General features: G+C 42.2%; 1 protein-coding gene across 1 annotated transcript; it reads left to right on the top strand.

Moving 5' to 3' along the window:
* The first annotated feature begins 27180 nt into the window (after positions 1–27180).
* Positions 27181–132448, top strand: DGKQ (diacylglycerol kinase theta). The gene is made up of 23 exons (XM_086629020.1): positions 27181–27406; positions 55065–55144; positions 65233–65332; positions 70128–70213; positions 70935–71060; positions 72517–72670; positions 81641–81709; positions 95484–95584; positions 97098–97321; positions 98155–98245; positions 102511–102565; positions 103734–103795; positions 104050–104200; positions 105064–105102; positions 106792–106907; positions 113431–113582; positions 114953–115101; positions 117538–117719; positions 119212–119312; positions 123884–124030; positions 125523–125634; positions 126516–126668; positions 127577–132448. The coding sequence occupies exons 1-23, from the start codon at positions 27181–27183 to the stop codon at positions 127673–127675; spliced, it is 2775 nt and encodes a 924-aa protein (XP_086485146.1). The 3' UTR covers positions 127676–132448.
* The last annotated feature ends 8548 nt before the right edge of the window (positions 132449–140996 follow it).

Raw genomic sequence — 140996 nt, 5'->3', positions numbered from 1 at the left:
AGATAACCAAGCTGGTGCAAAGAGTGAAAATAGAAGCGCTTTGCTCTGCTCGGAAAGAAGGTTGAAACCTAGAAAATGACCAAGATCACTCTCCTTGTTGTTCGTAGGTTGGATTCCTGCACACTGACCTGTGCTGGCAGATCCTCCTTGCCTACACACTGTCCAGCTGGAACTTGAACAGAGAAAATCAGTGGTAGGATCTCAGGGTCTTGCAAACAAGATACATTGTGTAGGGTATTTTTTTAACTAAATACTGAAATCCTGGCCTTGGCACACCTGTTACTGATTTTACTGGTACTGTTAGGACTTCTAGGGCCCCTCTGTGGTTAAACCTACTATTCTCTGACTTGATGCTTCTGAATGTCCTGTCATCCACAAAATACGGTACTTTTGAGTTATCATTCAAAATCTGCTCCAGGTTGGCCTGTTTTCTGTTCAGCATAAATATCTCACGGGGTAATTCACATGCACCAAGATCTTTAGAATTGAACAATTTTTTAAAACATATGATTTGCTTTTACAAATGGTTAACTTGGACATGAAACTGGACATTCATAATATTCTTTTCAAATCTTTGGCCAGAGATGTTCACAAGACTGAGTTTGTTAGAACAAAGTCGTATTTGTAGTTTGGCAGAGGAAGGAGAAGGTCCATGTTTTCTTCAGGACACCACGAAGTAGTAGATGATTCTGGTGGGACAAGAAGCCAGAGAATTTCTAAAACCTCTTAGCGCTTTCCTTAGAGCTTTAGATGCCTCATTAATTGACAGATTTTATTTTTTTTTTATCTATTTAGTTAACAGTAATAAAATTATTTCAGTATGTTCCTGTTGGTGAGACAAAGTCCTGCAATAACTCTGGGTCATTTCCTTTTAAAAAAAAAAATTTTTTTTTTTTTGTTGTTTTTGTTTCTAACAGAACACACTTCCAAAGTCCATGTGCGTCACTGAGTTTTAAATAATGAGTAAAATCCTTCATATCTAGATACCAAAGCAATTGCTGCAAAATCTGATTGACGTGTGATAGGGCGTATGATAGGGCATGTAGTGATAGGACAAGGGGCAATGGATTTAAACTGAAAGAGGGCAGATTTAGGTTAGAAATAAGAAAGAAATTCTTTACATTGAGGGTGGTGAAGTACTGGAACAGGTTGCCCAGAGAAGTTGTGGATGCCCCATCCCTGGAAGTGTTCAAGGCCAGGTTGGATGAGGCTTTGGGCAACCTGGTGTAGTGGAGGGTTTCCCTGCCCATGGCAGGGGGGTTGGAACTAGATGATCTTTGAGGTCCCTTCCAACCCTAACCATTCTATGATTCTATGACCTAAAATCTCTTGAGCAAGGAGCAAAGGCTAGTGAAATAGTGAAATGGGAAATCTGTTCGTCAGCTCTGACTTCTCCCAATGAGTATCTGCAAGGTTTCTCTTTTCTGTTCTGTGTGGAGAGGAGGCCCCCGAGGTTGGGGGCTGTGAGGGAAGATTTCTTAACTACAGAAAGAGAGGTAGCACTGCTGCAGTGTATCTGCTGGTTATATGTAAGGACACAGAGGCCACAATGGGATTGGAAGATAGACTTTTCCTTCAAGGGTTTATGGTAATGCTGTCTGAAAGTTATCAGAGGCTGGCACTTGCAGCATGAGTATCTGAGGCTGTCATTCTCAGCAAGTCTGAGTTTACAATAATGTGTCATATTTAGCAGGTAATTAAAAGTTGGTGGGTTTGTCTCTCTCTCAATACTGCTAGGTGGTTACTACTACCTTAGCCTCATTGTTTGTAAGGAAGATGTTTGCTGAAATGGGTTCTCGGTTTTAATATCAGATTGCAAGAACATCCAATAGTTTTCTTGGGCAATCATGCATTGTGCAGAATCAGGGTTAAAGGAAATTACTTTCCATTCTTGCACCAAAGATGGATGCAAATAGAAGTAACAATGCCTTTCATGTTGCAGTCATGAGCATCTCAGTGCTTGTGACTTCCTGTTTTTTAGGGTTTTTCATTAAATTATTTCACAGCAGTTGAGAAACTGTGTTAGTCCTTTGTCCTTTCTGTCGTACTGGGTAAATCTGGTTTTGCAAGAGACTTGGCCTAACTTCACATTCCTTCTAGAGTGTTCTTTGGGGTTATTCACCAAGAGTGTCCTAGTGCAAGCAGTCCAGCAAGTGTATCGTGTGTTTAATCCCCAGCTGACTTCACGATCATGCCTCTAAACATGAAAAAAACACTTGTCCTGATCCTACCAAGAAGTTACAAATACTTGGGATTCCCAAGGAGCAGCTTTCAGCTCATTACAACAAATAAAGCCTTAATGTACAGCAGTTAGTAGACTTCTGTGTTTGTGGTAATCCTCCGCAAAGTCTCAGCTGATCACTGAGTTTGGATCGGTCTCAAACTGGGCTAGGACTGGGATGAGGGGGAGATGATAAACTAGAGCTGTCAGCCTGGAGGATGCAGAGCTGTTTGCCCTTTGAAGTAGTCATGCCCAAAGAGGTGTCTCTCAGCAGCACAGTCTGCGTGTGCCCTCCTGCTCTTCCTGGCTATCTGCAGTGTAATGAAATCACCTGATGAGGTTAGCTCTGGAGTGCTGTGTCCCCACAAGCAGCACTGAAGGGGACATCATATAACATACCATGTTCTGCAGAGCATTATATGAATTAATATTTTCAGATGAATTCAGCACTCAGTATAAGCGTTTCACTCCAGGAAGCCATCTGCCAACAAGTTTGGGAACTGGTGAGGTGGTAGCTTGCAGGTAATGGCCTAAAGCTTGTCTTGAGTACAGGAAAATAAGTTTGCTTGGCAGCCCACAAAGGAGTTCATGCTCAGATTTATTTGTCTGCCATGTGCACCCAACTCTTTTAAGCTATTGGAATTGTCACTGTGCAACAGTAGTACAAGTCATAAAGAGGGAATCTAGCATCTCTCGGAAAACCGGTTAGAAATACCAAAGTGGGTTCTGGTTATTTAAATTGGTGAGGGCCTGCCGCTTCTCTGTCCTGAATTGGGTTGTGCATCCTCTAAAGGAAATTCTGTGGTCAGCATATTTTAATAAATATATTATAATTTGCTTCTGGTCTTAGCACTGATTTCTTAAATGCCTTTCTCTAAGTGAGTCTTCACAATTAATGTAATTGCAGTAATGCTTATTGAACTTCATCGTTTAGCTTCACTATCAAAACAAGTATTTAAGTTCTGCCATCTACTGGTTAGGTGGAGTTTAGTGGAGGCTCGGTGTCAGTCCCTGCCGGCAGCAGGGCATTGACTTGGGAGTTCAGATCCTGATTTTGCTCCCGAGTCGAAATTCACGGAGGTGTACGGTCAAGGAACCATGCCGCTCTCTTGCAGAATGAAAGCACTCGTTTAACTCCACCACATGAACTGAAGAAAAGAGTGTTGAGAACAGGATTATGTACCCAAATTCAAAGCATAATTTGAGACTGAGACAAGTAAAACTACTGTCACTTGACTGTCAGCACTGTGCCTTGAACACCAGACTATGTGACACACTTGAAGAATTTCTTCAGAGGTGGATAGTCTTTGATCAGCTTACAGATGCTATACTGAGCATCAGAAAGAAAAACTGTGTGCACCACGAAAGTGGTGGTTCCTGTCCCTGTTGAGAGTAATGATATAACATGCAGTAAATGCAGAGGTATTCGCGGGCCACCAGTGTATTTCCTTGCATAGCTGGAATGGTGTAAAGGACTTTAAACTGAACCAGATTCTCAGACGTGCTTACCCTAAAACAACCCATATTCAAAATATTCTTTAAGCTGTTGGTGTATACACAATGTACAATACCCTTGCACACAGGCAGGCTGGATCTGTGCTGTTTGTTGTTTGTGTCGCAGTTGCACTAACACTCCCTGCTGAGCTCAGGACTCTGACAGAAAATGTTATTCATCTGACACAGCTGAAAAGGGATGAAGGGAAGAGTAAACTAATGCAGAAAGTTGTAGAACAAACAAATTCTGGAGCCTAGGCTGTTACGCTATATAGCATGTCCTCAGCCTAAGCTACCTGTTTTCACTTTGCAGCTGTACCAGCTTAAAGAACTTGCACACAGTCACTAACCCTACCTGAGAGGCATCCGCTTCCTACTACATGCGCGCTGTCATGCTTTTGGTGACTGGTAAACGTACAGCCTTGAATGTTCTCTACAGCACTATCCTTCCGTTCCCTGTACTGACTAGTCATCACTTGTAGTTGCCCTGACATCCAGAACTTGGTTTATCCACATCCCGTGAGGCCTGTTGCAGTGAGTTGTCTCACTTCTAAGAAAGTTGATCGTGAATTTCATAGCTCACAATTCAGGAGTTACTCCACTTAAAAAGCAGGGAATTTCTTACAAGAATAGGAAGAAGAAACAATAACACTGTCATGGCTTTAATTTACATTTTTCCTGCAATGCAGAAACAACTTCACTTTCAAAATTCTGGACTCGATGTGTACGTACCAGCAAATTCTGGGTTAGGACTAACTGGTATTTAAGCACAGCTTACAAGAGCTGCATAATTGTGGATTTAGCCAAACTGATGTGCTGTTTTCACAAGTGAATAAAAGTATACAAACTTCGAAAATCCTATGCCTTTTCCTCTTAAGAAACAGTGGTTTTCCAGCATCAGTTACTCCCAAGGTCAGGGAGAAGAAGGAACCTTTGTGACCTACTTTTAGCAATGCAGCTGAAATCAGTGCGGTCTCCAGTCTTAAACACTGTATTCATCCAGGTTGGTGGAGGCCTTAATGTTTCATTAAATGTATCTTTCTGCAGGTCCAAAAAGAAAACTGTTGCTGATTCTGCCCTTGGGAGTTCCATGAAGCAATCTGTGAGTTAAGATGCAGAGCAAATTGTCATTGCTATGCTGACTTGAGTGTAACTGAGCTAATTTTTAAAACGGAGGTGATGGGCACACCTCAAATTTCAGATTAATTTCTGCTTTGCAAGCATTACAAGCGTTAATGTAAAATCTAAATTAGTTGGGTTCATTAAATATCACTGCTGCAGTGTTCTGAATCAACTGAGATGGAAGTTTTAAAGCTGTCACTGGTAGAAATTACGTAAGTGCAATTTCAGATAAAGTATGAAACAAGGGTACGTAGAACACAAGGGTGATTTCGAAACAGTTGTGGTCATTTGCAGTCAAATTAAGATAATTTTGAAGTCAATTGCAATAAGATTGCTTAGAAAAATAAACATCATGTAGTGATCCTCCAAATGAAGAGTGTGAGAACAAGTCACAAGGAATGCTTTGAAAATAAAAGCACATTAGAAGAAGAGGAAACTGGGCCAAAAAGAAAATGTGTTGAAATTCACGACCATTAGTAAAATGAATAGGAAACCATTCATAAGTAAATAATACTATTATCATAAAAATACGAGTTGACTTCTGGATAAATTCTGCAAGGATTAATATACTAGACATAAATGATGGGAAAGGCTCAGAGTAATTAATTCAGCAAATATCGAGCTCTTTTTCTGCTGGCTGAAAACTCGAAGCCTGGAGTTCAGCTCGATCAGATCCACACTGCTGTAGCTGTAGTGGAGCTGTTCTAACTTACACCAACTGAGGCATAGCATCACTTTTCACTTTTATAGACTGCTCAAACAGTGTTTTAGCCCTGTAGTGTGAGGCTTAATATGAAAAATAATGTGCAAAACTTACTGTAAGCCTCTGGGAGGCATACAGCGCCTGGCTCTATATCAGAAGGCAAAGAGCTGTCTTTCCCACTGCTTCTGCACACTAGCAGTGGTCAAACAGCACAAAACTTTGGTAAGTAGAAAGGACAGTGTTCTTCTTCCTATATCCCTGGTTGCTAATTTCTGAGAGGCAAAAATATCTGGGCAAAAATATCTGGGCATATCTTACTACCTTAGTGAAGGCTCTGCATTAATGTATGTCCTCTGAGTCACTGTGGATAATAATTGTACTTAAACGGAGCAGTTAAAGTCTTGCTCTAATAACAAATAAAAGCTACTGCATTGCTAGTGAAAGATACAAGACTAGCAGCAGGAACTGCTTCACTTGCCTTAGGTGTCATTCATCCATGTGCATATTTAATCCACCTGCTGATATTAATTTCTGTGCTTATTTGGGCCTTGTTTGCAAAATGCCATTTTTACCTTCAGACAACTCGTTCAGCCACAGTAGAAGGTTTTAACAAACTTTTTATTCCAACTGAGAGGAAAGCAGAGCCATGTTCAGTGCCAAAGCCAAGAGCCGAGGCTCACTATTCTTTTCTGCTTTCTATTTCTGTGGAGAAGGAGGAGGAGGAGAAGGAGAATAAGGAAGCATCTGGAAATAAATCTCACTAATCTCTGTAAAGTATGGAGAGTGACGGAAAAACTTGTTTTCAACCTGAAATTATTAAATAGTTTTCCAGTTGCCTGTCTTTTTCTCCCGTCGTTATCCGTTTCCATATTAAAGTCAGAAGAACTTCTGATAAAAGTTCTAAAAATGTCTCCAAAGTGTGAAAATAGGGGCATTCTTCTGTTACTTTGAAATTAACTATTTGACACCTGTATCAAAAGCAAACACTTTATCATAGTTGCAGAGAACAGCTGGCACATTATAAATGGCCATTAGAGAATGTGCTCCTTGAAAAGAGGTCTAACTTTTATACCGCCTATGCATGCATGTTTTGCTCAAAGAGCATTAAAGATGCAGAGAAAAGCAGTAGAAATTCCTCTGCTGCACCCTAATGGTAAGCTGTTTGACCACAACATTTCACTCACCTTTATGCCTGAACATGACTGATTAACTGTTCTTAATTACTTTCCAATGAAAAGTTGGATATTGCCTACTTTTTTCCCTGACTGTTTTTTCTAGTACTTTGCTTTTTGATTTCTCAATTTTATTGCAGAAAGTTATTCAGCAGTCACAATTCAAGAATCTTCCACTAAGTTTCTTCCAAGGTTTCCTGACCAGACCAGATCACTTATGATATGGCACAGTCAGGATGGATGTTTCTCTGTCGTATTTTTCTGCCTCTGAAGGCAGAGAATGATGCATCATGAGGTATACCCTGACCTCTAGCAAAAGTGAGAGAAAGGAGCTAAATTACATCTCACATCAGGCACTGTATACTATTTCTGTTAAAAAAGTTCTCCTTTTGCCCCTTTGCGAAGTAGTCCAAATCTTTCCATACAACTAAGCCTTCATTAAAATCTACTTCAGCGGTTGCATCGACCAACAGGATTCCCACTGAACACAGCAGCTCAGGATAACATAGTGAAGATGACAGAAGATGGTGTTTCTTTTTATCCTGTTTCTTAGCACAACATTTAAATGCCACAAGAGTGGGTAATCCTCTAGTGCTGCTCTGTGTGAAAATAGTTCCTCCATTGTTGATCTGTCTTTCAGAGAACAGACTGCCTCTTTCACCACAGACCTTAATCAAAAGCTGTGGTTGTGCCAAGAGCAATCTACTCAGTGGAACTTACTATGAAATGTTAATTTGAATGCTACTAGGCTCTCAGTGCTTCATTTCCATCAGTGAAATCCCATTCACCTTGTTGTTTTTTTGGTTTTTTTTTTTTTTAATGCAGTATCTTAACTGACTACGACCATTGAAAATCTATTTACTAAACACTGATTAGATATTTTGGTCATGTTCCCTGTGCAAGCAGCTTCTGTATAGCCAGATTTAATTCTATGGTGCTTTCAACATATACCAAGGCTAAGCCTCTTTTTAAATGTCCACCTCCTAAAAGCATTTAGTATTGACCTGACACAGCTCTTGTTGTAAATTCGCCTTTAGGAGATTTTGTAAATGTGTTATTTGGAGGGTAATGACTGAAAGGCCTATTCCACACTAGACTCCCATCTGGGTGATCTTGTTCCACACTGAAAATTACACTGGCAGTACTTAATTTAGTCCGTTTACAAAGAAAATTTAGCTAGGCTGCAGAACCTTAGTTCTGGAGTAAGCATTCATGTGAAAGTTAATGGAGGAGTATCTGCTGTGATTTAACATTACACTCTCTTATTTCACATTATCTTTCCTTTGGCTGCACCCCCAGACAAATGGCAAGCTGTCTTAAATCCCACCCTGAAGTCTGTCTTCTCAACCTGAACATAATGCTAGCACACTGGAAGGAAGCGTTGAAGGCTGTTTTTTTCATACGAAACTAATTTAGGATTAAATTGCCAAACCTCAGCAACTATTTGACGTGTCTCTGATCTTTGATACTCTTCTTAATCAATAACTGTGATGATACATTCATGTATTTCTTGGTAAATTGAACCTCTTAAGCTTTCAGAAGCAAGCATAAATTACTTTATATTCCAGGGTTCACAGTGGACATGTGGGAGTAGAGGAGCCTTCTAGGAAGATGTAATTTGCTGCTTTATTTGAAGGAAAAAAAAAAAAAAGACAATTATTGTACTCGTTTAGTGAAGAATGGAGTTCAGCATGAGTGCTTTGGAATATGATCACTAAAAAAAAAAATGAGGAAAAAACCAAGAGCACTTAATTTTCAAGAGAAACAGTTTACTCTTGTATATGGATTAAACCTCTCTGTAGATACCCTTAATTTAGATTAAAATAACTAAGCATACAGAGCAACCTAACAGTTACTCATATCAGTAGAGCCTGACTCCCAACAAATCCCAAGCACCTGCAATGGCACTGTCTGGGGACTGAAGTATTTTTGAGGTTGAGTCCAACTTACAGAAATACTCAAGCTGAACTGATTCTCTCATCAGCTGAGCAGTGCTCATGGAAGGGGAAGAGGCTGACATGAAACCTGGGAGTCCACCACAGCCAGTGGACAGCATCTTGGGCCAATGCAGTAGTTCATAAGGAAATTGCTGGGCTGAAAGACAAGGGCTCTGTTTTGGTGGTCTCTGAGGGAAAGCCAGGCATGACTCCAGTGCTTAGACTTTCATGATGCCAGTGGTCTGTGGTGGGAAACTGTGGAGTTCATGGCTTTTCTGTCCCATAACCAGCCTTGTGTCTTGTGCGGGTGGGTCCCTGAGTTGGGGCTGTGCAGATGAGCCCACAGCTTCTCTACCAGGGGTTGCTTCCAGGTCTGCCACATCTTTAGTGCTGGAGGTGCTGGTGCCTGTCCCCATGCTGCAACGTGCAGGTGAACGATCTCTGTTAACTTAGCTGTGGACCACATTTGGATGTTGTGTGCTCATTTCCTCTGGCCCCTGGGGAATTTAAAGACACTTCCCTCTGCAGGGATAAGTGCCACCACCACATTGCCTTCCCTGTTGCCCAGCCATCAGCTGCCCTGCACACCTTGACAGTTTCTGTTTTACATCCATGATCACCTGCTGGTCTGTCTGGTTATGTCACAGAGCGCACAAGCAGGTTTTTAATTGTTTTACTGGCAGCATGGATTGGAAAATTCACATTCTTGCCAAAATCTTGAACTGAGTTACATTGTAAAGTTTTGTCTGCATAACGAGGTGATAGAGCAGGTCAGCAGCCCTGCTGGGCACAAGCAGGGCACTGCTTTAACACTGAAGTTGGATCTAATTTTGAGGTTGCCCCTGCTCTGAGCTCCAGAGACCCTTCCTATCCTGCATTATAAATGGCTATAAAAGCCAGTTCTCACAGCATTCACAGTATGTGTCTTTCTGGTCACGAGTTGGTTCTGTATCTCGCCGGTCACGAGTGGCGTCCCTCAGGGGTCCGTGTTGGGCTCGGCCCTCTTCAACATCTTTGTCAGTGACGTGGACAGTGGCATGGAGTGCACCCTCAGCAAGTTCGCCGATGACACCAAGCTGTGTGGTGCCGTCGACACGCTGGAAGGGAGGGATGCCATCCAGAGGGACCTCGACAGGCTGGAGAGGTGGGCCCGTACCAACCTCATGAAGTTCAACCAGGCCAAGTGCAAGGTCCTACATCTGGGTCGTGGCAATCCCAGGCACAAATACAGACTGGGCGGAGAATGGATCGAGAGCAGCCCTGAGGAGAAGGACTTGGGAGTACGGGTGGACGAGAAGCTCAATATGAGCCAGCAATGTGCTCTTGCGGCCCAGAAGGCCAACCGCGTCCTGGGCTGCATCAAGAGGAGCGTGGCCAGCAGGTCGAGGGAGGTGATTCTCCCCCTCTACTCTGCCCTCGTGAGACCTCACCTGGAGTACTGCGTCCAGTTCTGGAGCCCCCAACATAAGAAGGAGATGGACCAGTTGGAGAGGGTCCAGAGGAGGGCCACAAAGATGATAAGAGGGCTGGAGCACCTTTCCTATGAGGACAGGCTGAAAGAGTTGGGGCTGTTCAGCCTGGAGAAGAGGAGGCTCCGGGGTGACCTTATAGCGGTCTTCCAGTACCTCAAGGGGGCCTACAAGAAAGATGGGGAGAGGCTGTTCAGGAGGGCCTGTTGTGATAGGACAAGGGGTAATGGTTTTAAAATAGAGGGAGGTAGATTCAGATTAGATATTAGGTGTCGGAGTGCAGATCCTTGAAGAGACTGCACGAAGAAAAACCCTGTGTAAATAAGGACTGGAGCTCTAAAGTTAGGCCTCAGGGGCAGAATGCCCTTGAAGTTAAGGATAAGAAAACTATGCAGCATGATAAGGGAGTAGTGTTTGCTTAGAGCAGAGCTTCGCTAGGCGGGTACCTGTTTGAAATAAGCTGTTAAATATGACAAGCATATGTATCATCCAATAATGGTGTAGAAAAGGTGTGGTCTTAGGATTATTGGCAAATACTGCCTATATAAGCAATAAGAACTGCGCAATAAACGAGACTTCCTGCAGCTAACTCATATTGAGTCGTCTCAGTACTTCTCCAAATCCCTTCTCCGCATTATGGCGCCCGAACAGGGACGGGAAAAAAAATGAGCTGGACTCATCGTTTCACTCGGGACATTTATTACTTGTTTTGAACGAGTGTTATTTTAGCGGAGAAGGGACGGCGACTTCAGGCGGCCCATCGGGGAAAGCCGGGCGGATCTACCCAGGCGGCCTATACAGGAAAGCCGACGATCCGCAGGATCCATTAAGGCGGCCCATCGGGGAAAGCCGTGCAGATCTACATACAGGCGGCCTATAGGGGAAAGCCGGAAGATCTGTAGGATCCACTGTCGCGGTAAGACGATGGAACGGGACGTTGCATTGTCGTTGTTGGGAAGCTTCTTAGAGAAGCGTGGATTAAAACTTGGAAAAAGATATTGGTCCCCCCTGATTGCAGGGGGGTATGCAAAAGATATTATCGTGAAACACAAAGAATTAGGAACCAAAGGAAAGAAGAAGTAAGCGACTGAAGAAAAAAAATAAGCGACAACTGCCTCAACAGGAGGAGGTAAGCGACTGGGAACAATGGGAAGCATGGCTTTAACAGAACATAAGTCTGTAGTTAAAGTGCTGACAAAGTGCTAGAGAAACCAGCACTATTAACAGTTCTGACTTGATAAAACTCCCGGTACTCCTGGTTTGGGTATCAGCCCATGTACCGGAGGCAAACTCTTCAAATATATACATGACAAGGACTTGGGACACTACAGACGTTAAACTTTGGCGTGCAGCCACCTGTGGGGATGCTGCTGGCCTGGAAAAGTCATCATCGAATCTTTTGATCCAGGACCCCGAACGAAAGACAGACTTATTTCTTTTCCCCTCTTCCAACGAAGTCGGTACACCGGCACCCCCGCGCCGCGCCGCCCACCGCGCCCGGCGGCGCCCCGGGGACGCCGCTGCTGCTGCCGGCCGGGGCCGCGGGCGCGGCGTTTGTCTCGGCGCTGCTGCTCGTGTGCAGAGGGAGCCGCGGCTGGACGGGACGGAGACGCGCGGCGGGCCCCGCTGCGCCGGTTCGTTCGCAGCTGATGGTCCCCTCGGCGGGAGGGGGCGGCGGCGGTTACGGAGCGCGAGCGGCCGGAGCTGCGACAACAACAACAACGACAACAAGGGGGGGCCGGCACAGGGCTGCTGGGTCGTCATCGCCACCCTGCCCCCCCGCCCGGCTGAGGCGAGGGAGGGCTGACCCGCCCCCCCCCCGCCGCTGCTGCCCCCCCACCTGCCGGCCGCGCCTGGCGAGCGGCCGCTTGGCCCCGCCCCCCCGCCCGGCTGAGGCCCGGGGCCCAGGTTGTACCGAGAGACAGCGCATCGTAACTTGGATCATCTCGATCGGCATTGCGGGAAATAACTAATCCTTTTCTGTTCCAGCAATTTGAACAGTTAATATCAGTGTTGCAAAACCGTAAACGTGCATATTCCATTGTACATCTGCGAGCGCACACCACGCTGCCAGGGCCTATAGCAGAAGGGAGCAGGCGAGCTGAGCCTCTCACGAGTGCAGCTCTGGTACCAAACTCGCTCATGCAGGCAAACATCTTGCATGACTGCTACCATCAGACTGCTAATGCTATTAGGTGACAATTTGGTATAACAACAGAGCAAGCCCGCTCAATTGTACAATTGTGTAGTACCTGTCAAAATATGATCATGCCACCAGTGAATGGTGTTGATCTTCGTGGTTTACGCTCGCAGGAACTTTGGCATACACTTCGTATCAGACATATGTATTTTTGTCATCATAAGATATTGAGCATGTTACTGGTATTCTTTACAATCCTACTGGGCAACCGATCATAGAATACACACATGGTACTTCGGAGAATATGCTTTTAAAACAAGAATGATGGGGAAATCTCCCAATGAAACAATAGCTAAAGTGTTATAGGTGTTAAATCTCTTAAATCAAGAGCTAAATATTTTGGGATGAATAAAATGTCACTCATGTCAAAATCAGGCACAGGCAGGGTTACAGCAAGTGGCTTTCCAACAACTGACTGAATTGGCTAAGAGAGCATTAAGACGTGTCCCTGATTTTGGGGACAGGGGAGGCTTCCTTTGCTTCCATTCGGCAGGGAGCACAGGAACCTTATGAGCATTTTTTTTTTTTTTTTTTTTTTTTTCTTTGATCAGCTACAAATGGCAGTTCAGAGATAAACAGAAAATCCGGCTACTGCAGATGTGTTGGTATTCCAGTTAGCCATTGAAAATGCTAACACAGGCTGCCAACAAGCTTTTGATCTTATCGGAAATCGGGCAAAAACGATTGCAGATTTAGTAAAGGCGTGTCACAATGTGGGCTTGAAACACTATAAAGCAAAATTTTGGGAACCAGCTAAAATCATTGCAGCTTCAATATTTGCACCAGGAGTTGGAGTGGCACAGGTGTTAACTACACTGAATAAGTTGGCTTGTTGGCTTGCAAAACAAACTAATGCTACAGCTTCTGCTTTATCAATGCTCTTAATTGACAGGATGGTTAAAATCTTTAGTAAAGCAGGCATTATATTGCTAGTAGTTCTTCTATGCATAGAAATAATCACCCCCTGCCTATTGTCACGCTCCCAGCGAACGGTACAGAGTACGGTTCATCAAGTAATGGTCATAGAAAAACAAAAAAGGGGAATTGTGGCATCATACACACAGTTACAGTTGGGGTTTGACCTTGATGATTTAAGCCTGTGCTCTTTTCTGAAGTTGGGAAACACCGATAAAGAGGATGAGAAAGAAAAGGGAGTGTGAACAGCTGGTGCAGGGAGTGTGAGAAGTTGACATGAGGAGTTTGGGAAGTTGATATAGAGTGTGTGAGAAAATGATGTTTAGTTTAGCAAGTAAAAAATAGCTCCTTTTTAGGCATAGCCAATAGTAAAATTAAAATAGGTGCGTGCACTATTGTTTGTAATCAATCACAGTTGGGCGAGGGCCGCATAGACACATCGTGGCCAGAGTAATAATCTATAAAAGCTGCGTGTATAACAACAATAAAGGTCACTCTGCTATCACAAAAGAATTTTGGACACAGACAATCACAGCTGCACAGCCTCCTTTAACAGTAATCATTAATGGGAAGGCTTTTCTGGCCTAGTTGACACAGGGGCTGATGTATCTATAGTGAAAAATCCTGACTGGCCGCCCTCTCGGCCTCTGATACAAGCCCTGGCAGCTGTGATCAGAGTAGGTGGAACACAGATCCCACAGCAGAGTGCACAGACCTTGTTAGCAGTAGGCCCAGGTAACAAACAAGCTATTTTGAAACCATATGTTTTTGATGTCCCATATACATTATGAGGTCGGGCTTTGTTGAATCACTGGAATGTGAGGCTAACCTCAAATTTTTAGCACGTCACTGATGTCCAGCCCTGACTCAAGCTGGCAAGCCGGTCTGGGTCGATCAGTGGCCATTAAAAAGCGAGCGGCTGGAGTGAGCTCAAAAATTAGTCGACGAACAGCTCAAATTAGGACATATAATTCTCTCCACTAGCCCATAGAATACTCCAAATGTTATCTCAAAGAAATCAGGAAAGTGGAGATTTATGTTAAAAGATTTAAGAGCTATTAATGCAATCATTTCACCAATGGGTGCTTTACAACCGGGTGTACCAAATCCTACTATGATTCCAGAATGTTAGCATTTGATGGTGATTGATTTAAAAGATTGGGTTATTTCACCTTTTTACCTTTTTATTTATTTACACCCTAACGATTGTCCTAGATTTGCCTTTTCAGTTCCAGTGCTTAACAATGAACGACCCACGCAACAATATCATTGGATTGTACTGCTTCAAGGAATGATGAATAGTCCTACAGTTTGTCAATTGGTGGTAGGTGATGCTCTCTGTCAGGTCAGACAGCAGATCAGGCTCAGCAGATTGCAGGTGCCTGCCCTGACCGTCAACATATTGTGCCTTCAAATAATCCAGCAGGAGTAAATCCAAAAGGTTTATGTGCCAATGAATTATGGCAATCTGATATTACTTATATTCCATCGTTTAATCAATCTAAATATGTGCATGTAACTGTTGATATGTTTTCTGCCTTTGTTGTTGCTACTGCTCACACTGAAGAAAACCATGGGAGTACCAAAGAAAATCGGGACAGACAGTGATCCAGTATGGTGCCTTTTTACAGGATTGGGGAGTGACGCACACTACCAGTATCCCTCATTCACCTATGGGACAAGTGGTTATTGAATGAATTCATTTAACATCAAAACAAATAGCTAAAAAAAAAAAAAAAAAAAAAAAAAAGGCCAGTCTTCCGTATATTTCCCCACAAGAGTTAAATTTATTAGGATCAAAATTTGTAGGTAGTGCCAGCAACAACCACGTTACACAAACATGTGTTGTTTTAATCTAAGTGACCATGGTGAGTCCATCCGCGAACAATTGCAATGGCTTGGAGAGCATTCGGGGAGAATTGTGGTAGAGGATTGTATATTGATATGTAAACTGTTTTCATGTTTTCTTATTGTTTGGTATATTACGTGTGTGAAAGTTGCTTGTATATATGCTTTGTGTGTTTTTTCCGATCGGAAGGTGTATGGATTCCACCCGTAGCTACTGGAAAGAAAAGAATTGACTGGTACCAAATTAATGACAAAGAATTACTAACTAGACTTAGTTGTGAGCACGTAACTTTGAAAAAGGAAGCTAGGAGAAATATGTTACAACTTAAAAAATCCGCTGTTGGCCAGCAGAGCACATACCTGGCGGCCTTGTTGCACGCACTGGCCACGCGTGCAGCAACGCCGTGTCAGTGCCTATTTCATAGACTCTGCTGAGGGTGTAAAAGGGATGGCTCAGAGCGGAGCGGAAAGAGGCTGCAGAGCACACTGTGTGGATAAACAGGGGACGCCCTGAAGGTGCCGTGCCTGCCTCTCTTCTCTGCGATGACCCTGCTGAGTGACACCCTCCTGCTCAGCGGAATCTTGGATATAGCGGAAATAGTAAAGCCCTCAGAAAGGGAAGTAGTATGCTAGAAACTGCTTTGCAAGGCTGTACCAAAACAATATGCTAGTAACTGGGGTGACAGTCTCATGCACGGGGTTTTCTTCGTGCAAGAAAAGAAAGGGGGATTTGTCGGAGTGCAGATCCTTGAAGAGACTGCACGAAGAAAAACCCTGTGTAAATAAGGACTGGAGCTCTAAAGTTAGGCCTCAGGGGCAGAATGCCCTTGAAGTTAAGGATAAGAAAACTATGCAGCATGATAAGGGAGTAGTGTTTGCTTAGAGCAGAGCTTCGCTAGGCGGGTACCTGTTTGAAATAAGCTGTTAAATATGACAAGCATATGTATCATCCAATAATGGTGTAGAAAAGGTGTGGTCTTAGGATTATTGGCAAATACTGCCTATATAAGCAATAAGAACTGCGCAATAAACGAGACTTCCTGCAGCTAACTCATATTGAGTCGTCTCAGTACTTCTCCAAATCCCTTCTCCGCATTAGGAAAAAATTTTTTACCATGAGAGTTGTAGAACACTGGAACAGGTTGCCCAGAGAGGTGGTGGATGCTCCATCCCTGGAGACGTTCAAGGCCAGGTTGGATGAAGCCCTGAGCAACCTGATCTAGTTGGAGATATCCCTGTTCCTTGCAGGGGGGTTGGACTAGATGACCTTTGAAGGTCCCTTCCAGCCCTAACCATTCTATGATTCTATGATTCTGTGAATCAACCCTGCACTGCGCTGAGCATAGCCCATTTTATTTACAGACTTGCTCTATTACAGCGTAGAAGAAGGAAATGTAACTGTAACTGGGGGAGCAAACAGGGACTTTGCACTTAACGGACCATGTTTTTATTGTTCACAGATAGAAATAGGCTGCTTCTCCCGCTTATATTTTCCTCGTTATGGAGCACACTGTGTCAGAGGTTTCCTGGTAAGGGCTGTTTGCTCCTGTTCAGCTGGACCAGAGGACAGCAGTGATCAGGCTGGCGAGGGGGAGCTGGCCCTTAGCACAGCAGTAGCATAGAAGAGCACACCAAGAGGGCACAGAAATACTGCGGGAGACTGTGTGGGACAGGTGGAACCAGCATGATAGCATGCACCTTAGCACCAGCCCAAATGGTCCTCCAGAAGGAGAACAGGGGGGACCTCCAGGTGTGGGGCTCTAGGGAGTGCCTGGTGCTTCTCCCTGGGGTGGGGGTGGCACTGGCCTCACCCAAACGAAGTCGAGGTTTGGCTGAGGTGCAGGGCTGCCTGGTGCTGAAGCTATGTGAGAAGGCCGGCACGCTGCGTAGCATCAGGGAGGATGAGCAGGAGAGCAACAGAATCCTTCCAAGGAGATGCTTCTGCCAAGGCAAGAGCTGGAGCCCTGTGCTGCTGCAATGGAAGCACCCGCTCTGACTGAGTGACAGCGCTTCTGTTCAGACATCACCAACGAGAAGCCCTGGCTGAAATCAGCCGTGCTGTGGAAACCTTGAGATTTGTGCTAGGCCATTATCTCCTCAGGAACCAATTTGTCTAGGCCATGTCTTATTAGAAGCTAACAGCACCGGCCTGAGCTAGGACTAGACAAAACTCAAACTGCTGTGGCTGCACTCCTGCACACACACCAGAGCAGGGTTTGACTACGAGCCAATTAGTTTATGCTATAGGTATCTGTAGCCCCTCTGAGCCCATTAAGCTCTCCCTGCACAGCAGCGGGCTGCACGGCAGAGATCTCCCCTTATGCAGGGATGCCTCTCAAGGTTACTCCTCGAGGCTGAGAGACCCCTTACCCAGCATCTGGTATCTATAAAGAGGTAAGTGACATTTTATATCAGGCCTAGAAGTATATTGTATGCTAGTGACATTTATATATCCAGTTATAGCTTAATTATTAGAACTGTAGTAAGTAGTGGAGCATTTAACTGTCGTCTAATCACCATTTAAATCATCATTTAAATCATTGTCAAATAATCTTCAAACCACTGTTTAATTACTATTCAATTATTGCTTAATCACCATTTGACTACTATTTAATTATCATTCATCAGTTAATTATAATTTGATCATTGTTTAATCCTCAATAATACCCTTTTAGCTAACTCCACAACCATGACTTCTATTAATAATTTGTCTGTGACAGCTGCATAAGAGTTGGGACAGCTAAAGGTTATGCTTGACTTTGCAGTAGGTTGGGACTGCCAAAGTGGGAAGGCTGGGAGCTTGTGACTCCTGGTAGCAGGAGCATAGCTCTTTCTGCTCATGCAGATGTGAACTGAGGGCACTCAGAGGCAACACCCTGAGAATAGGTGAGCAGGAATGAGCTCCATCAGGAAAAGCATCTGAGCCTGAAACATATGTCCCCTCATGAGGACAAAGTGAGCAGTGGTGGTTGGAGACTCTACTTTTGCTGACCAGGCTTACTATCTCAGGAGGTGTGCTGCTTGCCAGAGCATTAGATCTTTTGCCCAGCCCTTGGACCATCACCCCTGTCATCCACATGGGCACCAGTGACACTGCCAAAGGAGTGACTCCCGCATGACCACACCGCTCTGGAGTCTGCGGTGAAGGGCATGGGAGCGCAGGTGGTGTTTCGTTATGTTCTTGCTGGTGAAGGAGTGGATGCATCTTGTGGGCTGACAGGTTCAATCAGACACAAAGAGTAATAAGGCTTTATTAAATGGTGTTTTATATACTGGGTTTCTGATACATGATTAGAGTGAAGCAGCTGCAATGTTGTTTTAACTTCAGACTTGTATTACACTAAAACTTTTTTTCAGTGTGCACAACTCTGGTCCAAACCGAAACAGCAATCTGTTATTCCATGAGTAGGTGTTTCTGCATATTTTGCAGTTTAGAATGCAGAGTTAGCTGCTCCAATAATAAGAATTGCTTATGTGTTCCCTAGGTCCAGAGACAAAACATCATTAAATAAATGAAACTAACAACGATTTACAATAAATAAATTAAACCCTAGTTGTTGGTGATTTTTTTTTTTTTTTCCAGAGAAGTGATTCCTTAACTTTGAGCAAGTAACTTATGTTCTTTGTCAGGAAGTTATTTGTGCTGAAATGTAAGACCTGGAAATAAGCTATTAAATGTTAAATATCAGTGTATTTGGAGCACAAATGGCTTGCCTGTCATATCGTGTTTGCTAGCTAACTGGATGTAAAGCTTCAGCCTCTTGACCTTGCTATGTTGTTACATAGGTTCGTTTTTCTTTTTCCTTTCAGCTCTTATATGGCTTATGATTTACAAGTCTCAGTTTTATTAGCAGACCAGAGAAGCTCTCGAGGTAGCAAGAAGTATAAATGCTAAAATATGATATGAGTTCTGCAGTTACATCTGCCTGTGGTAAGTGTCTCTGCCTTTTTGTTAAACACTTACTAGTGCTGACTGTGATTTTGTTAAAATAAAGCTGTAATAATTGATGTTATTTCTGTAGTTTTTTTCTTCACAGGAGATGGATATATTTAAGCTGAAGCACTTTCTTCTGATCGAAGTCTCTGTACCTATGTGTGGAGTGGTAGATTTTATTTATAAATATTAATATATAATATAATTTATTTTCTGGAGTTTAAGAGGATAGACATTTTAATTTCCATCTTTCTTTTTTTTAGCTGTGTTCTTTATTATAACCTTTATCTGGGAAGGTATAATCTCTTAATCTGGCTATATAAAGCATCAAATCAAATATTGAGAGACATACTAGCTATTTTACTGCATAACTCGAAACTGAGCCAGAACTTTGTGTTGGCTTTCCGTATCTGAGCTTGTGCTTCTCTTCCTCAGGGGCAGTTGTCAGTGCCTTTAACCAACAAGTCTGCACTTGATTTATTTCTAGTGTGATCAGAACAATTGTTTTAAAGACATTTTTTTCAGAAAGTAAGCTGTAGAGCTACTATGAAGCAAAAAGTAAACTAATTAAATGTTAGGTACTTACTAATACTTTTTTGTGGTGTAGGTATAAGAAGTTGCATTTCTCATTGCAGGCCTCAGAGTGCACAAAGTGATCTAATATTTTCATTGTCTCTTCAGTTGTGAGATTTTTGCAAAAAAAATGGAATCCCATTTAAATGAAATCAGGATCTGCATGTGGTTCAGACATCACCAACTTAAATTAGGGAGTGAAGAAAAAGCTGCAAGTCTGAAACTTCTCTTGCCTAGGAAGCTGATACTTCATGAGCCATTTCTACCAGATTATCCCTCAGTTTCCAGATACCAATGTGCTTGTTTAAACCAAACCAAACGCCCATAACTGCTGTTCCTACTGGCTGCCAACAGTAGGATACATTCAAAGCCCTGCCTGTGTTGTAAATTCCTTGTTCTTAGAAGCCACAGTTTATTTCAAATTTTCCTTTTCTACCTCCACATATACTTCACGTCATGCCTCTCTTTCAATGCCTAGTGGTAGGGGAAGAAATTCAGAAAATAGGGGTCAGCTATATAGAAGATCCAGCTAAGCTCAGAAGGGCTTTTGCTCACAACTCAGCTGTAAGATGGCATACTATAGGGCTTCACATCTCACCAACAGGTAAAGAAAACTTTATATAGAAACAGAAATTTATTAAGCTGATCTGGCATTTGGGAAGCTAATGGCTCCCACGCCTGTTCTGCGGGTGGAGGAAGGTGTTTGGAGCTCTCCAAGAAACCAGGAAATTGAAAGGCCAGGAGAGGCTGTTTTTTCAGGAAGCTGCTTCTACTTATTTTAGACAGCCATATTTGGTCCCACTGCTTGAGTAAAAGCCTCAGTCAAAAGAAGGACTGGCAGTCTTGATTCTGTTCACTGTCAAACCTGCCTCACACGACCACAGAGCTGTGGAGGCTGGCAGGCCTCTGTGGCATCATCTATCCCATCCAATGCTTAAAGCAGGGTCACCTAGAGCAGGTGACTCAGGGCCATGTCCAGTTGGGTTCAAAGATGGAGAGTCCATAACCTCTCTGGATAGCCTGTTCTAGTGTTTGTTTTTTTGTAAAAAAAAAAGCTTTTTCTTAGATGTAAATGGAATTTTCTCTATTTCAGTTTGTGTCTGTTGCCTCTCATCCTTTCACTGGGCACTACCTAGAACAGTGTGGCTCCATCTGCTTTCCACCCTCTAATCTCATATTTATACACTCTTACGAAATACTCCCTGTCCCTGGATCTGACCTGATTATTTAGTGTCAGTATCTTGCAGCTTGGTTACAAATACATTGCTTCATGAAGGAGTTGAGTAACTGGATTTTATTGTATTGACTGTCAAGAAAGCACTGATATGATTTACTGTATTACTTAAAAGATAAAAATATGATATGATATTGACAGCACATAAAACTCACTTAATCCTGTCCATAAACTGGGGGCAATGTACCAGAACTTGTACTTCTCAGTTGTATCAAAGGTGTTCTATCTGTCAGAGTATGTTCTCTCCCTAGATATAGAGAATGCAAGAAGGTTACAAAAGGTTCAGAAGATCCAATGTGTAAAGCTTGCCCGATTTACAGAATACACCTTCACCAAGCCAGGAAACTTGTGAAAATGAGGATTTTCCTGTATTTCTTGTCCTAGAGTTGCACTAACTGAGTTTAACAGGGTTATAGCATAGCAAGTACTGCAAAATGTTTATCTGGGTATAAAACTAAGTAAATAATCTTTTCAGAGGCATTACATTTCAACCATTTTACTGATCTTGTCAAAACACAGAAAATGGATGCTGTTAGAATTTTGTCTGGTTTCATCTCTGTGGCACTTCTTTATTAAAGAGAAACTGTATCTAAGAAGTGGTAGTTTGTTCCTGTTTGTTCCATCTTTCAGTTACCAGTCTGGAGAGCAACAATTCCTGCATGAACAAAAACCCTCTCATATTGACTGCAGCTTGGAGGTTTACACAGATCTTTTGAAACAATTCATTGAGACATGATGGATATCTCATCATTTTATATATACTTATACATATATACATACATACATGTGTATAAAAGAAAGACTGGAAGAGGCATCAAGCAATATTTGGCAAAGGCAATTCTTTTATCTGTCAGCTGTAGATTTTATGATTAAAGCATAAAGGCAGAAATTACTTCTTTATTTATTCATGGCTATCTGTAGTCTGTGCTAGAGTATGTTGGAATGCTGATTCTGAATCAAAGGCTTGCTGGAATTTCACAAAATCTTCCAAACTGAAAATGTTCTATGATATTTATCCATGAGAAAATAGGATTTTTTAGCATTAGCCACGATGTTTTTTCCTCATAATGTCCTTTGACTGTTGATGACATTGGGTTGAAGCAAGTTCCAAAGCAGATTTGAACATAAAGTTGACTATTGACTACAGTTTCTGAAGGATAAGCTCCCTCAGATAGCCTGACCCAGGCAACATAGCACAGCTTTACCACAGTAGGTTGCTGGCCAAGAACACACTGATGTTTACAACAGGTGATAATTCTGTCCCAGCAGAGCTGTCAGAGGCAAACAGTACTTGCTCAACTTGATATAGAATCATAGAATCATAGAATCAAAGAATGGTTAGGGTTGGAAGGGACCTCAAAGATCATCTAGTTCCAACTCCCCTGTCATGGGCAGGGAAATCCTCCACTACACTAGGTTGCCCAAAGCCTCATCCAACCTGGCCTTGAACACTTCCAGGGATGGGGCATCCACAACTTCTCTGGGCAACCTGTTCCTGTGCCTCACCACCCTCAATGTAAAGAATTTCCTTCTTATATCTAACCTAAATCTGCCCTCTTTCAGTTTAAATCCATTACCCCTTGTCCTATCACTACACGCCCTTGTATATAAATATGTTCCAGTGTCATATCACTAGGACCGTGACTATAACTGTGACCCTGACCAGCAGTGGCCCTTCTGCATGCTTTGCTATGGTCCAGCCACCTCAAACTGCTTCTTTTAGTCTGCCTGGGTTTCCGGTTTGATGCTTCTAAAACAAGTAGCTGCTTTTGTTCTTTCTAGCTGTGCAGGTTCTTGCCATTGTGAGAGTCAGACAGTTAAGCTAGCTGCATGTCACCTCATCCTCTTTGCCTCATGCAAACTGCTGCTGCTTCTTTGAAAACATTTTAACTATATCACTTTTTTATAAAGATCACTATGTGCCTTCCTTATGAAGAACCTTGATAGCTACAAAACCAAATAAAAAGGGAAAAAAAAAAGCTGGACCAAAAGCTGAAATTGTTTCCAGCTATCTTGTCATTCTTCTGGTTTTGGATGAGTATCCTGAGTGCAGACATAAAGGCAGGGGAAAACTTGCACTTAAGACGACCAGGTCTGAGTCAAGAACTGATATAAAATCCCTCTAGTGAGCTATCGCATTTATGAAGGTGACAGCTCTGGTGATAATTCTTTACCTCACTCTTTTCCACTGTCTAGGATCACATCCCTGCTATACACATATAATGGAAAGGATAGCTAGACTTCAACGGCTGCCATATTCCATGGCTGCTGGCAGCAGAGGTGGTGACAGACTCGGCTGACGACAATCATCAGACAGTAGATTTAGATTAGATCTAAAGAAGAAATTCTTCCCTCTGAGGGTGGTGAGGCACTGGAACAGATTGCCCAGAGAAGTTGTGGCTGCCCCACCCCTGGAGGTGTTCAAGGTCAGGCTGGATGAGGCTTTGAGCAACGTGATGTAGTGGAAGGTGTCCCTGTCCATGGCAGGGAGGTTGGAACTAGATGATCTTGAAGGTCCCTTCCAACCCAAACCATTGTATGATTCCATGATCCTATGATCAGATGGTTAAGGTTGTTTTGCCTGGTTAAACTGGTTGCTCAGAGATAAGAAGGGAAGTTAAAGCCTAACAAGTATAGGTCACACATGCCTATGTTTTACAGTATATAAATATGTATCCAGGGACCCAGATATTAAAACTTGGCCAAAATCTCACGTTTCATTTGCAGCTTAACAATAAAAACTACCATGCCCCAGGTAACTTCTAGCAAGGAAGTCCCGTGATTACCCTGCGCTGGCAGACGACGCAGTAATGTATCTGAATTACTTGTTAATCGAATGCATTTTCATGTATCAATTACTTCCTTGAAACAGGGCCATATTCTGATGGTCTTATAAGGCAGTTCAGGATATTTCTCGATCACAGGAAAGATTTATTAACATGATCTTCAGCTTTCCAGCTCTCAGGCCTCTGTCTCTTGAGAGGAGAAGGACTATTAGATCCATACAAAAGAAAGGCAGCTCAAGAGGATAGTCTATGTGGAAAAGAAAGGCAGGACAAGCTAATGGAACAGGTGAGGCAAGATGCTTTGTAGACAAGTTCCTGAAGAAAAGCAAGAGAAGAGATCTCTGTCACTAGGTGAGAACTTGACATGGGCTAAGTGCATAGGGAAGGGGATTCCCCTCCTGAACAAGGAGGAGTGTGCCATAGAACAAATTGAGCAAACAACACTGAACTCCATCTAAAAATCCTCTGGCACTTCTGATCTAATTGCAACTTTTGTCATGATATAGTCAAACTCATCTTGTTTGAAAGCACTGAAATAAGACTACATGGGAGTCGAGGTAAGCAGACAGCACAACAACTAGACTGCTTTTGTTAGTATCACTTTCCCTTGCTCCACGTTCAACAGGAATTTAAAGCTACCTGTAGTCTCTCTGGATTCAGGTGTCCTCTGCAAACATCTGCACTCTCAGCTGGTCCACACGGAGATAAAACTCAAGGGGAACTATGTGACCTTGTACCAGTTGACAACATAACCAGGTATCTAAAAGAGATAGTATTTGTGTGTGTGCTGAGGTCCATTCACATTTGAAATGGCTGAGTGTAACATTTTCAATCACAGGATCATGGCATAATTCAGATTGGAAAGGATCCCAGGAGGTCACCTAGTCTAATTTTCCTGCTCCAAGCTGGGTCACCCCTGAGGTCAGACCAGGTTGGTCATGGCTTATCTAGTCATGTCTCAAAAACTGGCAAGTATGGAGATGGTGTAAGCTCTCTAGGTAACCTGCTCCTCTGCTTGGCTGCCTTTAGGGTGAAAGGTTTCTCCTTATATCCAGCCTGAATGCCTTGTTTGAAGTTCTGCCCTTTGACTTTTGTCCTCCCAGCATGCACCACTGTAAAGAGCATTGCTCCATCTTCTTGGAAACCTCTGTGTTGGTACTATGGGGCTGTTATGAGGTCCCCCTGAAGCTGTCTCTTCTTCAGGCTGAGTGCTCCCTCAGCCTCTCCTCACAGCATAAGTGCTCCAGTCCCCGACCATCCTGGCGGCCCCCCACTATACTTGCTCCGGTTTGCCAATATGCTTCCTGTATTGGGGGACAAAACTGGATGCAATACTCTGATGAGTTCTGAGGAGACAGGGATAATCCCTTCTCAGTCTACTGGCTGTGTTCCTGAACAGCCCAGGATGCTGTTGACCCTGGCTCTTGCCAGGGTGCACAGTTGGCTCCTATTAGCTCATTGTCAATGGAGACACCCAGGACCTTTTCCACAGCGCTGCCCCCTCTCGATGGCACTGTAATGACTGTTCCCTGAAGCTTGGTGTCATGTGCGAACTTGACAAGAACGTTCTCAGTCACCTTCTCCATGTTGTTGATAAAAATGTTAAAGGCGACAAGTCCCAGGAGAGACCCCTGCAGTACTCCTCCCATTACAGGCTTCCAGGCAGAGTTCAAACACTATCCATTAACCACCACCTGCTGAGCCCACTATCCAATCTTTTTTACCCGTTTAGTTGTCCACCCGTGCTGGACTATAATATTCCAGCTTGGATACAAGAATATTGTGGGAGACTATGTAATAAACTTTGCCAAAGTTAAGGTTCCACTGGTCTCCCCTCTTCCACAGATCTACCCATTTTTTCATGGAAAGCAATCAGGTTGGTCAGGCATCACTGACCCTTGGCAAATCTATACCGGCTGTTCCTAACCATTGTTTTCTCCTCTATGTGCCTAGAAATGTGTTCCAAGAGGCCTTGCTCTACAATCTTCACAAAGACCAAAGTGAAGCTGAGTTTGTGGAAGATGGGACCTGTCATTATGGGCTTTGGCTCATTCATTGTATTCAGCAGGCACTCATCTTTAAGTGAAACGCTTTCACACTGCTTCCCCCTTCCTCATCCTCTTGTATATCTGGGATTCCATAAAGCTCTGTGGTATCTCAGCTATGTTTTCAAAAGCATGTTTGTAGGAGCAACTGGAAATAATTCAAAGCTTTTGTATCTAACTGCTCACTCTTTACCCAACTATAAAAAGACATACCAGGCTTCCTAAGTCTCTAAGTTATCTTTACAATTTATCTTTGAAACGGTTAAATCCTTCTTGCTTCTGATCAATACATTCATAGTGACAACATGGAATGGAAAAGTAAAGAAAGATTAGTAGAAACTAGAAGATGCTAAGAAATCTTAGGACTTCAGCGTTGGTCTACAGGACAACAAGATGGTTTATTAAACCTTTCACCAAAATACAAATAAATAAGAGTCAGGGATCAAAATCTAAACTACTCTTTTGTCTTTCATGGCTTAATGAAAGTACCTGGATGTTGTTTCAGACAGCTCAGTGGAGATTCTCACTGAATACAAAGCTGAGATCTACGACCCAATCAGACAAGTGGAGATACAGACAGCATACATCTATATACACACAATCCAAAGGCATAACCTCCATGCTTGTCCCAGTCTACTCCAGTCACAATACTTCACCTAACAGTCTAAGAAACAGAGGCATTTTCAGAGGCAGAGGAGGAGACCAGCAGCGTGGAAACATCCCATTCAAAACTAGTGACGAGAAGGTGAAGTGAACACAGAGGATAAAAAAAAAGAGAAATGTTTATGGAGGAGAGACTGCTAGGCAGAACCCTTTGCCTTTTCTCGTACAGGCAGAGATGTTGGGAGTAGAAGACAAAATCTACAGCAGACCATCTTCAGAAAACTTCTTGAGACAGCGCTTGGCATGCTCCAAAACTGTGCGAGGCTGGCGTCGTGACACCATCCAGTTTAACGTCAGGGTAAGGAACTGGAGGTCTATTCACGCTTCACAGTTTTAAGTCGCAAACTGGACCCGCCGCCTGTTGCGAAGAGGCCCTCTCACAAGCAGGCCTTTCTTCCCTGCCTCCGTGTTTCTTCCCGTGCCTTTGTCATGGATGGCCCTGCACCGGCACTGGGGTGCGCTCGTCTCTCCGAGCCCTGCTTACCGCCCAAACCGGGGCGGAGGAGCGCATTGGCAACACCGTTCCGCCCGCTTCTCCAGCGCTCGCCCGAACCTACGCGCCCTGCGTGCGGTTCGCACCCGGCAGGAGCGGAGGCAGCTCGGGACAAGCCCAGACCCCGCCAGAAACGCCTGGAAAGGGGCGGGACGGCCGCCGGCCCGGAGGCAGAGCCGTCGGCGGGGGGGGACCGGCCGGCGCGGGCGCGGGCCCGGCGCCCCGCCAGCGCGCGCTGCGCGGGCTCGCGGCGCCGCCAGCGGGCGGCAGCGCGGCGCGGCCCTGGCGGGGCGCCGCCCCCGCCCGCCCCCCGCCGCCTCGGGCGGAAACGACGGCGAGCGGCGGCCGGTGCCGCGCCGCGAGGAGCGGGCATGGCGGACGGGACGCGCTCGCTGCGCGGCGGCAGCCCGGCCTCCAGCCCGCTGCTGGGCGGGCGCGGCCGTGCCGCGGCGGCGGCGGTGGCGGCGGCGGCGGCGGCGGCGGCGGGGGGTAGCAGCCCGCCGGGCCATGGCTTCCGCAGGGTGACCCTCACCAAGCCCACCTTCTGCCACTACTGCACCGACTTCATCTGGGGGCTGGCCGGCTACCAGTGCGAGGGTGAGGGTGAGGGGCCGGGGGAGGGCGAGGGGCGGCCGGGCGGGCAGAGCGGGGCCGCGCCGGGAGCCGCGCCGGGAGCCGCGCCGCCCCGCCGTGCCGGCCGGGGAGGGTGCCGGTCGTGCGGGACCTGCTGGGAACGACCGCCGCGTCCTGCGCGAGGTGGGGAGGGGGGGTTCCGACGCTGCCAAAAACGCTCCTATACTGATGCTTAGTGCTACTGCTGATAACGATGTTCTAGTAATGAAAACGATGCGATTCTACTAAAAACGTGACGAGAGTAATAAAAATTCTAGTAATAATAAATTCTAATAATACAGTCTAACAGCAGCAGTAATGCTAAACATTCTAACAATAACGATAAATTCCAAAAATGAAAAAGTCTAAAATCGGCAGTAATACTAAAAATTCTGCTTTTCGCAATAAATTCCGACAGTAATAGATTCCATCAATAATGATAACACGTCTAACAGTATTAATTCTAACGATACATTCTAATAATAATAAATTATAACGTAATAACATAGTTTTTAGTAACAATAATAACATTTCTAACAATAATTAGAATAAACTGGGAGGTGCGCCACTACCCGCTCCTGTGTGGTGACACGGATGTTTGCCATGATCCAGCACTGCCCCTGCCCGTCTTGGGATGGATGTGCTGTCGGCCACCCCGGTGGGGTGGTCAGTGGCTCACAGCAGAGCTGTCCTAGAGGTGCCCCTATCTGCTGAAATGCCCAATGGCGTGGAGGAGCCGCAACCTGTGTGGAGTTTGAACCTTTTAAAGCTGGGCTGATGCCAGGGAGGGCAGAAGAATTTGCTAGGAATTCTTGCCAGCCCCCAAGGCAGCTGAGATTCCTGGAGGTGAAAAAATCATGGCTGCTTCTGATGCAGCGGAACCAAGCGGTGTCATAGGGAGAAGAGGGGTTCTCTGTCCTGGTTTTCAAAAAAACCCAAACCCAACACCTTGGTGACTTCTTGAGTGTGTGCGGTCCAGCCAGCTTGTTGCACCTCCAAGACGAGGTCTGGAGGAGTCAGGTTGTACAAGAGCCTCGTTGTTCAGGTGGTAACAAACAAGACTGTGGCTGTAGAGCAAGTACGGTGCAGTGCTTTTGTTTTTGTTGTCGTTGCGAGTGAAGAGGGTGCAGGATTAAGTCGGACGGAAGTCATGTTCCTGTGTGGTGCAAAAAACCACGTTGCAAGAATAGTTTTATATATTTGCTTAAACCTTTGCTGAGAGATGTGCTGTTCTGTCTGCATAGCAGAAAGTCATTGCTTATCCTAATGGCAAAAGAGCCCCAAACTCGAGAGACAATTTCTTAAGTTGTGAAAATGCACAGAGCTATTCTTTCATCGTCTTTTATTATGTCGCTGCCTTAAAAAAGGAAAATTACTGGAGTCACAAAAGTGGGCATTCAGGTGCCGGTTTTGTTACTCGAATTGCTGAGCGGCTTTGATGTTAACAGGTAAGAAAATGTGAAAGGCTTTCGTCCAGATGTCTCGTTTTTTGTTCCGTTTGCATACTATATACAGAAAGGTAGTGCATAGCTGTAACTTGAATCTAGGGTGTTTTCCTAGTTTGAAAACTGTGTTGGCAGTTGTGGTCTGGAATTGTTTTTCCCCTTCGGCTTTGCAGGCTGTTTTGGGTAAGGATCGTTAGCACTGCTGTCTGATGACGGTGTGCTAATGAGGCACTTCCAAGCTGCACTGTTAAGATACCTCTTTTAAACCTACATCTGAAACCTCCACCCCAAACAAATCGTGTGCATGAGGGGTAATGAGAGAGAAAAATACTGTCCTTTAGCTCTGACATTACATGCTCAGAGTGTGGAGGAGAACCCTCTAATGCCACCTGGCACCTCAGTGACTCCTTTGGATGAAGAACTGATTTTTTTTTTTTTTTGTTCGTTTATCTGTTTTCAACAAGCCGTGCTAGGTGTTGTGTTTGTCTTTTCCGACAACTTTCTGTTAAACAACAAATCAAAAAAACCCCCTTGATTGATCATCTGCTGATGCTGGCTGCTTTTAACAGCCCTTGTACCTTGTTTAATAGCTTGACAGCTTGTTCTTTGTTTGGTGAAAGCTAATATGATTTATTGAATGATATTTTAAGTAAATTCCGTTTAACAAATTACCTTCTTGTCACGTTTGCTTTAACTAATGGAGGTTGATCATTGTTCTTTAGAAAGTAATAAAAGGGTGATCTCTAGGAGAGCCAGCCTGATTAAAAATAACAAAATAACCCACCCAGCTTTTAGTGAAAAAAGTGTTTGTAGTAGACTGGAAAAAGTTGGTAGCTAATGGCTATCTCCTGGTTCTTCTCCCCAGGGAGACTTAGGATTGTGGGTGTAATTGTGGCTGAGCTGATGTTGTCCTTGCTTGGACTCCTTTTGATAAACCACCTACAGGCTTTGAAATCAAGCTGTTGAGTAGCTTTATTCTAGGTGAAATTTGCAGTGGTTTCTGTTCCGAATCTGTGTGTTCAAGGTATTCAGTCTCCTGATGCTGTTTGTGTTGACGTTTCTTAAAGCTGGTCTTGATCAAAATAGAGTTTCCAAACTTTGAAGGGAGCTGAGCCTGCTGCTGATAAGACTCCCATCAGTTAAAGAAAAGAGCAGGCGGGGTGGAAAAAGCTCCTGCCTAACATTATTTTGAGTAGTTGTGTGGCCTAAATGACCTGGATTTGAGTTTTAATTGTGATTGTGCTTTTGACCCTTGGAAAATGGCATCTTTTGTATGTGAATGATCATGTCCGGAGAGTTTTTCAATGAACTTGACGAACTACTCAGCAGACTGGCCCATGTCCATGTGGCTTACATGGCCGTGCAGCAAAACCACACGAAATGTAACGAGTTCTTAAGACATTTCTGGCAGTGCAGGCCAAAATAAGGGGTCCTTCCCATTTCTTCTTCTAGACTCTGAAAATGTCTAGAAGAGATGCTCTCATGCGCTCTTATCCGTACAAGCAGGAAGTGTCCTGGATCTAATCCCACTGTTCTAAAGCAAGATACTGCTTCCCTCTCCAGTTCAGGGCCAGTACTGCTGTTGTCAGCACTTTGTATGGGACAGGAGGTACTCCTGGGAGAATTGCAGCTCTTTTGCTATATTGGCAAAGTATTTTTGTAAGTGAAACTTTACAGGGAAGGCAGTACTCTTCCTATGTGGATTAGGTGTCTGGTTGGATTCGAAGATGTCACTGCATTAAGCTTTTGTGCATGCCTTTAGTGTAGTGTCAGTCAACTAGGCTTGTAGCTGTGGTTTATTTTTCTTTCTTTCTTTTTTTTTTTATCCCCCTACCTGCAAATTTGTTTCCTGTAAACCCTTTCTAAATGACTCGTTATTTTTCTTGCCACTTTACTCTTTCTAGCTGTCACTTCCTTTGATAAGTGTGTGCATGAAAGAATAAGTGATGTTTGGATTGTAACATGAACAATTACTCTCTTATAATATTGCTCTTGCTTTCCAAAGCCCGGTCATTTCAGTTTTGAGTGGGTTTAAATTTCCTCAGGCGTGGCAAGAAAGAGGCAGTATCACAGAATCATAGAATTGTTAGGGTTGGAATGGTTTAGTCAGTCAGTATGACTGGCTGGGTTTCTGTGCATGTGTGTGTGCACCTTAAAAGTGAAAAATATTCAATATATGAAGTCTGTCTAAGAAATAAAGAGAGTTGAGTTCTTATTGGTAATACACACAGCAACCGATTTCATACACTAGAAAAGAAGCTAGCAGGTATTTTAATTTGGAGTTTGGGATTTATTTTAGCCTGTGATAAATAAATTTCTTTTCGCAGTGCTTTTTCTTTTCCCATGAAGATTTTCCAAAAAAAGTGTAGGAATAGTTGTGAACATGTACATTTTGGGGGCTACAGATATTTCCAATCTTCCTATTGTGAACTTGGCTTCGTTTATTTTAGTCAAAGGTTAAAATGCGAGGGATTTAAGTAATAAGCAAGTTGGTTAGCAAATTTAGCATAATTCTTTAGTCATTTTTAGTTTTTTTTATAAACATATATATCTCTTTCATTACAGCATTTATTGGAAGATACTGTCAGAGACTCTTTGGTATGTTTTTTGTCTATTTCTATCAGGGAAATGCCGTTTGAGCAGGTAGGGTACTTGTCTTAATAGGAAGCCACTAAGTCAAATAACACTCAAATAATACTTTGAGAAATAGCATGTCTGTTTGTGTATTTTGGGGCTTTTTTTGTTTGTTTGTTTGTTTGTTTGGGCTTTAGGCTCTGTCTTGTAAGGAGAACCTCCAAACTTATTCCAAGACGTAGAAATTCCTATTTCTCCTTGTCTGGTTTAGATGTTGGCTGAGGACACTGCAGCTTTTCCAGAATAAAATGTAAATGGTGAGTGTGAGTTATGCTTATGCTGTAAATCTTTGACTTAGAAAGCCATAAAGCTGCTGTGATTCATATCGGCATGTCCCAGACATGGGCAAGCCACGTTGTGCCTCAGTGGTATAGGAGAACCTGGAGATGTTCAGACAGCATCTCTGCAGCGATCTGGCAATGCCCATTCTGGGCATCTTTTGAATGGAGTCTGCTCCATTTGAAGACTGTTCTAAGCAACTGGAGTCAGATAGGGAAGGTGCATTTTAGTTTAAAGCTGGGAGTTAGACCAACAGGGAGTTTCTCTGTAAGCGTATGGATATAGTGGCAGTGGCAGGGAATAAAGGGACGAGAAGCAATCGTTTTGAACTCTTATCCTTTCTGGTTAGTTCTGTTGTTGGGAGAGGCAGCTGGAACATCCTTGACCTTGCAAATTCTGTTCAGCTCAGTTTTGAAGGAAGTAAATGATCTATGAGATTCCCCAGAAAGTCTTAATGCTTGCAGTTCAAAAGGAAGACAAATTATTTCTTCTTCTAACAAACTTGGCTTGCATTTGGTGCATTTTGAACTGAAAATAAAAGCTGCAGGAAGGTAAAACCAAAGTAAAATCTTGCTTCTGTCGCACAATCAGTTTGTATTTTCATGATTTGCTCGCTTTATCCTTTAGTGGGTTTCTTGTCAGTGGCCGGGCCTTTCCCTGCAACAATAGGATGTTTGATATTGGGGTGCAATGTGAATTTGTGGTTGAGATGTTGTTGAGTGGATATGCATTTAAAACTTAGATCGAGCCATGTGACTCTAAATCTGTCTTGGGAACAAACACAAAGACTGTCAAAAAGGAAAAAAAAAAAAAACCCACGAAAAAAACACTCCCCAAATTAAACCCTGATACAGAAACTTAGCTCAGTTCTGGTCAAGCTGAGACATATGTTGGGAAAGTCATTTGGAGGATTGACTGACACCCTGAAAGATGCAACTTACTGTTCTGGATTTGAAGGATAATTTATTTTGTACTGGATAATTTACACTTTTCTTTTGCCTGCTTCCCTCTGACAGTGCTTCATAGGAAAATATCATTGTCACCATCAGTGATGCAGAGGAAAGGACAGGGACCTTTGCGATGATGCACACAGCTTTTGTAGCTGGAAGCTATGTTTTGTGTTGATAGCGTTATCCCAGATTTCAGTCCTGAAACTCAATTATGTAGGAAATAACTTACCGCAGAAAGTGCTAAAGCCAGTAATCCAATACTAGGCTTTGCCCAGCACTTTAATATCTCATCTGTGTTGCTGCCTCAGTCTGACTTGGTGATAAATGACAAAAGCAATAAAGAAGGTGTTCATCAGTCCATCATGGTCGGGAGTGACTGCAGCTTGCTCTCTGCAGGTTTACTTTCTGGATGATCTTCCATCTAATATTGCTTAGACTTAATATGTTCAGGTGCCTCTCAGCCTTCTTTTAGGCTAATACCTTCTGTTTCTTTCCATCTCACAACAAAATTTTTTCAGTCTTCCTATGGTAAGTTTCCCACAGACCATAGTTCTTGCAGTGCTGTGCTAAGAGTCTAAAAAGCCTTTTATTCTTTCTTGCAGTTGTGTGGGAGATAAATACCTGACTAGTTATTTCTTTCTGATAAACAAAGGACCTTGAACTCCATAAAACATTTTCTAAGCACTGTACTGAGCCATTAAACAATGTTTTCTTTAGAACTTGAGTAGAGTTTCTGTCTGAAGCTACCTCAGTACTTAATGGGCGCAGAAGCATTCGCCTGTTCCTGTTTTGTAAGATGTTTGCGTACATTAGATATGTGCTTCCCCCTGATTCAAATTTGATTTCATTTGGGGAACCAGTACATTTTGATAAGACCTCCCCTTTCTCTAGAGGTGATGTGCATTCCTTCTTTATAGATGTAGAAGCTTGTATTAAAATAGGATATCTTACTCAGCAATGCACATCTCTCTGTGATTACTCTGTCCTTCAGTTTTAGTCATCAGCAATTTTTTTTAGTAGTGATGTTACTTTTATTTCATTAAAATACCTGATACCATTATTCGTTATCCTACAGTTTTCCATGTGAAAAAGCCCAACATTTAGCAATCGCTTTGCATTGCCAATTGCTTTACAACAAGGGACGTGCTATGTACAATGGGCATTTATTACACAGGTGTAGATGCTGACCTTGGGGTGTGGTCTCCTGCTTATAGTGCCATGCAGGATGACATGCAAGGTTTTTAGTTTTTATTCTCCTCTTGGCAGTGTGTAACAGCTGTTTCTGTTGATTCCTCACACCACCACCCTCAATCTTGTTCTGAATTCCAAGTCCAGGTATAAGGAATTTTGCTGCATTGTTTCCAGTGGGTTCCCTCTGGGCAGGGTCCCTGTTGCTTGTCTGTTTTCTCCTCTTTGATTATGTGCTCTTTATAACTCATTCATAATGTTACTTTTCTGCTTACTATCTCATAGAAACCTGGTTCTCTTCCTGATTTTGGAGCTTTTCTCTCAAGTGGCAGCTTTGAATTATCTTTGAATCAGGCTGTCCCTGGATGACCTTTGCTTTTCGGTTATGTCACTAGTTTCTTCCAGAGTGTTTTCTAACACTGTATTTCATCAGCTTAAACTGTATTCCTTCTGGGCTACTAGTTCCTCATTAGGACCATTGTGAGCTGGCTCAGGAAAATCCCTTTGGCAAAACTGCTTTTGCAACACCTTCTGAAAGCAGGTGACTAAGTTATATTTTAATTTGCCTCTGCTCCAGTGAGGAAAGAACAGGATGTGTGTATAGCATATAGACCTTTCTAAGTGTTAAAGTAGTATGTGCTATATATAAATATATGTGCTAAATAATAATAAAATAATGTATCACCTCCTGTCATCCTCCTCCCCACCTCCCGAACACCCCCCCCCCGCTTTTTGTTTAATAGCACCTTTCAGTTTTGAGACAAGGCTATTAGGAGACACTCCCAAGCAGAGAGCAGAAGCTAATGTTTGTATATCACAATGTTATAAGGAACTAAGTGGAAGTGTACTTTTTTTTCTAAATGTGCCACCACAGTATTCCTCCTTTTAAACCATATTGTTGCCCACTGTTGCCTCACTTGTGGAATTTTGTTATTCAGTAGAACACAGTTCAACCCCTAATTTCACTTCCTGCTTTTATTTAAATATTTTTATTTGCTTGGCTCTGGAGGAATTTGGGGGTGTGTATATATATTCGTACATATATGTTCATACGTAAATACACACGAAAAATGCATGTATTTGTATTTTTATATATTTTTGTTACTTTTTCTGTGTTTGAATATAAGTGATTTACTTGAAAGTACATTTAGGATTATGAATGTTGTATGTTTGCTGTGTGAAAGTAACATTATTTAAGATCTAAAGCAACTAAAAATGAGAATAAAAATTACTGTACTTGACCACAATTTAATACATCCCTGGAGGTTTTAAATACAGAAGACTGCTAGAGACATTCTGAATACTTTGCTAAACAAATGTGTTTGGGAGAAACGGGATGATTTGAACTTCAGGTGTTAAAATGGAAGCAGTGTGTTGTTCTGCAGGGTAGTATTAAATTACGGTGGCTAGGAAATAGGACTTCCAGTTTAAGTGCAAGAATACGTAGCAAAAAAATCTCTGTTCCTCATTGCATTTCTTTCTCTGTGGCAGAATGTGTCACATTTTAATGTCTTGGTTTGTTATGATGTAATTCAGGAAATGAGTCTGTCCTTTTTCTGCAGTACTTTCTCTACAGTGCGTGGAGATAAGAACTGGTACACCTTGTTAGCCAGCGAGCGTAGGAGTACTCCACTAACCAGTTCCTTAAGTGCTTCAAACAAAAATACTTCCTCAGTGCTGAAATCATTGCATGGTTGGGAGCTTCAAAAGAAGGCAGAAGAATACGAGGAAATTGCTAAGATTCCTCTAAGCATGAAGAGGGCATGAGGGAAGGATCTGAACATAAAGTGAAAAGGCTAGTCCTGTTTGAGACTGTGGATGCTCTCTTTCAGAATAAAAAAAAAAAAAGCTTTTTGTGAGGTGAAATATTTTCTTCAGAATCTAGTTAGGATGCCAGAGTGAGTGTAAATCATCTCACGTACAAATTTGCAGGGGAAGCTGGTAAGGACTAGCAATCCTGCAATGTATCTGCTGTAGAAAGAAGCCCTTCGACTTGAAACAAAGGTGTGAGCTGGGTAGCATGACCTAGGAAAAACTGCTTTATCACATTAAACCTCTTCTCAAAACAGTGTTGATGTGGAGGACTGGAAAAGCTGATCTCCAACTTCTTGGATATTCATAAATATTTAGAGAATTTAGAAGTCTCGAGACACTTTTGTAAGTTGATGCACAAATTTTGGGTGGATATAGTGGCGATGCAGTAGCACACTGTGACAGTTGTGCCTAGCAGGTGTGCACGTGAGCTGTGAGCAGTGCGTCTGCGCGCACGGCTGGAGAGTTGTCATTGTCGGTGTCGTGGGTTATGTTGAACCGCCCCACACACAGCCGGTCACTCCCCCTCCCCCACCCCCAGGAATGAGGGAGAGAATTAAAGGATAAACGTGAAACCCGTGGGTTGAGATAAGAGTGATTTAATACAGATGATTTAATACAATGTAGGTGCTCACCACCCCTCGTATGCGAAGCCCGTCTCGTCCCGAAAACTGCAAATCCCGGACGAACGCGAGGCCCCGAAATAGAGAGGGGCAGAGAGGGAGAGAAAGAGAGAGAGAGAGAAAGAAAAAAAACAGCAGAGCAGCAGCGCAGCAAGCGCAAAAGAGCAAAAGTGCAAAAAGAGCCAAAGCGCAAAAGCCCTTCTTCCCGGCTGACCCTCGCTTTTATACTGGGCATGACGCTGCATGATATGGAATACTAATTGGCCAGTTTGGCCCTCAGTCTTAAGTTCCACACAAATGACAAGGGGAATCGTGTCCCCCTTGTCCCAGCTATGCTCCCCCCTTATCCTGCCGTGTTTCTGTACTCCGCACACTGAAAAGTCCTTGGAGTTTCACTTCCAACCACAAACATCAGCTTGCTATCAACATTCTTCTCAGAGCGAGCCTCTGAGTGAAACCAAAACATGGAACTCTTCTGGCTGTTAAAAAAAAACCTCTGTCCCAGCTAAAACTGGGACAGTCGGTAATGGCAGCCCTTCCGAAAGTAATCGCAACCCCTTTGTCCTAGAAAGGGTTGAGAATTGAGTAAAATGTCGCTTGCAATTATTTGCTCCAATCCTCTGGATGCTGGAGAGGCTTAACTCTGCAAATAGAAGATGCTGAGTGAGAAACCAAGCAGATGACCCAAAACGGGGTGGTGTGAAAGCAGACATAACCTTAAAAACAAAAACAAGTGAAAAGATTCTCAAAGGTTTGGTTTCTGTGCCGTTGACTTGCATGCCTGTAGTTTCTCTTGAAGAGACGTTAACAAGTGCCGTGTATTCCCAGCACCTGAGACTATCAGACCTCCTCAGTTGAATCTTGTTTCAGAAATAGGCTGAAGTAGGAGGTAAAAGTATCAGCTAAGTATCATCGTGTCCATTCTGGTTTTGACCTCTCTTATTCCTTTCTTCTTATCTTTTCTTTGCTCCAGAATAGCTCCTGTCTGGCAAGTGCCCAGAGATTTCTTGAAGCTATCGTATTTTTCATTCAAGCACTTTTTCTTCAGGAGGAGTGAATAGATTATTTAAAAATTAAATCTTCCTACCTTTCCTTTTCCCAAGTCTGGAAAGACAACGGAGATTTTATAGTTAGTACTTTCAATCAGTGTAACTTTTTTTCTAAATACGAACTCATGGGAAGTCTTAAGAACCTTTCAGCATATGTTAGTAATTCATGTGTATAAATTAATAGCTGATTATGTTACATAATAGATTAAGAGCAAGTGCTACAAGAACTTGCCCTGCCAGTCTGATTGATTAAAAAAACCGCACCAAGTAACAACAAACCAAAATAAACAAAACCTTGAGATCATTTAGTTCCTCTTAGGAGTGATGTGTATTTTCTCGAGGGTAGATTTTCAATTTTAGTGTTTCGGGAACAGAGCTATTTCATCTTGGAAGTTCTGGTGTTCTCGTAAGTGGAATATGTAACTTGACCCTCCAGGCTTCTATCGCCATGTAGATGTAAACACTCAGCTTCTATGAATTATATATGATTTTACTTGTGTGAAAGAGACTGTTCCGTAAATTCAGGACGAGAATAGTCCTGAGTCTCATCAGTGATTCAAGCCTAAGTGGTGGAATTGAAATCCTCACGCTTTCTTAACAGGAATCTTTTTAAATGCTTGAAATTCATAATAAAATGAAGAATAGTGATTAAAAAAACCCACGTCAACTAGCTCAGGGATTAGCACCTTCAGTTTGCTAACGTTTCTGAACATAGTGCCTTGTGTTTTATTTTCCTCTGATTCACCACTGTATAAATCATTTGCCTTTAGTTTCCTGACCATGTCAACACCCTCGTAGCAACCACGTTGAAGAAAATACTGAATGTACTTACCCAGCTGGCACAGAACCCTATTTCTTTGCTTTTTACTTTTTTCCTCTCATCTTTCCAGCTCTAATTTTTGCTGAAATTCTCTAGTTTTTTACACTTCTGTCTATGATGCAGCTTGGAAATGAAGCCCTATAGAAATGAAAGGCAGAGGTTGCCATAGCAACTGGAGTGTTTTTTGTGTCGGGTTTTTTCCTTCACTTGTTTTGGTTTGTAGTGATAGGAAGTATTGTGGTGCCCTAGATAATGCTGAGATTACCCAAATTAAAAGAACACCACTTATGTTGGGGTTACCTATATTAATAATTTGGCCTACATTTTTAATTATACTTTTAAAGAAACTCAGCGTTTCTTTAAAAATTTTAACTCTGCTGTGGAGGTAGGTGAGTGCTGTCATAGCTAAGATTAGCAGTGGCTTTTATTCTAGTCTCTTCAGGATTTTTATTATGTAATTATGTTCTGTGTTCAGTTTTTAAGAGGCAAGGTGGATGGAAGTGCATGGGTTTTGGAGAGAATTCTTGGGGATTTCCCCCCTTGAGCACTCAGCAAACTCATTGAGGCTCTGTGTGTGTATACCTTGTGTGCCCCTGGTGATAGGCCCCATAGGTGCAGGACTACACATTACAGTTGTTCTGGAATGCTGTAGCATTGAGAATATCTTCAAATCTTTGAGTATTGTGAGAGACTCTAGGCAACTGTGTCAACATCACGATTTTCTGCCAAAATGCCATCATGACTTACGAAGTCCTGCCATGCATTAGATTGTACTATGATCCGCACCGTTTGTTTAAGTGTAACTGAATTCTTCTTTTTCAAAACTGAAGATGTTCTTCTACTGTTGTTTCCCCTTTGTAAGTGGGGAGGGATTTTTGCCTGAGCATGTCTAAAATTGCAGAAGTGTTAACAGGACTGATTTTTGTAGGAGACATCTGTGTCGTCCACCTGGGTTTTCAGAAACTACTTATTAAAGTATGACTTTGAGATTGTGATGTGTGAAGTCATATATGCTATACTGGGCAACCAGTGATAACGATGCAGGAGGCCACGAATGTGAGGGCTGGAAACCTACAGGGTTTATGTAGGTTCCCTAAGCGTGATGAAGTTTTAGTTCTAAGGACGCTTGCAGTAAATATCAAGGACATTTTAAGAATTTTCCTTAAATTGAGAGCTGGGTCAGACTGCCTTATAGTTTTTGTTGTGTTATTCTGTTCTGAATACTGTAAGCTATAGCTCTTTGTTTTGACCAGTAGCTGTGAGTCAGCTGGAGAGTGCTGATAAACAATTGACAATGTCTCTCTTTGTAAAGCATTGCCCAGAACGCAGCAAATTGGAGAAGCTGTTGCAGACAACAGCTGCAGGGAGTTAAGTACCATGGCTTTAGCGTTCATGACGCTGGTGTGCACGTCCGGCGGGAGGTGGTTCTGTGCTCCAGCTGGGTCTTCCTTGTCACGCTCCTTGTTTTAACCGCTACACAGTTCTCTGCCTCTGTGTCCCACGTCACTTACAGATACTGCAGAGCTAGCACTTAGAATCATAGAATCATAGAATCGTTAGGGCTGGAAGGGACGTTCAAAGGTCATCTAGTCCAACCCCCCTGCAAGGAACAGGGATATCTCCAACTAGATCAGGTTGCTCAGGGCCTCGTCCAACCTGGCCTTGAACGTCTCCAGGGATGGAGCATCCACCACCTCTCTGGGCAACCTGTTCCAGTGTTCTACAACTCTCATGGTAAAAAATTTTTTCCTAATATCCAACCTGAATCTACCTCCCTCTATTTTAAAACCATTACCCCTTGTCCTGTCACAACTGGCCCTCCTGAACAGCCTCTCCCCATCTTTCTCGTAGGCCCCCTTGAGGTACTGGAAGACCACTATAAGGTCACCCCGGAGCCTCCTCTTCTCCAGGCTGAACAGCCCCAACTCTTTCAGCCTGTCCTCATAGGAAAGGTGCTCCAGCCCTCTTATCATCTTTGTGGCCCTCCTCTGGACCCTCTCCAACTGGTCCATGTCCTGCTTATGTTGGGGACTCTAGAACTGGACGCAATACTCCAAGTGAGGTCTCACGAGGGCAGAGTAGAGGGGGAGAATCACCTCCCTCGACCTGCTGGCCACGCTTCTTTGGATGCAGCCCTGGAAACGGTTGGCTTTCTGGGCTGACAGCACACATTGCCAGCTCGTGTTAAGCTTCTCATCGACCAGCACTCCTAAGTCCTCCTTGGCAGAGCTACTCTCAATCTTTTCATCCCCAGGCCTGTATTGATACTGCAGATTGTCTTGACCCAGATGCAGGACCTTGTGATTGGCGTTGTTGAACCTCATGAGGTTCACATAGGCCTTTTTCTCAGGCTTGTCCAGGTCCCTCTGAATGGCATGCCCATCCCTCAGGCGTGTCAACTGAAGCATACACCTTGATGTCATCTGCAAACTTGCTGAGGGTGCATCTAATCCCACTGTCTATGTAGTTGATGAAGATATTAAATGGTACTGATCCCAATATGGATCCCCGAGGGATACCACTCGTCACTGATCTCCATCTGGATATTGACCCGTTGACCACTACTCTCTGGATCTGACCATCTGGCCAATTCGTTTCATTAAAGCCTGTTTTCAGCCAGGCCATATCATTATATCTTTGTATAGGTGCAGCTGGTAGGGTGTCTAGGTTTTCTGATGGGTATGGTTACGATCTAGAAAAGCATTAGGTCCATTGACCTAATGGAGACAGCTACTTTTGGTACTGTGGTATGGCTTGCTTGTGCGGTTGTTGTTTGCTCCTTGGAACATGAAGCCCTGGTGGAACTGAGCACATGGCATGGGTGCTTTTGTGGTCTCTCCAGGTGTAGGTGCTCTAGTGTCACCTGCTTAGCAGGATTTAGGAAACCTGCTCTGGGTCAAGGCAGGAGACAGGAGGATGGGGAGGGTGCCTTTCTGACAGGTGAAGTCCTGTTAGTTCATCTGTCAGTAAAAGGCTTACTGTACCAGGGACAATGGAGGTGCAAGGTAGAGTTTGTTGTTACACTTCAGAATATTTACAGCCTTACTGATGAGAGAGTGAGAGGCCCTTAGGGTAGCCCAGGAGCTTTGTACGGCTAGCACAAATCAAGCAAACCTACTGTAAGCAAATTGGTGCTTTTATGGTTGGCAGTTGAAGTATCATTGAATTCATTTGACTGTTTTGTTATTCAGTAGCTTGTCTTGTTTTCACTTGACTTGTTCCTGTGTTATTTCCTAGCGGCGTATCTGAAATACAAATGAATAGGAATTCCCATGTGCTGCCTTGAAATTACAGAGCTCAGATGTTACAAAAACATTTATTTTGGGTATCTATACCTATAAATAGAGCTTGCTCTCATGTAGACAATTCTGGAAAGATACAGTAAAACGCAATCCACGTTGTGTGAGGGGAAACTGCATTTTTATCAGACAGGGTATATGCTGGTATCTCCATTTAAAGCAGAGGTAGGTATAGCTGGTTAGTTGGTAAGACCAGAGGGTCCTGGAGAGAGAAAGGGCCTGGTGAGTACAGTCATCTGTAATGATGTTCAGTAAATATTTGGAATAGCTTAACAGGTTTCTTGTTTCTTCTGGATTTTCAGAGGAAGAGGATCCACAATGTGGTCTCATTGAACTGTAAGACAAGCAAAAGCCCAAGACTTCTCACTGCAGTGAGAGAGGACCGTGTTTTTAATGCCTGACTTAAAGCTTTCTGAGTTTGTTCCCTTCCTGTGTTGCTGTTTTTTGAAATGTTCTGGGAAGACCAAAGCTTGTAGTGACAGCTTTCCTGGTGACATTTAGCAAGCATTGCACAACAGACCTCTAAACTTAAACTACATTGTGTTTTTGACTGAGAGAGCACACCAATATTGCATACAGGTCTTCACATGTTTCTGCTGAATTGGGAAATAAGCTGGCAAGGTCCATGTCCTGCATCCAGCATTCCTTTCAGTGAATAGTCACAGTATTCAGGCTGGCCTGTGGTCATGGCCCTAAACAAAAAAGCTAAATGTGTCTCTGTTGGTTAGCTGCTGCAATGGGAAAGGAGCTCAAAGCTGTGTAACAAATGTAAAAGTTAAGTCCCACAAACTTTCAGTGAAAAGAGAGCGTTGCTTTTACATTACCTAGGAAAATAGCATCTCCTCCATCAGCTTGAATGGTCCTGTCTGCATAAGCAATTTGATAACAATGTGTTTTATATAATAATTTTAAACCACTGAGATGTTTGTTTGTTTGTTTTTTAAAAAAAGATCTTTTTCTCCAATCTTTGACTACTTAGCTTGTGGGCATTTCCTCAAAGCTATTGTCTTCTAATTATCAACGGATCTCTGTTGAATGCAAAGGCGGTCCTGCTGGACAAAACAGCCTGCTTGCAGGACGGAGGGCAACTTCAGAAGCGTGTGAAAAAGCCCCTAAAGGGCAGAGGCGCTGTAAGATTAAGCCTATATTTTGACTTCTGTCATGTCACATGCTATGGAAGAGCAAGAAGAGAGGAGAAAATAACGTACTTAGTTTTGACCAAAATAAATCTTTGTTTTGATAGAGTTAGACTGGCTTGGCCTGAATTGTCTTGGTGCTGATATGCCCTTTAAGTCCCACTGATTCACTGTTTGGAAAGTAGAGACTGTTATTGTCTTGCATAACAGCTTTGAAGCTTTGGTTTACTCCCAGCTTTGCTAGATTACTTGTTTGTTTTGGTCTGTCCATCTAAAGGCAGTTGTCCTTCCTCTGCCGTAGCTACGCCTCCTGCACTGGGGATCCTCGCCATTGTGTGCATGGGTGTACTTTTATTAAACTAATGGGAGCAAGCTGCTGCTTCCATTTTCAGCTCTTCTGTACCCATCTTCCTTCCCCAAGCACTCGTAACCAGCCTCTTTATAAACCAGTGCTGCTGTTTCATGGCTGTGAGCGCTGGCAGAGCAGAGGTGGAAGCTAAGATATCTCTGCAAATGCTGGCAAACAAAATGAGAATTTTGAAGCCTTTCCAGGTCTTGGACTAATGCAGTTCCGTTTGGTGATCCACCAGGAGGCTGAGGGCCCTTCTGCAATTCAAGGTAACCCTGGGGAAAGTGACTGGACTGAACAAATGTTTGCATCCCCTTCCTTAATAAGAGGGGTAATAAGAGAACATCTTATTTTCTCTTACTCTAGCAGTGATTGCCAATGCTCTTAAAAAAAGAGCCATTTTTCACTTGCCAAGCATTACCTTTTTTCTTTTTTCTTTTTCATGAGAGGAGGAGTGAGAATAACCACTAGAAAGACTAGGTAAGATTTACCCCTTTATGTGTTTTTTGCTTTCCTTTCTGTTCTGCTGTCGGTAAGTCCCCAAAATAAGCCTCTTACGAAAACAACCAGCACCTTGCCTCACTGAGGTACCTAGCTGCAGAAATAGTTGCAAAGACGGAAGAAAATAAGCAGTTCTTCATGGCTGTGGTAAGCAGGGCAAGAAATGCTAGACATAAGTTGTTATAAGGGAGGTTTAGTTTGGACATAAAGCACCAGGCTCCTAACTCAAGGACTTTGGAGGATGTACAGTTGGCTGCGTGAAGAAAATGAGAGTTGTTGCTCCTGGGTGGGTTTTTGGAGCAGGTTTGCTGACACTTGTCACGAGCACAGAAGGACAGACTACCTGAGCTCTTGAGGTCGCTGGCTGCCCAGTTTTCTGTAAAAATTAATGTATTACCTGTGTGCTTTCATTAGTTACCTCTGGGACATGTTCGAGTGGGTCCAGAGGAGGGCCACGAGATGATCCGAGGGCTGGAGCACCTCTGCTATGAAGACAGACTGAGAAAGTTGGGCTTTTTCAGCCTGGAGAAGAGAAGGCTCCGGGGAGATCTTCTCACAGCCTTCCAGTACCTGAAGGGGGCCTACAGGAAAGCTGAAGAGGGACGTTTTACAAGGTTGTGTAGTGATAGGACAAGGGGCAATGGTTTTAAACTGAAAGTGGGTAGATTTAGCTTAGATTGAAGGAAGAAGTTCTTCGCTCTGAGGGTGGTGAAACACTGGAAGAGGTTGCCCAGAGCAGTTGTGGCTGCTCCATCCCTGGAGGTGTTCGAGACTGGATTGGATGAGGCTTTGGGCAACCTGGTGTAGTGGAAGGTGTCCCTTCCTGTGGCTGGGGGAGCTGGCAGTAGACGATCTTGAAGGTCCCTTCCAACCCAAACTATTCTATGACATATTGAGGTTCATACCCAAATTAATAAATATTTTTAGAATCATGGACTCATGGAATGGTTAGAGTTGGAAGGGACCTCAAAGATCATCTAGTTCTAACGCTCCTGCCGTGGGCAGGGAAACCCTCTGCTACACCAGGTTGCCCAAAGCCTCGTCCAGCCTGGCCTTGAACACTTGCAGGGATGGGGCATCTACAATTTCTCTGGGCAACCTCTTCCAGTGTCTCACCACCCTCACAGTGAAAAATTTCTTCCTTATACCAAATCTAAATCTCCCCTCTTTCAGTTTAAAGCCATTTCCCCTTATCCTATCACTACATGCCCTTGTAAAAAGCCCCTCCCCAGCTTTCCTGTAGGCCCCCTTGAAGTACTGGAAAGCTGCAGTAAGATCACCTTGGAGCCTTCTCTTCTCCAGGCTGAACAGCCCCAACTCTCTCAGCCTGTCTTCATAGGAGAGGTGTTCCAGCCCTCGGATCATCTTTGTGGCCCTCCTCTGGACCCGCTCCAGCAGCTCCATGTCCTTCTTGTCTTGGGGACTCCAGAGCTGAATGCAGTGTTCCAGGTGGGGTCTCACGAGAGCAGAGTAGAGGGGGAGAATCACCTCCCTCGACCTGCTGGCCACACTTCTTTTGATGCAGCCCAGGATACAGTTGGCTTTCTGGGCTTCCAGCGCACATTGCCGGCTCATGTTGAGCTTCTTGTCAACCAGCACTCCCAAGTCCTTCTCCTCAGGGCTGCTCTCAATCCATTCTCCGTCCAGCCTGTACTTGTGCTTGGGATTGCCCCGACCCGTGTGCAGGACCCTGCACTTGGCCTTGTTGAACTTCATGAGGTTCTCACAGGCCCATCTCTCCAGCCTGTCAAGGTCCCTCTGGATGGCATCCCTTCCCTCCAGCATGTCCACAGCACCACACAACTTGGTGTCATCTGCAAACTTGCTGAGGGCGCACTCGATCCCACTGTCCATGTCACCAACAAAGATGTTAAATAGCACTGTCCCCAGTACTGACCCCTGAGGAACACCACTCGTCACTGGCCTCCACATGGACATTGAACCGCTGACCACAACTCTTTGAGAGCAACCATCCAGCCAATTCCTTATCCACCGAGTGGTGCATCCATCAAATCCATGTCTCGCCAGTTTAGAGACAAGGATGTCGTTTGGGATAGTATCAAATGCTTCGGATAAGTCCAGGTAGACGATGTCAGTTGCTCTTCCCCTATCCATCAATGCTGTAACCTCATCATAGAAGGCCACCAAATTAGTCAGGCGGGATTTGCCCTTAGTGAAGCCGTTTTGTACGAATTATTTTGACAGTGGCACAGAAATAACACACTGTCTAAACTATAACGGGTGAACATTTGACATCAGCTGAGTCTAGTCGTTACTATTTTTCTATCTTTGTGCTTGGAATGAGTTTTGGTTTGCAGATCTGAGAAGAAGATGGAAATCCCAGTGCTTCCCTCATTGTTTGGGCACAGGAATGTCCTCATCTCTTCCTTCCCAGCAGGTGCCTTCTCAGGAGCAAATCTTGCGAGACCTCTGGTTTCCCACAGTCACTTGTTTTGATAAATGCTGAGGCTTTTCTGTTAATTGCTGAAATTGTAACATTCTCAAGGTTGGCGTCTGGAGTAGGAGAACATTTTGTTATTCTGACAAACATTCGTCTTCTGAAGAATAGCTCTGACTTCAGCGAGGGTAAACACCTCTAGTTGCAGAATAGGTTGCAATTATGGCTTGATGTAGCATAGGCAAATTCAAATACTCCCTTTTGTTCTGGATTGTTGATGCCTTATATAAGTTGGTGAGGTACGGAACCAAGATTTGCAATAATTGTGTCTGTTTAAGAGCAGTGTTTATGTTGCTAGACATACTGATGGATATCTCTTCTCATCACTGAACTTTACAGGAAGCCTGGGAATGTTTTTGAGGGTATAATTTACCCCTAATTCATTCTTTCATCACGATAGAAACAAGATGTATGTTAGATGGTCTAGTTTATAATCTGTTGCATCAAGTGGAAGTAAAAGAATCTTGGCTTCTGTAAATTGTTGTGCTTTAGCAAGCTGAAAGGAGTCCTGCTGATTTACAGCATGTGAGAGTCTGACCTTAACTGTTCAGGCTACGTAGTTAGAGGTGCTTATACTGTGCCCTTAACAGTAATGCTCTCTACTGGAGTTAATGAAAATGAAAATTACTGAAAGTATTGAAAAGGAATTGGAAAAATTCACCCTGCCAGAGTAAATTACCCCTCTGGAATAAAGGGCATGAGCCGTTATTCTTTCTGTAGTACCTGTTGCATTTGAAACATAGTCGTGTTTGCTGTGAAGCACAAGGGTTTGAAACTGTGCTGTGTTTCCTTTGTGCTGCCTGGAGACTGCTGCTAAACTGGATAGCTCTGGTTTCTTGCCTGTGTCAGTGGTCTGCTGCACCAGGCATTTGGTAGTGTAAAAAGTGCCTGTGCTGTTGCCTTCCGATGGAGTCTGCTGAACACCGACAGTTCCCTAGAGAAACAGCAACAGAGTTGGACTCCTGGTACTCATCAGCCTGGAGTTTGCAGCCAGGAGACAGGTGGTTCTTGGATCCATCTGCTGCCAATGCAGGCTCTGACCAAACTTACTGCAAGGTACGTGTCTGTGATCTTATCCTTTTGCCATCTGTTATGAGCTGGACTTTTTGTGTACCCCTTCTCTTCAAACAATTGACCCTCTCTTGGGGCAATCAGACTCTGGGGCAGTTGTGGCCTGTTGCAGTCTTCCCATGGCTAAGTCTGGAGACCTGTGGTGGGAGATTTTAAGGGGCATGGTCCTGGTTTTTCAGAGACCTGCCTGCCTTCGGTTGGTAGAAAATGTTGATCCTTCCAGCTGCTGGGGTTTGTTCAGATGGAAAAAGGAGAATTTGAATACAGATGAGTTCTATTTGGTGTATAAAATACAGTAATGAGTTGAAGGTTGTTGTGGGAAAAAGGAGGAGAGGCAATCTTGAGGTGGGGAGGGGGGTTATGAAAAAGAGTGGAAATTGCTGTAAAGCTTGAGATGGGGAGAACATGATTGTACCACCTGAATCTGGTCCAGGAAGCTATTTACAAATGTGTTTGATTTTTAAAATGCGTACTTCAAATTTTTAAGCTTAAAATATGTGTGGGTAGGGACACATTCCAGTTTAGGGTATGAGGACTAAAGTTGCACTTCAGATAGATGATGAGGACTTTGGATTTTTCCATCTATTGTGTTTCATCTTTTTTAAAAAAAAAAAATAACCTTTTATAGATGACTTGTGTTTGAATAAGGATCATCTGTAACACTTGCAGACACCTGTTGGGAGGGGGAAATAAAAAAGCTGCCCAATTTTTAATCTGGTAGAAGCTTTTTTTTGGTACTGTACAATTTCCATGCACTCAAGAGAATGTAGACAAGATTCTCCTGGCCACCAAAAGGGTGGTCCAGTGCCGGAGTCAGTTGCCGGCCTTTTCTCCATCTTGTTTTTCTGAGCATCTTAGCAGAAGACAGATATAACCGAGGGTGCTGCACATGGAAGATTCCCTCCGGAACTGAAAGTTGGCATTCGTGACTGTGATATGCTAAAATGAAACCAACCTGACTGCAGCCTGGGTTTGGGTGGCAGACAAAAGCGATAGAGGGAAGCAACGAACTCAAAACAGAGTGGCAGGTGGATTCATGGCAGCGATATCTTAGTAGGGCATATCCTACTCAACTCTTTCGATAGCAGCCCACCACCTCCTTTACAAAGGCCGGTAGTGACTTGAGAGTTCATGTTGGACATCAACTGCTGAGGATTGAAGAAGAATCTTTTTAAGTGAATTAATTTTAGTCTGCTGTTTTATTGCCTGAGGTCAATGAATATGAAGTGATGTGTAGGAATGGGAGAAAAATACTCTCACAAGTTGATGAATGTCAAGTCAACTTGCATAGGTCAGGCAGGAAATGAAGTTAGTCGTAATCATGCATCTAGGGAAGTATGTGCCTAATGTGTAATTGTAGGTTTGTTTTTTTTAAAAAAAAAAAAAGGCAAATTGAATGCTAGACATTATTAGAAAAGGAATGAGGAGGAGTGGCACAAAAGCCACCTCTGTTGCTATATAACCTCACAGTGTGTGTGTACTTTCTGTGCAGTGGCTGAATGGCTGGTGAGTCCATACGAGTTTCATGCAGCATTAGATCTTCACTAAGGCGTTTTCTTTCTTCTTTTTTTTTTTTTTTCTTTAAATCGCCCTTGTAATTCTTTCATGTAATCTATGTAAGTTGATAGGGCTTTTCATAGAAGATCATAGTTTTCCTTTATGTAATACTCCTACATGTATCAGGCCATCTGGTCCAGTAAACTCTCCAGGACAGGGACATCTTCCAATTCTTACATTTAACAAGATGCCTCAGAGAATTACTGCTTTTCATTTGGTTTTATTTATATTCACATTAATGAGCTGAGTATGTTCTTTAATGCGTTGCCCTTAAATTTTTCCAGAAGTGAAAAATTTATGGTGCATTAATAGCTGGGAAAACAATTCTGAGTCACTACGCCATTCCTGGCTGAGCTAATGGTTTGTTTTAGAAAAAAGAATGAGCCCTTTAGTCAAGTAGGTGATTCAGTAATCTATAACCTTTGTTAAAGGATTAGAAGAAACTTTGGCAGGCACTTGCTGGGAGTTACAATTTGTGCATGTGAGCAAAACACGAGTGAGTTACGGCACGTCAGGTAACACTGAACAAAATGAAGCTGTTATTGACTAAGTCACCCAGACAATATTGAGGAGTTGTGGTATTGTCACTTCATGTCAGGGTATGAGATTTTTCCAGCCCTGGCTCTGTGGCAGGCAGTTGGCCAAAACACTGTGGTGTTTCTTGGGAGTTACTGAAGTTTGCTGTGGGTCTGCTGTGCACTGGTGCAGGCAAGGTGTGCACGGGAGAGTGCTCAGCTGCGGGAGCCTGCCTCTGCCTTCGGAGTGCAGGAGCTCTCTCTTTCTGAGAGTCCTCAACATGACCTGTGGCAACGAGAAGGGTGATGGCTCCTGTGTTAGGACCAGACCACCTCCTGCTTATCCGACGAGTCGTGGCACCGTGGTACCCTGCAGTGAAGACAACAGGAGGGAATTGCTGGAAGGAGGAGAATGTGTTACGCTGCTTGTGGTACTGGTGCCAGTTGCTTGAGATGTAAGAATCAGAGGCAGAGGGCCAGGAGGTGACTGGCAGGACAACAAATCCAAACAACAGAGGGTTGGAGGGGGAATTGAAATTTATTTTGCAGGTGCTTTTGTTATGCTCAAAACGAGTGCTCCCTGACATGAGAGAAGTGCTCTTGGGTTAAGAATTCACATGTGAACAGGTCCACAGTGAGTCTTGGGTTAAACTGATCACACTTCCAGGAGAGGATCAAATCAAAGGCCAACAGCACCTTGGCCTGTTACCAGAAATAGTGTGACCAGCAGGATTAGGGAAGAGATCATCCTCTTGTACTCAGTACTGGTGAGGCTGCATCTGGAATACTGTGTTCAGTTTTGGGTCTCTCACTACAAGAAGGACCTGGAGATGCTGGAGCGTGTCCAGAGAAGGGCAACAAAACTGGTGAAGGGTTTGGAGCACAAGTCTTACAAGGAGTGTCTGAGGGAACTGAGATTGTTTAGCCTGGAGAAAAGAAAAGGAGGCTCAGAGGAGACCTCACTTTCCACAACTACCTGAAAGGAGATTGTAGTGAGGTCGGTGTTGGTCTCTTCTCCCAGGTGGCTAGCGACAGGATGAGAGGAAAAGGCCTCGAGTTGTGCCAGGGGAGGTTTAGATTAGATATTAGGAAAAATTTCTTTACTGAAAGAGTGCGCCTCTCTTTCTTTACTGAAAGAGTGCACCTGGAGTGCTTCCTCCACCAGGGAAGTGGTGGAGTCACCATACCTGGAAGTGTTCAAAAAATGTGTAGATGTAGCACTTCAGGACATGATTTAGTGGGCATGGTGGTATTGGGTTGGCGGTTGGACTTAATGATCTTAGAGGTCCTTTCCAACCTTAATGATTCTGTGATTCTGTGGTTCTAAATCCATTTTGGTTTTGTGTTGGCATTGCTTGATCCTCCTTGGAGAGCAATTTGGTAGCTCTACTTTTAAAAGTGTTCAGCAAATGTAAAATTAGATTTATAAATACAATCGTTAAAGTTAAAATAAAAAATTAAATACTAACAATAGAAATTTACAAATAAATTTATGTTTGAAGAACAGCAAAACTGAATTATGGTATTTCCTCAAAGAGGAAACAAAAGTAATTTTCAGCCTTCTAGTATTTTGCTCAGGACTGAGTGGTCTTTTCGAAAGTGGGAGAAAATTAAGTTTTAGATTTAGTATTTCATAAACAATTCTCACCAAGCCATTGTTTGCATGGGACGCTGATACATTGCTAGAGTCTGTACAGGACATAATCCACCTTTTTCTTCCCACTTTTGAAATCTACTTTGAAGTCTGTCTTGAGGACAGAGAGAAGGGTTTTATTGAAGGGTCTAAGTAGCCCTTACTTTGCTATCAACTGTTAGCACAGCTCATGAGTTACAGTGGTGCCCAGCTTTCATCTCCTGCCTTCCTGGGGAGGGCTGAGGAGAAATGGTTTCTGTTTCTTTGCAAGCGTATGTTGGAGAGCTACTGCCTGTGTGTTCACTGCATGTTGCCATACGTACACATTGCCCTTTTCCTTATTACATCACCAAGTCGAACAAAATGTAATAGGGAAAGTGGCCCTGGGAAGTGAAGGCTGATGGGCAGAGGCTGCTCTGCTGTAAAGCCACGTATCGTGCTCAATGTGGATAGGGAGCAGTCTTGTGGTGCCTGATGGCCGCCTGGCTTCTTGCTGTGCATTGGGTCTAATTTTGCATATAAATGGAGTAATTTACTATTGACTAGAGAAGAGGAGCAAGGGAAAGTCGTCAAATGTGATTTCTGCTGTACGCCTGATTGTATGGCTAGATGCTCGGAGAGACCATGTGAACCCAAACCTGCAAGTAAACAATTTTGTGGATTCTGTCCATGTCTTAATCATGTCTGTTCTTCCCTCAGTGTTGTATACCTTCATGTAGCTTAAACCTGAATATCGGTGCCTTACATTCAAAGTCCATTTTGAAGGTTGCAGGCACTGTTTTCTTCAAATATACTTCAAGTGTTTGTTTCTCCCTTCATTCATGTGGTTAGGTACTTTTGGTGGTGTTTAAAATGCTTAGCTAAAGGATGCACTGAGCGCTCCAGCCTTTCAAGCCTGACTGAAACCATCAGTTCTGTATGCAGTATCTGAAAGCTACAACTGAAACAGCTTTGTTTTGACTTAAGACAGTCCATAGATGTGTCTGCTGGGAGCTCATCACTGAGTTTGTAAGTATTAAGAAATCCACTTCCTATAGATAGAACAGCCTGTCCCCTGCCTTTTCCTTTAAATGCTTTTCCCTCAAAATTTTGCATTTCATCTCTTGAAACTTCACACAGCATCTTCTGGCTTGTTTTTTCTGGTGAAAGATCACCCTTTAAGAACCATCAAACCTCTCCTGGCTGTCAGAACTTAAGGCGTAATTGTGTTGCCTCTCCGGGACTACTGATAGAAATTCAGGATTCCCCATTCCCACTCCAAAATGTTCTTTCTTTATTTGGAGAATGTGGAAAACAAAAACAAAATCGTGACTTGTAAGAGTTAGCTCACCCCCTGAGGAATTTTGTGGGACAGGAAAAAGACACATAGCCAGAGCACATCCTCCCTGCCAAATCTGAGGCACACGATGAGCAGAGGAGGGGTGTGTGAGTACCTCCTGAAAAATGTGTGAAACTCTCATGCAGGATGTTATGATCTATGTTTGGGCACTGCTGATCTTCTGCCGTTTGTCTCCTGATATTCCTCAATTTGATTCTTTGCAAATGCTTCAATCTTTCCGTTGAAATTTTAGGAAATTTGTTATTTTGCATGTTGTCTTTTTCTGTATGGACTCAGTCAAACAATTAAAACCTTTATGCACCTTCTGATTTTACTCCTTGTCTGAAACTTTCATTCACCTTTACTGCTTGTCTGAAGTTGCCAGTTTGAATTCTTCTTTACTGTATTTTTCTGAGCCATGAGATGTTTCCTCAGCGGAACCATGGGATGCTGCTTTTATGCAGGACCATGTTTTGCAGCTTCTGTCACCACACAGAACGTTGAGTGGTATTGTCCAGTGACTTGAGTTGTCTGAACGGGTGGAGAACATCTGTCAAGGTCCGTAGCCATGGAAGGAGTGTCACTTCTATCAGCTCATTCAGAATAGCTTTCTCTGAATTCCTCGAGATGTTTCTGTAGGGCTTGCTTAACTTGTGTGTTGAGTTACTGTTTGTGCACTTCAGATAAAACTAGTAGCTCCTTGGAGATACTGGTCTTGCAGACTTCAGTTGCCTGCTGCTTCTTGCAGATCATGAAATTTCTGGGAGCAATCTGCAGCACCTTGCTGAGTTCTTTTCTTTCTCGTCTGCCCACTTCTGAACCAGAAAAATGAGGGAAAGCGGTGCCATTCCACTGAACGTCATTAGTCACTGATGCTTTCTCCATCACTAGCTGTAACCTTTTTATAGAGTTCTTGACAGCTGCCTGTTTGTAGTTAAAGCTTCACATTATTGCCTTTTGTGGGTTGGAGCCTGGGTACCTTTGTCACCATGCTTCTTTCTACCTGCAGAGGTCAGTCCCCCTCACCGAGCCAGGTTCAGCTGAGCTTCAGACACCGCCTGTGAGATGATGAAGAGCCTACCTAACTGAATGGCTGGGGCCAATGTCTTCTGGTGGCGGCAGGGCGTATGCGTGAATTTCAGACTAGCTGGTAATGGGCAGGGAGCTTTTCTTCTGCAGACCTGTTCACACAGTAACCAGCTGACCCTCCTAAAAGCATCAGTAGAAATGTTGTGGAGAGATGAGGAGAAGTAGGCTAGATCTGTGTACATCCATGTTGTGACAACATACATAAGTGCCATGAGAATTAACTATTCTCTGTGTGGAGTTGTACCTGTCTTCTGGATCAGGAGACACATCTTTCCTCTGCCTGGACAAGCACTTTGTTCGTTGTCTCTTCTGTGCTGATGGACGGTGTGCTTCTTCCTCCATCGTGACTGCCTCCAAATCTGTTGGCCATCTGCATTTTCAGCTCTGACAATCTGCTTTAGCATCCTGTCATTGACTCTGTCTACCCCTTATCTGCCCCATTTAGTCAGGAATCAACCTTAAAGATGCACATAACACTTCATAACACCCAGCAGAAGATTTGGTTCTGCTCTGTTCCCACTTTCTTTCATCAGTGCAGTAATGTCTCTGTGTTCAACCGTGAATGATGAATGACATGTTTGTACGCAGTAGTGAATTGCAGTGCTGCTGCTTTTTCTGCCTTGCATCCTAATGAAAACCAAACGTCTGCCTACTGCTCACATTAAGATGAGGGCCAATGTGAAAGGGGTCATCCTCCTTTTTCTGCTACCGAAAGGAAAGGCTTCTTTGCATGGGCTGGCAGTAAGCTGGAAGTGGACCTGGATTTTAATGCTTGAGTTGGCATGGGAGAAGCAGTGTTGTGAAAGTGGAAGCCAATGAACTGGAGAAGGGGGAGGAGAGGAAAACTGTCTGCTTTTGATGGCAGTAGCATGTACAATCAGTAACAGCAATGGGCTGTGGATGGGAAGCTTGAAGTGCATGGTTTTTTTTTCAGTTGCTGGTGAAACTTAGGAAGTGGTACAGCGTGCTTTTGAATAGCAGGGACGTGCAAAAACCTCCTGTGTACAGGAGCAGTTGCCACTGGCAAGTGATCTTCTGCCCAGGCACTGGGAGAGATCTGTGCTTCCACGTGAGAGGTCAGGACCTGAGCATCTGTGTAAGGCTTCATGTTTGAACTGGTAGAGAGTAATTCTGAAAGAAGGAGGACTCTGAAGCCGTAGCTGCATAGCTTATTAGTTCCTAATTAATGCGAGGTGGTGGGAATGAAATAAAGAATCCCTTGTTTTCTGTGCACAGCTTAACATCCTGTAAATCCATGGTAAGAAGCTATTGAAAATATCACCCCCATGACAAACTATTTTTCAAACACTGTCATGCTTGAGAGCATGCTTTGTGGAGCTCGAGTGGAATTCTAAACCTGTTGTTTCCACAGTAAAGGAAATAATTAGTTGCTCTTGACTTTCAAAGCTGCATGCAACTGGTGACCTTTAATTTTGTCTCCTCTGTCCAGTATGCTCAGTGTGTAACAATATTGTGTTTTCTCCCATTTATTCCTGTCACATTCAGTAGCTTGTGGAATAATTAACTTTTAAGCATGTCCGTCTGCTTTGGCTACATCAAAGAGCTATTTTGGATTTTAGAGTGTTTAAAATCTCTTTTGAAATTTAAGAACTTATTTTGGTGCTTATGGAGAGAGTGTGTGGGCGGGCATGACTTGCTGTAGGCCTGTAATGTATTGGGATAAACTCCCTTTTCCGTCGCCCATGTCTTGGTAACAAAATGAGCTGGAGTTCATGCACTTTAAGAAGTGCGACAGTCATGTACATTCTCAAACCTAGGGGAGAGCAAATGTGATTAAAAAGATGTGTTCCTAACTGTATTTGACTCCGTATGTGAAAATCGAACAAACAAACAAACAAAAAATCAAAGTCCCTTGTTTGTAAAGACTTGCTCACAATTCTTGTTTTGTTTCCATAGTTTGCAACTTCATGTCTCATGAAAAGTGCCTCAAGAATGTCAAGATACCATGCTCATGTATCGCTCCGAGCCTTGTAAGGGTGAGTAAGCGCACGCTGCCGTGTCTTTTTCTTAAGGTAATAGCACAAATTTATCACAGTGAACGTGGTGTAGTACGGTAGTGGCTTGTTAAAATCGTAACGCTTAAATCAATTGTGTTAGTCATCGCTGAGGCTTTTATAGCTGCTCAAAGGCAAAGCTACGTTTCCTTCAAAAAGTCCCTGCTAAGAACAGCTGTGGATAGTCTGTCTTGGAAGAGTAGTTATCTGCATTCTTTAAATATTGCTAGGTGTTCCTACAATATTTAGGTGTGTCATTACCTGGAAGCCTCGTAATAATGGACTGAGGTGACTGATTGATATCGGTGCTCTCAGAAAACCATGCCGTGTGTCATACTAAAGAGTAACTCTGTACACCACTGAGTTTTTTACAGCAATTGCATCTTACTGGGAAAATGCCAAGCTTCTCTGCCTAGTGGAGGGGCAGTGTTTGCCTTCTGTTGGTTGCTGCATCTTAAGAATTTGCTTGTCCATAGAATAAAGTCATTGCATTAAAAGCATAGAATTTCAAAGCCAAAAAATCAGAGCACAGGACTTAATTGATGGTAATAATTAAAAATTATGTATTTTGGTAATTAATCAAGTACTTGATTTCAGATGCCCTGTGACTTTTTTCTCCCACAAGACTTCACGCTTAAGAGATTGCTTTTAAAGGGTGTGAAAGATGAATCAACTTTAAAGAAGATAATAGGATGCAACTAAGTATTAAGCTAAATTGAGGAGAAAACAAAGTGTATTACCTACTTGGAAAAGGATGACAGAAAAGGAAAAAAGGGACGAAGGAGATGAGAAACTTTACTAAAGAAGTAGTGAAACACTGCAAATACCTGAAGGAGCCATATGCAAAAGTCAAATGAGACCTGACTGTAAAGTCAGAATTACGTGCATTACAGACCTTGCTGACTAGAAGCACGTTTATGGGAACGCATTGTGTAGACCCAGGAACTTGTGAAGGGGAACTAATTCCCTTGTTTGTATCCTAAAAAGCTTTGCAAGTTCCTTTATGTTGTGAAAACCTATGTAGGGGATGAGACAGGAAAGTTTAAAACAATATGTGTCTCTAGTTACAGAAATGGATAGAGAGAAATTAACCACTCATTTTTCTTGAATTTGCTTTGTCTAGATGATAATGCTGTTAGACTTTCCTACACACTTCCTCTTCCCCACATACTTTTCATCTTGAGAGGTATAACTTAGGTGGCAAAAAGATGTGTGATACTATTTCACTGGCAATTTTCTATGTAAGAAATATTGCTCTAAGTCTTAGAACCCACAGTAAAGCGACATGTAGATAGTGAGAAATGCTGTTACTAAGAATTAGCATCTACTACTGTTTCAGTATGCTGGCGATCAGTCATTGCAGCATGGGAAAAGGAATGATGAGTCAAAAGATACAGGAATCTTTGCAAAGGCCTTTGCGGGGATGGTACAAATCCAACTGGTAAACATTCATTTAATTCAGAGTGTCGGAGCTGTAAACATTTGTGACTGCTTCTTTTGTGAATTTGCTCTAAATTTAATTAATTGTTCAAACCAGTGTTTGTTCCTTTGCTTTTGCATGGTAAAAATCCGGCATTTAAGCTTATTAATGTTTCTACTCACATCAATCATGGATGTCAGTGTAGCTTTTTTTCTTCTTTTCCTATTCTCTACCTCTCCCAACATGTGAATTTTATCTAACTGTTTATTGTTTACACATAGAATCTAACTATCCTGCTGTGCAGTGGAATATGTTTTATTGGAGTAGCATTGTCAGCCCTCAAACCTGTTCGCAGTTCACTGTAGCTGTGTTTAGCTGCAAGGAGTCTTCTGCATTATCCGTGTTGAGCTGTAGTGATTATGTTTTGAAAATACTGGGTTGTGCTATTCTTTCTGGACAGTCTAGTCCTCCTTGGCATGGTCATCCAAGTTGCATTAATCTTGGTCTGCTGTGCAAGTGAAGTCTGCTATATGAAAGATGTCGCTTTACATGCAGGCTCTGTTGAAGTAAATAGTGAACTTGGCATTTGCTTAAAAAACATAACAGCAAAAAACAAATGAATGTATACTTATAGAAAGTATGGAAAGCTTATTTTCTTAATATTCCTAATTTCATTTCAGATTATTTATTATTTATTGTTATGAAAAGATCCAACCTAAGAGGGGACACTGGGATTTTTTTTCTGGTAGTTCCATCTAGTATGTCAATATTCAGTGTATTACAGAAATAAGATTGATTTTTTTTTTTTTTTTAAAGCGGTGGATTTCATCTAGAGAAGATGGCAGTTCCTAAAGCTAGTCAGAGTATGTGTCATTTGATACTAAGTCAAACTGTCAGAGAATAATTTTTCAGCAGATGTTTCATGGAAACTTTTATTCCTGAGAGTAGGGTTTTCTTCCCAGGGTCAAGTAAAGGGCCACAGAGTCACAAGCATACCATGACTGCATCCAGCCTCAGATCGTTTTTGGTGAGTTCACTCTCAAGGCTGCCGTAAGAATTTTTTTCCACTATTGTTAATCATTATCACCTGCATTTAGTATTCCAGACTGGATCCAGGTCATATCGTTTCAAAACAAGACTTCATGGATCAGTCTTCTGAACAAATTTGTATTTTTATGGTTTGCAGGGAATACGATTTGTTTCACTGGTAAGATCTGGGCAACTTTTCCAATTTCAAACTCTCTCTACCCTACATTCCTTTAAGTATTTGCCTACTCGCAAGGTGGGGAGAGAGGCGGGGGGGGACGGGAACAGAAAGCAAAAAAAAGAAACCCACCCTCAAAACACCTAGCACCCAACAAATCCCAAAATAACGGTGAAAACAAACCTCTTTGGGTGTGAAATGTGATGTTTTGGTTTCCCTTGTTACATTGGAATTGAAACTGTATTACAAGTTCTTTACCCCTTAGATTTGCCATAGAATTGTGTGTGTCTTCTGTATAACTGTTCTTTGAAAACTAAATGGAAATGAGAGTATTTTAAAAGTGGTTTTAGTGAAGTTAAGCATTTGTTATGCTTATTTTTCGTTGTTATTGTGTTGGTGCATTGCTGTGATGGTTTCTAAACATTTCCACTTCAAGAAGGTTTGATAGGCTGCTCATTAAACTTTCTTGTGGTTTAGGTTTAGATCATCAGCTGGTTTAGGTCATCAGCTTCTCTTGAAGCTTTCTATGCTAAAAATAACACTTGGCTTTGTAGTTCAGAATATGGGTAGCCGCTGTGTTCAGGGATTGTGATAGTGAATGGGGAGGTTGTGGTGCTTGCAGAGCTCTTTGGTTGCCCTTGCCTGCTGACCTGAGTCCGTCCCTCTGGCTGCTGGATTCAGCTGAGTCCAAGTGGTTATTTGGGTCAGTTCCTCATGAACTGAAAGCAGAAGAGAGGAAAAAAGCATACTTGGGTTAGGGTAAGTCCCACTACCTCCCCTTCTGAAAATCTACTCTGTATTGGATGCTTCATACTTTCTACACACAATAGCAGCATCTGATTTTTCTGCATATGAAAGACTTCTATACTGGGACACAACCTCTTTTTTGTTTGCTTTCTTTCCCTACCTCTGTTCCCTGCCCAAGAAGGAATGGTGTTTCACGGGGTGTCCTAACAAAGTTTGGATCCCAAGCTGATCTTTTTAGTAAGGCCTGTTGCAATAGGACAAGGGGTAATGGTTTTAAACTATGTAGCTGTATCAATGACTCTTCAGGTTCAGAGTGGTATGAGATGTTACTGTGTTTTTCTTTTAATTCTTAATCTTTATCTTGATAAAAGGAGATGGACGTTTTTTTCCTCTGTAGCAGTAAAAGCAAGGAGTGATTGTCTTTTTCATGTGATGATCTCTTTCCAGTACAAAAAAAAAAAAGCAAGTCCAGGCAACTCTTAATTGCAGTGGAAAGCTCTTATACAAGTCTCATTTTCTAATAGAAGTACCATATATTCTTGATTTGAGATGATATGGAACTCACTGTATAGTTCCCATCCCAAAGGGTGTTTGAGAGCTTTTAGATAAGATCTCATGTCCTGTCACAGAGATCTGTAGGATGGAGAAATAAATTCCTGGATATCGTGAGGTCGTATATGGATTTGTGGATTATTCCCTTGCCATAGCCCAAATTAAAATTTTGACAACTAAATATTTGATTTTCTCATCTTTCTTGTCCTATGATGTGTTGAGACATCATTTTATTTTGTATTCTTAATCTGATCTCAGAACTTCTATATGAAATGTGTACTTAAAGTTGCTTTTTAACACCAACTGATACATCAAATGCTCTGAAAAAGAATGTCAATTTGGACACAACTGATGAGTAATTGACAGGCATTGTCCCTAAAAGGAAAAAGTAGAAACAGAGTACATTCGAGGTGCACACAGTGTGTTTAAGTAGTAGAAATCTTTTGCTACTAAACCAGAGAGGTTTCAAGCAAATAAAAGGGCTCTTTGTGATTACTGAGTAATAAGTAAGTAATTGAAAAGACGTCAATACTGGGAAAAGTTGAATCATAAAGTTGTTAGCTTCTCTCAGAGAGGTTGTGGTCTAGACAGTTAATTAACCTGGTCAGAATTATCATGAGGTGTACTCAGATGTGATCGCCATATCTACGTCTTCAGAGCAAAGGCTTTTGCTGTCAGAGTGAACCTTAGGAGCATTACATAAGGAAGTACTTTTGCACTGGAAACATCAGAATCTGTAGAACATGTTATTGTTTCAGAAACACTGTTTTAATTTGTATCACCAATTTTTTTTTTTGGCCTTGTATTGAGAGCAGTCTTTGAAAGACCCTACGTGACCACCCCTGTGGGCATTTCATGAAGATAGTTGCTTCCAAGCTGATTGTACTTATCCTTAAAATGCCACAGTGTTTTTAAACCGAAAACTAGTTAAATTCCTTTTGCTCAACCTTTGGAGGCTATTGTGAGAGTATTTGTATTCTTAGTTCTGTGTACCCTTTCCTACTTGGAAGCTGATCAGCCCCACACTACTGGAGATTCTGCAGCCCTGCTTTCTGTCTCTCTGGTGTGTTTTACAAAGTCGGGCCAAGTGTGAGTCTCTGATGTGATGGGGAAAGAGATGCGTGGGCAAAATAATACATCGAGACAGGCCTAGGAAAAGTTTTCAGTAGGTTGTTCTTTTTTAACACTCCCCAAGACAGCAGCTGTCACGCTGGCATTTGGTATATCTGTGTTTCTCTCATTCCCCTTTGGGCATGAAAGTCTTTGGCTCAGGATTCAGGCTAAAAACTTTCTCCTGCCTGAGTTGGTGAAAAAGCAGCTGCTCTGGGTGAAGAATAGGCCTTCCTGGAGCTATATTTTTCCCTGCTGACGTATCCAGAAGGTTGCAGACCAGTAAGACTTGACCTGACCTGACTCTTATCTATGAACTAGAGGGTTTGGGTGGTAGCTGGGCTGCTCTGAGCGTAGCGATTCCACCTTAGTGGAAGACCGCTTAAATTAATATCTGCTGTTGGGTACATGCTGGATACTCTGTGGCATTTCAGGATGAGGAACAATTTTAAAAGGCACTATGAAAAGAAAACAATTCTATCTTTTCTTTTTCTTCCAAAGTTTGGGTGTAAAGAGCAGTTTGTTACTGTTCTTTTTGTATGATGCAGAACTGCTGTGCATTTGCACAGGTTGCACTGAAGGGGTTAGAATCTACATTTTAGGCTTCTATAGGATCAAATTTTATTAGAGACTGATAGGAACTTCTACAGAAATGAGTTACATTCTGTAATGCTTTGGATTTCTTAACAAATGGCAGGAAGCAAAATAGGAACTAAAAGTATGTTGTCCATGAGTGCAAAGTCATTCTGGAGCTTATGCTGGAGTGTTACAACTATGCTTTCTGTTGATGGGCTTCTGATCAATACTGTAAGAGCACTTAGATGATGTTTAATGGTATTGCTAGAAGAAATTTTCTGTATTTTTCTGTGGAAATTGATTTTAGTGGTTTACATAGAGTAATTTAAGTAGTTGTATTGGAAAAGCGGTTTTAAACTCATCAATTATTAACTTTCTCTGTAGGCCACCTTATATGTTTGTACTTTGCTGTACTTATACAGGGGGATATAAATTAAAGAATAATACATAACATTTCATATTCTGACATGCTGCCTCACTGGCTTTCCCACTGAGTTTTGATTATTTTTTTTAATGTATTGAGTGCTGTCAATTTTTTTTTTCTTTTGTCAGCAACAAAAGAAATGTAGGGAGCTTCTGGGAGAAACATCATGTGATCGATGACTTTGTTATGTTGTATTTGGTTTTTAACTTTCTCTTTTTCCATCTTATTCCCATCTCATTTCCCACTAGGCTCTGCAGTGGTTTTATACCTGTTACTTCTAAAGCAAGTTAGAAAGATGACTCATAATAAACAAGGTTTCTTTGGCTTGTTTCAGAAAGAAATTGAAGGAACAAACTGTTTTCTTTTTTTTCCCTTCCCCACCCCCATTTCAGTCAGCAAGTTGTTCCCTTCTTTTTGACAGGGACTTGAGACTTCAGAGGATTGTTTGAATAGGGTCTGAACAACCGCAGAATTTAGACTTGGTCTCCTTCCCTTGAGTCTTCTAGATAAGTGCAGTCAGATCCTGAATAAGTTTGACTCCTGTCAAAGTCTTTTCTCAAATAAACACTGTTTTTCAAAAAATGACCTTGAATCTTTGATATGTGGAATGTCCTTTTTCTTCAGCGGAACCTTTCTGTGACAATAACGAAAAGCCTGCATTTCTATGCTGGGTGTAAGATAAAATAGCCAGACTCATGGCCAGGGCAGGAAAAGTTCTGTGTTTCAAACATGGGTTGTTGAGGGGATCAGATGCTCATTCTGGATGTCCAGAGCAGGTTATTGACACTCCAGAGCTAAAGAAGGTCTCTTCTGCATCTGATCTCAAGGGGAATACTGCTGCTTTGGCAACACCTGTTTCTCCTGTGCCTGGGGCAGTGGTGGGAGTAGGACAGGTAGATGGCTTGAAGGTGACAGCTGAAACCTGAAGACAGGATAGGAGGAGCAGAAAGGGTTTCCTGAAAAACATCCCACTAGGGCTTTTCAGTACTTCTCTCAATTGCTGTATCTGGCTGGGATTGTGCTCACATAGCCGTTCTTATTTTTTGTTTCTGCACTTGAACACATTGTGTAGGATGAATTTGGTCGAGTGACCTTCTTCCACCATGCTAGGATTGGACTTTTATTTTTGAAGTGAGTGGGACAAGAAAACAACTCTGACACTTTACCTCCAGAATACCTGAACCAGGTAACTTGTGTGTTACTGTGCAAGGAGGTTTGGTTTTTCCTTTCCTCTGAAGAAATAATATGAAGGTGCAAAAAAAGTGGGCAGGTATTATTATTATACCTGAACCCTGGTTAGGCTCTCCTGGGGATTATTTTTTTCCTCCAAGGATATATATTCTTTTTATGAATATGCATTATATGGCTAGAGTATTCTGATTTAAAAAAAATAATAATATTAAAATTCTGCAAGCCAACTGTGAACTTTGTGTCAGTTAGAGCTGGAGGGCTGCAAAGGAAGTAGGAGATGGACCCCAGAGTGTGGTTTGTCTATATTTTCAAATCTCGAGCTTGTGCATAAAGTAAAGACGTCAAGCTTTTGGAGGTAAGGATGTGTTGTAATATTGCACGTTGGAAATACTGATATGAAATCCTTTCATTAAGGTGCCCAGCAGCCCAGCATGATGGGGAGCCTGGGATCTGGACAGGCAATTTCCTGGACAGTCAGAGATCAAGGATTCCCTTAAACAACACGGTCTGCTGGGGCATTGAGCTGGTGACTCTGCTTGACCAGTCAACTGCTGTGTGTGATCTTGTTAACATCTGATAACAAAGGCATATCTCATACCTCTTTTAGTTCTGAGGAGGACTGGAAGAACCACAGTTCTTTACAGTTTGAGTGTTAGTGATTTTTCTTGATTAAACTTCCAGCAATGTTCCTTTCTCCTTGTGTTACGTCTGGCAAAACTTTATCTCACTTATTTCATTGTGCATGCTTGATGTATGGGATTGTTTAGTGTAACTGTCCTCATGCTTTCAGAGGCAGAAACACTGGTGGGAATTAGACCTTTATAACTGGAAGTGACTTTCTGGGTCATCAAACTCAGTGTTCCCAGTTTCTGTCAGATTTGCTGCTAGTGGTTCCCAGGAAGACTCTAATAGACAAGGAGAAAAATTCAAATCCTGCTCAGTAACTTTGGAAGATTGTTTACTAGCACATCTGTGAGGAAAAGAAGTGATCTGCGACTATGTGTATCTGTCTACATTTAGCCTGTATCCGGGGCTAAACAATAGCCAGCTGTTCTGTTACCCAGTGACCCCTTCCTACTCAACAAACGGAATCGGGAAAAGGAAGGAAGGCCCGTGTGTTGAGATAAGAACTATTTAATAATTGAAATAAAATTAAATGGAAAATAATAATAATATATGCAGACAAGTGATGTATAATGCAGTTGCTCACCATCCCTTGACCAGTGTCTAGCTCGTGCCTCACTAGTGATCCTGGAGCATGAAAATCCCAAAACTGCAATCCTGGAAGAAAGTGAGTAGGTCTTGGGAGCAGAATGACAGGTGAGATCCTCCTGGGATGGTGACCATTGAGGAAGAGAGACTGTCCCCAACGCACTTTCCAATTTATAGTGAGCATGATGTTACATAGTATGGAATATGCATTTGCCAATTTAGGTGTCAGTCTCCCTGGCCACACTCCCTCCAGGTACTTGGATGCCTGGGTCGTTAGCAAAAGTAAGTAGAAAAGTCCTGGAACACTATGGGTACCATGGCTGGCTACAAACTAAGACAAAGCGTCTTACCAACTTTATTCTCACCGAATCAGGTGCTGCAGTCTTCTTAAAAATGCGGCTTACTTTAGAAATGTAGCTTTCCTGAACAGAAAACTGATCTATGATTCTATCCCAGGGAAACCAGGACAGTATCTTAAGTCATTATTTCCAACTTTTTACTGGGCATGACTAATTTGATTTCACATCTAAATAACCATTATGTCAGCCTTTACTAGAAATATTTTTTTTTTCTGTGATGCAAGAACCACAATATAAATCTGATATGTTTGTCGTATCAGGAAGGACCTGTAAGATGCATAATACTAAATACCTAAATCACAGCAAACTTGTATGGAAGTAATTTGGATTGTAGGATTTTAAAGATGCAATTATGCTTCTTCCTTCTAATGTGAACGACAGTTTAACAAAGGTGTGCGTGCGTTTTGTAGGAAGAGTGGTCTCTAGAACAAGTATGAAGCTCAAGTATTCAAGTATTCAGTGTTTCTTATTCTTAATTTTTGATCTTTTCTTCTGTCATTCTTTTGGAACCGTCACTTCCAGTCTTTGTTATTGATCACTAAACAAGAAAAAACATCTGCCTTTTTAGGATAAGTGAGTAGTGTACTAGAAACACATTTGCTAGAACTGTTGGTACAGCTGTTGAGAAGAGGATATTGAAATGTATAATCTTTCACCTACAGTCAACAGGAACCGCAGTATGGATGTAGTTCAAGAGCTGGATCTCTGCACCATCCAGGCATTGAAGCTTTGAGGGGAGCTATGGGGAAACCAATGCCTTTGCCCTGATCAGCCAGTTGGGTGGGCTGCATTCGGAGACGAGGTGAAAGGCATGTGGAGAGAACTAGACTGTGGCAGCACTGAGATTTTAAAAATTGCTGAGTGTGTCTTTAGGATATCTTGTGTACATGTACAACTATTACTCTGTAATCATCCTTAATTCAATTAAGAATACTCGGGAGAGGAACTGTGATTCCAGGTAAGTCACATGGCACTGAACCCAAAGGAAGCCTTTAGGTTTGTAGTACTGTGAATTATCAAGAAGCCAAGTGGAATTTGAATGTACACATTATATATTAAACCACAATAATTTTATTTTTTGTAATTATTTAAAATAAAATATTCCAAATATATTTTTAAGTATTTTTTTAGTAAAGGATTATTTCCCTGTGTATTCGTTCTCTAAGTTTACTTGTATATACTGTCCTGTCTTGCATGATAAAGCAGTTTCTGTGAGTTGTAACTGACACTTTAAAAGTTGTGGCTGACGATGTCTTATGCATTCTTCCTTGACAGGTTCCAGTTGCACACTGTTTTGGGCCTCCAGGACATTACAAAAGAAAGTTTTGCACTGTGTGCAGAAAGTCACTAGAGTCACCTGCCTTTCGATGTGAAGGTAACTTAAAAAACCCTACTTCCATGTCCATCTCTGTTATCCAGTAACATATACTTTGTTTACATTGCATACCTTGAGGATATATGTGTACGCACACGTGTACACTTACTGTGTTTGAGTTTTTGGGTTGTTTATCACCCGCTCATTCGTTGTGGAAATGTGTACTTCAAATTAAGGAATAGTAAATAAAAAACCTTCAATGAATCACAAACTTTGTCCAATGTATGTGCTCTCTCAGCATTCTTCCAATTTACTTTGAGCAGTTCTATGGTGTGCAGTGAATGAATCCATGCCCGAGATGTGTAAAGAATGAGAAGCTATTATGGCAAAAGAAAGACTTTTGCTGTTGTTGTAATTTACTTGTGTTTCCAGTGGAAGCTTTTGATACAGGCAATCATCGGGTATTCATGTTTCTAAAACCTCCCTCTTTCTACAAAAGAATGGAATATAACTTTTCTGTGTTATTGGTCTCAGATATCTGTTGCTCGTAATGAGGATGAGGTGCCTTCAATGGAAAGATATTTAAAAATATTATTTGTCAAAATAGTACTGCTCTGAGTGTTCTGACATGGATTCTCTGAGAAAACAGTAATTAAAGAAATCACCCAAACACCAGAATTTTTATTTGAAAGACATGTTGGCATGAGTACTTGACTGATTTTGACGTGAGGCAACTCTTTAATTCTCCCTTGTCTTCCCCATCTTAAATGTCTAGTTGTTGCTGTTCAGTTGAAGTTGTGAGGTTGAATAGAATTTAATATTTTGAAGGAATATTACCTGTGAATTGTTTAAAAAATAATAAAAAAAGATAGTCTACTGAGAGAAGAACCAATTCAGTAGATATTTGAGATGTTTCAAAATTGCTATTATGCTAAAGACAGTCTCTTATTTAATATGGCCGTTTTTGTGTATGTGTAAGGGAAAGATTTCTCTTTGATCAGGACATTTAGACTTACAATGGTGCAGTGGTTTTGTTTCTGCTTTTGTCTGGTGAGTTGCATAACGAATCTAAACTGTGTTGTTCTGACTGGTGGGAGTCTGTCACTTAATATAGTTACCATGTGAGTTGGATGGTTTGGTGGGATGGGCAGAGAGCTACAGATACGACAGTCTTTTCTGATGATCTGTCTTAATAAGCCTCAGAGCTTCTATGGCATGAGATAAATGGAGACAATTTGGAAAGAAAATTTTTCCTAGCTATGTCGTCTTATCTCTTGAAAACAGCTTTAGTTTAGTGATCTATTTAAGTTAAAGCTTTCTAAATTTTGCTTTTGTATTCCTACTCTCTTAATTCTACTGTATTAGCATTGGACCCATTGCAAGGGAATATTTATTTTTACAGACGTTTCCATTTAAGTGCTCTTAAACAAGAAACATGTGAAATTGCATGTTATACAAGTGCCTGGACATTTTTTTTTCTGGTTCAGTGAAGGTTCTGAATTGTGTTCCTCACATGGATTAAACAGTTTCATTGTTTTGTGTGGCGTGACTTTTTGCTATCCTGTTTTCTGAATACCAGTAAGTCTACAACTTGTTTCTCTAGTACTTTTCCAAAATGTAGCTTAAAAATGGTAAATAAAATGAGGTTCATAAAACACACAAGATTCTTCCTTTAGTCTTCAAAATTACTTTCAGAATTTGTTTTCAAAGTCAGCTGTTTTAAGCTATATAGCTTTTAAATCCAGAGGGAGATGTTGAACTGTCTTCCTTTTTTTGCTTACTTCTAAGGACCTAGCTTAATTGTACAAGTCTACTGTTGGTTATGATGTTCTCTTCTGATACTGAAATTTAAAGAACTTTTCCTGGAATCTTTGCCATAATTATGATAGAAAAGAGGGTTAAGATGAAGTTACCTTTTCCAAACAAATGATTGACATCATTAGATGTACTTTTAAAATACTTTAAAGAACTTATTTTGGACTCTTCATATCTTACAATAAAAAAAAAAAATCTTGACAGGAAATTGAAAATTTTCAGAAAAGTACTTAACAAATTTTCAGACACCATGGGTACAGGGTGGGGCATCTGTTCTCAGAAATGAGCATGCATGTTTATTAACCCCTGGTGAGATTAGTACATACACTTCATTGGCAAAAATTACAATATTTAGCTTCCAAATTCTGCTGACAATTACTAATTGCTTTGCATAGCTGTTTTTGCTGTAGAATTCACTGGTAGCGGTTGAACTTGATGGTGAGAGTTGCTCTCCCTTTCTTTCCAAGAAGAAGAGCTGGAAAGAAAAAAAGAAAGGGAGTAACTCAAAAGTTTTTTCAGTGTGGAATCCTTTACAAAAGTTTTTTATAAAGTAACTGGGAGCAGCAAATTTACTGGGGAGGGGGTCATATAGCATTTTAAAGGTTGTTCTGCCAAGTTTATATATCTGAAATTAACTAACTTGATCTTTTGGCAATTATAGAGGAATTCATAGCACATTCATGACTAGCTTGAACAGAAAACCCTTATTCTGTTATGGGTTAAATAATTGCATAGATTATGGAAGGGCCGATAAAGACGAAACTTCTTTTTGTAGGCCCTCTGATTTGATTTGATCTTTGAACTTCATCTTTCCTGTCAGTGGGATAGCTGTCTTAAGAGTTTAACTCCTGTGACACTCCAGCCCTTTGCATGCACACGTTTTCTTTTTAGTTCTGAGTTGGGGTTGGTGTTAGAAGCAGGTGATGTGAATTAAACCAAGGGAAGGAAACCTGTCTGTGTTCTTACAAAGCATAGCAAAGAGCAGCGTGTGCCTATGTTAGCAGAATTAATGATGAAAACCCCAAAGCTTTTGTTAATTCCTTGAACCCATAATTTGGTCTACAGAAACTTTTTGCTGTTAGTAAGGATATGACTCAAAGCATCTGTCTTGCCTGGTAGCAAAACTGTAAAATATTCCTGTTATATCTAAGAATATGGAGAAATGTTAGTGGAGAGGAGGCTATGTCACACCTCATATAAAAGATCTGGAGCTCAGTAAAGACACACGGTATGGGGAGCTGTATGTGAAAGCTGTGGTTGACTTAGTAAGCCCAGTTTAGAGAGGCTTTGCTTTAGTGTGGCGGTAGATCATGGTCTTCTTCAGGGTTAGAATAAGACAATGTTGGTGCTGATCACCTTTTTAAAGCCCAGAGTGGTTTCAAAATAAGGTGTTGTTCGCTATGTAATTTAATACTGTTTTCAAGATACTTTCAGATAATGTTGCTAATGTGCAGTTGCCACCTCCTAATGTTCAGGTTTTTGTGATGTGCTTGGAGTGATAACCTGTTTGAGTGGAACAGAAAAAAAATACTTGAAGAATTTGACACTTGCCTCTTTGATTTACTCAACAAAAAATCATGTGCTTTCCCTGAGTACTTGTGTATACAAGTCTTTAAAAAGCAGCTAGAGGAGGATTCTTTTCATCCATCTCTGTCTGTGAGGTCTGTAGGGAACTTTCCGAACTCTTGCCATAATGAAGCTAGGTATTGAGATCTTTTAGCTGTATTTTTTTAATGACTGATCCTTTGCAGCGTGGCATTTTAGCTGTGGGGTTTTTCTTGTAGATTCTCTTTTCTTTCACATTTGATATTCAAGGCAGCTTTTAAATAATAAAGGTACTTTATCCAAAACCAAACTTGCCTAAAACTTTATAGGCTTCACTAAAACTTCATCCACCTACAGTATCTAACAGGTATTTTGGAATACAATGTTAAACTTACTTAGTTTAGTGTGCTGAAAAAATGATTATTTTCCTGACGATGAAATGGTAGTTTACTGCATGCAGACATAGCTTGGATAAATCTTCTCTGAGATTCAAATACTAGTTTATTCTGGTCAGGTTTAAAGTTAACTCCAATGAGTGTCATCTGGCAATGAAAAGGATTTGTTTCCTGAGTAAAACATACTGTCTGGCTGTTGCAGTCTCCCTGAGAATGACGTTCTCCAGTCATTTGGCATATTCTGATGTCAGTGCGTGTCGTATCTCTTGGCAAAGACAATTGAGTCCGTGCAGGTGTGCTCCGGGTCGGTGGCTGATCCGACCTCTGCACCCTCTCCCATGGGACCGTGAGCGAGAGGAGTCTGCGCTAGTGCCTTGCTGCCGTTTCGGCAGCAGTACCCCCTGCTTTGCAGGGGCTGGGGACTCAAACATGCCTCCTCCCTGTCTGCTTATGCTTCTGACAGCTGTAGGGATGGAGAGGGGATGGTCCAGCAGAAAAGCATCTGCTGCTTTGAACCCAGTCGTGAAGTGCCCACTTGCTCTGCGGTAGGGTTTGGGAAAGCGTTTGTAAACGGAATGGAGTATTGCTTCAAGACCACCATTACTTTACACTCAGGACTTGGTGGTATTTGGATGCAGAAGGAGAACTTTCTCTGTTTCTGTCAATGCTTCTAAGCGTCAGCTTTTTTTGATTTGGTTAAATCAAAGTAGACTTCAGGCATGATTATGTTGGAGTAGGCAGCGGTGCCTGTGGGACCGTGAGACAAAGCTACGATAAGCCAAACAGTTGTTACAAATTTAGTTTGCTGTATTGGAGGAAATATGGCAAGTGCTTATGAGCAAAATTAGCTCAGCCTTTCCTTTTACTTGCTGCAGTTTAACATAGAGGAAATGGAGCAACACACCGGACAATGCTGATAAACTTTTATTGCCTATCTTTGCTGAACTTGAAAGAGCACAAAGGAAAGAAAATGTGGTGCAAAAAGGTAGTGGAGGAGTATTGGAAGCAGGAGGAGAGAGGAAGGGAGGGAAGGGAGGGAGGAGCTGCAAAAGCCCCAGGGTTTCCAGCTTAAAGAAGTTTTCTTGTTTTCTTGCTTTTAGTTTGTGAGCTACATGTGCACACAGACTGTATCCTGTTTGCTTGCAGTGACTGCCGGCAGTGTCACCAGGATGGGCACCAGGACCACGTAAGTGCGGATCCCTCTGCAGCAGAAAGTGGTCACGGGGTTGTGGTGTGAGAACAGGGGCTACAGGAGTAGGAAGAGTGTCTTGGCCTTTTCTTTCCCGTGCTGCCAGTTATCGAAGCACTTTTGTTCCTTATTGGCAGGCAAAGGGAACATGTAGCTTCAGAATGTATCGCAAATATGGAGATAAATTCTGGCATATTCACAGTGCTTATTGAAGCCATCCTGAAAAGTCTGTGCAATGTATACAACGTCGTAATTAAAAAAAGAAAAAAAACAACCCAAGCATCTTATCTAAAAATTTGCAAAAGCTGGCATGGAACTATTTTTTTTTTTTTCCTATATGTTGAGCTATTGGCTGCATTGCATCCCTGACAAATGTTATCATGTTCCTCAGGCTTCCTGCAGCCTGTCTGAGGCAAGACTGCCCAGCTTCTCACTGTAAAATATGTGCATAATACTGACCTTTCAGGATTTTTTTTTGATGGAATATTGGTTTTGATGGACTGTGAAGAAAAAACACTGTGATAAAATTTTGATAGTTTGATAAACTTATTTCAGTGAAATGTAAGATTGTTCAGGTTCATATTTATAGTGAGAAAATACTTAATTCCTAGTCTGTGTTATTTTTCCTCAGAGCTGTTTGAATTGCTGATTTTGAAGTTAGGTTGAAGATATTTCTGTATCCTTTCATGTAATGCTAAGTTGTGATGTGTTTCCCCAGGATACTTATCACCACCACTGGAGGGAGGGAAACCTTTCTTCAAGTGCTCGTTGTGAAGTTTGCAAGAAAACCTGTGGCTCTTCTGAGGTGCTCTCTGGCATGAGATGTGAATGGTGTGGCATCCTGGTACGTTGTGCTGTTGCGTGTATTTGTGGGAACCGTGTGTGTATTCATCTATATGTATATGAATGCATATGCTTATTTCAACACTTTATATACCTACGCCGTATTTGTACACTTCATAAATACACTTTATAAATAAACTTATTTGTATAAATACATATATATATATATTTGAGTTAGATGGAAAATATTATTTTTTAACCTTCCCTCATTAGTCATTAAAATGAGTGATTCTCAAAATCACAGTTAAACTTTATGTAAATCTAATAGAATTAAGATTTAGCAGGGACTAATTGTTATAGATTTCTGCTTAGAACCCTGCAGTTACTTTTCCTGCATAAAAGCAAAATTTCTTTCAAAACACATGAATTCAGCAAGTTCAAAGACTTACTATTCTAATATACTTATTCCTCTTTCAGTGTAGAATAGTTCTTAACCTGTGTGGTTGTTTGGTTTTTTTTAAAGCTGCCAATATTGTTTTCTGTGTTTTTCTGTTCCCATGATGCGTGTTTAATTCCTATGCAACATGATGCAACCCTTTAATAATCTTCATGAAACCCACATCTTTTCGCATATTGATAGAGTCTGCTGTGTGGGTAACATTTGGTCCATCCACTTAATGCTTTCTCTTACTGAAACATGATGAAAGCTCAACGTAGCATCAGATGGGGTGGAAACTGAAAAGTATATGTAATAAATAATTAGTTTGCCACTTAATGCAACATAAGGTACTCTGTGTAATAATAATTTAAAATGAAACTGAAGTTATTCAGCATTTCAGGTATGATCTAAATAATATTTTTTTTAAATATCGTGAGGTTTGTATTCTTAATCTGATTCATAATTTCTGAAGTAGGGGAGGGGCTGTCTTTGCGGACAGTCTAACAAATGTAACATGCTACGTGGCCACGCATACATATTGAATATGTGTATTCAATAATGGCAGAAGATCTTGCACAAATATAAGGGCAGAAACTATGTTTTGGAATAAAACTCCAAACAGTGCTATTTCTGAATCTGCAAGTGGGTACAGCTGTGTAAGAGGGTATCACTGTTTTCAAGCTGTTGAGTATAACCTGCCTACCTTTCCCACCTACCCCAGTAAATACCTGTATAGCGTGGAAGATCCAGGTTTTGAGACCAAAACTTTAAACTTCTTCACATAGCTGTATAAAAACTTTTAGTTTTTAATAGAGCGGGTTTGTAGTACTTGGAGTACACATGTTAAGTACTCATCTTCACATGTTAAGACTTTCCATTACTGGTTATATAAAAAGTGAATAGAACAAGTGAAAATCTAGAGTGAAAAACGGGCCACTCATTTAATGAAGGTGATTTATTTGCAAAAGGTTTATATATGTCCTAGCCTGATTTTGCAATTCCAGTGCATATTTTTTTAATTAACAAATTTGTTTTCTTTGTATCTCACCAAGTTCTTAATTGATGCTTCTATTTATAGGCTCATGCTGCTTGCTACATAATTGTCACACCAGAATGTACTTTTGGAAGATTAAGGAACATGATTCTTCCTCCAAGCTGTGTGCAATTGTTTTCTCGCAACTTCAGCAAACTGCATTGTTTTCGAATATCAGAAAATTTGCAAACAGAATCAGGTAAAAACTTTTCAGTGTCAAATGCCACTAACTGATGAGCATGTTTAACCTGGTGTTGTAGCTATAACTTTGTGCTATTTCTTGGAAAGGATAGAGACTGTGTGCAAAATGCTGACACTTCTCTTTACTGGTGCAGGGCAATTTGAAAACTGTTGTTTAAATAGTAAGCATGCAGAAAGTGAAAACCTAAAATACAAAAATTTGCTTAGCAGATCAGTGTTTTAGCGTTGCTACAAACACTTGCTGAGTATGTGTTGGTTTTTATTAGGCATATCATGTATACAGATATTTTTATTTGCCAATTTGATTAAGCATCTGCCCTTTTAAGATTTCTGTGCGGAAAGGAAATCATGTGTTCAGCAGGGTAATGTTCTGCTGCCATCTAGAGTGTATGTTTGTTTAACAGCTCTTCAGGAACAAGAGAATTTTTTTAAGGCACTGAAGTATTTTCTAGTTGATGTTTTGATTGTTATGTCCTTGTAAAGCCTTTCTTTTGGTGCTTGAATACAATAGGAAAGCAAATAAATGGTAGGCAAAATATAGGTCATGGAAGTTAGTATAGGTCATATAGGACATGGAAGTCACGGAAGGTAAAGGCAGGGTCTGGGAGAATGAAGAACCGCCCACTGAAGGAGAAGATCAAGTTCGAGACCATCTAAAGAACCTGAAGGTGGACAAGTCCATGGGACCGGATGAGGTGCATCCACGGGTCCTGAGGGAACTGGCAGATGAAGTTGCTAAGCCACTATCCAGCATATTTGAGAAGTCGTGGCAGTCTGGTGAAGTTCCCAACAACTGGAAAAGGGGAAACATAGCCCCCATCTTTAAAAAGGGGAAAAAAGAAGAGCCAGGGAACTACAGGCCAGTCAGTCTCACCTCTGTGCCTGGCAAGATCATGGAGCAGATCCTCCTGGCGACTATGTTAAGGCACATAGAAAACAGGGAGGTGATTGGTGACAGCCAACATGGCTTCACTAAGGGCAAATCCTCGCCGACTAGTTTAGTGGCCTTCTATGATGAGGTTACAGCATTGATGGATAGGGGAAGAGCACCTGACATCATCTACCTGGACTTATCCAAAGCATTTGATACTGTCCCACACGACATCCTTGTCTCTAAACTGGAAAGATGTGGTTTTGATGGATGGACCACTCAGTGGATAAGGAATTGGCTGGATGGTTGCTCTCAAAGAGTTGTGGTCAACGGTTCAATGTCCATGTGGAGGCCTGTGATGAGTGGTGTTCCTCAGGGGTCGGTACTGGGACCAGTGCTATTTAACATCTTTGTTGGAGACATGGACAGTGGGATTGAGTGCACCCTCAGCAAGTTTGCAGATGACACCAAGTTGTGTGGTGTTGTGGACATGCTGGAGGGAAGGGATGCCATCCAGAGGGACCTTGACAGGCTGGAGAAGTGGGCCTGTGAGAACATCATGAAGTTCAACAAGGCCAAGTGCAAGGTCCTGCCCGTGGGTCGGGGCAATCCCAAGCACAAGTACAGGCTGGACGGAGAATGGATTGAGAGCAGCCCTGAGGAGGACTTGGGAGTGCTGGTGGATGAGAAGCTCAACATGAGCCGGCAATGTGCGCTGGCAGCCCAGAAAGCCAACTGGATCCTGGGCTGTATCAAAAGAATCCATGTGACCAGCAGGTCGAGGGAGGTGATTCTGCCCCTCTACTCTGCTCTTGTGAGACCCCACCTGGAATACTGTGTTCAGCTCTGGAGTCCACAACACAAGAACGACATGGAGCTACTGGAACGAGTCCAGAGGAGGGCCACAAAGATGATCCGAGGGCTGGAGCACCTCTGCTATGAAGACAGGCTGAGAGAGTTGGGGCTGTTCAGCCTGGAGAAGAGAAGGCTCCGGGTGATCTTATTGCAGCTTTCCAGTACCTAATGGGGGCCTACAGGAAGGCTGGAGAGGGACTTTTTCCAAGAGCGTGTAGTGATAGGACAAGGGGCAACGGATTTAAACTGAAAGAGGGCAGATTTAGGTTAGATATAAGAAAGAAATTCATTACATTGAGGGTGGTGAGGTACTGGAACAGGTTGCCCGGAGAAATTGTGGATGCCCCATCCTTGGAGGTGTTCAAGGCCAGGTTGAATGAGGCTTTGGACAACCTGGTGTAGTGGAGGATTTCCCTGCCCATGGCAGGGGGGTTGGAACTAGATGATCTTTGAGGTCCCTTCCAACCCTAACCATTCTATGATTCTATAAATATTTGCAACTGCACTTTTCTTAGCCTGACAAGTAGTTCTTGAACTTTCTGCTTTGAATATGTAGGTTTGGTTTTGGTGAAAGTAGTTGGTCACTAGCAGGAGCCATGTTCTCATGTGCAGAAGCTATAGTAGGAGTCCTGCTGCTGCATAAACTGCACATCCCTAAATCTACATAACCTAGATACACTAAAGTGACCTATAGAAGTGTGAAGGGAGAGAGGAGGTGTTATGTTGCTTTTGTTGGTTGGCATGTCTTTTGCAGTGAGTTATTTTTCTTTTTAATGGATGTTCTTGTTGGTGGGAGAAGGTGAAGTACAGCACGTACTTGAAAGTCATGGAGTTTTTAATGGTCCGACATCAGAAATACCAGAAATAAACAATCTGGATGAGCTTGGTTTTGCTGGAAGACTCATTACAAACCTTGATTCAAGTCTTTTGTTAGGTGTTCCACAAGTGTCCCAAAGGTTTAAGTAAAGATAAAATGGTATTATTATTAACAGAAGTTAATCACAAACCTTTTAAATAGCCTCTTCAGGTGTGGCTTTTCTGATGTTAACTAAGTTTGTCTTTTATACAGTGGTATGTTCCTTTAATATGTCAGACTTAAACTTTTTCTTTTCTAAGTACAGATTGGACACGTGGCACCTGAATGAAAGAATCTAAAGTTATAGCTGCCTCTTCTAATCTCTTCCTTCATTATTTTACGTTGCAGAAGAGAAGGTTTTTCATTTCAGGACTTAGGCTACATGCTAAGTATATGAGTTCATGTTACTCGTATTGAGGTTTGTTTCAAGTAGTAATGTTGTTTGCATTCCTTTAATTAAAATGTATGCGTTATACTTTGAATTGAGAGAATGCAGTGCAGATCATTCATAAACTGTTGGTCAGAAACAGACATATGGGGAAGTACTAAGTAACTTAATTTGGACCATTTCCTGTGCTTTAATGTAATATGAAAAACAACAACAACAACAACAAAAAAACAAAAATCCAATACAAAAATCCACCACATTTGGAAAGGCAGAATGTGTTTTTATAGTGCTCAGCCTATATCAGCATATACCTAGATAAAATATAGCAATACCCTGAAAAATCTCTCTGCTAACACTGGATCTCTTTTCTGCCAGTCTGTGAGAATTTCTGCTCCTTGGGCTCAGCTCCTTATTGCGTGATGGGCAGCGGTGTCTGTGGTTGGGGAGGCTGCTGACAACCAGGGGAGCAGGGACCAAGCCATGGGGACGCTCTCCTTTCCTCCTGCTATGGGTCCCGGGCGTACCTCTGAACCTCATGGCTGCCTGCAGCGCTTGACATCTTCCTTTTTTCCTGATCAATGGGCCGTGGTTGTGGCTCAGCACAAGGCACGGAGAATAATACTTGCAGTGTGGTACCTACCTTGCAGTCTACTGCACAGAAGGTGTTTTGTACTGTTTTCCCTTAGCCTATGATGGTATGTGACACTTGTTTTAGCACCTGGGTCATTGATGTTCAGGTACAAGTCCGATGCCTTCCTGTGTGGCTCCCTGTTAGACTGTTCACATCCTATTGAGGCTTGCTTTAAGACCTGTTGCTGGAGTTTTGCTGCTCTTGGTCATCTGCTAGAGATAAGCTGTCTGCAGGCCCCTGCCAAAAACACCTAATGGCATCACTATGCAGGTCTTTCCCTCTGCCTAGATTCTTCCTTAAAGGCAGAGCTGGCAATTGCCTTAAACTAATTCTTATATCATCCTGCATTGAGCAAGCTTGGTGCTCTGGCCTGGTAGTCCTTCTTTTTACCCTTCTTCACAGAACAGACCTCCGTTTTCTTTCAAAAACCCACTAGCTCCTGGTGTGTGCTGAAAGTTACCAAGACATGTCACAGGTCCAGTGGCTCCCTGAAACTCTTCAGAATGTGTTTGAAGCTCCTCTGACCACGGAACAACTCAGTACAGCTGCCCTGGGAGTTGCTGCAGCTTTTCCAGGGGGAGGCATAGGCTCCTGATGGCAGATCTCCATAAAGATTACAGGCACATTAGGGATGTTTCTGGAGGGCAAGGAGCATTTCAGCTTTTTTGAAGGATAATTAGCACTTCTGCCCTCACTTCTGTGGAATGTGTTGTGCAAGCATGCACATTCAGAAGTCCTCTCACCATAATATGCACAGGAGGTGCCTTTCTGTTACCGCAGCTGATGGACATCGCTCAGAAGATGGTGAAAAGACCAGTCTGGGGTATCAGAGAAGTGTCACTACCAAAGAAGTGTTGACAGTCTCCTGAGTTAAGTGCTGCAGGCACAGCACTCACCAGGCTGCTGGTTGGGAAGTGCCAGATGACATGTCCTAGGCAGAGAAAAAGCATATCATCTTTGGCCTTATGGGTAGCTTTTGCCATCGAGTAAATGATAAGCTTCTTGGCTAACATTCAGTGAACATCTCTGTGCTGCAAGTGGCTTTTCAAAACTCTTGGGCTACTGGGGGAAGCAATGTTAAAGTAGTTATCTCTCCTTCTTGTGAGTGAATCTTGTCTTAGAGTAGAATCATAAAATCATAGAATGGTTCAGGTTGGAAGGGACCTCAAAGATCATCTAGTTCCAACCCCCCTGCCATGGGCAGGGAACCCCCCTCTACAACAGGTTGCCCAAAGCCTCATCCAACCTGGCCTTGAACGCTTCCAGGGATGGGGCATCTACAACTTCTCTGGGCAACCTTTCCAGTGCCTCACCACCCTCTGAGTGAAAAATTTCTTCCTTATATCCAGTCTAAGTCTGCCCTCTTTCAGCTTAAATCCATTACCCCTTGTCCTATCACTACACGCTCTTGTAAAAAGTCCCTCCTCAGCTTTCCTGTAGGCTCCCTTTAGGTACTGGAAGGCTGCAATAAGATCACCCCGGAGCCTTCTCTTCTCCAGGCTGAACAGCCCCAACTCTCTCAGCCTGTCTTCATAGCAGAGGTGTTCCAGCCCTCGGATCATCTTTGTGGCCCTCCTCTGGACCTGCTCCAGCAGCTCCATGCCCTTGTTATGTTGAGGACTCCAGAGCTGAATGCAATGTTCCAGGTGGGGTCTCACGAGAGCAGAGTAGAGGGGCAGAATCACCTCCCTCGACCTGCTGGCCACGCTTCTTTTGATACAGCCCAGGATCCAGTTGGCTTTCTGGGCTGCCAGCGCACATTGCCAGCTCATGTTGAGCTTCTCATCCACCAGCACTCCCAAGTCCTCCTCAGGGCTGCTCTCAATCCATTCTCCGTCCAGCCTGTACTTGTGCTTGGGATTGCCCCGACCCACGTGCAGGACCTTGCACTTGGCCTTGTTGAACTTCATGAGGTTCTCACAGACCCACTTCTCCAGCCTGTCAAGGTCCCTCTGGATGGCATCCCTTCCCTCCAGCATGTCCACAACACCACACAACTTGGTGTCATCTGCAAACTTGCTGAGGGTGCACTCAATCCCACTGTCCAAGTCACCAACAAAGATGTTAAATCGCACTGGCCCTAGTACTGACCCCTGAGGAACACCACTCATCACAGGCCTCCACGTGGACGTTGAACCGTTGACCACAACTCTTTGAGAGCAACCATCCAGCCAATTCCTTATCCACTGAGTGGTCCATCCATCAAAACCACATCTTTCCAGTTTAGAGACAAGGATGTCGTGTGGGACAGTATCAAATGCTTTGGACAAGTCCATGTAGACGATGTCAGGTGCTCTTCCCCTATCCATCAATGCTGTAACCTCATCATAGAAGGCCACCAAATTAGTCGGGTAGGATTTGCCCTTAGTGAAGCCATGTTGGCTGTCACCAATCACCTCCCTGTTTTCTATGTGCCTTAACATAGTCGCCAGGAGGATCTGCTCCATGATCTTGCTGGGCACAGAGGTGAGACTGACTGGCCTGTAGTTCCCTGGCTCTTCTTTTTTTCCCTTTTTAAAGATGGGGGATATGTTTCCCCTTTTCCAGTCATTGGGAACTTCACCAGATTGCCATGACTTCTGAAATATGCTGGATAGTGGCTTAGCAACTTCATCTGCCAATTCCCTCAGGACCCGCGGATGCACCTCGTCTTGTCGCATGGACTTGTTCACCTTCAGGTTCTTAAGATGGTCTCGAACTTGATCTTCTCCTACAGTGGGCGGTTCTTCATTCTCCCAGTCCCTGCCTTTGCCTTCTGTGACTTGGGCTGTGCAGCTGGAGCTCTTGCCAGTGAAGACTGAGGCAAAGAAGTCATTGAGAACCTCAGCCTTCTCCATATCCTGGGAGCCAGGTCCCCCGTTTCCTTCCGGAGCGGGCCTACATTTTCCCTAGATCTCTTTTTATCACTGACATATCTATAGAAGTTTTTCTTGTTGCCTTTGATGTCCCTGGCCAGATTTAACTCTTATCAGGGCTTTAGCTTTCCTAACCTGATCTCTGGTTGCTTGGACAATCACTCTGTATTCTTCCCAGGCTACCTGTCCTTCTTTCCACCCTCTGTAGGCCTTCTTTTTGTGCCTGAGTTGGTCCAGGAGCTACTTGTTCATCCATGCAGGCCTCCTGGTGTTTCTACCTGACTTTCTCTTTGTTGGGATGCACCGCTCCTGAGCTTGAAGGAGGTGATCCTTGAATATTAACCAGCTTTCTTGGGCCCCTCTTCCCTCCAGGGCTTCATCCCATTGTACTCTATCGAGGAGATCCCTGAAGAGGCCAAAGTCTGCTCTCCTGAAATCCAGGGTAGTGAGCCTGCTGTGCATCCTCCTTGCTTCCCTAAGAATCTTGAATTCCACCATTTCATGATCGCTGCAGCCAAGGCTTTCCTTGAGCGTCACGTTCCCCACCAGTCCTTCATTGTTGGTGAGAACCAGGTCCAGCAAAGCACCTCTCCTTGTTGGTTCCTCTGCCACTTGGAGAAGGAAGTTATCATCCATGCATTCCAGGAACCTCCTGGATTGCCTATGCCCTGCTGTGTTGTCCTTCCAACAGATATCAGGGTGGCCGAAGTCCCCCTTGAGGATCAGGGCTCGTGAATGTGAGGCAGCTCCTATCTGTCTGTAGAGGGCCTCATCCACCTGGTCCTCCTGGTCAGGTGGTCTCTAGCAGACCCCTACTACTACGTCCCCTGTCCCTGCTCTGCCTTTAATCCTAACCCATAAGCTCTCAGTTGGGACCTCATCCGTCCCCAGGTGCAGCTCCATGCACTCCAGCTGGTCTTTGACATAGTGTGCAACCCCTCCTCCTCCTCTCCCTTGCCTATCCTTCCTAAAGAGCCTGTACCCTTCTATTCTGACACTCCGGTCATTGGATTCATCCCACCACGTCTCCATGATGCCAATAAGATCATATTCCAAGTATTTCAAAAGAAGTCATTAAACTTCATTGGAATAGTTTCAATATGCTGTTAGTGTAGATTTCCCTGCTATCCAGACTGAGGGAGAAAAAGTAATAAAAGAAAGATGTCAGCTTCTTCCCATCTAAACTTAGAAAAATGAGAGAGTTGGGAGCAATCAGGAATTCTTTCATTACTTATTGTTGTGTTTACTTATTCTTTATTAAATTTGATTTTGTCTGAAGTGAAATTCAAGAAGGCATTCAGCTTCCATTTATTTCAGAGTGTTTCAAGACCATTTTGTCTATATTTCTCTCCTATTGGAAATTTAATCTGTTTGTTAACAGGGAAAGTTTTTAAACCCTTCTTTTATATTTTAAAAATCCCAACCAAGAAACAATCTTGTAGTCAATTGAAGCCTTACCCAAATATTCAGTAAGTTACCTGATCCCCAGTTTACGACTCCTTTTAAGTAGCCTTCTTGACACGCTGTGATTGTGCTTGGAAGATTTTCCTGCATTAGGATTCTGACTTCCCTAGTACCTCTTTTGCTCTGAAGATCTGTCTTTACTGATTTTATTTTTTCTTTCTTGTTTTGTGCTTTGATTTCCTGCTTTCTCCTTCAACTGCAAGGCAAAGTTTTTATAAAGGTGTTGCCTGACATGTCTTTTTGGGAGCTTCCTCTGCATCCCAATCAAGACTAACTGGGTGTTTTAGTGGTTGGGAGTATGAATACCGTTATACGATCAGCACACTGGATTGGCTTACATGTCATGCTACTGCTACCCTTAGAGAAGAAAAATTTATCATGTTTAGATTTACACCAGTCCTCCTGTGTGGCCCTGAGTGTCAGGAATGAGAATGCAGTCAGGATGTTATCTTCACAGAAGCAAATGTAAATGTTAGAAAAGATAAAATAAAAGCTACTAAGTATTTTATATGTGATTTTTACAGTCTGTGTTATTATCTGATATGTTAGCTCCTAAGTTTTAGTGAGAGCGATGAGCTGCTGTCAAAGTCCTTTTCTGGAGTATGGTAACTTCTTTCTCTTTGAGTGTCAGCAAATCTATTTTTCAGTGATGGAAATAATTTATATAATACCTATACTTCTGACTGGAAAGCTGTTACTACAGTTCTTGGGCTGATTTGGTGATTTAAAACTTAATGGAAACCATTTATACTTTGCTCATAGACAAACCTGGAGAAAGGGATGAAGTGCAGTAGTTGCAATATTAAAGCTAATAGTAGAAGGACTTCAAATATACCTTCACTGTAATTACATGACAATGCAGGTTTGTTTTTTTAATGTTGTTTTTATGGTATGGATTATTACCATAAAATAGGCAGAAGAAGAAAGTGTGCTGGATTCTCTTGTGATAGCTTCTTTGATGGAAACCAACCTTAAATGACAAACACTCCCTCCCTGCCAGTGTTTAATTAAGCAAGAATCTTTTCTTAAAATGTTTCTTTTTTCACAGATGAAGATGATGATGTTGATGGATCAACACAGGGATCAGCAAAAGATATCCAGATTTCAACAGATTCAAGTAAGCAGAATTTTATTAAGTGGTGAATAGTCACCCATTCCAGTCTTTATTTATATAATCTTAACTTACTTTGCCTTATGAAAAAATTTTAAATGGCTATTTCTCTAATGCTAGGTGTCAATTTGAGGTCCAAAGTTTTGGTCCAACACACTTATCCAGGGTCTTGGAAATACCTCGTCACTATTTTCCTCTGTTAGATTGGCATAAGTGACAATCTGTTCATTACCCTGCCAAATCACCTTGGTAATCAAAGAAACAAAGTATGCTGTTAACAATCCATAGATAAGCAAACAATCTGAAGGGGAGACAGCATGTCTTCTCAAAGCCTTTCTGGATTTCAAGATAGTTGGATCCAAATCTTACTGAAGACACCAGGTGAATTTTTTTTTTTTTTTTTTTGTGCTTGGGCATGTTGCAGTAAAAGTGTGTGTGTTCCTGTGCATCAGGATTGAGCTGGGCTGGCTGCTGCTTATTCAGTTAAGTTCTTATGCGTGTGGAGTTTTCTGGGGCTGGTATTAGCTAAACTTTTATATTTCAGAAGATGAAGCCAACCGCGATTTAAGGCCATCTGACCTCCTATATCCATATTAGTAACTAGAAAAACATGGTACTTGCTACCTAACGTAACTGCATGGATTGTTGTAAAAACCAACATTTCAAATCCATAAATACAATTTTTTATCTCTTTTTTTTTTAGCCTAAAGTTCTTGCGGAATTAATAGGATAATTATGCAAATGCTGTTTGGATTTTTAAAAAATCCAACTCAATAAGTAATTAACTTAGTTATGGAAGGGATCTCAAGCACGCTCTTATTTCACTTCTTAAAATTTGAACCTGATGTCTCTTAATGACTGGAAGTTATGATCCACTACTGTGCTCCCATATTATGGGACCATGCTCTGACTGACTGCAGTTTCTCAGATAAACTTTGACTTTTTCCAGTGTTTTAAGTGATGTAAGCAGTTGAGTGTCAGGACTTTCACACTTCACCAACTAAGGCTATTTCCCTTACTCATGACTGTCAAAGAGAGCAAATCACGTATCCAGATATTTCAACTAGAGTGGTTGAAAGTACAGGACAATTCAGCTTTAGAAAGCCTTCTCCGAAGAAGGAAAAAAGATACGGAAATTGAGGGCAGGATACAAACTTTAGTATGTCTTGTATTCATACACAGTTTTGGCCTGTGGACTGGAGAAAGCAGCAGTAGATGGTACATTTTCAAGCCTCATGTGAAGAATTGTTACTTGTGTTTTAAAGAGAACAGTGGCTAAATGATTTGCTTCCTCTTAATACATTTTCGCAAAACAGAAAACAATGTAAAGCCCAGTAACTTTGCTATGGTTTAGAAAGCTCAGCAGGTAGGGAGTTGATTATAATGTCTCTTTAAACAAAGCATTCACACATACACAAAAAAAATTAAATGTTTGAAAGCTTTAGTTTAATGGTGTTAGAGGTCTCCAAATCTGGTACCCTAGTAGAGGTGAAGCTGCAGGAGCATCCTGTCCCCTCTGTGGCTAAGCAGGGTGAAGGTCTGTTAGTGAAAGAGTGTGTGTGCGTGTGTATACATGTATGTATTCTGATACATATATATGTATATATGTACATGTATGCGTGGCTTTGTGCACGTGTGTGTGTGTGTGCATGCATATATGCGCACACACCTGTTCCCCCAACATCTCTTGGTGGACCCCTAGCCCCCACGGTCTCTCCAGCAGTCATGCTGGACCTCCTGGTCCCTGCAGTAGTCATCTCTGCCAGGTATCTCACTCAGAGATGCACGCACGCTTACCTTGCAGGCCAGTGAGTCCAGCCTGGTGTTTGCTGGTGCTCACACAACAGCTGTCACTCTGGTTGCTGGCACCACAGATGCATGGGTCACAGTGACCTGCGGTCCTGCTTCCGTTGCTGCACTCAGCATATCCATATCATAGCATATACATATCCATATGTATACATGCATGCAGAAGAATGGAAACCACACTCAAAAAAGAGTTAGAAACAGCATTTAGGCAGAAGACAGGGCAAACTGTGCTGATCAGGTGCAGGGCATGGCCAGGCAGGTGCACCAACAGGCAACCTCTTTACGTGTGACCAGCTTCTTCTTTATCCATTTTCCTGTACTTGTTCCTCCCCAAACTGCCTTGATCCCTCCCTTCTATCACCTTTGGTTCCTCCCCTAAATATCCTGTAACAACTCTTGTACAATCCCAGAATGCTCTTCCCATGCATCTCATACTGCTCTACACCCTGAGTGACCTCCTCAGTCAGTAACGTGACCCACGGAGCTTCTTCTGCAGATGTACCTGCTGAGTGTCACCCCAGCTCATGGGGCTGATGGCCTTGCATCAGGGCAGAGCATGCTTTCTCTGATAACTTCTCTGAGAGAGTTATTTGGGTTCACTTGCCAGCCATTGTCCCTCTGTGCATGGGGAGTCATAACATAGCAGATTAAACATGATAGAGGCATGGTTATAGCATGCTGGACCTCTTCCACCCATCTCTAGGCAATACCATTTGTGTGATATGGGTCAAGATTGAGCTGCTCATTAGCTTCTGTGTGTTGACTCAGTATATCTGCCTCATCTTTTGGGATGTTACCATGCTGTCCCTCAGGAGTGTCTGAACTGAATTATATTCTAGAATATTGTAGCTTTTCTTAATTCCAGCTCTCCGTGTTTTACGGATGCATATTTTTAAAAACAGTGAAAACAAGTCAGAACAAATTGAATAATATTCTCTGGTAAAGACAAGCTTTTCCATAGGAAAGAAGCCAATAGGAAAGAATGCAAAGTCTGCAGATTAATGCTGGAAGAAAATTTGAATTAGTGGTCTGCATTCTCTTTTGTTTCTCTGCTGTTGTAGTAGGCTTGTTGAGTGAAATGTAATGTTAAAATATTTAAAGCTTAATTTTGGGAGATTAAATATGTTAAATCAACCATGAAATTAGCCTGACCATGAAAACAACACTATGCTTTCTGAGATGGTAGATTTAACAGACTTAGAGCAGGATGGAAAAGGGCTATAAGTCCTTGCGCCTGAGAACGTGAGCCAGCTTCTGAGGACTTGTCTACACAGTGATTGATGAACTTGAGAACTGCATAATATAGAGATAGTAGGATAAGCATCATGTGGATACTTTCATTAGTGTAGCATTGCATGAGGAAGGAGTTGAGCCCTAAAGTCCATTTTCATTCTAAAGTAATCATTAGTCATTCAGGAAATATATAACTGATAAAACTGCTCTGTATTGACAGACCTCAGCTAGCTGAGAGTGGAGGTAAAGAAGAGGATTCAAAGTGCTCCTTAGGGCTGCCTCTCAGAGGTGTGTGTTGTCTGTCCTTTCTGAGATGGGATGTTGGACTAGATTTTAACCAGCACAGATTATTCTTGTTTTCCTGGAGACAGAATTAATTGGTCTTGACTAAGATGCACCCACAGATGTAATCTGTCAAGATTGAGAAGTCAAAGGCAAACTTTTGGAAATCATTCCTATTATTTCATGGTAATATGAAGACTTGGTGGTAGGGAAAAAGAAAAAAAAAAAAGTTGATTTGTTCTATATATGCAACAAATTAATCCCAGAGGAGCTATCTCAGTAATTCCTGAAACAAAAAATGAGTTAAGAGCTCTTACTTGTGTGTCAATATGCAGGGATCTGGGAACATGAAAAGACCTTAGATTCTGCCCTATTTGCTCACCAGGAATCAATACAAACTGAAGGTACTTGGCTACTGTATAGTGAGGTCTAGGCAGCTTTTATTTATTTTAAAGCTTATCCATCATAGATAGTGGTTGAGATACGTTGCTTCTCCATGTCTTCAGCTTCTTTCCTCACAGAAGCTTCTGTTCAGTGTTACTCCAAGAGATACTCATTTACAAGTTGAATTGCTATACCTGGTGTTTTGCTGAACATGTGGGTTTTTTCCCCCAAGACTGTTTGCTTCACCTGAATTTGAAGATATTTTGAAAATTACGATTATGCTCAACTATGTTAATGAGTGAGTGGCTTAAGTGCTGGAAGTGGTTCTATATTTACTTTTCTTGGCTGAATTGTGTGTAACTACTGGGAAAAGAAAAATGACTGTTCTGAAAAATCTTTTCTTTTGCTTCACTTTCACCATTGCGCATGTCTTCCTTTCCTCTCCTTCCCTCAGCCTCCTTTGTCTGCCTTTCCTGACACTTGATATTGCCCACTGTTGTTCTCACTTCCTACCAAGTTGTGTTTTGTGGTCTTTCCCAGCTTGTCTCTCCCAACTCCCCTCCTTCCCCAAGCACATCATTTACTCCCCAGTATTGCTGCCTGTTTGTCTTGTTCCCTTTCAGTCTGCCTGTCCCACTCTTGTTCCTTGAATCCCTTTCCCCCTCATCCTTGATGTCTCTTACTAGTTGGTAGTCAAAATGTTGGCTGCTTTAGGTGTCTGTTTCAGGGAAGGCAAGCACCTCTTCTTCTCTACTTCCTGGTTTTATGGAAAATCTCTTCAAGAAGAAAGATTGAAAAAATCTTCCTGTGGTTCTGTAGGAGCATTGCCAGCAGGCTACGGAGAGATATTCACAAATGTTATTAGCTAGTGTTAATTTTTTCCCTGCTTTAGGGATTATCACGACAAGGCTTACCAGATTAAAAAATTAACTATAAGAATGATGTAGAGATCCATACTTTTTGGGTTGTTTCTGCGATTATGCATTCTCTTTGCTTTAACAACCTGCTAGTCTTGATGCTTGAGTACAGTTTCTTCGTAGCAGCCCACTGGAGATGTGTACAGGCATGTTTCAGGAGGTGTTTTGAGGGCTCAGACTATCTGTCCATATGTGTGTGTGACCCATTTGTCAGACAGGGACACGTGAAGAGCCCTGACCTGGGAGACTGTCTGCCCTGTGAGCGTCACTCAGCACCCACTGGCTGCATGTGAATTGTCTGCTTCAGTGTGTGCCCATCTTCCGCAGCACAAAATGCCACTGTGAAGAGAAGATCTGTCTGAAGGAGATTTTAGAGGAATCGGACTGAAGAGAGAAATGGGGGCTGTGGTGCTGTCAGCAAACATACTTTTGCCAGGCAGTGGTCTGCTCAGGTAGCTGTTCACCTGCCAAGTAAGGAAGATAAAATGTTCTTGTATTAGATAGACCCAAGTCATTGGCTTAGTGCTTGCTTGTGTCTTGTGCCAAATGTGCTGACGGCTTCAAGGAGACCTTGACTGTAATTCTGCAAGCAGGAACGAACTGTTTTCAGTAAGAAGCAAAGACAGCATCTGTGGATTTGAGCACTTTTTCCTGTACAGATACTTAGGAATATGTTCAGCCTTTGTAAAAAGGGTCACTGCACTCTGTTAAAACCATTTACAGATAACTAAGCATGTCACATGTTCCTCTGAAACATGATTTAAATGGATTTGGACACCTAAAGCTAGAAGGAGAAGCAAGTGAAACAAGACAAGTGGTGATACATACAACAGATGCTTGGAGAAGTTCTAAAAACCACCCTGAAGGAGACAGGTGAAGAAGTGGCTACCAGTATAAGAGGATGGCTATTTACACAGCTTTGTGCTTCAGAACTGTTTTGGTACTAGGGGGATTTTAGCTGGTCATGAAAAGAAATTCAGAGAAGTGACACACCTGCAAGTGGCTCTCCTGGAAGAGGAACAGCTGGAGAAAGGAAGAATCTGAGATTCTGAAAAATCTCTCTTCAATAAAAGAAAAAATACACAATTCTCACCTACTTTATTGCTGCATTGTAGGTTGTGAAAGATAGTACTGAAATAAACCAAAATTTGCCAATCACACTGATGTAATTTGAAGTAGTAGTGGCTAGAGAAGGAGAGCAGAAAGCGTGTGAATAGCACAAGGTTTTTTGAGAAGGATGGTTCTTGGTAAGCAGTGTTGCTAGAATTTAGACTTTTAAGAGTGAATTCCACCAATATGTTTGGTGTAGGCCTCTGGCTTGCTTCTGTGGCAAAAACATTCAAGAATACATAATTTTCCTATCCCTGCCACAAGCCGCACATAAGTCTTTTCAGAAGCTACGTCCTGTCTGTGGGGATTTGGAAGTCAAAGGACCTGAACTTTGGACTCATCAAATGCTGTTTTATCCTTTTCCCAGGAAAACTTGGTATCTTAGCCTCCCAAATCACATTCCGTAGTTTGGTGAATTATGCCTGGAGTTGACCTTTTTGTAGTTGTTTTTCCCCTTGTAAAGCATAAGCATGAAGAACAGGGTTTTTTAGCTCAGTATCCCATGATAAGACAAAAAGTAATGTGTTTTTTAGGAGGAGGTTCTGCTACTATGTAGTCTGATCCAACAGGAGAAGATAAAAGACGTTCGGCAGTGAGGTCTCACAAGGGCAGAGTAGAGGGGGAGAATCACCTCTCTCGACCTGCTGGCCACGCTCCTCTTGATGCAGCCCAGGGTGCGGTTGGCCTTCTGGGCTGCAAGAGCACATTGCCAGCTCGTATTGAGCTTCTAACATGGTTTAGGGACCCTGAAGGTGCAGGGTGAATGGTTGGACTTGATGATCTTGAGGGTCTCTTCTAACCAGATGATGATTCTATGATTCTTTCCAAGGCTAGTTATACAAATCAGACTGGCGTAAGACACCCCTTAACTTTCACGTTGTGGGTGTACGCTTGAATTAGTTGGGAAGTGTTTTTCTGAATGATAAATTGTGGTCAAATAAGTAACTGCTTGTTCTTTTATTGATGTGTCCCCAGAAGCTCATGTGCAAGAAAGCCATCTTTCATCAGGTTACAGTAAAAGTGACCCCGGTGAGGAGGACATTGACGAAGTTAAACATGAGTTTTCACTGATAAATTGAGCTTGTTTTGTATGATGGATAACCAGATTACTTTAAGAAAAGCAGGACTGAGCATATGTTGTATTTGTCTAAGGAACGTATACTTGAGCTTAGGACATTACTGCTGGTCTGTAGATCTCAACTCCTCCTTGCAAACCAGTTTATTTTAAGAGTCAAGCCAACTTTTTGAAACATGTGGCTGGTCTTAAGAAGTGGAAAGCTCATAAAAAATCTCCAGTTAAAATTGCTGGGGATTTTCTCAGGCCAGCTAGTATCTAACGAGAGCAGACTATGAAGGCAGTTGGAATGAAAACAAGTACTAAAACTTGGATGAATGTTTTTATTCTCAGATGGTTGTCTACCCTCTGGATTGCTAGAGAAAACAGTAGAGATTTTGATAATGTTATGGAAGTTCATACTCAGAACGTTGGCTGTGCTGTCAGTAACCAGTGTTTGCTGTGTTTTCTCAAGCTGTGTTAGCCCTAAAAAAGGTCACCCAGGACACAGAGTGTCTTTTGGTTAAAATTTGTGTATGCTAAAGTCACCATGGAGATTACTGACAGAAATATATTTCTAAAAGAATGTCACTCATTCTGACATTAATTCAGCAGGGTTTAAAGGAGTGAGCCACTTTCCGATGTGTGCTATAGTATCAATGCAATGGCAACAGAGTTTCAAGAATGTTTTAGAAGTGAGAGTTTCTGATATGTAAATGCTCCTTATATTGTGACTAAAAAAAATTGATAACAGACAACTACCAAGTTGATAATGGGGAAACTGAATAGCAAAATCCACCTGGTAATACTACTTTATTTAAAAAAAAAAAAACTTGATAAGTCCCAGTGTATCATATCCTATATCCCGAGCTCTCTACTCCAGTAGAATAATTTACTCTCCATTGCTGTAAAAAATGTGCCTCACGTGGAAATTGTGTGATTATTTTTCTTAAACCGATATTGTAAAATGTTTCAGCTAACTACTCTAAAGAGAGTACTTAAGAAATAGTCATATAAGAAAGAAGAAATTAGTGCTGTTCTTCCAAAGTTCATTCTTCTTGACAGGAGCCAGAAATAAACCTGCAAAACCAGAAGTGAAAAGATCTGTCACGTTGTAGGTACCATTTAGGAAGTCAGTAATTTTTTGCTTCTTCAATTTAACTCTTATTTAGGATTTTGATTCTTTTGCTTCCTGCTTAAACCCTTTGTGCTTTCACTTCAGTGTCCAAGTAGAAACCAGTAGCAAGCGGTGTCCCTCAAGGGTGGTCCGTACTGGGACAAGTATGGTTTAATATCTTCATCAATGACAAGTAGTGGGATAGAGTGAACCCTCAGTAAATTTGTGGATGACATCAAGCTGAGTAATACAGTTGATTCGCTAGAGGGAAGGGGTGCCATCTAGAGGGACCTTGACAGGATTAAGAAATGGGCTTATGTGAACCTCATGAAGTTCAACAAGGCCAAATGCAAGGTCCTGCACCTGGATCAGGATAATCCCAAGTATCAATACAAACTGGAGGATGTTGGGATTGAGAGGAGCCCTGCGGTGAAGGTCTTGGCAATACTGCCGAATGAAAAATTGGACATGAGCTGGCAATGTGCGCTTGCACCCCAGAAAGCCAACCTTGTTGGTTAAGCATGATTTCCCTTAATCCCTTAATAGGTCTGTGCTGACTACTCTCACTCCTTTGATATGTTTAAAAATGGTTTCCAGGATTAGTTGCTCAATCACTTTCCCAGAGATCAAGGTCAGGCAAGTCCTGGGGCACATCAAAAGAAGCGTGGCCAGCAGGTTAAGGGAGGTAGCTCTGCTCCTCTACTCTGCTCTGGCGAGACCCAGCTGTAGTACTGCGTTCAGCTCTGGGGACCCCAGTAGAAGACAAACATGAACCTGTTGGAGAGCGTCCAGAGGAAGGCCATGAAAATGATCAGAGGGATGGAACACCCTTCTATGAAGAAAGGCTGAGAGAGTTGGGCTTGTTCAATCTGGAGAAGAGAAGGCTCCAGGGAGACCTTGTTGTGGCCTTTCAGTACTGAAAGGGAGCTTGTAAGAAAGCTGGAGACAGACTTTTTAGCAGAGCCTGTAGCAATAGGACAAGGGGTGATGATTTTAAACTAAAAGGGATTTAATTTAGATTCTAGATTTAGAGTTTAGATCTAGACTAGGTATAAGGACAAAATTTTTTACAATGAGAGTGGTGAGACGCTGGAACAGGTTACTTAGTGAAGTTGTGAATACCCCATCATTGGAAGTGTTCAAGGTCAGGTTGAACACGGCTTTGATCAACCTGATCTAGTGGAAGATGTCTATGTCCATGGCAGGGTGTTTGGACTAGCTGATCTTTGAAGTTCCCTTCCAGTCCAAACTATTCTAGGATTCTATGGTGTTATTTATTCTGTTCATATCTCTCTTTCTCTCTCTCTTTTGTTGTGCAAGCATCCCTTGTACAGGCTTCTGTTCACAGTCATAGCATGGCTGAAGTTGTAGACAGTATGGAAATTATCTAGGCCAACCCCTTGCTCAAGCAGAGTCAATCAGAGCAATTTGTTCAAGGTTGTGTCCAGTCGAGTTTTGAATACCTCTGAGGATGGAGACTGCACAACTGTCCCTGGACAACCTATTCCAGTCTCACAGTAGAAAAGTGGGGTTTTTTTCTTAGGTTTAAATGTAACTTCTTGTGTTTCAGTTTGTGCCAGTTGCCTCTTGTCTCTTCACCTTTATACTCTCCCACTGATTACTTGTACACATGGATAAGACAACACTCAATCTTTTTTTCTCCAGCATGAACACTCCCAGCTCTCTCAGCATCTCCTCATTTGAGACATGCTTCAGTCCTGTCATCATCTTCATGGGCCCTCCCTGCATTCAATCCAGTACACTCCTGTCTATCTTGTACTGAAGAGCCCAGGAATGGGCACAGCTCTCCTGATGAGGTTTCAGCAAGGCTAAGTAGAGGGGAATAATCATTTTGGTCAACCTGCTGGCAATGCTGTTACTACCGAAGCCCAGGATGCTGTTGGCCATCTTTCCTTTAAGGGCGTGTCGCTCATTTACAGTCAGCTTGGTGTCTACCTGGACCTCCAGGGTATTTCTGTCAAACTTGCCTGGGTTATTGTCCAGGTACAGGGCTTGGCATTTCACTGTTTTGAACTTAATGAGGTTCCTGGTGGCCTATTTCTCCAGCCTGTTGAGGTCCCTCTGAATGTCAGCACACCCATCTGGTCTGTCAACCCAGTCTTGTGTCCTCTGCAAATGTGCTGAGGGTGTACTCTGTCCCATCATCTAGGTCATCAGTTAAGAGGCTAAACAATACTGGCCCCAGTATCAAGTTGCAACAGTACTCCACTGGTGACTGGCCTATAGCTGGACTTCACGCTTTGGTGCATAACCCTTTGAGTGCAGCAGCACAGCCAGTTTTCAGTCCACCTCTCTCTCCACTTAACCTAGTCCGTACTTCATCCATTTGTCTATGAGGCTGTTAAGGGATACAGTGTCAAAGCCTTACTAAAGTAAATAAAACCAACATCCAATGCTCTTCTCTTATCTGCCCAGCCAGCTGTCTCATCATAGAAAGCTACCTTGTTGGTTAAGCATGATTTCCCTTAATAGGTCTATGCTGAATACTCTCACTCCTTTTATACATTTAAAAATGGTTTCCAGGATTTGTTGCCCAATCACCTTCCCAGAGATCAAGGTCAGGCTGATCAGCCTGTGGTTCTTCAGATCCTCCTTCCCACCTTTCCTGAAGGTAAGGGTGATACTTGCTTTCTTCCAGTCCTCAGGAACCTCTCACAAACCACCATGACCTTTCCAAGATAATTGACAGTGGTCTTGCAACAACTTTACTACTGGTCTCAGGAGCCTTGGGATTGCCAATGACTGATCTTACCAGTAGAGATCAAGGCAAAGAAGGCAATCAGTGCCTCAGCCTTCTCCATGTCCTTTAAGATCAGGCCCCCATTCCCATTCGTCAGCAGGCTTACATTTTCCCTAGTTGTCCTTTTGCTGATCAAGTGCCTGCAGAAGCCTTTCTTGTTGCCCTTCATGTCCCCATCCCTGCATGTTTGGACAGTGTCTCTGTATTCCTTCTGCTTCGCCCAGCTCTGCTGTCTCTTGTGCATGTGCTTCCTTTTATGGTACAGTTAAGTCAGGAGCTCCTTGTTCATCCATGAGTGCTTCTACGACCTTTTGCTTTTTTTCCCCGATTGCTAGGGCAGGCCATTCTTGACATTGGAGGAGGCAATCCTTGAAAATCCACTGCTTCTCCTGGACCGCTCTGCTCTCCAGGACTGTATCCTATGGGCGTCTTCCAAGCAGGTTCCTGAAAAGGCCAAAGTCTGCTCTCCTGAAGTCCTGGCTTGTTGATACTGCTGTTTGCTTTATTCCTCTCCTTTCACGCTCCCGAACACTACCAGTTCATAGTCACTGCAGCCAGGGCTGTCCCCAGCCTTTACATCCCCAACCAGTTCTTCCTTGTTTGTAAGAACTGGGTCCAGCAAAGCATCTTCCTTCATCAGCTCATCACTTGTGCCGATGACAGAATTCTGACACATTCTAGAGACCTCTTAGATTACTAATGTTTGGCTGTCTTGAGCCACTGCCATACCTGCTGGAGGGACAAATCCTCTGTGAGGATCAGGGCCTGCAAATATGAGGCTTCTTGCAGTTGTCAGAAGAAAGCATCACTTGCTTTATCTACCACATCTTCCCAATTACGGCATTTGTAACAGACAGCCACCGTGTCACCCATCCACTGGTTTATCCACTACCCATAAGACATAAGCTCTTGCTGTCTCCATCATCCATCCTAAGGCAGAGCTCCAAGTGTCCTCACCGCCCTGACATCAGAGGGACTCATAGAAACTCCTCCTCCTCCTCACCATTATAGCCCGTCATTCCTCAACAGCCTGTGTCCACCCATGGTAGCACACCAATGGGGTGAGCTGTCACAACAGCTCTCCACGACCCCAATGAGATCGCAGCCCTGCACGGCACACAGACCTCCAGTTTCTCCTGGTTGTGCCTCATGCTGTGGGCAGTCATGTACGGGTGCTTCAGAGAGGTGCCCAGCTATGCCCATTTCCAGAGAAGGGTATGAGAGCTTTCCTCATACTCCTGGCTATAACTCCTGTTTATAACATCGATGCATGTGGGATGGACCACCTTCAGTCCTACTCTCCTCTAAAGGTCTCAAGATAAAACATTTTCTTGTTCCTGCATGGTTTATCATAGTTTCATAAATGCAAAAAGATTAAAGCTTTATACTGAATTACTGCCCAAATCCTGAGTTGGAAGTGATTGCTCCTGGAGTGATCTCACTCAGTTTTCTTCTCCTGTAAAGGGAAGTGCTGCTGCTGAAGCACCTGCCGATCAACATAGCCACTTCTGTCCTAGGAGAGACTAAGATGAGTTTGGAGTAGAATGGGAGGCTATACTGGTGATTGTTTTGCTGTGTAATTAGATCTTTATGTTACCTAATGAGAAGGTCCTTGTACACACATTGTGTGGAATTGTTAATGAAGAAAGGCCTTAATAAGTAGACAAGTCCAAATTGAAAAAGAAGTCTAAAGAGTAGCTGTTGCATCTGAAAATAATGAGAAATAAAGGTAACGAGAATGAAAGTAGCAGGATTTTTCTTTGAGGGTTATAGTCTTGTTTAAAAAAAGCCTGCTTTCAAACATAGTATTGGATGAAGCTTTAGGTCTGATGAACCTTTAGTTGTGCTCAGTGTCTGCCTTTGATTGGAATGACAGAATATACACTGAAACAGGAATAGGTGGATTAGACATGGCGTACCTGAGTTTCAGGTGGCTCTAGAAGTCTTGCAGAGCATCAATGAAGTGTCCTTACAAAGCAGTTACTCACTGCAGTGTTTCCTCTTAATTTGTTGCTGCAGCTTTGAAATACCCAATGATGCACGTCTGCCTGGGATTCTAGCTTCCTTTTCTCAGCTATCTGTTAGGGATGGTTTGGCTTTTAGCGCCTCCAGTTCCAGCTTTCCTTTTTCATCTTTCTGTGACAAATGGTAGTTCACTAATGTGGTTCTTCGAGCTCTCTGGGGAGTACATCAAAGAACTTGCAAAACTGAACAGCTCATGAGGTCTCTTAATAAAGGTGTGATCAGGAGAGGTCATAAGGTCTGTCTTGTTGGAATCTCCTTTTTGGTCTGGATTGATTGACCTGATTCCTTTCCATAGGCGGTAAGGACACACATGTGTGACTGATAATGTGAATTTGTTTTTAAAGCCTCTCAAAACCTGCCTGTTCTATGAGAATTTGGTTACAATCTGCTATTGCTCTTAAAATAGTTGCTTAAATAAGAGGAAGACTTGGTCATACAGTGGACTGTACCAGACTGAACCTTAACTCATCTTTTTGAAATGTCAACCTGAAATCCTTAACTCTTCATCTCTTTCAGAGATGCCTGTGAAACAACAACTTGTGCTCCATGGTTTGAGCGTGAATTCCATAAGGCTTTAGTGAAATTAAACACAGCAAAGGGTTGTAGTTGTTCATTTGCTGTACCTTCTTTCTTCTAGTTTTTCGGTTGTTCCTGTGTTTTTTGCTGTTGTCTGTACAGTTTACCAGGTACTTTAAGGACTGACTTTGGAAAGATGCTCTCAGAACTGGCAGTGCTTTGGGAGCGATTGCACTCTGTCTTTGTTTTTAAGTTGTTGAACTCACCAATAATAAATGCCATCTTGAATAGTGAGGATGAAGTAGTGATAACATTAACATAACCAATATAGTTACATATAAACATTAAAAGCCAGTGTAAAACTATGATATCTTAAATACTCTTCCTGTATCCGTTTTAAATTAACAGTAACAAAACAAAAATGAAAAGATTCAACCTTAAAGCTTGTGATGAATGAAACAGTTCAGTGGGTTAAAAGCAGGTTTTTAATAGTTCCATTGTATGCTTCCTATTCAGGTAGTTTTATGATTTGAGGGGTGTGTTATTGAAATACAATAATTGTTTTCATTCAGGTAAACAAACATTAAAGATATTTGATGGGAATGATGCAGTGAAACGCAATCAATTTCGACTGATTTCAGTTCCAAGGATTGCAAAAAATGAAGAAGTTGTGGTAAGATACCTGGTGAAGGTCAATATTCCAGTGTGATAAAGGGGCATATGATTGTATATTACAACAGTCAAAAGCTAACAGTTTTAAAAACCTAACTCGGCAACAACAAAATCTGTAAGTGGGCTATAATATTAAAATGTAATTTGACTTCTTCATTTAGTACTCTTATTTTAGAGCACCTGAAGAAGTGGTGGCCTACCTCTCTATAGCATAATGGGGACCACAGCATATCGCATGTTAATGCAGTCATTCTCCTTCCCTATGTGACACTGAAGTCTAATTTTACTGATGTTAGCAATACTGGGTAATCAACTCTTTAGATCTTCCTCCTCTTCTGTAGTATTTAGTGGTTTGGCATTTATGCTGGACCGCCACCACTATTGCACTTCAATTACTCAGCTTTGAAGACTGAAGCATACCATAGTTACCTCCACTCCTTGACTGTGAAAGTAATGAATTTTCAATTGCATAGTGGCCACTCCCCTGCTTTTCCAGTGCTGGGGTGGAAACACGAGTCAGTACTAAATCAAATGTTCTGTACAGATCTCAATTTACTGGGCTAGGCAGAGACCCCATACTGTGCAGAAATGAAGCCCAGAGCAGGTATGGGGTGGTGCACAGTAGAATTCAGCATGGTGAGGACTCAAAGTCATAAAGGTCTTAGCACAGGAGTCTGGAGAATTTATTACATCAGAATTTTGACAATTTAAACCTATAGCTCATTAAGACTTTTATCTTGATATTGTGCTCAAAATCAAGAAGAGTTTTGAAAGTGGTTTGTAGTGTTCTGCACGTCAAGGATCTTCAAGGAAAATTGTTTACAGTGCTGAAAACACGTTTATTTAGGAGTGCTACTTGCATTTCAAGCACACTGTACCAGGCTGCTGCTTATAATACCAGGGCAGATTAATACCAGTTCTCATAAGTGACTTACTGGGCTGTATTCACTGCAGCATCTGTGTTAGCAGAGGTGCTGCAGGCATGGGCCGATAATGGATGTAAAATTCCTGTGACTGCTTGCATCTTCCAAAAACAGCCCATACCTTTCCTCTTCACAGATGTGGGGTTCAGGGCAGCCTTCCGGCTGAGAAACTCACTAATTGTCAGCATCCCCTTAGTGCAAGAAGATTGAACATGCAGAGCTGGGCACAATCAACTGTAATTTACCATTTTCCTTGTGGAGTAAATTTTACATGCAGTGTGTATAGCTTTACTGGTGCTGAACTTTTACGTTTGATCTATGGAATTGAAATGACCATCACTTGACAAAAATACTGTGAGCTGTGTTCAGATCTATCAATATCTCAAGTTTTCTTTTTGTATCTTCCACTAAAGTTTGTTTTCAAAGCTTCGCTCGTTTTGTTTTTCACCTTTGCTATTTATCCACTGTCTTGTGCTTAAAACATGCATCGAAGGTTGGTTTCTTAAGTAAGGTATTTATAAATGTCTGTGGCTATACAGGTATTAACGGTGTCTTTTCAAGAAAATGTTAATTTATCTTGCTGTGTTGTAGGAGGCTGCTTTGAGGGCATACTACATAAATGATGACCAGCAGGAGTATGAGCTTCAGACCTTTACGCAGCAGGCGCTGCTGTCTGATGACGTTATCAACAGGAACAATGCTGCAGAGGACAGCAACTTGGGCTCGGTATTCCGAGAATCTGTTCCTGAAGCTTGGATCATCAGAGCCAAACCAAGGGACGAGGAAGTGATCAGAATTTATCCTGCCTGGCTGAAGTGAGTGTTTTCCTCCCTTATCACAAGGTTATCCTGCTTGGCTACGTTTGTCCTGTCTAGTCTAGCCCAGTGTGTTTCAGTCATTGAAGTCGCCCAAGTAGAACGGAGAATGTGGTTTCTTCTTCTGTATTTCAGGATTCTTCTGTTTATTTTTCTGAATGAGCAATGTGCATATTATTCATTTCCATGTCTGGAAACGTGCTTATGGGTTTCTTTACATGCACGGAACATATTGTACAACTTGTGCAGTTCTGTTATCCTGCATTTGTCCAAGAAGATACAACTTTACATTAACTGCATCTGTAAACAGATGATGACATACACGTCACTTGAAAGCTTGATGGTTTTTTGAAAGAGATATTAAGTAGGAAGAATTCAGTGTGAGTCCTGATGTGAAAATAGGAGGAAAAAAATATAGAAAAAAGTCTCTTCCATTTACCACTGAGACAATACACATTTTAAGCATATTTAGCAGTGGAAACAAGACTGGCTGGTGACTTACTCGTTTCTTAAGAGCAGTGGGATAAAATTTAAACATTTGTTTGTTTTACTAACTACATTGCCAAATTTTACAAAAGACTTGCAGGTAATTCTGTGTATAGGAAGAAACTAATTTGCAGTGTTACAATTATAGTGACCAGTTCCTTGAGATGAAAGTCTTTGCATGTCTGTGGGGCTGATACTGCATCTGCCATTGAGCCTCGGTGAACAACTTTCTTCAACTCATAGAAATTTCTGCATACCCCCATAGAGAATGTGTCACTTAGATCAAAAAGATACACACAGAACCGGTCAAATGAACGTCCTGAAATAAATATTTCTTTTCTCTCTAGGGTGGGAATGGCTTATGTTTCTCTGCGAGTAAATAAGGATAGCACTACGCAGACTGTGATCAAAGAAGTGCTTCCATTACTTGGAAGGCAGGTAAACAAAAGATCGTAAGCATGTCTGAATACCACCTGAGTGACCTTGAAGTAGAGCTTGTATGTTTTTCTCTTTAGAAAAATCATAATCAGTTCATTCGTGGTTAATGTGGATCTTGTTAATGTTTGGTAGATGATCTCTTGTGGCTGATACGATGCTCATAACTTTCTGCAGTCTTAATGGTAGACCTGGTTGCTCTGTACTGGAAGTTACCATCAGTCATTCTGGGTAAAGCAGATTTACTTGTATGAGCACAATGATTCTTGATGTGTGGGTGTTTTTTTTTTTCTGGTTGTTTATGTCTTGAGATATTTAAAATACACTTGTATGTAACTGCATTGCTAATCTTACCTTGTTAGGTAATGGGCAATTGCTATTAGGGTGATCATCCTTGTTTCCTACTCCTTTGCTCTGTAAAGGAAATCATAGAATATCTCAAGTTGGAAGAGACCCATAAGAATCATTGAGTCCAACTCCCTGCTCCACACAGGACTACCTAAAAGTGGATCATACGACTAAAAGCTCATCCAGGCACTCCTTGAACTCTTGACAGGCTTGATGCCATACGCCTTCCCTGGGGAGTCCGTTTCAATGACCGACCACTCTCTTGGTGAAGAACCTTTTTCCAATGTCCAATTTGAACTTCCCCTGACGTAACTTCATTCCATTTTCTCATGTCTTATTGCTGGTCACCAGAGAGAGGAGATCAGCACCTCCCCCTCCACTGCCCCCCCTTGAGGAAACTGTAGACTGTGATGAGGTCACCCCTCAGCCTTCTCTTCTCCAAGCTGAACAAATCAAGTGACCTCAGCCTGTCCTCATAAGTCTTGCCCTTGAGGCCTTTCAGCATCTTGGTTGCCCTTATCTGAACACACTCTAAAGTTTGATGTCCTTCTTATATTGAGATGCCCAGAACAGCAGACAGTACTTGAGGTGGGGTCACACCAATGCAGTGTAGAGTGGGACAATCGCCTCCCTCGACCAGCTATCTTGTGTTGTGTTTGATGCACCTCAGGACATGATCGGCCGTTTTGGCTGCCAGGGCATACTTTGGACTCATATTCAACTTGCCATCAATGCAAACCCTCAGATCTCTTTCTGTGGGGCTGCTCTTCAGCCTCTCGTCCCCCAGTTTGTACATATAACCAGGATTACCCTGTCCCAGGTGAAGAAATCCAGCACTTGCTCTTCTTAAATTTCATATGGTTGGTGATTGCCCAGCTCTCGAGTCTATCCAGATCTCTCTGTAAGGCACCTCTACCCTCGAGGGTGTTCACAGGTCCTCCTAGTTTAGTATCATCAGCAAACTTACTTAATGTGCATTTGATTCCTGCGTCCAGATCGTTTATAAAAACATTGAAGAGCACTGGCCCTAGAATTGAGCTCTGGGGAACCCCACTGGTGACTGGCCACCAGCCTCATGTAACCCCATTTACTGTAACTCTTTGAGCCTGACCCATCAGCTAATTGCTCACCTGACGTTTTGTGGACTTGTCTAGCTGTGTGCTGGACAGGTTATCCAGGAGGATACAGTGAGAAATATTACCAAAAGCTTTACTAAAATCCAAAAACACCACATCCACTGGCTTCCCTTGGTCAACTAAATGGATGACCTTCTCATAAAAAGAAATTAAGTTGGTTAAGCAGGGCTTTCCCCTTGTGAACCTGTACTGGCTGTGATCAATGACTGCATTGTCTCTCAAGTGTTTTTCAATTAACTCCCAGAATAACCATCTCTGAAACTTTACCAGGCACAAAAGTGAGCCAGGCCTGTGATTACCAAGGTCAGGGTCTTCCTTCTTGCCCTTCTTGAAAACTGGGACATTTGCCAGCTTCCAGTCAGCTGAGACCCCTCCAGACTCCCAAGACCATTGAAAATAACAGACAGTGGTCTCGCAGTGACGTCGGCCAGCTCTGTCAGTACCCTGCGATGAATCCCATCAGGCCCAATAGATTTATGTGCATCCAGTTGGAGCAGCAAGTCTCAAACAAGTCCAGAGTTGATTGGGTGTTTATCATTCATTCCCCCAGTCATTATCTTTCAACAAAGGGCTTCCCTGGAGCCTGTCATCAGTATTGAAGATAGATGTGAAGAAGGCATTAAATGTCTCTGCTCTGTCTGCGTCCTTATTTGTGAGGTAACTGGCCTCATCAAGTAACAGACCAACGTTATCTCTGATCCTTCTTTTGCTGTTAACATACTTTAAAACTTTAAAAAGCCCTTTTTGTTGTCCTTCACAGTGCTGGCCAGCTTGAACTCTAATCAAGCTTTGGCTACAAAGACTTTTTTTCCCTACAGGTGAAAAACATCTCTGTAGTCCTTAAGGACATTCTTTGCCATCTGCATTCCTTCCCACTGCTTTGGAAATTATTAAATACGTCTTGTAATCTTGTAGATGCACATGTTTTCCTTGGAAGATGATCTCTTTTCAGTCTGCCTGTCTGTCTCGCAGTTGGCACCAAGATAGCATGACTTTTAGGAAAGACGTTATTAGGTTTTGCAAGCGTGCCAAAGCACTGGCAATATCAATCGGATACTCAGCTGTGGAGGCATGAAGCTCTAGTGTGTGCATTTCATTCAGCAGCTGGGACTCGTGAGCACGCCAGCAGATCGGCACGCTTTCGCTGCTCTAGAGAACAGCCGTGCTCACACAGGGTGACCACCACCTTTTACATGACGACCACTGGTTATTTACAGGGTACGTAGGAATGTCATGAGGCTAGCTCTCTGCAGTAGGTGGTAATTGTAGATCTCTGTCTAGGTGTAGGTGGCTATGTAGCGCATGCAGCTTGTTTTGCGCCTTAGGATGGTTCTAAGATTGGGTTCCAGTCCTTTTCCTCAAGTGCTGTGGACCTTTTAACAAAAATTGGAGAATCTCTACTGAAGTCTTGTCTCGTCTGAAAAAAGTAACTGTCAAACAGTGGATAGTTGAATACTCTGGGGAGGATCTCCACGTTTCTGTATTTGGAAAGCTAGTTTGCTGTTGTAAGAGACTTAACTACTTAGCTCAATTGAAATTTCTCTGATATTGATAGTTTTTTAAAGGATTTTCTCCTTTTCCTGTACAAAGATGCGCATATAGGCAGTCTCTTACAGGAATGTCCCATAAGGAGCGTCTAAGGATTTTAGGCTTGTATAGTTTGGAGAAAAGTGGGCAACCTTGTTGCTCTCTACAGCTTCCTGAGGAGAGGAAGTGGAGAGGGAGGTGCTGATCTCTTCTCCCTGGTACCTAGTGATAGGACGCGTGGGAATGGTTCAAAGCTGTGCCAGGGGACGTTCAGATTTGACATTAGGAAGTGTTTCTTTACTGGGAGGCTGGTCAAACACTGGAACAGGCTTTCTAGAGAGCTGGTTGATGCCCCATGCCTGTCAGTGTTTGAAGTGTTTGGGCAATGACCTTAATAACATACTTCAACTTGGTCAGCCCTGAATTGGTCAGGCAGTTGGACTAGATGATCATTGATGCTTCCCTTCCAACTGAAATAGTCTAATCTCTTCTATTCTAGTTTATTCTTTTTAATATCCAGGATTTGCCTGTGCTGAAGATCCCCTCCAAGTCTGTTTCATCAAATTTCAGGCAAAGCAAATGTAGGCAGTTGAGGCTTTTAAAGCAAGATCATTTGTCCTCTGAGTCTCAAGGCCAAAAATCCTGAATATTGTATGTTTCCAGGATTGCAATAATCCTACTAAATGATTCAACTCTTGGCTGTGCCAGGTTTTCTTATCTGGCTGTGAGGGACTCAGGTGGTCCCTGGCAGTATAGTTTGAAGAAGAGACTGTGGCACATGTGAAGAGGGTTTTGTTCTATCAGTGCTGGTGAAGTGCCCCAGGAAATGGGGACCAGTCAGCCTGCTTTGGCGAAGCCTGTTTCCTGGGCCATGTTCTCAAAGAGCAAGTTCATGCCCAGTCCTGCCTACTTTCTCTGGAAGGACATGCTGGAAAATATCCTAGTTGAGCTGCTGGTCACTGAAAGGGGGTAGAGTTAACTGTGCTTTACAGCTGCCCCATCAATTTGGGGCTGTGAGCATGCGGCCATAGTTAAGGGCACGGGAGCTTGATGCCATGTGTGGAAGGCTGAGTGTGTAAAATGAAGATTATTCCTGCTTCAGGAGGAGTGGGTTAGGGGAATAACATCTTGGGTGATTTGAAATTGCTTGATTTTCCATGCTCTGTGTGTGCAGCATATAACACAATGTTAATGTAAACATTTGGCAAAATTATATTTCATTCGGAGACTACACTTACATGTTGCATCTTTTGGCAGATGGAGTGCCTCCAGAATTTCAAATTGGTGGAAATGCTTATGGGCAGTAAGCAAGGTAAGTGAAGCACTGACCAAAGGCACGTCTGAAACTGATCTTCTAGCTTTTTTGGTTTTTTTAATTTTTAACACAGTCACAGTTAATTGTTTTACAATAAATGCTTTCACAAATGAAATTTCACAAATCAGAATTCATGTTGAAATACTTAATCAGAAGTGATGTTGGTTCTTTTCAATCTTGTGTGTCCTGTGGGAATATGGTTCCCTTCTCTTTCCTCGTCACATAAAGGTTTATTAGTGGTTTCTGGTGGGTATTGAAACTTTGCCAAAGAACTCTGTTTTGGGGAGCTGCCTTTAACTGACAGAATGTTCTTAACTGCAGTTATTTAGTAAACATTAATTATAAAGTTCATTTGGCTCCCTTCTTTCTCTCCTCTTTCCCCCTGACACTGCCCCAACCAACCACACGTTTGAGTCCTGTGATAGTCCAAGGAGTGTGTGTGTGCTTTATGAAGTACAGAAATACGCAGTACTAGCATTGCTCAAGAGGTTTGTGGTCCTGCAGGAGCTGAGCTGGTGTTCTCCAAGTTCACATCCCTTTGTGCTTCATTATTTGTAAGGCTGCATGGAGAGATAAATAAAGCCACTGAAGTAGTCTGATGATGCCCTGGCCACATCCGAGTAAATATCTTTGTAGATCTTTGTAGTTCAAATACTGGACTGATACTTTGCTTTCTTTGTAAGCATTATGAGTAAGTTGTTTTATAAGGTTATTGTAGCCTGTGTCTTACCTTGGTTGGTTTCTGGTCCTCTGTTTTAAAGCTTCCTTTACAACATTGCTTTAGCTGGAAATTGTTAAAATTGTTTTAATATTTTAATGAAATACAGAAGTTGGTTATTACTGTAGTTGTCAGGGAATGTAGTTTAAAGTCTGCTGTCGAACAGCTTGTTACTGAAGTACTGCTTGTCTTTTGAGTGGCTTCAACCTGTTTCTGCCTTTTTTTAAAGGAGGCTGGTGTTTTAAGAACTGTGAACAAAGTCAGACTGTTCAAAGCACCTTGCGTGGCTTTTCTGTGGAATAATGAGTAGTTCAGGTCTGCATGGTCGTTTATGTTAATGTTCATTGTATGCAGAGTTGTGAATTTTTTTGTATCGTTTTTGGTTAATTGAGCCTGATAATAACTTACAGCGCTTTCAAACATGATTAATGTTCTTGCTGTCTCTAGTTCAGCGTATGGTCTTGGACAATCAAGAACTGATTCTTAACAGACTCAAGGACATAAGAAAGGTAAATATGAAAAAGAAACATGATGCTTCTTTATAGCAAGTAGAGTCCCCTTTCTTACAGAAAAAGTAAATAATCAGTTACCCCCTCAACTGGCACGTCTGTAGAGAAGCCAAGTGGTCGGACTGAAGTTTCTTTCTGTTCATGATATTCTCTAGGCATAGAGGACTTGATTGCTAAGTTCAGAACTACTTGGGATTTTGTTTCACGGTATCTTCTTGCCAAATGTCACGTAATTTATTTTTCTTTTTTGGTAGACTTCAATACGTCAGATGAATCAAACAAGATTTTACATTGTGGAAAACAGTAAATCGATTGTACGAGTAAATTTATTTGTTGGTGGCCTTCCACCTCAGCTTTCCCCTGAAGAATACACAAATATCCTCAAGGATGAATTGGCTATCAAAAGTAAGTAAGCAGGTACATTTTGAGATATATTCACCTGTACAGATTAAAATGTAGTAGCATCTATTGCTCCTTTTTGTTGTTTTTTTCTTAACATTTTCTGACCTTATTTGAAAAATCAGTCTGCCTTATACTCTCATAGGTTGTTTTTTTTAATTAATTTTAACGTGTTCTTGGTTGCATGAGAGATCTGACAGCTCATTATTCACGTTATTACATCGCTTGATTTATATGTGACAACACTGGGTTTTTTTTTTGTGAAAAAACATCACTTTTAGAATTGAACTTTACATACCTTACACCATTCAAATTATGGCAATGCATTTTTATTCCCTGTGCATGAATGTTCCTCGTCTTTATTAATCTCGTGACATTTTTTGAGTGGGCTGTCCTCCATGTTGTTAATGAGCTCTGTGCCTGGTTATGGAGAAGTATGAGCAATGTGTGGGAACACATATGGACAAGCACTCAGTGAAAAGAATTTTATTTTTAATTTTCAAAGAAGTGTAGTTGATTTTTCGTAATAGTCTTTCAACCAATGTGTTCTATGAACAGTGCCAGGAATGCATTGTGCTTTTTTGTTTCACAAAAAGAAGCGTTTTTCCCAATCTTTCATGTAACTTCAAGAGGAATTAAGCTTTAAATGCCAGAAAGAATTCATAGTCACCTTTTATGAAAATCAGTTTAGCTTTTCTAACTTGCAAAGTAAACTTAGGAGAGGGAAAGTGTTAGCTGGAGGTTCTCCCTATATTTGTATAACTTTTAATATTTATTTATATTATATTTATGTAACTTTTAAAAATATTTTAAATATTTACTCTAAATGTGCCCAAGGTTTTATGTGTTTATATTTTTACTCTTTGCAGCAAATGTAGTCTCTGTGACTCATGTTTATCAAGCACAAGGTAAGCATTAAGATTTTTTACTCTTGCAAACAGTGTCTATTTTCAAAACTGCAGCCTAATACTAGAGGCTCTAAGCTCAGAGTATGTTAGTCTTACTGCATAAGCAAAAAGCCCTTCAGATAGAATGTAACACATATTTATGAAGAGCAGTGGATTAGTGTTACCTTATTAAAAAAAATTAAAAGGTTGACTTCATGCCTTGTGCACCAGAAAATGGTGATATTTCATCATAAAAATAATTTTTGAAGTTGCACTTCAACCGAATAGTCTAACACTACTGGACTTTTAAAAACCCCTCAAGTGCACTCTCTTTATTTTGACTTCTAAAATACTATAATTCAGTACTGCTTTTGAACTTGATGGGATTGTTTCACAGTCACTGTTTCCTAGCACGGTGTTCAGTGGGGGTTCAGTTGCTGGAAGCCTGAAGAAAATCAGTACACTCATCTCTGCATTCATCCTTTGAACTGTTGCTTTCCTTTTGCTGCACAAATTTTATTTCAGCAAGGTCAGAGAAGCTGTGAGGCTTCTGAGAGCCAGAGCAGCAGTGGCTCTGTGCAGCTTTAGTGCAGTCGTCAGGTGGAGGTCTGCATTTGGTAAAACTTAAAAGTGTGGAATTCATCTTTTGTATGTTTAGGTGTCCATGTCTGAGATGTTTCACGGCCTTTGACAGGTTTAACTTTCACGATTGCTAAATGAATCTTCCTGTAGCGTGGTTTTGAAGACTGATGCATGCTTCCTTTGTGCATTTACTGTCTCCACATGGCTAGTTAATACCGATTTTTTTTTTCCTAAGGAAAACCATAAAGCCTTCAGATGTGTCTTCTACTTTTCATGTTTGTCAGTGGTTTTGTGTTACTCTTCTCATGTCACAGCTTCATTTAAATGGAATTTACCTGCACAGGGTTTTTTTAGATGTTTCTGCTTTATGTGGTTTCTATTGTCCTTTGTGTGTTTTCACTTTCTGAGTATTTTTGTTTCGGATAACTTCCTGACTTTCACTTTTTGCTGCAGCCAGGTTGTGTTACCAACACATGAGCTTATATCTCATGTGCTGTCTTGTTATGCACTTTGTTCTTGTTCTGCACTTTGTTCTTGTTCTGCTCTGTTTTCCTCCTCACTAAATATCATATTTTAAACTAACTTGTCAGTATTTTCTTTTCTTTTATTTTTCTCTTTTGCCTTCCCTTCTTCCCCAACTTCCCCATACAGGACCTAAGCTGACATAAAGATCTTAAACTGATTCTCAAACCAAATCTTTGCTTGTAATAATTCTTACTGAGATACGGTCAATGAATGGAACTACTGGATTTTTAATAGTGAGATACAAAATGAAACATGATACCTTTGTCACTTTCACATGATGAGAACGGCCTATTAGTTACAATAAAGAGTATGGAAATAGGCCATACGTCTGAAGCTCAAAGGAAGTGTTTAAATACACATTATTTCTGTGCTGCTGTTCTTCTTGTCCTCAAACTACTTAGCTTTAACAAAGCTAAGGGTGTGTTTGGGGGTATGAGGGAAGGCTTAAAACCCAAAACAGCCCAATTCGCTGATAACCAACAACCACAAGTGTTGCACAGTAACTTTTACTGAATAACATCCTGTGTTAACTTTCGCTGTGATGATACTGACTTCCTAACAATAACAGAAAATACAAAATGTAGTTCTGATGCCTCTTTACAGGTGCTGTTGTACTCGAAATTTCCTGCTTTTCTGAAGCTGAAAGAATATATATGCTCGTTAAAGATACAACTGTCAATGACAAGCCTCTGCATGCCGTGGTGATTCCTGAAGTTATGGTAAGAGTTGGGTTTGAATTTAAAATGTGTCTTTAAAAGGAAGACAACTACCTTAGGACTTTTTCTGCTGGAAGTAAATGAAAATACATTTTGTTCAAAGGAGCCATACAGTGAGTTTCTGTAAGTAGTGCGAATGGAAAAAAAATACTTCATATATATGATATACTTATTTGGGTTAAGTCACTTGTTCTGTTACTGTTGAGTTGTCAGGAATAACTATACAAGTGCATAACTATACAACTGTAAAGTGGAGAAAATGAAAATTCTCTTTTTCCTCTTTATTTCTTTCAGTGATCAGAAAGTTAGGTGGGGTTTTAGTTTTGGCTGGCATGTCTTAAAACACTTACAACAACTTTGTTTGGAGGACTAAATGTATTTCCTCGGTAACCATGAGGTAAAAGTACTGCTGCTAATCTTCACATTTGCAGTATCTTCATTTCCCTCATTCTGTAGCAGAGGGAGTTCGACCTTGTTTAAATGCTGCATTGTGGATATCAGAGGAAAATACTCTTTTGAAAGACTTAATGCAAGAGTCCTTTCACAAATTCAGGCTTGATTCTGATTATTAATTTTTATGGTTACAAATCACTTTCCTGTGAATCACTTAGTTTAATAATAGGTTTCATATTAATAAAGCAGATTCAGGGTGAAAAGTGCAATGGTTCACTGAGCAAAGTGATTTTTAACTAGGATGATGTAGATTCTGTCCAAAAGAGAGTGTGGCCATAGTTACTTTCTGCTGAGCTGTTGTGTATCTTGCAGTTACTGTCTTTCTGGAGTTGAATGACGGTAAGTGAAGTGAGGGTCTTGGTTTGATGACTTAGAACTTCCATTGAAAACTTAAAAAACTGTGAACTATGGGAACTATGAAACAACTTTATATGGGAGGGTCTCCAGTTCAATAGCCATGGTTGCATACTGACTTAACTGCTTTTACCATTTGAAGAGTCCCGTGCTTGTCAAAGTTTTCTGAAGGCAAAATTATTTTGTTATATGAGCAGATACTAGTGGCAGTGCTTACATGAAACTGGCAAGATTAGAAACTATCCCCCCTCCAAAAAAAGTGAGAGGCTTGGTCTTGTGTCTGCAGAGGCTTTGTGTTTTGTGAGATTCTTATGAACCAAGGTCCCTCCTCATCCAAATTATGTTTGCGTTTCTATTACCAGGAACAGAAGACAGCATGAAGATGAGACTGCTTCTGGTTGCTTGTTTTCAGTGGTTTTTAGGCAAATGCATTATGAGCCTAGATTTTGTGCACAATGTGTGAAGTTGAACATACTCCACTGTTGATTACTTGTGTCTGGTTTTCTGACACTAGATATGTTTGAAGTGAACTTCTTGATGCCAGGAAAATACGAATAATGCTATCTTATCTGATGCAAGATATTTTTTAGAATCTCCAGTTCAGGGCATTGCTAGGGATGAATTTCTAATACAGAAGAAGGAGAGAGGGGCTGTACATGTGCACATACATTTTGTTTCCATTTCAGCATGTATTGTTTATATTTGGTCATCTCACTGAAATCAGCCAAGAGTTAAATCTAAATAATATTTCAAGTGTTGTTTGTATGTTCTTTGGCCACTCAGCTTATGCCATTCTCTCATTACCCAGAGTAGACTAATCAGTGATTGTTGACCCTACTTTGGGTAGCAATTGGACTAGATGACCTCCTGAAGTACTTTCCAACCTAGATTATCCTTTTATCCTACGATACTGTAAGCCTTTGTTTATATATATGACCATTTAAATGCAGCACCAGGAAATACTTACACAGGAACTGAGCACAATATTAAATTTATACTGTCTTTGACATTGCTCTTATGGGTGAAATACAAAGAAATAGAGAGTGAAGGGTGAATGTGAAGTCTCAGAAGAAGAATGGGTGATAAAACAAAGGCCACAGGGTTTCAGTTAGTGAATGTTTTCTCCAAATTGCAACTTAACAAACAAACAAACATAACAAATCTTAAAAGTCAATAAAAGCACAGAAGTAAATTGGTGCTTTGCAGGTCGCTAGTGAAAGACATGGCAGGGCTGAATCTTTGAATTGAAAGCTAATTTACCAGAACTCCTTTTGCAGTACTGGCAAACAAGGAAATCGGCAGAGTTGTATGAGGCCAATATCAGCACAAAGGTGACAAGTTTTTGTGGCTCCACCACTAATGCCACTTGCCAGTGGAGTACTGATGTACTGTATTTAGGTTCCTTAACAGTAGTAGAAAAAGATGTGGGAATTTCACAAATGGGTGAAACTTTGCATTTCAATCTTTCCACTAATTCCTCACACAAATGTGTCCAACTTAAAAGTGTGATAGTTTAATGACCCTTTTAGTCAAAACACTGTGAAAGATTGCTTTCCACTCTTCTTCCACTGCCACAGTTCCCCAAAAAGTAAAGAAAAGGCTTGAGCTCCTGCTGTGTTGACCCAGCTGCTGCTCAGGTTGCGTTGGGAGGCCTTGCACATCAGTCCTCATCAGATTCAATGACTACTCTCTGGCCAGAGTGAAGGAAGTTTGTGCTTGGGGCATCATGAGTCCTTGCACATGGGAGATGCTGCAGACAGCCTGCTTGCAAATGTGGAATTTTACTTGTCACTTAGAGGTATCAGCAGTTCCTGGAGACAGCCCACCACCCTGGGAGATGCGCTGTGGTTGTCGTGCTGGCAGGCCTGTGGCACAGAATGCCTTGTTTGGCTTCGTTGTGAGATGCGATTACCCAGTACGCTCAACGGAAAGGGGATTAGCGTGGATAATAAATATCTTGCCCCAGCCTGCAGACGCGTCGTGCTAATCCTGACAAATTAAGCAATTCCTAGTGACCGTCACAGTGTCTAAATCACACGGCCTCCTTCAGCTGTCTCTAAGAAACGAGCAATAAATTCCTTCCTGAACGCCACCCAACACAAAACCTCTCTGCAGATTTCACTCCTCAAGCTTAGAGAGCCAGGGCTAAAGGGGGAAGGGAGTCCTCAGGCTGTGAGTCATGCATCCCCTTCTGCCCAGTAACAAACTCATTCGTACGTCCCCACTGGGGCTTTATTAAGGGATTAAAAAAAATTCTGCAATGTAAAGAGTACTACCCATGCGGCCATAATCCTGACGGAGCTGTACTTTTCAGAAAGCGATGCAGCAGCTCTGCTTTGCTGTACTGTCACAGAGTTTCTAACCCTTACTGAAAAATAATAATTTGCTTAGAAGCTGGCCTGTATCCACAGATTTAGCAGTGTTTCTTTAATGAAGAGTGATGATGGGAAGCAAGTTAACTGTAAGGCTGAGCGCTTTGTAGAACAGTTCTGTTTATTCTACATAGGTGCATTTAGTCCTAAGTAGGTATAGTTAAGGATTTACATTTGGACATACTTGAACAAAGATAGTTTTGAGTGGTAGGACTGCTCAGTTTACACTACATGCAGGTATTAGCTCCAGGCATTCTCTGCAACTGCTTCTGGAACTTAGTAGCATTCAGGGTAAATATTTCCCCCTTTTTTTTTATTATTTTTTTGGTAAAATATTGACACTTGACAATTAGGAAATTTAGATGGCAGTTTTGTAGAAACGGTAAATATATATTTGCAACAATATATATTTACTTGAGTAAGATCTCAGACAACTTTCCAAAACACAGCTGTGTGTTTGAATGCCTTGGAGCTTACCACGTCTCAAAAATAATTTTAATTCCCTGAAGTTCCTTGTGAATTATTTTAGTTACTTGGTTTTAAACCCAGTGCGTTAGAATTTGCCTATAAAAGCAAGTAATATAAAACATGTGTTCCACATGTCACTTCTAAATATCCAAACCCAGTATTTTTAGAAACTGATTTCCTGAAGAAGAGAAGGTAATCAAACATTCTTGTCTACACTCAAGTAAGGTATTTGTTTGACTTGAATGTTGGGCTGGTTTCTTTTCTCTCATTCTTTTTTGAAAAGTTTTTCTTGACTTTGAGCTGCAGAACAGATAATTTTTTCTTTCTATTACCCTCTTACCGCCTTTTTTTTTTTAAACCCCACAAGTTTCCAGGCATTGGACCAAGCCTGAGGTTTCAGGTAGCTTGTATTGTTCAGAAAGTTGAAATGACTGAAGGTGAAATTTAGGTAGTAAAAAAGCTTTGAAAAGGAAGCAATGGGTCATGGTCAGGTGAGAAGGTAAGGCAGAGTAGAAGCTGAAACAGAGAGAGCAGGAAGGGAATGATTTGCCCTGTTACCCCATGGGACCTGGTGTTTCCTTTCAGAGCTGTTCCGTTGCTTGTGGGATTTTCAAAGGACCATTCATAATGGCATATGGCAGATGATGGTGCAAGAACTGATGGAGTAATGAGAAGGGCTTTACTTCTGGAAAAGCCAGAGCTCTGCTTACTATTTTTAATAATGTCTGTGATGGCTCGAGGGGAGGAAATTCACTTCTCTCATTGGGATGTGTGGATCCTTGAGCTGTTGACCTTACAACTCAAGAAGTCTTTCCTTTTTGTGACAGTGGCATGCATTGTTTTCCTTAGACTTCCTTTGCTGGCTACAAATATCCTTTCCATGTGCTTAACAGAAGTAAATGTATTACCCTTGTTCTGTGTTGGACCAGTTTTGAATAATTGCTTCCCCTTTTCCTATAAAGCCTGAATATGGAGGCGAGAGGTGTTTTGGCCTCGCAGTCGTCACAGTATAGCATGAAGATGATTCCTCTGGAGAAAGCTGCATGAACAGCTTTGCAGCGTCTGTCTCACTGTTTTACCAGCAGTGAAACCTTTCCACTGAAACAAAATTTTGAGGCTTCTCTGGCTCTTTGTCAGCCAAAATAGCCCTTGTTTGGCTAATTTTTCTTTTGAGAAAACGTATGTATTTTCAAACCGATTGTCTCTGGTAGAATCTAAAGGATGAGGAAGGAAGGGGCGAGAGGAGACATATTCCTGCTCCACCAACCTTCTTACCTGCTTAGTGGTGTTCTTCCCAGTGTGTTTTCTGTTTGTGCCTGTGAGTCACACTGGATGGCAGAGGGCATTTCTCATGTAGGCGCCGAGACAAAGTAGAAGGATTTTTATGTGTTTGTGGGTATCTTGACACATCTGGTAGGATGGGACTTGCAGAAGATTAGCACCCAGCTCTTTCAGGAAAGCAAAACATGAGGAAATCTCTCAAAGACTGGGAAGCCTCAAATGATGATGTGTTTTTGAGTGTCCACGTCAGCTCACAGGTAGACGATGGTCTGGGGTATCTCAACATCAGACTCCAGTTCGCTTCCATACAAAATTACTCATTAATTTATCCTGATTTCTCTATTCTTCGCCTTACTTCCTGCTTTCTGGCGGTCGCTCACAGGCAGCAGCCGACAGGCTCCCTGGGTGCTGTCTGCTCCCCTCCGTAGCTGTTGGTATCTCTCCACATGTTTGCGCACTGCGGTCATGCTGCTGCCTTACCGACCCCCGAATCATTCTTGTCTAAATTGACTTATATTTAGCACTGTTTTTCTGTTCCCTGAATCCACCCTGTCAGCTTCGTGACAAATTGCTGTTCCCTGAATGCTGTCCAATTTGTAAATACAAATTACCATGACTCGGGGACTGTGGCAAACGTGTTGGTTTTGAAATGTGCGTGTTGAAATGCCTGACGCACTTTTCTGAAATGTACCTGCCTCACAGCCCTGTGGCAGGACAAATGAAAGGAATGTTGGCATTTTCTGGTCTTTCTAGAACCATTTACAAACCATTTTACAGAATGATTTCTAGGCTGGCTGGCTGAAAACTAGTCCCAAGGGGCTGGTTCTGGTGGCTGGAAGTTTTGACCTCCAGTGAGGATGCAGGTACTGTTCCCATGGAGTCTATAGAATACCCTAGGAAATTCCTCCTCTGCTATGTACAGTGGCTTCCTTTAGAATGGTTTCTGGATGGGATACCAAGCTCCCCCGCAGCACGGCCATGCTTTGAGAGCCCTTTCAGCAGTAGCTTCAGTAGAGGTGAGAGGTATTTTGGTGCCAAGATATTGGCACTAAATCCTCCTGATTAAAAATTTTGAAGACATATTTTTAAAAGAAGGTTTTAGCCTCTTATTTCATGGGGAGGGTCATGCCAGTGTCTGCCCCAAACTCTCATTCTGAAATGTTTTGTCCTTATAAATTAACATGTATTCTAAGACAACCACGAAACTTAAGACAAATGTTTCAGTTGGTTTTAGGAGAAATCCTTTCTTTGCAGGGAAAGTGTTTGAATTGTACATGACTCTGGAAGGTACCTTATCTCACACTGTTCTTTGGCACAGACTGTTTACTGAAAATAAGTCAGAAGTACTACTTGCAGTGCCTTTGTTTTTAATGTTAGGGTCAACTGTGTAGTTGTAGTGCGTTAAGGAAACTTCAGTTACCAGCTGAACAAGATCAGCAGCTAACCTGTCCATTGTCTGGACATGAATCTTTTTATTCATCAAATATGGAATTTTTTACTAAGCATTGAGGAAGAATCAGAAAATACTTCTGAGATGCAGCAGTAATCTTCCTGCCTAGTCATCATTTTGGATAATCCTTTTTCTTGTCTTCTTTCAGGCTTCCAAGATACCACGGAACTGCTGCCCGCTTCTTGTATTTGTGAATCCAAAAAGTGGTGGTCTGAAAGGTCGGGATCTGCTGTACAGTTTTAGAAAGCTGCTAAACCCACATCAGGTCTTTGAACTTACCAATGGTGGCCCACTGCCTGGGTAAGTCATTGTATTTTTAAATTTTTTTTATTTATGTTGTTTTGTTATTTTTTGAAATAATGGATCAGATTCACTTGTTATGAAGATCTAAATTGCTTCTGTTCTGTTCCTGAAAACCAGAGAAGTGGATCACTTCTCCTGACTGGCTCTCACTGTGAAAACAGATTTAAACTTAGAGGTTCTCTAAAGAAAAGATAATAGAATAATGCCTGATGTACTTGTCAGTAGAGTCCAGTCCTGGGAAAGTCAGATGTACTTTACAGTAACACAGATTTAATAATTACTAAAAATAAAAGGATTTTATAATCGAATGGGGATGGAAAGAGAAATGTCACGTTGCCTGATGAGGACTCGTTTTTGCTTTTATTGCCTCTGATGTTTCATGGGAACTAACAGGAAAGTATAATAAAATATTCTATCTTGACTCTTGAAACTTGGCCACAATTGCAGAATCAACAGGCCCTGCCTGATCACAGCTGCAACATTTCTAAATACAAGGAACGGAACATAATGTGCTTATGGGGATGCAGGAACCAATTACTTGATTTAATCAACACCACTTTGTTACCAGCTTCATAAAACTGGAAGTGATGGTTGTAATCTACTCAGAGTAGCCTTATTCCTTCAGCAGTGGATTAACAAAGAATGGTCATGACAAGCCGTTCAAAACAAAAGCTTTCGTGGGAGAAACACAGCTTACGCAGGAAGCAAGAAAAAGAAGCTGCACAAACTGAAGTGTTTTGTCAGAACTGTGTAGTTCTGTCTTTCTGAGGCAGTTCAAGCTGCAACTTCAGTAATTCATTCATTTTGTTTTGCCCATAGAGTTCTTCTGTAGCTTTATGGCAAAATGCTGCCTCGTGTTCATTTGTTCTAGTGCAACGGGAAATAAAAATTCCTTTGCAGGATATTTCAGTGTGTAGGATGAGAAGTCACAAAATGTAAGAGCGACCAGGAAAATAGTACTACAAAGAGGAAAATGTACTATGAGTCCTATGACTAAGTAAAAAAAAACCCACCACCACTAATCAACATCTCCACTAGGATTTAGAGTTATAGATGTTCACGTTGAAATTCAGAATAGTTAGACCACTGTATCTTTGAAAAAAAAGAAGTCATTAACAATTTAACTCTAGCTGTGAAGAATCTTGGAAGAATGTGGTTTTCACTCTTTTTAAACAGCTTTATCTAAAAGTTTCTATTTTTCCGTTCAGTTTGCTGAAGTTGATCCTGAAACTGATGGTAAAGGGGGGCACAAAATCAAATAATAATGTGTTATCTTAAATAGCATATTGAGAGGCTTTGCATTTCCTCTACTGCATTGTAAGATTTCTTTGCCCCTTTGCTTTGTTTCTCTTTGTTTCTCAACGGAGGTTTCACACGTTCTCTAAAGTTCCCTCCTTTCGAGTGCTGGTATGCGGAGGAGATGGCACTGTCGGCTGGGTCCTTGGTGCACTGGAGGAGATCAGGCACAAGCTGGTGTGCTCAGAGCCCTCGGTTGCCATCTTACCTTTAGGAACAGGTGAGAATCACACCAAGCATCATTATTCTGAGGGCAGCAGTCATCCAGAAGGTTTATCTTTATTTATGCACACAAAAAGGAAGCCTATAGAGGGTGGAAGCAAGGACAGGTAGCCTGGGAAGAATACAGAGAAATTGTCCGAGTAACCAGAGATCAGGTTAGGAAAGCTAAAGCCCTGATAGAGTTAAATGTGGCCAGGGACATCAAGGGCAACAAGAAAAACTTCTATAGGTATGTCAGTGATAAAAGGAGGACTAGGGGAAAATGTGGGCCCTCTCTGGAAGGAAACAGAAGACCTGATTACCCTGGGTATGGAGCATGCTGAGGTACTTGATGACTTTTTTGTCTCAGTCTTCACTGGTGAGTGCTCTAGCCACACTGCCCAAGTTGCAGCAGGGAAAGGCAGGGACTGGGAGAATGAAGAACTGCCCTTTGTAGGAGAAGATCAGGTTTGGGACCGTCATATTTGAGAAGTCATGGCAGTCTGGTGAAGTTCCCAGTGACTGGAAAAGGGGGAACATAGCCCCCATTTTTAAAAAGAGAAAAAAGAAAGACCTGGTGTACTACAGGCCAGTCAGTCGTACCTCTGTGCTTGGCAAGATCATGGAGCAGATCCTCCTGGAAATAATCCTAAGGCGCATGGTAAATAAGGAGGCGATTGGTGACAGCCAACATGGCTTCACTAAAGACAAATAGTGCTTGACACGTTTGATGGCCTTCTATGACGGGGTGACAGTATTGGTGGATAAGGGAAGAGCAATTGATGTCATCTACCTGGATTTGTGCAAAGCATTTGACACTGTCCCACATGAAATCCTTGTCTCTAAATTGGAAAGACATGCATTTGACGGGTGGACCACTTGGTGGATAAGGAATTGGCTGGATGATCACACTTAAAGAGTAGCAGTCAACAGCTTGATGTGCAAGTAGAGACAAGTGACAAGTGGTGTTCCTCAGAGGTCGGTATTGGGATCGGCACTGTTTAACATATTCGTTGGTGACATAGGCAGTGGACTGAGTGCACTCTTAGCAAGTTTGCTGATGACACCAAGCTGTGTGGTGTTGTGGACATGCTGGAGGGAAGGGATGCCATCCAGAGGGACCTTGACACAGGTGAGCCTGTGTGAACTCATGAAGTTCAACAAGGCTAAGGCTCCTGCACATGAGTCAGGACAATCCCAAGCACAAATACAATCTGGGGGGAGAATAGATTGAGAGCAGCCCTGAGGAGAAGGACTTAAGGGTGTTGATTGACGAGAAGCTCAACATGAGCTGGCAATGTGCGCTTGCAGCTCAGAAAGCCAACCGTGTCCTGGGCCGCATCAAAAGAAGCGTAGGCAGCAGGTCGAGGGAGGTGATTCTGCCCCTCTACTCTGCTCTCATGAGACCCCACCTTGAATACTACATTCAGCTTTGGGGACCCCAACGTAAGAAGGACTTGGAGCTGCTGGAGCGAGTCCAGAGGAGGGCCACAAAAATGATCTGAGAGCTGGAACACTTCTCCTAAGAAGACAGGCTGAGAGAGTTGGGGTTGTTCAGCCTGGAGAAGAAAAGGCTCTGAGAAGACTTTTTAGCAGCCTTCCAGTACCTGAAGGGGGCCTACAAGAAAGCTGGAGAGGGACTTTTTACAAGGGCATGTAGTGATAGGACAAGGGGCAATGGCTTTAAACTGAAAGAGAGGAGATCTGAAATCGATTTAAGGAAGCAATTCTTCCCTCTGAGGGTGGTGAGGCCCTGGAACAGGTTTCCCAGAGAAGTTGTGGCTGCCCCATCCCTGAAAGTGTTCAATACCAGGTTGAATGGGGCTTTGAGCTACCTGGCCTAGTGAAAGGTGTCCCTGTCCATGGCAAGAGGGTGTTGGAACTAAATGATCTTTAAGGACCCTTTCAACCCAAACCATTCCATGAGTCTATGATCCATCTGACAAACACCTCAGTTTTGCAGTAGATATGCCATGACTCAGTTCTGGCCAGTGTTGGAGAGCAAATGCAATATTGGCTTTTTGATGAGATGTCAGTCACGCTTTCTGAAGGAAAAAAGAGCACCAGGTTATGGATGTGTCTCTGGGGGCAGGAGCTGGAGAGGGCAAAAGATCTCCCCTTGACAACCACAGGTACATCAGCCCTTGTTGTAGATCAGTGAACTCAGCCATACCCTGAATTCACGACTCTGTAACGGGTTTTTCTATCACTTTTTGTGAAAACTTTTCAAGTCAGACAGAGTATCAGTATGTGATACTAAGCACGTGTGCAACCACAACAAGGCTTAGATATTTTTTTCTGCTTGTTAACTTTTCAGTCCAATCTAACTACTTCCGTGACTTGTTCGAAGCACCTTAATGCAATTTGATTTGTAGGACAGGGTTGATGCACTTTTTGATGCTTTTAGCTAACTTAGGAAATACAATTTATTTTGAGGGTTTTCATTGTTGCCCAGGTAATGACTTAGGGAGGGTCTTGCGCTGGGGAGCTGGCTACAGTGGAGAGGACCCCTACTCAATTTTGGTGTCTGTGGATGAGGCGGATGACGTTCTTATGGACCGCTGGACTATCCTTTTGGATGCAGAAGAGCCAGCTGAAGGTGCAGAGAATGGCGTTGCAGAACCTGAGCCTCCAAAGGTGAGCTGAGCACCATTTGGGTTTGATTCATAGGAACTGCTGTTCTAGTGAAAATCACTAGATATTAGATAGATACCTATTAACATAGATTAGATAGATATTAACATAGTTTAATCTTTTATTGCACACCTGTCTTTGAGCTTTGGCCTTACTGAGCTATTCCTTAGTGAACACGAAATATGTCTGGATCTAGTGCTTCAGTTTCGGTTGGCTGCAGAGCATACTTTGTAGCTGTTTGGTAAAAGGTATATGATAGAGGATTAATGAAAACATTTAAGTGACGGTGGCATGTCTATTTGCTTCAGTTGGAAAGAAATCTGTTTCTCAAATAAGAAAAGCTTTTTGAAGGAACACCAGACACTTTTCCAGAACACTAGTGAAACTGGAGTGTTGACCAGAAAATATCCCCCCGCCCCGGGAAAAAAAGTACTGTCGTCTTTCCTTGAACAGTTTTAAAAATGTCTATGATTTGGTGGCATATACATGAAGTTAATCCTTCTGGCATCTTACTACCATTGCATGTCTGTGTAGGTGGCATCTGTGGTTTTTTTTTTTTTTTGAGTGAAATTCCCTGTTCCTTGGTTCGTATTACTTGTTTCTGTTTAAAAAAATAAAAATGTTGGTTGTAGATGGTGACTTCAGAGCTTTGTGTGAATCCTAGTTCTGTTTATCTTCAGACAAAACAAAGAAATTGGGCGAGGAGATGGCAAAAAGAAAATAGGAAGTTGTAATAACGGTAGCAAGTATCTAATAGTTTAGTCCCATAGCTGGAAAATCCTAGGCATTAAGTGTCAGTTAGAGGATTTAAGTTGTGCATGTTCCATCTGTTTTTCACTTGGTGGAGACAAGGGTTGATTTGCACTGAGTGCCCAATATGGTTTTTAAAGGTGAAAGGTGTGAGAGTCAAGGACTAGGATAGAAAGCTATGGAATGAACTGGCATGCAAAGGAAGAATTAATTGCAGAAATGATTGAAATCTGTAGGAACTTGAGATTGACATATAGGGAGCTATTTAAAATGCAGCTTGAGTAGGTGAGGTCAAGTTCTTCACTCATCTGGTGTAAGATCGTCACCTTCCAAAGTAGGGAAGAGCATCTTCCCAATGGTGTAATGATAAATCCATGGCTGATGCCAAAAATAAGCGGCATTAGTGTTCAGCAACTTGTGTAGTTATTGCGTAGAACCACTTTGAGAAGTTGGGTTGGTTTTGTTTCTGTGTTTGCTTTTATTTCTACTGCCTTGTGCTTGTTGCTTGCAATTAAGATTAAATTTTGAAGTTTCCGATGCTTTGGAAATAATGACTACACATGTCAACAGCTGTCTGTACAGCTCTATTTTTAGTGCAGTGTTTCTGGAAAATGTTTTCCAGAATCTGTCAAAATGCAAGTGACTTGGAAGGATCATCTGCAAAGCTTGCTTTTGTTGAAAAACTTTGGAACCTCTTCATTTGTAAACATAAGGAGGAAATAATACAATTTTTTTTTTTTGTCAGATTGTGCAGATGAACAATTACTGTGGTCTTGGCATTGACGCAGAGTTGAGCTTGGACTTCCATCATGCTAGAGAAGAAGAACCAGGAAAATTTAATAGCAGGTAATCCTGGGGAAACCCGGAGTGAAGGGCAAACTCTGTGGTATTGCATAACTTCCAACTTACACTATGGCTCATAATCTTGAAATGCTACAGGTATCCACAAACAATATTGCTTGAGGCAAAGCTGGCACAGGGAGGAAGTAAGTTAGCCAGGAACTCATAAACACAGAATTCGGGGATTTTGTTTGGTTTTCTTCTTTTTTTCTTTTTTTTTCTATTTTTTTTCCTTTACCAAGAGAGAACACTAAAGCAGTTTTTGCAACTCCTGTCATTATTATTCACTATACTTATTTGCCAATAACTGCAATGTTGAGTTCAGTGAAATTGTGGGGTAGTGGAAATAGCTCTTACTCAAAGCCTTTAGCAGGAGTGAGGGCAGTGTTGCTACGTGAGCAATAAACACTGTTCGGAACTTCTTTGTACCTTTCCCACCCTCGCTTAGTGCTGTGGTAGCACCTGCGTGCTGGTAATAAGGATAAAAAAAGATTTCTGTATCTCAAGTGAGAATGTGTGATTTAAAAGGTGTGGAGAGAGACCTTCCTCCTATCTGGCATGCAGATCAATCAATAATAGTACATTTTCTTCTTCCCATAATCACTGAAATTGATGAGGAAAAAGAAATCACGTTTGTGTAATTAATCAGCAATTTCTTGTAGAAAATGTTTTTGCCTGCTTTACCCTGCGCATGTGAGTAAATGTCCTCTAAATTGTCTTTTGGTTGCCAGGGAGAATTACAGCCAGTTACAACTATGCAGTATTCAAATCCTAACTATTAAAAATGTTCTTTGACCAGTTATGAGTGTAATGATGTGTAATTCCACCTATCTTGCAGTGTTCTGCCTATCATTACAGGCATTGCTTATGTATTTTTCTCAAAAATGGAATAATATAGGATATTGTTTGTGGTACATAAGTTACTGTTAGGCATTGGTTTGCATTTCCAGTCCACTGGATTAAAAACATAATAGCTAGTAAAAATCAGGCAATAAGTTTGCATCTAGCAGTGCCTCTTCTAGGGTATAAAACTTATAGATTTACTTGTGCAATTAATACAATGAAGGAGTTAGTTCGTTCTTCCTTTAAAATATGCTACTCATGACTTTACGAAGCTGCAGCGCTTTAAAACGTATGTCCTTTCCATATTGCCACTGTATTTAAGGGTTGTGCTTAGACTTCTATTGCCTTGTGTGCTTTTCATCCCTTGAATCTTTGTCTCAGTCAGTTCCCAGTGTGCAGAACCTGCAGTGTGGTGGACGATGACTTGGTACCATTCTCACAGACCTTTTTTTAACATGCGTATTTGAACACTGCAAGCAGAGTGTCTTGAAGGGTGTGTGGGAAAGAAGAGATGATTTTTTTTTTACCTTTGGAAATCTGAAGGGATATATATTTCTGTGATTCAAGATCTGGAGAAGAAATATGAAATAACAAATTGGTACTGAGGTATGGTTTTGCAGGAGACACACAGCTTGTGCAGGCGAACAGTGCTGACACATGATCATTGCCTTTCACTGCCTGTGACGATGATGGTTAAAATTGCTGGCTTTACCCTTTCCCAGGATATGCGAGTGCCTGCTCTTGTCAGCAAGATTAGTGCTTTTTAAAATTATTTTCAGTAAATTAACTAAGAAGTGTGGCTACTTAGTGCCAGATGCAGCAGCTGCTGGCATGTGAACTGACTGCTCTTGCGTTCAGAACGGGAAGTTTCCTATTGCTGCAACAGAAATCGCGAGTAGTCCTTGGAAGAAAAACAGGCTTAAGTGCTCTTCTTGATCAAGACCTTAAGCTGGTAAACGTCCTGAAAGCTGCGTGCTCTCTGGCCTCGCGCTGCGGAGTCTCTACACGCTCAGGACTCCTTACCTTTGGCTAGCGGCTTACAGCACAGCGACAGCTTCCCTGCGGGGAATTTAGTGGTGAACGTGCATCGCAGGGCAGATAGCAGCAATGTATGTTGTGGCAGTGGTGGATGCTTACACTGTTGGGTGCCAAGCTGTGTGAGGTTTTTTCACAGTGTGAAACTTAAGGATTAGGGCATCTGCCTTCATTCCCCTATTCCCATGGGATCCTGTAGCAGTCTTTACAGTTGCCTATTACAGAAGAGACCACATCTTGTTTGTGCCATCCAAATCCTGTGCTGTGGCAAGCGGACTCCTGGATGTAAGGTTAGGCAGAAAGACTTCTGCACGATCTACTGCAAGTTTAGAATTGTTTTACAAAGATACAGAACTGTTCTCTCTCAATGGTGGGAAGGTTTGAAGTAGTGGTTGGTTGGTTGGTTTGTCGGTTGTGGGTTTTAAAATGCTACAACGGCTGCTGTCTAACTCACTTTTTTCCATCTTGGGTCCTCTGCACATGAGCTGGCTAAAGTTCTTTCCCAGTCAGTAAGATCACCCTACTAAAAGCACCCAAATGGATGCCAATTATTGGTCAGAGCTCTTCGCTTTTGCAGTGGTGGTTTCCCACCCGGTGGCAAGCTTGTTGAATTGCAGGACTAAGTAAAAGATGGTCATTTTGTTTTGCTTGATAGCTTCCTGTGGTGTGTGCTGCAGTGCTGAGAGGTCTGCTTCTGAGAGATGTTACCTAGCTGTGTATTATTTCTCATGGGAAACTGGAATTAATTTAAAAACGCCTGGCACACATTGCTTATCCATCACCTTTAAAAAAGAGTTCCCAAACCTACCCTTCTGGATGTGCAGCAGTTGGCAAGAGCTCCGAAAAGTCTGGCTTTCTGCATCAGCTCACTTTGCTTCTCCATGACTCTTGAGGACTGGCTTCTTTGTTTTGTTTTCATGAAAGCTTGGAGAGCAGTTACTGATGGTCTTGCTTCCTCTGGCCACCAGAGCTGCTGGCTGCTTGGACAGCAACCACAGAGGTGATTAAACCAACAGTGTAAGCTGATGCTGTGGTATGTCCCAGAGTCTGTGGAGACCTTTTTGTGGGACTTTTAAGAGTAAAGGGTGTTCAAATCCCCAAACTCATCTCAGCAGTAGGATGTTTCTTCAATATCTGTACTCCAGAGAGCCTTCCAGATAGTTCTGGGATAACATAGTGACACAAGTGTTGCAGCTGAACTGATGAGGATGGATGAGCTGCATGTAATGCCCTGCCTTTCTCCCTCATCCCCATCTGTGTCACAGCAGTGACTGCAATGTGAGTCTCACCTGATACAAACCTTGATTTCCTTCAGCACAAATAAGATCTTGGAGACTGCTCCAAGGACAACATCCTCCTTCCTGCCATGCTAATTAACTGTAGTGAAACTACTAGTGGTCTGCAAAATGTATCTAACCAAGAGTTTGCTTGAGGAGAAGCTTGTTCTTTCCACTCAGTTGGGCAAGCTAGTATGTTACTGGCTACTGCTAGCAGTAGACCAACAACTTCCACTGGCACATTCTCCCCAGATCATGTCCCACACATGTAGATGTGCAAAGAAGGGTGGTGATTCTCTCTCGCAGTGCATCTGCAAAGATCATATTCTTTCAGCTTCCGCAGGCTTCCTTCTTCATGCAGTAAAAATTAATACTTCTTGGGGATATGTAAAGTATTGTTTCCTACTGATACTCCGTTGTATTTCAATTCTACCCAAATCAGACAAAACCTGTCTTAGCATAGACACATCTTACTGCCTTTCCAGAGTAAAAGCATATGTTAAGAATCAGGTACCTTTAATCTGGTGCTGTTTAAAACTGTTAGCATGTAGGACAAATCATTCCCAATGTAATAATTTAAAAGAACTGAATGGTTTCTGTCTAAATAGTTGACTATAACCCACATGCTAACCTGGCTGTCTTCCCCACTGGAATGTCTACAGCATTTAGACATAATGTGGAGAGATTTTGCAGAGTTGGATTTCAGTGACGCCCATGTGCTAGTCAGGTCAAATAATGGAAATTTATGCTTTTTATTTTAAGGTTGCCCTGGAGGCCATGTATCCAAAGATTTCCATTATAGAAGAAAAGACTGTGTTTAACTAACATGTGTTTATGTTATTCTTAAAATATTTTGACGTTTCTAGGGATGCCATGAAATCTTCCTTATCTTTTTTTACTCTAAAATTAGAGATGTTAGAGCTCTGTCATAGGTTAGCATTACTAAGCATGTTTTAAGTTTCTACAGCTGAGTATATTTCAAATGAATTAGCAAATGTAAGGCAAAGATTGGCAAAGGTTTTTGTGCCTTAATTATTCTAGCACTGCATGAGAAAACATTTTAAAATGTTTCATGAATACTCCTAGGTTTTAATTAAAAAACAGTTTTTCAGCCCATAAGTTTACATTTCAAAGAGGCATTGCATGCAGCGCTTTAAGAAGGGAAGATTTTTCTGTAGTAAAATTTCACAGATCTCCACATACCTCAACAGCACAAATCATCCCTTAAGTAAGAGGCATACGAAGTTGCAGTTAGTGGCTTATGCTTTGTTTTCACAGTAAAGCTAGAAGAACTTGGGAAGGTTTTAATTGAAAAACTCTTGAAACTTACCTGCTAGAGGACAATACTGGTATATGTACGAGGAATAGTGCTGTGCTGGGCCTTCCTTACCTTTTAGTTTCAGGATGCTTGTCTGCTCCTAGGTTTCACAACAAAGGAGTTTACGTGAAAGTTGGGCTGCAGAAGATAAGTCATACCAGAAATCTTCACAAAGACATAAAGCTTCAAGTGGACCAGCACGAGGTGGAGTTACCAAGTATAGAAGGACTCATTTTTATTAATATACCCAGGTAAAAAGGAGAGGAAGGATCCTGTATGGATGCATGTCTGGCTGTATGTGTGGAAACGCTTCTTGGTATTTGAGCATCAAATGTTAAATGGTTGGAAAAAATGTTAAATGGTCCAGATTTGTAGATGGTTGTTACTGGGTATTTCTGACTGTTGCCTGACTCGCTGGCTTTGCAGCTGTGCAATTATTTCCTCACCAAAGGTTTTCAGACTTCTTTTGGAGCAGTTTTCTAGTAAAACATACTTTTCAGGCTTGGCTATAGGCCTGTGGTTCCATGTGCTACCACTTTCCCCCTCCCCCAAACGTTTGAACGATCCACTGGATTTAACTGTGACTTGTAGAAGGATCAAAGATGATCAACCTGCACACCCTTTCTGGCATGCTAGAGGCCAGGTGCCTAAGCAGTTCCTGAAGTAAAGGCCAGCCAGGATTCAGCTGTCAAACACCAGGTCCTACAGCAGCTGGTCAGTATATGTGGGGTCAGCGATGCTACCTCAGTAGCTGTGGAAAACCCACAGTTCAGGTACCTTTCGCGGGGTTGTGGGGGCTGCCCTGAGACCTGCAGGGAGCTAAAGTTACTGCTGGGCAAGAAAGGAAGGCAGATCTGCAGGAAATCTGGCTTCCTTAGTTGTGCTGTTGGTAGAGGCAGGTTTTTTGTTTGCACAAAACCAGCAGGTAATTAGTGCTGCCATGCTATTTTTTTTTCACGTACACTCTTATCTCAAACTAACTGTATCTCTCTCCATTTTAGTCTGAAAATGTTTCAACTTTTTATTCAGATATATGTATTTACACGTACTCACACGTATGTGCACATACACATGAGTATACGTTGCAGACAAGAACTGTGGGAAAGAAATGATCACGATTAGTACTGAGCAGTCAATGCACTAAAACAATAAGCGAGTGATTTGAGTCAATACTGCCCAAAAAGCAACAGAACGTTAAATTGTCAGAAGTGTTTCAGAGGATGGAAGTACAGGAATACCTGCCTAACTACAAGTGAGTTTGGCCAGGTACAAAAATAAAAACTTGTTACTTTTTTTAGCTTTAATTTCTCTTCAGTAGCTTTCGTGAATATTGTCAAGACCAGTAAGATCTATGTTAAGTTCTTAAGCCTTGGAAGCTAAGGGTTAGTGTAGCTGTAACCTGTATTTCCCAGCAAAAAAAAAAAAAAAAATTTTTATTTCCCCAAAACTCTTTGGAGTTACTTTCTTTTTACCTACTCTTTTTCTTTCAAATGGAAACTACTTACTTCATGCCTTCTTTCACTCCTAGAAGATCTAGTCCAAATTTTCCAAATTTCCAAGGAAAGCACTTCCTGCTTTTACAGTACAGGAAAGCTGTGCTGTCTCCTCCAGCTGGTGGGGAGCAGCAGAGTGTCTCGCTTTTGGAGTCTGGCAAACCAGCCACCTCTTGCAGGCTACCGGGCAGGGAGCTCTGTGGCAGATGGCAGATCCACAGGCAGCCACTGTGGTCTGCTCTCTCTGCAGCTGGGGGTCTGGAGCTGATCTCTGGGGGTCTGAGAGCGATAACCGCTTTGAGAAACCACGCATCGATGATGGCCTGCTGGAAGTTGTTGGTGTGACTGGCGTTGTTCACATGGTAAGTTGGCATCCCAGTAAGAACAGAGGAAATGTACATTTCCTCAGGCTGGCTGTTTGTTTTTTGGTTTTATAACAACATGTGCATTGCAAGTGTCTAGTCCTAAAACACATGCATCTATGTTAAGATGTTAAGATCTATACTTCTTCTACCTTACAAGAAGTGGTTTGGTAGAGATCCTTAAAATTTTTGTGAAGTTAGAAGCAACAAGGAGTGTACCTGTTGCTTTGGAATATAAATGTTAGCAAACCTGTGCTCTGGTTTTGTGATCTTCTGTTAAGGTGTTTACTCCCGTATTTGTTGTCTGTACACATTCCCCGAGAGAATTTGTAGCAGCAAAGTTCACTTTGCTTCACTGTCTACAGTTAACACTCAGCCATTAGTTGCAGTTGAGTACATGTATATATGTAGTTGAGTATATATATATGCATATGGAGTTAAGTTTGGCAAAACTGCCTCTCTCCCTGTTTGATAAAGTGCCTTCAGACTTCTGAGCTTCACATGTGCCAAAGTCTGCGTGCATAGTTAGGTGTTTTGAAAATGTGTTTACTATGTTATGCAGAGGGGAAGTAAAACCAAACAAGACCTTTGTAAGTGCATGCTCCTTGGCCAACCTGAGTGTACAAATGACTTCACTGTGTACGTTATTTTGCCTCTGGCAGCCTGCAGGCATATCTGAGTTTTTCTTCCTGCACTAACTTAAATAATTAATGCTACACCAGTAAAGGCACCCCCTGTGGATTTTGCCTAAGCAGTCCTTTTACTTGAAACTTAAAATGTCAGGTGGAAATAAAATTCTATCCACCCAGTTTAAGTGCAGCTAATATTTGTGCTTCTTGTTTATTGGGGTGATTGATACCCTGGCTTTTACTTCCTAACAGGGTCAAGTCCAAGGTGGTTTTCGATCAGGAATCCGCATAGCCCAAGGCTCGTATTTTCGTGTAACACTCCTAAAGCCAATTCCAGTTCAAGTAGATGGAGAGCCCTGGATTCAGGCTCCTGGTCAGATTATTATTTCTGCTGCAGGACCAAAGGTACTGGCTGTAGATTTGTCTTAGCAAGTTGACTTTGTTTCTCCTGTGGACAGTACTGTATTATCTTGCTTGTCTGCTGTGCTCTGATGCTTAACTTTAAAGGAGCTAGTTGGCAGAGTGTGGTAACTTAGATAAATACGTAGCAGTTTCTACAGAGGATGGTTTGAAGGCCGTCTCCACTGGCTCAGATGAGGCTTGTGTTTAAAAAAAAAAATTGTCCCTGAGCTTCAGTCTAGTATCTTAATTATTTCCCCCTGCCCTGAAGCACATCACCGTTGTGAGAGCCATGGTAGTACCGCAGCGTGTGAGGCTGGAAGCAGTCTGCTCACAGCGCTGGAGGAAGGAAGGTCTGTCAGAGAGCAGCAGAAGAGAAAACTGAATAATGGAGGAGGAGGGTCAGAGAAACACAGACTTTGGAGTAATCGGTGTCTGTTTTTCCTTGATATCTCAATGTATATGTAGAAGGAGAAGAGCATCAGCTACCTAAGAATTTAACTTCTCTATTGACATTGAAATTGTGAAAGGGGGAAAAAGACAAAGAGAGAGAAAACAAACCTAACTTGTCCTTTCAGTGAGAAATATTTCTATCTCTCTATCAGGTTAGTGCTAATAGTGTTATGTGTATATATGCGTATGTATATGTGTGTACATTAATATATATGCACACATATACATGTCCTTACACATCTATATATACACATACATGCCTATATGTGTTTACATAAAAAATACCAGTTAATCCTATAGCTTTATAAGGATAGGTGTTTCATATAGTTGTGTGTTTAAATGTTTTTCTGTTGCAGTTCCAATGTTTTACTTGTTTATTAGTTAGTTGCTTTAGATCTGCTTATAGGTGACCACAGATATTGTAATACTCACTCACTCTCTTTTAAAACTTTCTGGTTTAGGTCCGTATGTTGAAAAAATCCAAGCAGAAACAGAAGAAAACTGGAAGCCTGAGAGAGATGAGAGTGGATAGCATGTCAGTCTCTGAAGGAGGACGCTAAGTGGAGACCTGTGCTCAGAAGTGATGCAGCACACCTACTGTAGATACCAAGATGGTTCAGTAAAACCGAGTGCAGGCAACTGGTGAAGAGGGTTACTTATGAGCGTGCCTTTTGTTACATTTTGATAGTACTGGGCTCTACTTCGTCTTTCAAAGATAGTGCCTCATTGTTACAAATAACTATTACGTACCACTTGTCTCATCTGAAATGTTTACTTTGGGTTGCTTTTCCATAAGCCATTTCCCCGTTTTTCATGTTTATAGAAACTGAGGCCAAACACAGTTTCCAAGATGCTAGATTTCTGCATCTACCTTCACAAAGACTCTTCCTCGCCTCCCAACTTTTTCTTAAAGAAAATCATTCCATAGATAAATTTTGGTGCATTGTTCCAAAAATGAAAATGTGTTCCTTTAAATTCAGGTTCACAGTAGCCTCCCAACCAAAAAAAAATACAAAGACATAAGATGCTGAGAACTCCTTGGATCAGTCCAACTAGCACAGCTGAAACAGTACTACTGCAAAGAGAAAAATGCAAAACACAGGAGAGATGATTTCTATAAAAGGAGCCTCATGCACTGGGAAGAGAGAAAGTACCAGAACAGTTGAGTCAAAATATTTCAGTATTTGGGCAGTATGAATGAAGGGGAAACAGCCTGTAGAGCAAGTTTTCAACTTCTGCTTAGTTTCTCCTATATTATTCAGCCAAAGCCTGTTTTAAAGGCATTTGAGTTTCAGCAAGTGTACCACTAATGTAAAAAGGAACAAGTATTGTACCCAAGGCAGTATTACATTGTTCTGTTTTTTTTTCTATCATTGAAACCATTATCTTTAACACCAGACTTTTCTTCTTGCCTTTACTTACGCTGTTTCATTTTCATTAATTTGTCGCAGTTGGACTGTTACTTAACAGCAAGCTCAAAGACTAAAGGAATCATCACTAATTAGGGTAAAAGAAGTACCATTTAGTATTCACTTAAGTAAATCAGCACAGTTATATATGTTAGACCTGAACCAAAGTACAGCGTAGCTTCGCTGAGGAGCCTTAGGAGGTATTGAAGCCTGTAGTGTGCCTCTAACATGCTATAAGCTTCAGGTAACTGGGAATGTGATAGCTGTCATGAAAACTCACCTGGTCAGCCTTCTGACGTTCTTGGTGGATGTTGTTTTCAGGCATGAACCCAGGGACACATTGACTGTCTTTTCTCACTTGGGTGAGTGTGTGCCCTTCAGAGGCTGTTCCTCTTGTCAGCTCCTGTGAGACCGAGATCACCTCTCTGTGCTTACCCATCTGCTGAAGATGTGGGGGTCCAGTACTTCTTATACAGCTTCCTGCTATAGACTGGTGCTAGAGTAGACACGATGGTCCAGTCATACACTACATGTATCTGTTCGCTATGGCTGTAGTCATGTTGGTCTTCACTTGCATCTCTGCTGGTCTCATCTCGCTGTCGTTCTCCAGTGACTGAACCTTTGGGTCACCATCACACACAAGGGGCCCTCTGAGCCAGTTGTGGTGCAGGGGGCCTGCATGGTTTTGCCACTTGGATGCATCTGCTGCCTGGAGATGCTTAAGCTGTGTTGGCTAGAGCCCACTTAGCTAGCCAGTGGGCTTACTTGTCCTCTGTTGCACAGTAATAACAAATTCAGCTATGGATGGCATGAGTTCATAACTCAAGTGGTAGCTTTGGGAGTGTTTCTTTTGCCCAGTGTGTCTAGAAAAACATCCCCAGCTGCTGCAAGGGACTTCAGTGTCACTTGGCAATATATTTGAAAAAGCCATTTCGTGTTGGACTCAAATATGTGCGGAGGCAGTTCTTGCTGAGTCTTGCTGATCAGTCTGTACTGTAAGCGCTGTGCCAGCTTCAGCAACATCTGATCATTACCTGTGTGTTCTACTTTCCAGTCACAGTGCAGATGAGGGTGTGAATGTGAGTGCTGCAAGACAGTCATCTGTAGCAACAGTGGTACAGCTAAAGCTATAGACAAGACAGCCATGCAAAAATGGCAGCCACCTGCAGCCTTTCCTCCCTGACTAGTGGATTCCTTCTGTTCTTAGTGTTCTGGTAGAGATGCACCTGGAGGACTGCCTCCTGTTTTCAATGAAGCCTGTTATTAATTGTTTCAGTTGTTAATTTAATTTTAAGGATGTTCTTCAGGTAGCACTATGTAGACTGCAACTTACCTTTTTATTCAACAGGCAAACAAGACTCATGTATGAAAGAGATAGTGTGGATAGTACAGAGCTAAAATCCTCATCTCCTGATCATTAAACACAGGGTTGTCTCTACTTCAGAACCTGGGCATGAAGGATCAGCTGGAGCTCTTTGGGCATCCTGGTACCAGCATTACAAGAAGAAGGGTAAAGTGGTGTATTTCACGGTATGCCCTCTCAGGATGAAGCTCACAAATTAGAGAGGAGATCTGAAATAGATGATTGCTGCTTACAGTTGTCCAGAAAGCCAGAGAAACTTTTATGTCCTCAGGGCAGCAGAAAGAATGCATGATCTGCTTTCCAATTGCTGACTCAGTAACGGAGAGGAAAACTTGACTTTTTGTTACAGAAAACACATGTAAGCTTTAAGTTTGCTGGTACTGACTGTCTTCTACAGCCCAAGTAAATAAACCTGTCTGACTGTTTTTCCAGACATATATCATCCTGCAGCATGCAACTGACAGTTTCATGTTCTTGGCTCGTTAAGGGCCTGGCTGTCTCTCCCTGTTACTTATTATCTGTTATCTGAAATAACGTGAAACTTTTGTGCCACAGTGGTTTAATCAGAGGGCCTCTTACTGTGGCATATCCGTCCATGGGGATTTTTCATCCCTCGAACAGCGTACAAGCCTGTGTCAGGCAGCTATTGTGGTAGCAAGGCGACACAGAAGTATAAATATGTTCTCCTCACAACTGTTAGAGCGGATCCTGGTGGAGGACAGGAAGGCTTTGAGTTTTCTTTTTTCTTTCCCTTTTCTCTTCTTCCAGAAAATGACTCCCACATGCTGTTTGAGCAGATGAGTGCCACACTGGAACAAAAACATATCTTAAGAAAAACACACTTGGCATTTAAGGTCTCTCTCTCATAAAATGATTTTAGTGTGTTTTGAAGACAAAACAGATTCCTGGGCAGTTGAGATAGGAAAGCTCTTGTAAAGCTTTTAAAAGAAGAAACTCACTATTTAACCCCTCTATTAAGATCTTCCAGTTTCAGGTACTGTAAAGGCCAGTATATCAAGAATATGTTTTTGTTGACATTTGCATCACACCTAGTATATGAGAAGGGCTAGTATTTTTTCCATAGCATGTAAGACTTCCTTGAAGAGGGGAGATAACTCTGCAGTTAATACGAAACATTTTGACTTAGCCTTTACATTGAATGAAACAGCCCGTATAATTTACATGATAGTGGGCAGATAAATGACTCTCTGCACTCAGTCTTCAGCACAGTTGTGTGAGAACCTAGTGATTACACGGCCAAGTGCTTTAAATAATGCAGTAGCAAAAGTGTTGAGGAAGAGGCTCCGTTCTGTCAAGACAGGTGTTAAATCAACATCAGGGACACAGGACCAGGAACCATAATCTATAGACAGGGAGGAGATGCAGGCTCATTGCTATCCTGAGCACACTCCTTCATCCTCTCTCCACTGCCCTGCCTTTTTATCTTGCCTACAAACTGTGGCAGGCACAGATAGCACAGCTAGCATCTCTACTGCTGACACATGCTCCTGACCTTTTACTAGTGTCCGACTAGGCTTTGCCAGTGTGGGAAGAGAAGGGTCCTGAAAATCATGGTGCCTTTCAAATACCCCACTGCTGCAGACGAGAGAAGGTGGTCAGTTGGTTAAAATAGGTTTTGATGGGCAAACACATTACCTCTGTCTTGAATTAGGAGAACCGAAATTCACAAGCTCATCCCTGAGATACAGGTGCTACTTCAGAGACTTTGCTGCTTTTTCCCTGTGGCTTTTACACTTGATTTGTATAGTTTAAATTGCTGATGTTTTCATTGCATTGATTTTTTTTTTAATGAAACTGTTATTTTGCCAAAAACTTTTTGTATAGTTACATATATGTGTATGTGTACATATATGCGTATACATACATATGCACACACCCTTCAAAAATAGGCTGTATTGTATTTCCATTCACAGTGCCTCCGTGTACACTGCGTTACAACATTGTGATAGCCCTCACTTCTGGATCTTTCTATCACCAGTTTTGAACAGGAGGGCAGAGCTTGCTTTCTTACTGGTCGTACTGAGGTTCCCAGCACATCCTTCTGATGGATGTATGCTTTCCAACAAGACATGATGGCAATACAGTGAAAGCACAACTGTGTTTAGAGTACAGTCTCTGTATGTGTGCAGTCTGAGCTCCTCTTGCTCTTTCCAGATTTTAGTCAAGTCTTTGTGTTTCTAAGATCAATGGCAATGGCTATTGTAGCATTTTAAAACCTAGAAGCTGTAGCATAGTCCACTGCAAGACTTAAATGAGGAGCAAAACTAAATGAACTGTTATAGACAATTGTTCATTAATCTTCACAGTTACCTTCTTCCCGGTATTGAACAGATTGCATTTCTTTAAAGAGCAAATGATGTACTTGTTTCAAATATCAGCTGTTTGGAATCACTAAGCATTTATGCATGCAGATTACTCTGCAGTATAGTATGTTGGCATATAGGTATGTCGTTATCAAATGAAGCCTCATTTTGGGGGAGGAGAAGGCAAACGAAGCTGTTGTAACATTAAAAAGGACATGATGTGGAAGACACAACAGATTTAGCTGCATAGGTATTGCTGCAACGTACTGAATGTGAGCAGGAATGCTGTGTGTTGTATAGCTGCCAGTCCATACTCCAGCACTGAAACTAGAGGTGCGTTGGACTTGTGCACTTCAGAGACCTGGCAGTAGATATTCTTTCAGCCTGCACCTCGCACCTCTTCCTTACAACCTCCGTACAACTGTGCATTTTCCTCTTCTGTTAGGCTGCCTTCCTGCCTGGCGGGCCCAGCCTGTATCTGGAAACTGGTAACAAAGGCAGGACTACGTGGCAGTGAATGTGTGTGGAGGGTGGGGGAATGGAGATCCTGCTCTAAAACACCATTCTGGTTATTGGGCTTAGACTGCCCATCAGTTTCTACTTCAACCTCTACTTCAGCCGTTTAACAGCTGTGCAGCAAAGAGTCAGCAACTACTGAGCTAGGTTGGATTCCTGGTGACAGCGTTGCCTCATTTTCAGGCTCTGACCTTGTATTCACCAGTGCATGTATCACTTCATACACTTTTTGCACTTAACCAGAAAATACAGGTTGGATAGGCTTAGGGTGTGGCAAAATTGCAATGTTTGTACTTTTTTTTGTAACTATGGGGATGATTCTACAGATACAAAGATGCACTTTCAGGTAATAATGAAGACAAGTTTGTAGAATGCAACTGTTTAGGAGTCTCTCTGACTGCAGCATTCCTCCATCCCTATCCATCTCTCATACTGTGTTCTTGAAAGCCTGCTTGGGAATGAGAGATGGTATCTTCCCCCCCCATCGCGATATGTATTTATAGCTGACTGACTGAAAGTTCATATATATATTTTTAAACAATTAAAAATTGGCTGCTATTCTAAGATTTAGGTTTATTAGACTGCTTTATAATGCATAAAAGTAATGTTAAAGTTTTATTTATAATGTCAACACTTACTGATTTGACACTTAGCTTGAAGGAGAGATCCAGCTCAAAGTCAAAGCTTTCATTCCTTTTTACTATTTAATGTATTTTTTAACAGTGTAGCCATTGTATGTATGGAATGCAATGAAACGAATGCAAATTGCTAATCTTAACCTTCAGTTAGACCAGCAGTTTCAATGTTTACAGGACAGTGACTATTGATTGTAAACCCAGACATGTCAGTTGAAACAGTGCACTTTTTCTGTGTTTTGGAAGCACTGTTTCTGCTTCCCATGACAATTAATGAAATAATTGCCTTCTGGTTTAGATTCTTGGTTATGTTCCTTTGCAGAGATTTAAATGTGGATTACGACTTTTCTGCCATGAACTCATAAGACAGAATTTCTACTGATACAAGTGTTGTATTGAACATGTATTCTGAAAGATTGACTTTATTTTTTGTGAAGATAATTTATGAGAACGTTTTATAAGCAGGTCATTGTTGAAAAAGTTGGTCTGAAGTCTTGAAATAAATGTGTGTAGATATTAAAGATGCATCCCAAAGCAAAGTATTTTTTAACAGGGCACTGTTACTGGTATAGTTATCCCTCTGAGATCTCCTAGCAACACACACACATTTAACATGTCACTGTGCACAGCTCAGGCGTGTTATATAGGAGATGATTTGATTTCAGAAGGTGTGGCTTCATTTATGTGGTGCGTGTCCCGTATTACACCTCTGCCAGCAACTCCTAACGTAAGCGTCAGCTGTAGAAGGCAAAACTGTGCCCCTGTACAAATCACTGCAGGTTAAAGAGCAGAGTGCCCTCCCTTGTCCTTGGCTGCAGGAATGTCACAGGGCTGGTGCCTGTTTGGCACTTACAGTCCTCTCTCACTGTCCACAGGGTGTGCCACACATTAGTCCTTTTTGCCTTCTGAAGGAGAGCACCAATGGATGTATGCCTGTGTCAAACGATTAACAGCTGGCCTTGCCATGGCATCCCTTTCTTTGTGCTGCTGATCTTGCCAAATTGGGTAGCAAGAGGTGCTTGAAGAATTACTGAGTATTTATTGTGTAATATTAGGTGCTTATAAGGCCTTCACTGCTATTTTAAAGCAAAATTCTGGGGATCTGTAGCATAGCAATAGCTGTATAACTCCAGCTTTCTGAACATGCCAAAAGCAAGTTATCCTTGGGATAATTAGCAATGGTGTAGATAGTAGCAATCAATGCTTTGAAGCTGCAAGTTCTGATTATTGGAAGGGAGCATCTGTGCTTTGAATGCAAAGCATCACAGAGTTTGTAATTAGCTATAGATTTATTTCCTACTTACGAAGCACCCATGACATCTTAACTCCTCTCAAACTGTGGCTTAACTATTGCTTAAATGACTGTTTTTCACCTCTGGTTGTTTAAATCATCCAACTTCAAGCAGTTTTATGAATGCTGTTTTAATATCAAGATACTCTAAGATGTCTTACAGCATTTCCTGTGAATGTTCTAATACATTGGTAATGAATCATCTTGGCCCAACAAGCTAAGGTAAGCTGACCATTGAACAGTTTAGTTATTGTCTAGCGCTTATTCTTTGTGCATCTGCCTGATAATTCTCAGAAAAATAAAAGCCTGAGTATAAGCTTTGAAGTGGTCGAAAACTTTCCACATTGTGTGCCTCAAACCGGTAATGCATTATCACACGTTTACTTGTGGATTGGTCTCAGAAACAGGCTTTTAATGATGTAACGTGTTTCTCAATGTCTGCCTCGCAAATCACTATGCTGTGGTAACTTGTCTACAGATAACATGCCTAGTGTACTAATTGGTTTAAAAAAAATAATTTATAAAATACGGACTTTTCTCTTGTATTTAAACATCTGTTTGTCTTTGGGTTATGTTCTTAGAACAATTCTGTATATATTTTGCAATATGTGTTTTGTGTTTAATTTGATTGTACATTTTGCACTGATTTGAAATTCCATGTTCTAAGTATTACTTACAAGTTCCAGAGATCTGTAACTAGAATTTGTCTGTGAAAAATACAACATCTCTTCTACCCTGGATGTTTGTGGAGTAGTCATGCTTTAAAAATAGATTCTGCAGAGAGAAACAGACTTTGTTTCAGCTGGGCACTAGTTTTATAGGTATTCTGTAGCTTTGCTGTTTGAGGTTGGGTCATGCTCCATGAGAGGGTGGCTGTTTCATTTCTAAGGTGACACTTAAACACTAAGTTTGACCCCTGCAATGTTCCAGCACTTCTAGAACCCTTATTTCTGTGGGTAGCATTTAACTGTGACTGTTAAAATCTTTCTGTGATAGCACCATAGTGTATTCAGTGGTTTTGTTTTGTGAGTGACTTTAATGACGATCCAGATTTTCCAAGGTAGCTTTGTACAATTGCTTGCCCTATTTGCACTCCTCTAGAAACACGTGACCTGGTGTTTTCAGGCTGTGAGGAACAGGCCCGTGCGTGGCCCCATTGTGCTTGGCTCCAGTGAGCAGTGGTGGACCTGGCCTGCACAACCCAAGGGCCAGACCCCATGGAAATTGGTCTGGAGGGAGTTGGGGGAAGAGAAAGGGCTGTCCAGGGGGGCAGAGCGCAGCTGGAAACTCTGCCCCACTGTGGGTGGACAGCCCACCCCTCCCGGGAGGTCAAGACCTGTCAGCTCCTGGCCTGCCTTTCATGGCTGATGGGGTCCGTCAGCTTGACACCTCCACTTCAGATGTCCCTGCTGCAGTAACCCTTCCTCTGGCATGGAGAAATTGTTTCTCCCCACTCTCTTCAACAATTGATTGCAGAACAGGGGAGGGCTTGTTTTTGCCCTAGCATCTCAGAGTAAACCTCATTGTTCCTTGCTGGGCTGCAAATCAGCAAGCTCTGGAGCAGCTACAGCCACATTTAAAAAACATGTGTAGAAAAACTCAATTCAGGACTACTGTTCTGGGAAAAGAGGGAAAGCAAACAAAATACTGACCTTCATGTAGAGGGGGAAAAAAAAAAACCCACAACAGAAAACATGAACACTTCAGGTTTGGGTGATTTAACCAAGCTTTATGCCCACTAGCTTGCCTTAAAAATGGAAGAAAAAGTGCCCTTTCTCTGTTAACTGGGGAAAGTGAGGTAGCATTTTCCACTTACTCTTTCTTTGGGTCTTAGTGGTGATGTGGCATGCTAAAACATACTGCTTTTCACATTGTACACATTTCTCAACTTTCACATGTTGCAACCCAGCACCTAGTTCAAATACACACTTATGGGAGCCAGCCAGGCTGTCCAGAGGATAAAACATACGTACCTGGAGGACTTGGGAAATCTGTTGGTGCTGAATGTGGTGACATCCTTCCAAATGCTGCAAGGAGGCTTGTGGTACACTTTTGTGAGACAACAGTATGTAGTGAACTAGGTAACTTTGTTTTCTGGGAGACATGGCCAAAAAACTCATCCTCGTACATAGTCCTGAAAAAGAAAGGGAGTATGGTCTAATTCTCCAGTAGCTGAGAAGAAGGAGGCAGTATCAAAACTACGGTCCTCCTTCTTAGCAGAGCACTGCTAGAAGCTCTTACATCACACCTGACGGACTGTTGTGGTTTAACCTGGCCAGACAGCAACTAAATGCCATGCAGCTGCTCACTCACCCTTCCCCACTCCCGGACAATGGGGAAGAGAATTAAAGCGGAAAAGGGAAGGAGGCTCATGGGATAAGAACAAATCAATATGTATAATGATAATAATATATACAAACAATGCACAGTATGTGCTCACCACCCAGTGATCAACATCTGTTCTTTCTTGGCTAATGATCTCAAAACCACAATCCTGGATGAGCAAGAGGCCCAAAAAGAGAGCAAAAGAGAGAAAGCACTCCAAGAGACCCAGAGTGAGAGCCCCCGAAGAGCGAAAGCCCTTTTTTCCAGTCAACCCTCATCTATATACTGAGTATGACATTTCATGATATGGAATACTCCATTGGCCAATTTTGGCCATCGATCCTAAATCTAAGTTCCTATCTTAAGGGAAGTTGTTGACCCTTTGTCCTGGCCATGCTCCCCCCTCAGCCTTTTGTGCTCCTGCACACTGGCAAGAACACAGCAGCTGAAAAGTCCTTGAGGTCTCAGCACCAACTATAAACATCAGTGCGCTGTCAATATTCTTCTCATAACAAATCCCAGACTAAAACCAAAACACAGCTCTTCTAGCTGCTAAAAAAAAAAAACTTAATCTGTCCCAGCCGAAACCAGGACACAGACATCTTGAAGCTGTGGGCACGACACCTCCAACCCACCCACAGGAAGCAGCCAGCAGATGTATGCTGTGATGCAGGTGCCATATGAGGCTTCTTGTAAAGTTGCTTAGTAAAGTGAGCATAAAGGCACATCCTCAGTCCTACCCATGTGCAGGGAGACCTCAAAACGTTTACCCAAGCCTAAATGAGAGTGCTCTGATTGCCAGAGGGAAAGAGGAAAAGAAGGAAAGTGAGTGGAGGAGCTTCCTAGCTGGGGCTCCAGGTGATCCAGAAATTCACTGTTGGAGGGATTTGGGGGACAAGGGGGTGTTAGGGTATCCAGAGGGTTGCACCTCATGTTTAAATGCATGGAGTACACCTGAAGTGTCCTGTGGGTAGAAAAGGTACCAGCTCAAGTTACCTGCCGTTTCAGGGTGAGGCACCATAGGCTTCAGTAGAGGATTAATATTCACACAGTTCCATATACATCCAGGAACTCAGGTGCTTCCAAGATGCCATGATGTTCTGCCTATATCGATGACCTGCTGGTGAATGTTACCCCTGCCATCCTCAGAGCTGGGAGAACAGCAAGGATCTGGTTTGCAGGCAGAGTGGACAACTTCCAGCAGTCCCTCCCTTCCTGCTTATGTAGGGTTGTGCCTTGCAATCTGGCCATGCCACATTCCCATCACAAGGAACTGGTGTCGGAGAATGGGAAAGATGGTTTAGCGATGATAAATCACACTTTGACTTCCAAGTAGATTTAGTCACTTTGACTAAAGTACACTTTGAAGTATAGCTAAGCAAAAAATGTTTAAACAAATAATTAAGTTACAAGGTATTTAAATTGAAGGGCAGCTGGAGCCATTTCAGACATTAAATTGATCATCAGATGACAGCTTTGGTCCCCTAAAACAGATGCTTTCTTGTTGCAGACAACTGGTTGAGTGTAGCACACAAGAGATTCCTCTAAATGCTGGAATGCATGGTGGATGCAGCTGCGTTTCCTCATTCCCAGGACCAGCCTGCTGCAAACAGATCGACACAGACATAGAGCAACGTCTCTGCAGGCACCCACATACAGGCAAGCAGCATCAACATCAGAAATACAAACAGGCCAACACTGTGTCTTCTAGCCAACTAACTGGGCCCAAAGTTCACTACTGAATTAATCTCTCTCAGTTTTCCCACACCTCTCTCGTAGCTGGCACCATACTTTTGGTCTATTCAGAACCTGGGTCTCACACTGCTTAACCAGGAAATCCAGCTTAAAAGTCTTCTAGAGGATCACACAGAGAGAGAGGAAAAGCAACAACAACAAAACAGTTACAGACAGAGTTTAACAAGGAGGCAGAACAGCCTGCCAGCATCAGGCACAGAGTCTGGCCAGAGAACTGATCTGATGAGGAGCCCGCTCCGCTGACTTAACACGGGGCTGTGGTAATAAGAGAGGGCAGGGTGGGTGTCAGAAAATGCGCCCTGAGAAACTGCACGTGGACAGTGGCTCACCCGAGACTGGGAAATGGGGTAGGGACAAGCTCTGTCACCTTCAGAGCTTCCCTCAGCCAAACTGCGCTGTGAATCAAACGGATCGTTTAGCACAAGCAGCCACTCTCACAGGCAAGGGCTGGCACCGCTGCTGGATCAGTACCCCCAAGCCTGTGCCGGCTACCCGTGAGGCTGGTGTGAGCCCAGGATTTCTAGGGATGCTGCTCACATCTCTGCTCATTTGCATACTGTTTTGAGGTCAGGACCTCCTGGCTCGAAGCAATTTTCTCTCCTGCAATTCACAAAGCACAAGCAACTATAGCAGCTCTGGAGGCACAAAACATCCCAGCAGCAAAGACATCAGCTGTGGATCTTGCCAGTCCTGCTTCAAATTGGCCAACGTGAAACAAATTAACCCAGTCACATGGGCCACTACACAACTTTGCATTGGAAGTCCAGCTCCCTCATCTCTCTGTCGCAACAGCATGGCGTGGTGGTGTCTCCTCTACTGCAGTAGCCTCCTCAACAAAACGTGGAGCAGAGCTGGTAGCAACAGGCTCCTACAACTCTCAGTCTCGTAAACCATAGTACCCACAGCTGCACTGCACATCTCCTGTCCAATCCAAACAGAACTTGTTGATGCTGAGGGCGCTGTCTGACAGAGCCTCAGCACACATGCAACAAAAGTGTGTAAACAGACCTCACCTAGGAGATGCCAGAACTGAAGAGCCTCCATCAGCCCTGTTAGAGCAGAAGAGACTGCTTCAGTCAACCACGAGACATGTTTTCCTTCTGCACTTTTTCACCTCAGCTTCCCAAACTTTGGCTCCTGCTGGTATCACCATCCTCCTCCTAACTCCTCATCACTGCTCTGTACAATTCAACCATCCTGGTATCTGTTGGAAAGACAACACAGCAGGGCATAGGCAATCCAGGAGGTTCCTGGAATGCATGGATGATAACTTCCTTCTCCAAGTGGCAGAGGAACCAATGAGGAGAGGTGCTTTGCTGGACCTTGTTCTCACCAACAATGAAGGACTGGTGGGGAACGTGACGCTCAAGGACAGCCTTGGCTGCAGCGATCATGAAATGGTAGAATTCAAGATACTCAGAGAAGCAAGGAGGGTGCACAGCAGGCTCACTACCCTGGATTTCAGGAGAGCAGACTTCAGCCTCTTCAGGGATCTCCTCGCTGGAGTACTATGGGACGAGGCCCTGGAGGGAAGAGGGGCACAAAAAAGCTGGTTAATATTCAAGGATCACCTCCTTCAAGCTCAGGAGCGGTGCATCCCAACAAAGAGAAAGTCAGGTAGAAACACCAGGAGGCCTGCATGGATGAACAAGGAGCTCCTGGACCAACTCAGGCACAAAAAGAAGGCCTATAGGGAGTGGAAGCAAGGACAGGTAGCCTGGGAAGAATACAGAGAAATTGTCCGAGCAACCAGAGATCAGGTTAGGAAAGCTAAAGCCCTGATAGAGTTAAATCTGGCCAGGGACATCAAGGGCAACAAGAAAAACTTCTATAGATATGTCAGTGATAAAAAGAGATCTAGGGAAAATGTAGGCCCTCTCCGGAAGGAAACGGGGGACCTGGCTACCCGGGATATGGAGAAGGCTGAGGTTCTCAATAACTTCTTTGCCTCAGTCTTCACTGGCAAGAGCTCCAGCTGCACAGCCCAAGTCACAGAAGGCAAAGGCAGGGACTGGGAGAATGAAGAACCACCCACTGTAGGAGAAGATCAGGTTCGAGACCATCTTAAGAACCTGAAGGTGGACAAGTCCATGGGACCAGACAAGGTGCATCCATGGGTCCTAAGGGAACTGGCTGACGAAGTTGCTAAGCCACTATCCATCATATTTGAGAAGTCGTGGCAATCTGTTGAAGTTCCCACTGACTGGAAGAGGGGAAACATAGCCCCCATCTTTAAAAAGGGGAAAAAAGAAGACCCAGGGAA

This window comes from Tauraco erythrolophus, chromosome Z, assembly GCF_009769465.1.
Source record: "Tauraco erythrolophus isolate bTauEry1 chromosome Z, bTauEry1.pri, whole genome shotgun sequence".
In the NCBI taxonomy this organism is placed as follows: domain Eukaryota; kingdom Metazoa; phylum Chordata; class Aves; order Musophagiformes; family Musophagidae; genus Tauraco; species Tauraco erythrolophus.
Note: the sequence above shows the minus strand (reverse complement) of the source record. Positions and strands in the feature narration are given on the sequence as shown.

Bases quoted from the DNA above. Each gene is read 5' to 3' on its own strand.
- DGKQ (XM_086629020.1), top strand. From the start codon at position 27,181: ATGGCGGACGGGACGCGCTCGCTGCGCGGCGGCAGCCCGGCCTCCAGC. The intron at 106,908-113,430 runs GTAAGAGTTGGG...GTCTTCTTTCAG, and splicing joins TGGTGATTCCTGAAGTTATG to GCTTCCAAGATACCACGGAA. The intron at 125,635-126,515 runs GTAAGTTGGCAT...ACTTCCTAACAG, and splicing joins TGACTGGCGTTGTTCACATG to GGTCAAGTCCAAGGTGGTTT.